General features: G+C 35.5%; 12 protein-coding genes, 3 long non-coding RNA genes and 1 pseudogene across 17 annotated transcripts; 9 read left to right on the plus strand and 7 right to left on the minus strand.

The window, feature by feature from the left end:
• Nucleotides 1-4,540: 4,540 nt before the first annotated feature.
• LOC125205832 (putative galacturonosyltransferase-like 3) lies at nucleotides 4,541-6,070 on the minus strand. The gene has a single exon (XM_048104983.2). It carries the CDS (start codon nucleotides 5,866-5,868, stop codon nucleotides 4,870-4,872), a length of 999 nt encoding a protein of 332 aa, XP_047960940.1. The 5' UTR covers nucleotides 5,869-6,070; the 3' UTR covers nucleotides 4,541-4,869.
• An 11,432-nt stretch (nucleotides 6,071-17,502) lies between these two features.
• LOC125205829 (receptor-like protein 4) lies at nucleotides 17,503-22,166 on the plus strand. The gene is made up of 9 exons (XM_048104979.2): nucleotides 17,503-17,729; nucleotides 17,824-18,903; nucleotides 19,174-19,321; nucleotides 19,865-19,936; nucleotides 20,121-20,189; nucleotides 20,478-20,546; nucleotides 20,829-20,906; nucleotides 21,442-21,650; nucleotides 21,736-22,166. The coding sequence occupies exons 1-9, from the start codon at nucleotides 17,666-17,668 to the stop codon at nucleotides 21,840-21,842; spliced, it is 1,896 nt and encodes a 631-aa protein (XP_047960936.1). The 5' UTR covers nucleotides 17,503-17,665; the 3' UTR covers nucleotides 21,843-22,166.
• A 9,896-nt stretch (nucleotides 22,167-32,062) lies between these two features.
• LOC125205837 (AP2/ERF and B3 domain-containing transcription repressor RAV2 pseudogene) lies at nucleotides 32,063-33,332 on the plus strand (annotated as a pseudogene).
• A 5,957-nt stretch (nucleotides 33,333-39,289) lies between these two features.
• On the minus strand, nucleotides 39,290-40,732 carry DOT5 (C2H2-like zinc finger protein). Its single transcript, XM_048104985.2, has 2 exons — nucleotides 40,029-40,732; nucleotides 39,290-39,950 (listed from the first exon to the last, which is right to left on the minus strand). The coding sequence occupies exons 1-2, from the start codon at nucleotides 40,404-40,406 to the stop codon at nucleotides 39,513-39,515; spliced, it is 816 nt and encodes a 271-aa protein (XP_047960942.1). The 5' UTR covers nucleotides 40,407-40,732; the 3' UTR covers nucleotides 39,290-39,512.
• Nucleotides 40,733-46,556: 5,824 nt separating this feature from the next.
• LOC125205833 (transcription factor HHO3-like) lies at nucleotides 46,557-49,247 on the plus strand. Its single transcript, XM_048104984.2, has 5 exons — nucleotides 46,557-47,012; nucleotides 47,081-47,334; nucleotides 47,422-47,635; nucleotides 47,939-48,015; nucleotides 48,718-49,247. Exons 1-5 carry the CDS (start codon nucleotides 46,868-46,870, stop codon nucleotides 49,018-49,020), a joined length of 993 nt encoding a protein of 330 aa, XP_047960941.1. The 5' UTR covers nucleotides 46,557-46,867; the 3' UTR covers nucleotides 49,021-49,247.
• A 3,055-nt stretch (nucleotides 49,248-52,302) lies between these two features.
• On the minus strand, nucleotides 52,303-54,468 carry LOC125205831 (Metallo-hydrolase/oxidoreductase superfamily protein). The gene is made up of 8 exons (XM_048104982.2): nucleotides 54,204-54,468; nucleotides 54,035-54,128; nucleotides 53,834-53,959; nucleotides 53,594-53,752; nucleotides 53,249-53,367; nucleotides 52,992-53,183; nucleotides 52,827-52,917; nucleotides 52,303-52,526 (listed from the first exon to the last, which is right to left on the minus strand). The coding sequence occupies exons 1-8, from the start codon at nucleotides 54,350-54,352 to the stop codon at nucleotides 52,455-52,457; spliced, it is 1,002 nt and encodes a 333-aa protein (XP_047960939.1). The 5' UTR covers nucleotides 54,353-54,468; the 3' UTR covers nucleotides 52,303-52,454.
• Nucleotides 54,469-57,924: 3,456 nt separating this feature from the next.
• Nucleotides 57,925-64,122, plus strand: PFT1 (phytochrome and flowering time regulatory protein (PFT1)). The gene is made up of 15 exons (XM_048104978.2): nucleotides 57,925-58,212; nucleotides 58,666-58,696; nucleotides 58,860-58,923; nucleotides 59,078-59,208; nucleotides 59,777-59,977; nucleotides 60,060-60,125; nucleotides 60,392-60,611; nucleotides 60,924-60,994; nucleotides 61,097-61,915; nucleotides 62,165-62,218; nucleotides 62,407-62,435; nucleotides 62,598-62,666; nucleotides 62,767-62,851; nucleotides 63,006-63,092; nucleotides 63,184-64,122. Exons 1-15 carry the CDS (start codon nucleotides 58,115-58,117, stop codon nucleotides 63,919-63,921), a joined length of 2,763 nt encoding a protein of 920 aa, XP_047960935.2. The 5' UTR covers nucleotides 57,925-58,114; the 3' UTR covers nucleotides 63,922-64,122.
• Nucleotides 64,123-64,256: 134 nt separating this feature from the next.
• Nucleotides 64,257-66,896, minus strand: LOC125205836 (GDT1-like protein 4). Of its 3 annotated transcripts, none has more exons than XM_048104987.1 (13): nucleotides 66,758-66,896; nucleotides 66,604-66,672; nucleotides 66,133-66,192; nucleotides 66,007-66,054; nucleotides 65,739-65,824; nucleotides 65,579-65,615; nucleotides 65,451-65,498; nucleotides 65,209-65,283; nucleotides 65,085-65,129; nucleotides 64,927-64,988; nucleotides 64,717-64,789; nucleotides 64,545-64,629; nucleotides 64,257-64,461 (listed from the first exon to the last, which is right to left on the minus strand). In XM_048104987.1, exons 1-12 carry the CDS (start codon nucleotides 66,776-66,778, stop codon nucleotides 64,558-64,560), a joined length of 696 nt encoding a protein of 231 aa, XP_047960944.1. In that variant the 5' UTR covers nucleotides 66,779-66,896; the 3' UTR covers nucleotides 64,257-64,461; nucleotides 64,545-64,557. The 3 variants fall into 3 exon arrangements, with proteins under 3 accessions (XP_047960944.1, XP_047960943.1, XP_088917486.1); XM_048104986.1 differs by having other exon boundaries at nucleotides 64,540-64,629; XM_089061360.1 differs by lacking the exons at nucleotides 66,604-66,672; nucleotides 66,758-66,896 and adding an exon at nucleotides 66,376-66,522 and having other exon boundaries at nucleotides 64,540-64,629.
• Nucleotides 66,897-69,367: 2,471 nt separating this feature from the next.
• On the plus strand, nucleotides 69,368-71,386 carry LOC125205830 (Eukaryotic aspartyl protease family protein). Its single transcript, XM_048104981.2, has one exon. It carries the CDS (start codon nucleotides 69,610-69,612, stop codon nucleotides 71,056-71,058), a length of 1,449 nt encoding a protein of 482 aa, XP_047960938.1. The 5' UTR covers nucleotides 69,368-69,609; the 3' UTR covers nucleotides 71,059-71,386.
• A 7,095-nt stretch (nucleotides 71,387-78,481) lies between these two features.
• LOC125205411 (transcription factor HBP-1b(c38)-like) lies at nucleotides 78,482-81,651 on the plus strand. Its single transcript, XM_048104318.2, has 11 exons — nucleotides 78,482-78,736; nucleotides 78,866-78,972; nucleotides 79,060-79,136; nucleotides 79,238-79,450; nucleotides 79,864-79,941; nucleotides 80,032-80,091; nucleotides 80,361-80,438; nucleotides 80,542-80,593; nucleotides 80,679-80,950; nucleotides 81,029-81,274; nucleotides 81,352-81,651. Exons 1-11 carry the CDS (start codon nucleotides 78,648-78,650, stop codon nucleotides 81,496-81,498), a joined length of 1,419 nt encoding a protein of 472 aa, XP_047960275.1. The 5' UTR covers nucleotides 78,482-78,647; the 3' UTR covers nucleotides 81,499-81,651.
• A 56-nt stretch (nucleotides 81,652-81,707) lies between these two features.
• On the minus strand, nucleotides 81,708-82,331 carry LOC125205413 (uncharacterized). The gene is made up of 2 exons (XM_048104321.2): nucleotides 81,975-82,331; nucleotides 81,708-81,879 (listed from the first exon to the last, which is right to left on the minus strand). Exons 1-2 carry the CDS (start codon nucleotides 82,270-82,272, stop codon nucleotides 81,827-81,829), a joined length of 351 nt encoding a protein of 116 aa, XP_047960278.2. The 5' UTR covers nucleotides 82,273-82,331; the 3' UTR covers nucleotides 81,708-81,826.
• A 5,321-nt stretch (nucleotides 82,332-87,652) lies between these two features.
• Nucleotides 87,653-88,645, plus strand: LOC125206440 (protein PLANT CADMIUM RESISTANCE 11-like). Its single transcript, XM_048105694.2, has 4 exons — nucleotides 87,653-87,797; nucleotides 88,015-88,086; nucleotides 88,163-88,375; nucleotides 88,461-88,645. The coding sequence occupies exons 1-4, from the start codon at nucleotides 87,653-87,655 to the stop codon at nucleotides 88,541-88,543; spliced, it is 513 nt and encodes a 170-aa protein (XP_047961651.1). The 3' UTR covers nucleotides 88,544-88,645.
• Nucleotides 88,646-91,167: 2,522 nt separating this feature from the next.
• LOC125205412 (putative carboxylesterase 17) lies at nucleotides 91,168-92,515 on the plus strand. Its single transcript, XM_048104319.2, has one exon. The coding sequence runs from the start codon at nucleotides 91,275-91,277 to the stop codon at nucleotides 92,274-92,276; it is 1,002 nt and encodes a 333-aa protein (XP_047960276.1). The 5' UTR covers nucleotides 91,168-91,274; the 3' UTR covers nucleotides 92,277-92,515.
• A 4,701-nt stretch (nucleotides 92,516-97,216) lies between these two features.
• On the minus strand, nucleotides 97,217-98,229 carry LOC125204449 (uncharacterized). The gene is made up of 3 exons (XR_007173573.2): nucleotides 98,096-98,229; nucleotides 97,922-98,018; nucleotides 97,217-97,402 (listed from the first exon to the last, which is right to left on the minus strand). It is a non-coding gene; the product is annotated as an uncharacterized LOC125204449 (long non-coding RNA).
• Nucleotides 98,230-107,700: 9,471 nt separating this feature from the next.
• LOC125207845 (uncharacterized) lies at nucleotides 107,701-109,296 on the plus strand. The gene is made up of 2 exons (XR_007174028.2): nucleotides 107,701-107,897; nucleotides 108,574-109,296. It is a non-coding gene; the product is annotated as an uncharacterized LOC125207845 (long non-coding RNA).
• A 6,058-nt stretch (nucleotides 109,297-115,354) lies between these two features.
• Nucleotides 115,355-116,436, minus strand: LOC148923423 (uncharacterized). Its single transcript, XR_016132362.1, has 2 exons — nucleotides 115,986-116,436; nucleotides 115,355-115,891 (listed from the first exon to the last, which is right to left on the minus strand). It is a non-coding gene; the product is annotated as an uncharacterized LOC148923423 (long non-coding RNA).
• Nucleotides 116,437-128,386: the final 11,950 nt, after the last annotated feature.

Here is a 128,386-nt window from a genome sequence, read left to right on the forward strand (position 1 = left end):
TTTTGAAGTAATATATGTGTACGGGATCAAAATAACAGTCAAAGCCCCCACGTGAATTACAAATAGTCGAGCCATCTATATATATTCTCTTCCAAAACTAGTAGTATTTTACTATTTTTAACAGCCCCAAGAAGCCTGTGACCACTTTTACTATTCCCATCTTGATTTTAATTTCAATATTTGTTTTTAAGTAAAGATAGCACAAAACCCAATTCACCGATCGATTAATTCAAATAAATAATGCTTTTTCCCGTTTCTCTAAGGTCATCCCATTCTACAAGCCCTAATTTTAAATTACCCTAGGGTCAATCTTGGTAATTGTGATCAAGGGTTTTCTTTGTCTCCCACACGTACGCATTCACCTTGTTTTCTTTGCGAATATATGAAAAATGCTTAAATCGAAAAGTCGACTAGTAACGTTCGTGTGTCAAGCTCGCAGAGCACAACATATCCAAATAATAGAAATCGATTCAGTTTTTTGTATTGGACTAGTAATTATATATGCACCAAATGTTTTGATTAGTGTGGGAAACCAGCTGAGCAAATAATGCATGGACAAGCTCATAATGGGCATTCATATTATCATATACATGTATGTATATATAATTGAGTACAGAGGGGTTAAGCCCCAAAGTGTTGGAAACTCAATAGACTGATCATGGAAAAGCGGTGGGGATGAAATTATTAATTGATCACAAAATTTTCACTTTATTAATTGCACTTTTTAATAATACATTAAAAAAATAATTTATACTGGACAAGAAAATAAGGCAGCACGTGATGTACTCGTGGTTCATACCAGCCATTCTTCAACATGATCATATTTGAAATGGAGTTTGACGAATATGCAAATTGCCTTAGGCAGTTTGGATAGTTTTTGATGCCTCTCATTCATCTATAATAGTCTGTAAGTAGAAAATTACAAACAGATTTTATTATATGAGGAGTTTAATGCATGCGGAAGGCGCGGTTTGACAAGAACTAGATACGGTCTCGTTCATTAAAATGTATCTGAATCGATCCCTATCAAACCCTAATAAAATTCCATTCTAGAATCGATGGGTGATATTAAAGGTGATTCACAATGTGTTGAATTGATCTTTTATAAATCTATATTCTCAATATGAGACAATTCATATGTTAATACTCAGTTAAAATATTTATTCTAATTCTTGTGCAAAAGTTGGTCTGCCACCAGCCGAGATAATCTGATCGTGTATTTGGCACTGGACTCACAAAATTAAAGCTCAACTATTGTAGATTCAGTTTATGTCGTCTATACATTAATCTATGTTTTAATTGAAATGCCCAAACATATATTTAGATAGTTACCTTTTTTTTAAATCGCCTTTTAACTTTGTAGCAGAGTAAGTTTTAACGAATTAATGTCCCGACATGAATTAATCGATCATCACTTTTTCCACATGGATTGTTGGGGTGCAATGTGTACTTTCACAGTGAAATTGAGAAAAATATTGATATAATTTTGTGATTGATCGAAATGTCACTAGTTTTACCACAATTAAACCATGGGCTAACTTAAGTTTTGAGCAGTTTGATGTTGAACTAAGTAATCAACTTCACATGCTACGCGGCAATTAGCTTATAGCTTTTGCTTCGAAAACTTCTCTACCCCTTCATAAGGGAAACGTAATTAAGAGGTAATTTAAGTAGCTAATTAAGTGAATACATATTTAATGAGTGTGTCAGTGATTGTGTACTTAATAATTGGGGTTTATACAGTTGTAATCTTACTTGCATATCGAATTTCGATACACTTTGCTTGGGAGAGAGGAAGCTCATGTGAAATTAGGCTCCTTGTTTATGGCTTCATGACAGACTGCATGCTAACTGTATCACTATTAATTAATTACTAAATGTTCATATTTAATATTGCATGTCACTGCATTACAGTCTTCGATTTTTCTCGTAGAAATACAGCAAATCATCGTTAGTTTGGTTTAAAATTAGTGATATGATCTCAGCAGGAACCGACCAAATATTTTGAATTTTTGATGGAATATTATCCATCACATGATGGAAAAGTGCAATTTATTTGCTCTGAACGATGTTTAGTGATTTTAATTTAATTCAACCGAGTTGATTTGAAGTTGGTTCTTCTTTATAATATTATTTCATTTGAAATTACAATACATTAAATTTACTACATGATTTTAAATGGGCCATGTCAGCCCACAACATAAATGGATTAAGGCTGCCGGATATCTGTAATTAATCTCAAGTCGATAACTATTTTGTTTGATCCAATTATAATTTCAAATCATAAGTCAATTGCATGAATTAGTAAAACAAATTATCAATATACACGAAAATATGCGCAAATAAAAACTAATTAAGGCATCTGTGAACCCTTTCTTTTCTTTCACATAAATTACTAATTCTGATATACTATTTGCATTTTGAAGATAAATGATTTATGATGTTATATGTCAATGTGGACGATCTCATGATTGAACAAGTATCAGGAATCAGGATTACTAATTTCATTAATGGTTTTAGTTACACTGATAAAATACTAACAAGAACAGCAGAATAAATTTCACATTGTGATTTTTCATTTGGGCTACTTCTAGCTTCATATTAGTGGGCTCTTCCATTCTTTCAGCCCATTAAGAAACTATTTCTTCAGGCCCAACTACTTACGGGCCTTTCTCCATCACTTCAATCTTAGGCCCAATTAAAAAACATTACTGGAAAATAACAGGTTATTAGATTCAACAAGTATATTTCTATTTGGTTGCAGAACTCTATCAGGCAAAATAATGTGATTTCTATTTTTTTAAAATTCTGTATCTTTGAAAATTTATAAAAATTTAATCTAATTTCTAAGAATTATTTTTATAGAAATTATAATCTCTAACAGCATTACTTTCTAACAATCAAAAGACCATAACTAATAGGGAATACTAAAGAATCCTTAACTTTCGAATTCGCAAAACTGATATTCACGTCTCAACATCATCCTTCCTAGATCTAAGAGTAAGTGGTGAAGGTGAATCGTTGAATGTAGTATTTTGTAAATAAGTTAGGAGTATGTTTTATGTCGAATGGATACGTGAGAAATTGAGGTCCAAGTTGTTGAGAGCATAAATGGAACCCCACACAGCAAAACTAATTAATGTGTGTCAACTGTCAAAGCAGCTTTGATGCGAGAAAATGGTGGACGGGAACCGGATACCAACATACAATACCTCACGATTTGTAAAGTGGAATGTGGACACCTTCTCTAACACCCAAAATTAAATTCTTCACTACATTTCATTGCGATTCTCAACTCCTCGCACTCAGGCATTCTCTCTCTCACACACATTTCAATCGTTTTCCAACTTTTAAACCTTAACTACTGATCGTCGACTGCAATATTAGTTTGGTATTGTCTGTTTTGAGTCAAGCTCGCACGGATTTATTTTCAGTCACTTCCAAAAGACTTCAAACTAATTGGGGTTGGACAGGATTATATACACCTTCCAACTTTTTTCGCTCATTCGATGTGGGATGGATATGTACCCAACAACTACGTGGATTAATTATCCCAAGGTAGAACTTTTTGATGGTACTTAATATAATCTGAGCTCTCTCGATTTGGAAATTAGCAATTCAACATGGTTTTACTTAAATTCCAATTGTTATACTCCCTCCGTCCCAAGGAAGATAACCCATTTCTTGGGTGGCACGAGATTTTATGCAGTTATATTTTGTGTGTTAAGAGGAGAGAGTAAAGTAGAGATAAAGGTGTTTCCATTTTAAGTAATGAGTCATCTTAGTTGGGACAAACCAAAAAGGAAAGTGGGTCATCTTCAATGGGACGGAGGGAGTACTAATTTTCGAATTTAAAATTTAAGCAACCTCATCATAATCATCCACTAATAAATACTACTACTACTATTTCTGTCCCACAAGATTATGAACTTTTTGTTGGGCACAAATTTTAATGCACAAATAATAAAGTAAGATAGAAAAGAAAGAAAAAGTAATTAAAATATTTTACTGTAAGCAGAGATCGGGTCCCTCCTCATCAAGAGAAAAAAGTTTCAAAATTTTAGAAAATGTCTTGTGGACAACTAAGAAAAATAAAGAACAATTTTATGTGACAAGGCAGTATTATCAATATCATTTTCTTAAGTCAGATCAAATAACAGATTAAGTTTGTGGAGTAGTAGTTAATTAGACGAAGCAATGTCCAATTACGAAAACGACCCCGACCGACACCCCAAATCCAATAAATAGGGTAGGCAATAAACAAACTAAAGATATTAGTAATAGAAGATAGTAACAAAAGTCACGAGATGGAATAAATTATAGAGAATAGCAGATAGGAGTATTTAATACAGATAATATTAGTAGTCCACCACCTAAACACCAATAAAATAAGTACTCCCTCCTCCTACACAAAAACTTTCATAATAAAACAAATTTTAAAACAAAATTAAAAAAATAAGAAAATAAATAAAAAGAAAGATGTGTTAGTTGAAAATTGATGTCAACAAAAAAGTTTCTATCTTTAGAGATGGATGGAATATTAAAATAATCACAATTATTCATAAAATTTGATAAAGATTGAACTCAAGGAACACAAAAGGTAGAAACACTTGTCCTAGAGCCGTATATACAGAATGTGTAGAAATGGTTGAGTGTTGAGTGTTGAGTGTCCTAATCCAAGCCATACCACATCATTCACGCAATGCCACAACCACAACCACGGCGCAGATTCTAGCTTGACCAATAGTCCAAGAACAAAAGCCCAGAAGAAAATAAAAACAAATGTGGAGGCAGGAGGCAGAATTCCATTTCACGCATTCCGAAACTACCCCTCTCTGGGCTCCCAATTTCACAGTCTCCAACTCAGGCTCAGCTATCGGAGATCAGCATCTGGTGTTTAAAGAGATCATATGGGGCCCACAGATAATCCAAGGTACAAGCCCTCTTGGCGTCGAGCCTGAGCCACGGCTTCCCCTTGCCGCTCCAGTGCAGCAGGCTGACCGGGCCGGGGTGGAGGTCCCGGCATAGCCCCCGCAGATTGTCGCCGCCGAGGCCGTGCTGGTTCCAGCGGTGGTCGACGGGGGCGACGTCTCCGGCGAAGACGAGGAGGAAGGGCGGGAGGGAGCCGAGGTCGTAGATTCGGTAGCGCTTCTGGATCCTCATCCAGTGCTCGAGCTTCTGAGTGAAGGCGTGGCGGCGCCACTTGAGGAGGTCGATGACCATGACGCCGGTGTTGAAGTAGCAGGGCGTGCGGCGGCGGAAGGTGGCGCCGAGGGAGGGGGTGGACCAGAATGTGGGGGTGAAGTAGTGGGTGAAGTTGGCGTGGCAGTACTGGGGGGCGCCGAGGACGTGCGAGTGGAGGTTGGTGTTCCAGAGATGGGCGATGTCGTCGACGAGGATGAGGTCGGAGTCGAGGTAGATGACGCGGGCGAGGGAGCGGGGGAGGAGGGAGGGGAGGTAGATGCGGGCGTAGTTGAGGGGCTGGTCCAGGGCGTGGCGGACGGAGGAGGAGATGAGGGGGAGGACGGCGGAGGGGTGGAAGGGGTAGAGGTGGAAGCGGAGGAAGGGGAAGGTGGCGGCCACGGTGGAGCGGAGCAGGGGGTGGTGGAGGGGGACGGACAGGAAGTGGAACACGGTGTTCTCCGGGCAGGAGGAGTGCTGGAGGACGGACAGGACGGCGGCGATGGAGCCGCGCAGGTAAGGGGTCGAGTAGTCCAGGGTCATGGCGATGTGGACCACCTCCGTGGGACTGGGGGAGCACGACTTGCCGTTGCGGAATGCGGGGGCCTCGTTGAATTGGGGGTGCGAAGCGGCGGAGTGTGCGAGGAGGACAAGGAGAGTGGCGATCAGGATTCGCGGCATCGTCATCAGTGTGATGACTGATGAGAGATCAGAATCAGATAAGGAGGAGGTGGATTATGGGAACCAGACTGTCTCGCCAATTCCCATTTATACCCTTCCTACTATTTTATTCCTAAAATATTATTTTCCTACTCAACCTACATTCTTTACTCCATCCACATTCCAGATTAATAAATCCTACTCCATTTTTTAATTCATTCTCCTTGCATTATACTCAAATGGAGTATTAAAATTCGTATGTGAATGATTGTAAATCTATACTAAAACTATGAAATTTGATCAGATTTTATCTTTATAAAATACTACTACTAATTATTTATATATCTTTGACATTTTTATCCATGCTTGGTAATTCGCCTAAAAAAACTATAACTACAAATCAAGAGTGTGAAATTTTCCTTTAGAACTGCACCAAGTCGAATGTGCTTTTGTAATTGAATCTAATATTTCGAGATATGCCTTTGATATAGGGTCTAAAATACAAAATGTCACTCCCTCCGTTCTATAGTAATAGAGTCATTTTGCCATTTTGGTACGTTCCATAGTAATAGAGTCATTTCCCTTTTTAGTAAAAGTCAACACATTTTTCCACACCTACTTTACTCTCTCTTACTTTTTTCTCTCTTCATCTCTCTATCTTTTTCATTTTTCACTTTATTCTTTCTTTACTTACTCACCTAACACAAGTTTTCTTAATCTCCGTGCCGAAAACAAACGCCTCCATTACTATGGAACGGAATGATACCCTTGAGGTCCCATATGCACTCCTCGCGACCGTCGTCTACCCACGGATGACTCCTATTCGACTCTACATAAAAGCTTGCACTAGTCACGTAGCTCGAAACGGGGTCCACTAAGTTACTGGTGAAGAATCCGTCATTGGATGTATGATTTGTTTTCTTCAGCAACATGTTCTGGATTAATCATACTGTAAAGATCTCAAATTATTGAATTATTCAATGTAGGTTGTACTACTTCTCATTTTTCTCTCAAAATATCTTTTGTTTTTGTCAATTTACGACCATAAGAACATTGGTGAATGCACAAAAATATCGGATAAGAGCATGTTTCTCCACTTTTTTGTAGGAGTCAGAAATTTGAAGTTTTCAATATCGCGGGGCAAAGGATGATGAGGAATTTTGTGGAAATCTTGAGAAGATGGTGATTGTGCCAATTCAGTGAACATTTTGTAGAATGATGGATTGTTTGGATAAAATGAAAGTGCATGTTTGGGAGATGTCATGTGCTCTCAGCCAAATTTCAAATTGTTTTCAATAAGGGTTCGACTTTGTTTGGTATCATAGGCCTAGATAAGACCGCCTATCTAGGTTCTTCCTCCACTTTGATTGGTATGATATGTACCTCAAGATATCGGTAAAGTAAGCACGACCCGGTACGGAATAAGATACCTTAACAACATAGTGGCATTTGAGGTATAAACAACTAGATGAAATCTAAAATAGTGACATAACTTGGAACCACCTGCTACAAAATGAGCTTTGCTGCATCCAATATACTACTGCTAGTACTTGTTTAGTTAACTGGGAAAATAGTTTTCTCAATTCAAAATTTCATATCATAGACAGAATCAAACACATTAAATAACACACCTGCTACAAAATGATAGACAGTATAATTAACATGCATGGGACAGTCTCGCACTTGTCTCATCTACATACATACATAAATAATTGGCACTTATTATAAAAGTAAAAAATTTAAAAACATAAGGAAATTATTTTATCAAAATTTTGCAATGACGGTTCCGAAGAGAATAGTCGTGAGGGCTAGCTACTGCAATGTGTTACAGACTGAGTATGCTGGAGGCTGAGGAGTGAGAAATCGGCATGACAGTACGAGCCTTGCACCATGCGCGGATGCTGCACAGCCATCCCAGACAACTGTGTGACGTGCACTGGCGGACCTACACTTAATGGGGGAGGGCTTTAGCCCCCTAATGAATTCATTTTTTTAATTATTTTCTACTATAAAGTTCTAAAATTTATTCATATTCTATACACATTATTATATAAAAGCCCCTACTAAAAATCTAAGTTACCTATAAATTTATTTTTAAGGTAAAATTTGAGAATTTAGCCCCTACTCCCGTGAATTTCTGCGTCCGCCACTGGCGACGTGTGCAAACGTCCACACTAGCGAAATGTGTGATATCTCATTTATTTTTAATTAGAAAATCAATTTTTATTATTTTATATTTTTTTATTTTTTCCACTTGAAAACAGTAATATTTTATTTTATTTTTATCAAACCCCCTCCTTTAAATGGAGTAGTACTCCCTCCGTTTCTTCATAGTTGAGGCGGAACTTTTCGGCACGGAGTTTTAGAAATGAATGTTGGGGGTGTTAAATAAATGAGTGAACTACATAAATGGTACCTGATCTTTCATTTTCGCACATAAATGATACCTGATCTTTATTTTATATCGTTTTTGATACCCAGTGACAAAAATAACCCTAGGTACCAAATATGTGATTATTTTTCATGGAGGATATTTTTGGATATTTTCATTAAATAGTACCAAATATGTGATTATTTTTTCTTCCTTTCTTATTTCTCTTTTTCTTCTTTAGTTTCTTCTTCTTTCTTTTTTCTTCATTTTCTTCTTTCTTTTTAATATTTTATCTTCCTTTCTTTTATCTTTTTTCTCTTTAGTTTATGTTTCTTCTTCCTTCTTTTTTCTTCTTTCTTTTTAGTGGTTTATACATACATCTAATTGCATTCATAATATAAATAAAAAATAAAATACTTAATTAAATTAATTATTTAAAGTAATTAAATAAATTGAATATTTTTTATTAAATTATTTTATACTCATTTTAAGGTTGAAACACCTAACTAAAAATATTCAACTTTTTATATCATTATGAATACAATTCACAATGTTAAATTTTTATTAAGGTTATATTGAGTAGTTACTAATTTAATGTAAAATAATAATTATTATTATTACATAATATTATGTGATTCATAATTTATATAATTATACTACAATTATTTATTAATTACTATCAGTTTTTAGTATTATAACAATAATAATCTATATTGATTAGTTACTAATTTAATGTAAAATAATAATAATAATAATTACATAATATCATGTGATTCATAATTTATATAATTATACTATAACTATTTATTAATTACTATTAATTTTTAGTATTATAACAATAATAATTGGATATAATTATAACTATAATTATATTTAAGTATAATATTAACAATGAATATTAATATTAATATTGATTAATAATAATAATAGTATAAAGAATTAGGAGAATGAGAGAAGATATTATAATATCACTTTTGGTACTAATTTTATGTTTGCCCAAAATACCCTTTATGATATAAATGGAAACATATATTTGTTTAAAGGACAATTTGGGAAGAAAATTGCATCAGGTACAAAAAATGTGATTTATAGGTACCAAAAACGATATAAAATAAAGATCAGGTACCATTTACGTGCGAAAGTGAAAGATCAGGTACCATTTATGTAATTCACTCTAAATAAATAGATAAAAAAGTAAGAGAGGGAAAAAGGTGGAGAAAATAAAGTATAAAGTAAATAAAGTAGAGAGAATAAAGTAAGAGAGGGTAAAGTAAGAAAGATGAAAAAATTACTATAAAAGGAGAAACGACTCAACTATGAAGAAGCTTCCCGAAATAGTAAAATGACTCAATTATGAAGAAACAGAGGGAATAGTAAACTTCTCTCCCACTTTATATACACTTCAAAATCAACTTCTTCTTCTTCTCCTTCTCCTTCAAGTCAGTATGTTTTATTTTGTCTATGATTTAAAATTGAGAAAACATATTTTCCTAGTTAGCAAAAAAAATATAGATAGTGCAAAGCTCATCTTAACTAATAAGAAATCTTTCATTCAACCAATAAATTTAGGATTTGAGTAATCTCATAAATGTACTGATGTACATGTATGTTATTATGTACTACTCTATATAGATTAAATATGTTTTAAGTTTTCTCAAACAAATATAATGCTAATGGATTGATGTAGCATTTGAATTTACTAGTGGTTTTTCACTACATTATTATGGAAAAGAATTTGAGATCTAGATCAAAATTAGGGTGGATAATGGGAGATAAATAGGATGCACATTCTATTGTTTCATTTATTGCTTTAAAGTGTATTTAACAAAATTTTAAGTACATAGTATTCTTGTTTTATAAACTCCCAATAAATGTTAGATTGAACTATATCATAAATAAACAGTGCATGTGCATTTTAAGATACATGTGCGCTAAGTGTAATTGTGCAATGTAACATATAATAATGAAATAATAATGGGGGATGCCTAAATTAATTTATTAACTCTTGCATGAAGAAGATGAGTCCAACGTAGTGAAGATATTGACACAATCGAGGAGTATTAATATTTGACTAAGTTACCATTCTCTATACTGCAGTACATATAGATTTGGAGATGCTTAATGTAATGACAATTTAACGTATTTGACTATATTTGAAAAAGTATCAAGCGAAAACTAAATAAAAGTTTTAATAAATATTTTAGTAAGTAGAGAGATAAAAAGAATTGAAATAGAACATTATGTAGAGAAAAATAGGTAGGTAGTTAATAATGAAAAGAAATGATAAACCATACTCCATCTGTTCCACAAGAATATCAGGATATGCACTTTTTTCTTTTTAGTTCGTCCCATAAGAATATGTAATGTAATACTACTTTTTAATTTTAGAAATTATTTTCTCTTCAATGAGGTGAGACTCATTATTTACTAACAATACTTTAGTTATTTTTTCTCACTACCTCTCTCTTATTTTACCAATTATGTATTAAAACTCCTCCAACTAATAATACATATATTTGTGGGACGAATGAAATATTGTACTTCTTGTCATTTTAATACTCTCTTCGTCCAACTGAAGATGACCCACTTTTCTTTTTAGTTTGTCCCAATCTTTTTCATTACAAAAAATAGAAACATCTACTTTATTCCATCTCTCTTACTTTACTTTCTCCACTTTATACACAAGATAAAGTTGCATAAATTTCCGTGACCTCCAAGAAAGGGGACATCTTACTTGGGACGGAGGGAGTAATTAATTAATTTAAGGAAATCCTAAGGTAATCTTACCTTAGTTGTTAGACAAAATTATGCATATTGATTAGTACTCCATAATTTAAATAACATATATAATAATTAGTTAAATTCACATCAATAAGTTTTTGATATGCAATTGATTTTCCAAGAAAACAAGAAATTTTTATAATAAAATCCACTACTGTTAAATTCCATAATTAGAAAATAGAGTTGGGTTATATAGGTCCATTCGTAGTAAGAGAAGCATTGTATTTAGTGTAAGTAGGCCCACCATTGTATGAAATCCAGCCTGGAAAGCGAGCGACTTTAATCTGTGATTTAGTTAATACATTAATGAGCGAGCAATAATCCTGTGTTGGTAGTTGCAGGAACAGCTTTTATGCAGCCGTACAATGTTGACCGTCAGTATTAAGAGATAATGAGGTCCAGATTTACCTCACCACTTAAATAAATCAATTGCTTCTCTAAGTTATTGCTGATCAATAAGTCTACGCAACCAAATTTTGTACAACCAAAAATTGATTTATTTGAGTAAAAAAATAATTTATTTATGCATTTAATTAAAAGGTATAAACATATATATAGTATAGGGAATGTGCACAATATTATGGTATTTGTGTATAATTTTTTAAAATTTTTTTGAACCATAAAATGTAATTAATGCATACTTTAATACAAATTTAAAAAATAATAGAGAAATAATTCAAATATAAAAATAAAAAATTTAAAATGAGGCTAAAGACTAATAAATTGGTTTTAATTTGTTAACTAACTATATATATTATTTTAATATTTAATTAACACATCAAAATTACTAATATAATCTTATTTTGGTTGTACAAAATTTGGTTGTTTGGACAGCAGCTTAAGCGACTAAAGTCGGATTTTAAAAAAAGAGATTAAAAAGTCACAAAGTGAAAGTGACGGATCACATGATTCACATCTTGCCTAAATCCCAATGCGCCGGATCTTATACGTTAATTAACGCTCCTAATTATTTATGTAATATTGTTTATTAATTAATGGTTTTAGACTTTAGTCTTTTTCTGTTTTTTTTTTCTTTTGGCGACTATTTTCCTTTACTGTTAAGCAACTTAAATTTGTTCACTACTGTTGCGTTATTGTGTTTGGTTTCATAGATAAAATAGTAGTAGCAAAATAGTATAATATAGGTTAATTTGTGAGATTATTTAGTAGGAGAGGTTGGTTATGACTAAATATCACATGACTATCCATCTATGATTAAGTTATGAGATTCAATCTCATTAACCAAATATAATAATATAAATTTAATCATGAGATATAATTTTACAAACCGAACACCACATATATATATATACTTCATGCATTGATATTGTCCAGAGCCTTTGTCCTAGTGGAAATGAACTTAGACATCATTGTATGAGGTGCCGAGTTCAAGTCCTTTTCACATTAGTTGTAATTTTCTTTTTTCTTAGGAGTTTATTTGTAGTTATAATTTTCTTTTTTTCTTAGGAGTTTATTTGTAATTTTCCTCCTTTATATAGGAGTATTTTTTTTAAAAAAAAACAAAAAAAAAACTTCATGCATTGATATTATCTTATTTGCACATTAGTTTTTATACTAGTACTAGTGTTTCCTTTGTTTGTATATTATCCATGTTGATTTTCTGAAAGAGTAAATTCCTAATTGAGTACTAATTTACACTAATTTAAGAATATAACAGTATCAACTACAATAAAAGTTTGTTTAATCAGATTTCAGTTACAGTGTCGATTTATTAGTTTTATATAATCGAAACACGTGCATAAGATAAAACAATGCGAATTAGTTATATTTACTTTAGGGTGCACATATTGTGTCATGTGTTGTGTTCCTTTTAATAGTATACTTGTACAATTTATTTATATAGGATGCACATATTGTGTAATGTGTTCTGTTAGAGCTCGGATTTGCGACCCATTTAAAAGCGGAAATTATATAAAGCTATTTATCAATGAATAAGAGTGAGAGATACTTATGTAGTTATGTACTACTATTAGTTAGTTAATTCATTATATGTTGTTGATCAATTTAAGATATTAATGACTGATGGGCATGTAAAACAATATAATAGCAAAAAAGAGGCTTTTAAAAGAAAATACTGTTTTAGAAATTAACTGCAGTGGTTACAATCATATTCATAATTTAATTATTTAAAGTCTTCTAAATAGTTACTCCATTGGCCAGACATTAAAGGGTGAATAATATATGTCGTGCACTAATAAAACCGCCTTGACATTTTACTCTACTTTTAACATTGCTCGTTTGGAAGTTGAAACTTATGATAGTAGTAGGAGTACTATATTTGTTAGCTACACTAGCTAGCCATGTTGCCTTGATTTGGTTGTTAGGGAAAACGAATGACAATTAATTTACTCCCTCTGTCTCAACTAAATTGGTACAGGAGGAATATTATACAAAAAATTCTTTATTTCATTTACATTGTTATTAGTAATAATTTCTTTTTCAATTCTAATTTCTATATCACACTTATAGTTAATGATAATATTATCCCGGCCTCGTTAAAATGAAAGGAATGACAAGAAATGGCGAAATTTGCTGTACGTATGGTAATTAAAGAGATTTGGATGATTTAAGAGTTCAAAATTTCTTACTGGAGTATTTCTTAGTAGTTCGTAGCTTTGCCACAAGAAAATAAAATTTCGAAAAAGAATTAACTATTTTCAAATTCTGCATTTCCAGTATACTCCATATTGTCTCAGGCCCAAAGTAAATTTATGTTGCATTACTAATATAGTTTTGTCTCAGGCCCAATATTCATACTTCTCAACTGGATCCATCATCTAGATGCCATTTATTCCACCTATTTTCGAGATCTTTATATGAATGTTTTAGTTTCAATTCTCGTTTAATTAGTGCCAAGTTTGTTGAATTATAAAGGAAATAAGAAGATAAAGTAATAAAGAGTAAAGTCAAAAGCAAGAATGAAGCAGGAGGTGCTGAGGTGCCACACTGATCTTGTGGTGGTCCAATCTCAGCACATGCTCGTGCATGTGTGAAAGGGGCACGGTCCATTCTAGCAAAGACGACGCAGACCATGTAACATTGCAACCTCAACACCCCTCCCCCGTGCATAACCTCGGTTCAGAATTCCAACACTCGATGTGCATACTGTTCAGTGATTTATTTTTGGTGAACAACTTGTGCATATATTGTCGCCAATGTTTTAACAAGTTTTGCACGACTCGTGCGTTAAAAAGTAATGAGAGCACAAACTATGCATGAATTGAGATTTCATATGGAATTTTCTGGCATTCGTAGAGCAATTTTCACCAGGCTTAAACTCATTCTAGCTAGTTATATTAACGTTTTTAGAGTTTATTGGATTATCATTCAATTTCAATACATGAAGCTGTTAACTAACTTTTATGTATAACAATACTGAGATATTTGGGTTGTCATTTATTTTAATTCAGATTATTGTAGAAATTAGTTCTCATGTGCTCATTTGTTAAAATATTGTCTCTTCTATGTTTTCCTCTTAATGAGTACTAATTAAGTTTGGCGCCCACATCTTATAAAATTAGTGGTTGGAAACATTGATGTAGTTTTGAAACTGAAAGTAACTGAAATCAAATCGCAAAAGAAATTATTAATTCTCGGTTCATGGTAAATCTTGCAATTCATAGTTGTATTTCATATAATTTGAAGTCTATTATGGTAAGAGGTAAAGCATCTAAAGTAACATTATGACATAATAATTCTCAGTGACAGCTAAAATTAAGTTTGGGATTTTACAAAATACACTTATTAAATATCTTAATTATACTCCAAATTTTGTTTGAGCAAACCATGGTCCATGTATTTAAGAAAAAAAGTGCATCCTCATCAGTCATCACTCTCACATACCCCACTCATAAAATTGCACTTATATATTGAGATGTCAATGTAGCCCGCAGTCCGTGGGCTGGCCCGAATAGCCCGCATCCGATTAACCTGCGACCCGTTAGGGCCAGACCCGATCGATGGGCTGGCCCGAAAACCCGATAAAATTTCTATTATTCTATTTTTTACTCCTAGTTTGATACTTCATTAATTAATTTTATAATATAGATAACTAAAAATATAACTTTTAATTTTATATTAAATATACAAATGATATATTAAATTTTTATTAATATAATAATTGATAAATAAAATAAAACTTCAAATTCACTTAAAAAAATATTTAAATTTCTAAAACATACATTAAAATTTGACGAAATATCTCAGATATTAGTATTTCACCATGTTTATGATTGAGTTTGAGCATATATCTCAAATTTATCATAATTAAATATTTTACATTTTATGAATATAACTAATTTTCATCATTATTTATTGGATTACTCGCATGTTAATCTTATCGGTAACAACCCGATGGGCTAGCCCGAAACCCGAACTTTTAGGTTAGGGTTGAGCTTTTATAACCCGAAAGAATTCACAACCCGATTAGCCCGCACCCGATTGACCCGCAACCCAAATAGGGCCGGGCCGAAACCCGATGGACTGGCCCGATTGACATCCCTACTTATATATATATATCACTTCACGTCAATATTTTCATTGACATCGAGTGACTATTTTAATGCCTAAAATTAATTTCATTAAAATATGGAGTACATGATTCAACAATTGTAAACATTCATTAAGATTCGCAACGTTGCACATGCACAACATAAATCTTTTCTTCTGCTTATAGGTAACATATTTTGTGGTCCACGAACTTTGCCAAAATATCATTTTAGATCCGTGAATTTTGAAAATATCATTTGAGGTATGCCAGCTATGAGTTAATATCAAACGAAATACTTTTTTTACTATTTTCAAATTTTTTTGGACGAAAATACCTCAATATTTTAAGGGTATATATTTTTAATAAACTTATCATATACTCATATTTTTTTATAAATATCTTTACTATATATTTTTGATGAATTTTCTAAATATAATTTGACCTTTAATATTATCACTTAATTTTGTGACATGCAAGAAAAGATCCTTATTCAATTTTTTATTATTAAAGAAAAGTTCTTTATTCAATTTTAAAATTCTTTAATATAAAAAATTGAAGAAGCAATTTGACTTGCATGTCACAAAATTAAGTGATAATATTGAAGGTCAAATTATATTTAAAAAATTCGTCAAAAATATATTGTAAAGATATTTATAAAAAATACGAGTATATGATTAAGTTTATTAAAAATATATACCCTTTAAGGTATTGAGGGTATTTTTGTCCAGAAAAATTTGGAAATAGTAAAAATGTACTTCAAATGATATTAATCCATAGTTGATAGACCTCAAATGATATTTTCAAAGTTCGCGGACATAAAATGATGCATTGGCAAAATTCGTGGACCAAAAAAGATGTTACCTCTTCTACTTAAACCATTAAACGTTGAAGATTAATTGTCTAATTAATTACATCTGAAATATTATTGTATGAACACAATCAAATCTTTTCAAACGTCATATTGCATAGGCTATATTTACTGTATATAAATTGGAGTATAATTTATAGAAGTTGACCCTTTCACTAATATCACTATTTTAAATTCACAATACTCAATCATGGTAGCTTCAAACTTGGCATGGTCAGCACGTTGTTCTAATTAATAGTCGTTGAACTTTGTAACGAAAAATTCGAAATTTAAGAATTCATTATGTATTTAAACTTTGTAATGCAACACGCACAACTATACCATTATATGGAGTATTTTATATGCAACTTAGAATAAATATACAGACTGTCTGATTATTTAATTACAGTACAAGATTTTATATCGAGACGGACCCCTACCCCTGCACACTGAAATTTCCAATCACTCAATCGCGCATTGCGCGATATAATAATTGGGCAACGTAATTCAAACAATGAATATACTAAGCAGTACACTACTTCTTTCCTACTCCTTACAAAAGCTCCCAAATAGTAGTAACATATTGGAAGTTATAAAGTTAATATAACAAAAATAATGAAAATTCATTTTTCAACCACTAATTACTGATTCAGCACTATATGGTCGTAACATGCGACTCCATAAATATAAACAATTAAGATATCAATGGCCCAACTCTCCATTATATTCAATTAAAGCCATTAATCTCTGCACACATCCCACAATCAGTCCCCATTTGACCCAACCCTCTGTTTCTCTCTCTTCCTTTTGTAAAATTATAACATCCCTCAACAATTTCCCCAAGAGTCGAGACTTATATATTTGGTCACATTAATCTATACGGAATTACGGATTATAAAGTAACTCAAATTCATTATATTATTCATCTTGTCAGTTTTAAATTATGTACTTACCAAGTATAACTGAGTACTATAATAATATTTTTTCCTATATATAAACGGAGAATAGATATGGGGTAATAAGTAATTTAAAAGTGATATAAAGATTTAAAGTATTTGTATAGTAGATTGAAGTTAGTGCATTAACCTTATTTAAACACATTCACTAACAATTTATAAATTCTCAATGGAAACAGAAAATTTGTTGATCAAACCAAAATACTCCAGTTTCCTTTTCCTTTTCCTTTTCCTTTTCCTTTTCCTTTCAAGTTTCAACAGCTCCTCCGCTAATTGCGCCACTTCTCTCAAAACAAACACACACAGTTCTCTCCATATGTCCATACGACAAACATTATCAGACAACATAGTCACTTGCCATGTCCGCCCTCTCTCTCTTCATCCTCCTTTCTCTCATTCCCTCCCTCTCCTCCTTCCCCTTCAGTAAGTCCAATACTACATTTCACTTCTTCTTTCTATTTCTATTTCTATTTCTCTAAACTTTAACTAACTAAACTAACTCAATTTCCTCTCTCAGACTACAGCGTCCACATTGACTGCGGCGGACTCCTTAATTCCAGCGACGCCTTCCACACCGCCTGGCTCTCCGACCGCTTCTACTCCGGCGGCGCCACCTCCGTCGTCTCCGAGCCCCTCCTCTTCCTCCACCAGCAGGAGAAGACTCTCCGCTACTTCCCCATCTCCTCCGGCAAGAAGAATTGCTACTCCATCCCCACCCCCGCCCCCGACGCCCGCTACTTCTTCCGCACATTCAACGTCTACGACAACTTCGACGGCAGAGCCCACTCCCCCTCCTTCGACGTCTCCGTCGAGGCCACTCTCGTCTTTTCCTGGAGATCCCCATGGCCCGAATCCATCTCCCGCTCCGGCGCCTACTCCGATCTCTTCTTCTACCACAACGACTCCGCCATCGACGTCTGCTTCTACAGCATCGCCACCGATCCGCCGGTTGTCGCCTCGCTCGAGCTCACCCAAATCGACCCGCAAGCTTACCCCTTTGAGTATGCCAAGAATTCCAGCAATTACATTCTCGTCAATTACGGTAGGTTTTCGTCCGCCTCGGATCAATGGGGCCCCGGATTCAGCAACGACACCGATTTCTTCAGCCGTTCGTGGCAGTCCGATAAGGAGTTCCGGCAATCAGCCCTCTCCACTCCTAACGGGGCGGAAATTAAACCGATTTCCGCGACTAAGCGTATCGCGAATGTCGAATTGAGCCCTAATTACTTCCCTGAGAAGCTTTACCAGACTGCGGTAGTTGCGCAGGGAGATGGGGGTGGGATTTTGGAATACGAAATGCCGGTCGATGCGAAGCTTGATTACTTGCTTTGGTTCCATTTCGCTGAGATTGATGCCAGCGTGACCAAGGCGGGGCAGAGGGTGTTTGATGTGATTGTGAATGAGGAGAATGTTAGCAGGGTTGATGTGTTCGACAAAGTCGGTGCTTTTGCTGCTTATGATTTCAGCCATGTTGTCAAGAATTTGAGTAACACTGTTTTGACTGTGAGGTTGGAATCGGTTATGGGCGCGCCCATCATTTGTGGCCTTGAGAATTATGCAATCGTACCCGTTGATCTCAAGACTGTTCCTGATCAGGGTAAGTTGGCAGTAGCATGTTTTGATTTTTTGAGCTTATTGTTATCTTGGATTCTATAATTTTTGCATCTTGCTTAGTTGTGAAGGAAATGCCAGATAAGATGAAGGGTTCTTTTCATTTGACCATTGTTATAAGGATTACTGCCTTTTGTGTTCTGTTCCTTTCAGTTAGTGTGAGAAAGCTGCTGTTGGTAATTGGGGCAAACAATAGGTTGAGTTAATATATAGCAGAAAGTGATGGTTTTGATAATCTGAGCCTACATTTGTGCAGTTACTGCTATGAAGGCATTGAAGGAATCACTGCGTGTGCCCGATAGAATGGGTTGGAATGGTGATCCATGTGCCCCCACTACATGGGATGCTTGGGAGGGCGTTACATGCCATTCCTTGAAAGACGAAGCCCTTGTGGTCTCACAAATGTAAGTGACTTTGACCATTTTCTTTTATACCAGACGTATGTCAACTAAGGTGTCGTTCGGTTGGCATGAATAATAATCCATCTAGGATTAAGTTGTGAGATTATTTTAGTTGGAGGGGAGTGGCTATGACTAATTATCACATGATTGTCCATCTAGGATTAAAATATGAAATTCAATCTAATGAACCAAACACAATACATATTTAATCATTAGATATAATCTTGCAAAACGAACAATCCCTATGTGGATGATTGTTCAACCTAGTAACAGTCTCTAAGCTAATCTTTTAAATTTTGCATCTCTGTATTAACACTCGACATGTCGACTACTGAGTTTATGGTGCTATCATTTCCTAGGCAACTTTATAGTAGTTTATTTCTAAGTTTGTGTTCCACAACCTAGCCAGATAGAAGTTCTTAATAGCATGCTTAAGCTTCCACTTCTGTGTATTGTATATCTTGATTAGAAAATTTCTAGAGGTTTTTCTACCTTTAGCACACATGTCACAACTTGATGGACTGTTTTCGTGGATCTTTTGTACAGAGATCTTGGAAGCCAAGGCTTGAAAGGCTATATAAGTGACAAAATTGGTCTATTGACGAATTTGGTAAGCCTGTAAGTATCTAATAGTTTTTCTATTCATCTTTTTATGCTTTTCTTTTTTTAAATGATAGGATAAGCAGGCTAATGACGTCGCTCAGATGCCTAATAACTTAGATTATCGTTCAACTAATTTTCATTCTCTTGTATTTTATTCTTGATTGAATCTATAATGTTTCGGAATACTATTTATGTGCAGGAACTTGAGTTCGAATTCCTTGGTAGGGGAGATACCCTCAGGGTTAGGTCAAAAGTCTCTTGTGAAGCTGTAAGATACACAATTTTCGTACTGTTTTTGTTCTGTTTGATATGATATGGTGTGGAATCATTAAGTCTCGACTCTCAAATGTCACTTAAGCGTAAAAAGTAAAATCAGACTGTTCTACTGATTACATCTTAAGATTTTTATCATTTTGGATTTCACAGAGTTATTTTAACTAAAAATGGAGTTTATCTCCTATACTAATGGATCTTGAAACTGGATAGACTGATGCTGCATATTGTTTCATGTTGTCAGGCACACTTTTTTCTTATAATATTGCTGCTTTTGATGCAGTGATTTGTCGGATAACAAATTTACTGGATACATACCAGATAGCCTAACTTCTGCCAGCCTGCAGCTCGTGTAAGTTTTGAGCATATCATCGTTGTTTGAGATTGATTCTAGAATCTTCCAATCCATTATAAAGTATAAACAGAGGGAAATAGATAAATCACGAGCTACCTGTCTTAGCTTTTCAAACACCGATTGCCCTCAGTTCCCCAGGGCAATTCCCCTTAATACCCTCTTCTGTTCAAGAACAGAAAATTGAGAATCTGGATTCCCCAATTTGAAGAACATTCAAGTTCATGCACTATATGGCGAACTTTTCTTTTAATCTTAGTAAATCGTGTTGCTGTCGCTCAGGTTACTGAACGATAACTTATTGGAAGGGCGGGTTCCTGAAGAACTTTATTCGATTGGGGTTCGTGGTGGCGCTATAGAGTATGTCGTCATCTCTAATCTTATGCATACGTTTCAGCTATTGCATACTGTGGCTATTTTCTTGTGATGCTCTTGGATATTCTATTACGAAAGTCACTATAAAAAGAAGTGTGATTTTCGTATAGAATGGCTTGTTAGAGTTGATTTGTTTTTCATCAGCATCATCATACTCTGTGATCTCTTGACTTTATGTTGCACCATGTAAACAATAACAATAACATTACAATCAATTCTTGTATACATACTTCATGCTCATCCTGTATAATGCAGGGTATGCTGTGTATAGCATAATAGCACTAAGTTTGCTTGTAACCAAATAGTCATCCCTAATTTGTAATTTTGAAATCTACTTACTTCATAATCTGAAAGGTTCACTCAAGATACGAGAAGCATGCCTCTATAGTGAAGCTTTGTGCAGTTCTAGAAATCTGGTAGTTGCACATAGGAATAATTATGCAGTTAAATTCGTGTGGCCGAATCACTTGTACATGTATGGATAATGTGCATAGCTAACGAAGTTTATTTCGTATTGCAGTCTCTCTTCTAACAAAGGATTGTGCGGTGTGCCCTCACTTCCCGAATGTTCTCTGCTCTGGGGTAAACACGGCCTCTCCACCGGGGGGAAAGTTGCAATAGGCATATCGTGTCTGGTAGTAGTTTCTGCTCTAGCATTCGGGATATACTACTGTGTTGTCTGGAGGCGACGCTATGACTATGACTTTGGTTTACCTCACGAGCTAACATGTAAGTTCATTTCCTAGCATGTATACACTCATACTTGTGTTTTAACAACATAAGCTGTTGATGCAACTGCAATTGTCTGCTGCAGCTCTTGCGGCAAAGAGAAACCGATACCACCGACAAAAATCGTTGATGGCTCTGGAAATGGAGAGTCAGCATGCTAAAGGATTCATACCAACATACAATGTGAGTTGATGGGGGATGGAGAGGTGTTGTATACAGAGAGAAAGAGATACAGATATTTATAGGCGGAATTCTAGCTCGGTGGTGGTCGGAAAAATGGAGCCGCTGATTACTGGATGAGGACAGATTTGATGCAGGAAGGCAGATTGTGTTAGAGATTTGATCAGAATTTTGTCTATATTTGTGGAGAATTATTTGGATGAAGATAGCTGAGGTATATGCCAGTTTTTGCCCTTTAGTCAGTCAGCATTTTAAGCTGTAATAGTAAAACTATATTTATTCAATGCGAATTTAAACAACAATCTATAGCAACCATGTGTTTCTTATTGGTGTCAATGTTTGTCTTTTGTATCCATATACATATAATTTACTTATGTGTAGTTTGACGATATTGATTATAGTCAATTTTTTTGTTTTGGCACAGATGCTACTGGACAAATAATTACTCCTACATAACAAAAAAAAATAAAAATCGTTATAATATGAACCCCAAACAATAAATTGAATAAGAAAATATCAATAATTATCATGTTTCGTATATTAACTCAATCCAAGTTTATAAAGTGATTTTCATTGTTAAAATTTTTATCTTAACATGAATTGTGAACTAATACAAACTCAACAATATCAAACAATAATTACAACAATTTATCTCTTTGTCAATCTCTGTATTCTACTTTGTGTAAAGAATGAGATGCATTTTAGGCTAAAATAAAAATTAGAAGTACATTTAGTAATATTATATAAATTAAATAATAATATCATGAAAAAAAATATTTAAGCTATAACAATAGCCTTTTTCCCTAGTTGACGACCAACTCTGATTACTATGCAACAAGTTCGTGAGATTTTATTCCAATCCACTTTCTATTAGCATTTCTTAAAATATTTGTCGGGTCAAATGATGACAAATTTTTGGAAACGGTGGAAGTAGTATAGAAATAGACTCATATGGTGATTTTACTTTTTTTTTTCTTCACATTGATGTTAGATATTTTGAATATATTATTACCATTCTAAATGGAATCCGGTCATCAATATTTCTTGGGTGAGAACATTTTCAAATTCATAACAAAAATAGCAAAACACAAAAGTATAAAGAAAAAAATGCAGTTCCATCACATGAAGAATGAAGTTCAGAAGTCGTTGATAATGAGATCCAAGTTGATGAGTATATGAAGAAATTTCAAATATCTTAATTTCATTAAAGGACAAGTAGAGTTAACATAAGCGCGTGGTCCCATTCCCATATATCTTTATTAATTATTGCATGGTCCATTTTTCTGCTTCAATAATGTTTATCTCAATTTCATGAACCATATCTGCATTGATGCAGCGTGTTGCGAATAAACGAATCCGGGCCCCACAATCACGACAAACACTACATATTTCACATATAATTCCAATTTACCCAATTACTTACTACCTTATTTCCATTTACTAATTACTCATTCTATTGACGTATATATTCCTCAAATGTGTTACTTTCTAGAAGAAATTGTGTGTTTAATTATGTTATCCATCGCTTTGCTTTCTTGATCACTAATTATGTCACCAAAATTACTAATTAGTTTTTGCTCTTTTTGGGTAATTTCTCGTCGTTGTCAATTGTTATCCCATTTGATGAAGATCTAAAACAACTGCGCCGCTGTGATTTACTGATTATTAAGTTTTATATGACAGAAAAAAAATCTAAGTCAGAACCTAATTTAGGTAAAACTCGGATAGAGTTGGAAATAAACAAATAAGGAAAAGAAAAGACAAATATCATGTACTCCACGGAAGAGATATTTAATTTTAAATATGGTATTTCATCTAAGAATTTGTAGTAAAAATAAAATACATTTCAATACTAACTAATGAACAATTTATTAAAGATATAATAATATATCTAGAGTAATATTAGATCTAACTAATAACCAATATTAAGATAAAATAATCCTCACATGGCCCATTGATAATCAACAAAATGGCTTCTGATTTTTGACTCCAAAAATTAGGCAGTACATGACATGTAAAGAAAAAACAAACAACTTCTGATGACTTTTAGATATATTTTTGAAGGATACAAAGACTTTTTAGGTCATATTTTAAAACACTAATCTCTTGTCTTATTGATTTATATTTATACTAATTCCAGGCTGCTATCATTTATCAATAAACTTACGCTTTATTTTGACTGGACTAATCAGAATTCAAATCAAATTTTAAAATGTGAAGCAATCTTAGCATGTGAGGTTTATTTTTTAAGTACTAATTTGGTGGTCTACATGTAGTATTCTGTTGGTTAAGCAAGCATATACTTATATTTAATTAGTTGCTTGATTATGACAAATTATGTGAGTTTAAATGAGCCACGTCGGCGTTCACACTCCCCTGTATAAAATATTAATGTTTCGATCTAATCGTCCAATCACATGGCCACTTAAGATATCAAAAGCAAACCTAATGATGCAATTAGCCTAACAAAGTCACCCTCAATAATATAATAGTATATCTTTTCCTTTTCTGGTAATTATCTCTGATATATATAGCATTGTAAAACGTCTACTAGTAGACTAATAACCAACTTAAATTGATAGATATATTTATTTAAATCTTAATTTTTTTAGATTAATAACTTTCGAGAACTAATGAAGAGATATAAGAATAGTACGTTACGTTATAGTCCACTCCTTCAAAGTCTAAATCCAATTAAATTCATCTATTTGACTAGGTCTCCCTCCTCAATATTTAGACTTTTTTCAATTACTTTAGTCAAAATGTTCATTAGGTCCTTGTACAATTTTTTCGTTTCAATAAGTCCTTATACTTTTCACAATATTTTTATCAAGTCCTCGTACAATTTTTCGTTTTAGTAGGTCCTTATACTTTTATCATTACTTTCATTAGGTCCTTGTACAATCTTTTATTTTAGGGACTTTTTTACATTTATCTTGGATAATAATCTAAATTTAATTAAACTTAATGAACTTTTTAATATTCCATTATTTAACTTAGCATAGTCTATAAAGATAAAAGTAAAAGATATTTTAAAATAAAAAATTATATAAGGACCTAATAAAAGTTATAATCAAAGTATAAGGACTTACTAAAACGAAAAAATTGTACGAGGATGTGATGAAATTTATGAGAAAGGTATAAGGACCTATTAAAACCAAAAAATTGTACGAGGACCTAATGAACATTTTGATTAAAGTATAAGGACCTAAGAATGTGTTTTGCCTTAGAATAAATTCATCTTATACATCTATATATAAATATCAAAGAAATCTTAAGAAAGTTGGTTAATTAATTAATTTCAAAATTGCTAATTTAGTTATGTACTATTTAAAGTATTATTTTTACATGCTAATACTATTTACTATTTAAATTGTTTGCCGTATAAACAATCATTTTCCGAAGTATGGGAACACGATTTTTTTGAGGTATCAATTTTGATGATATTAAGCTGTGCTAGAATAATAATTACTAACATATAACAACTTGCTTAAACTGATGTTGACTTTTATAACTTTAAAATTATAGGGTGGCATGTCGGCTACAATTGCCAGCTCTCATTTATTTGTTTTTATACACCACCACCACTATTATTATTGTTGTTGTTATAATGGAAAAAAATCCTGATTTATTTTGCTGCATTCTACCAAAAATATTTTGGTTATGAAATAAATATTTAGAATTTTAACACACTGCATTTTAAACAATAATTTAAATGGGAGTGTATATAATTTCAATACTGTAGAAAAGTGCAAGAATTAAGAGAAATATATACAAATTAAAACATGACAATATAAAAACATTATTTGTAATTATCTTTTTTAAAATAAATTAAAGTGTAACATCATATATATCCACCTACAAATTTATAGTATAATACTTTATGTTGCAAGGAAGCTAGAAACAATGTACATAAAAAAGGGTTACATTATTCTTGAGAATACGAATATGCCCACATAAAGGAAATTAAATTAGAAAATGAGATAGTCTAGAAGGACATATATTAGTACAAGAAATGGCCAACTTTTGAAAATTCAAACTATAATAAACTTTTGATGGGGCAGACAGTGGTTGGTTAGGCTATTATTTCAATTCACCGATCATCAGAAATTATAATTACGATGAGAGAGGAAGAAATCATATCTGACACAAGTTCTCAGCCAATGAGAAGAGTTATGTGGCACGCAGGGTTTTATATTAATTCAATTATACTATTATATAGTATAGTATGTCAATAGTGGTCCCATTTATTTAAAAAATATTTGGAAAAATTGGAAATAATATCATCCCCGTCAACAAAAGCGACTTGGCCGTGTTGCATACTTTTCCACTTGCTCACCCTACTTGCTCACTCCATTCAATTAGATTCCATCATTTTGTTTTCTTTAACAACTTTTTCTATTTAAATTATATCATTTGCGTACATATAATCCAAAATTTGTATCAATGTAGAGACACAGAGAGAGAGAGAGGTAATTTTTTGTTTTTATTTTTTTTGCATTGGCGTAATAAAAGGGGAAACAAAAGAAGTAGTTGTGGAAATTAAATCGTTGCAGATTTCTTGCATGGTGGACTTGGATAATTAAATTAGCAATGAAATTTCCAAGTCTTCTATCTGTGACAAGGAACCCATGTCTCAAATTCTTCGAGATAATGACATTGACAGGCGACAGCTATGCTCATTTGACAAATTCTCACAAACAAAATTTCTGTGGAAAATTCAATTTTATTTTTAATGGAGTTATTATTTCTCTCAAATTTGAATGTTTATGGGCTGAATCACAGGGTTTCCTTAATTAGTCATAGAAAGACGATTTCAAAAATCAAAATGTACAACCTGATAGTACTCGTTTAATGTGATTTATTATTATGTGGACTTTGCCAAAAACAACCTAAAACTATTAATGTCTTAGACACGTTTTTTTTCGGACTTTCACCTTCAAATGATAAAAAATTTTTTATAAAAAATACTAATAATTAAATATTTTATTAAGGGAATCATAAATAACAAAAATGCCGCGGTTTTGACCTGAAAAGGTGTCTGTCTTCGTCCTCGCCAGCTTAAGAAAATCAAGCACCATGTTAGTTAACTACTATTACTAGTATGTAATTAAATATACAATATAGTGTTCCGTACTTTATTCCTCTATTTTAATAATATCATCACATGTCACAATAGTATACTATCAACCCTGATATGGAGTATGTAATAATAAGAGGAATAATTGGTATGCAAATATATTCTATAACTATTTTATATTATTATTAGGTACAAAATTGCTCTAATTACACCCACTATTATAAATATTTATCAATATCTGATCAATTTGTAGAGTATTAATAAAAACACAGAAAAAAACAAAAGAAATGCATGGCTTTAATTTTTGTGTGATGCGATGGCGATGCAGAAACTAGTGGCAAGAAAAGGTTAAATAAATTGCAATTTGCACTTAAGAAAGCGTGGTACGCTGAAAACATTTAATTTGTTTTGTTCTATTCTCCTCAACAATTGTTTTTCGAAATAACCAAAATCCCGATCATAACATTGAGAAACACTATCAAACAATTGCACTAGAGAAATAATACGATGGAAACTTCATGTCAATATACATATAGGTATCTGAAAAGTGGGAAATTTAGTTGGGAGACATTATAATAATTAATTTAATTATGATGACGAGATCATAAAAAGCTACAGATATTATCCAAATTTGCGTATGACGTCATCTAGTTAGTCATGCACCAAAAACCATTAACCAAATTCATGACTTTTTCATTTCATTTTTCTTTAATTTTTGCGGGCGCAGTTGTTTAAATTGTCACATTATCATGAGATAATATTTAATATAATATGTGTATCAATCAAGTCTTAAGAAACAAGGGAATGGAACTATTTTATGCAAGCCAAAAGAAAAGGAAATTAGGAAAGTTCAAAGATTCCCATCATAAACGTGCCAACATTGAGATATTTAATTGGAGATGAGTTTATAAAGTCGCGTTTGTCGGTCAGATTGAGGTGGCATTCCCATCTATGGTCACATGACTCACATATTAAGTCATCTCCAACTGAAATAATAACTAATTAATAATCTTGCATTAGCCAAAATAAGAGAGAATATTTTTTAGTTATGGAAATGTTAGTTTGAATTGTTAGTTTGTAACAAAAATTAAGCTTGTAAATATTACAAAAAAAATTTAAAAACATAAATTAAAAATTTATTAATTAAGATACTAAAGTGAGCATTGAGATTATATGTTTATAATTATATAGGAGTACTATATCATATGGGATATATATACAACATATATGGATAAATGTAGGCCTTTTGTGACTAAATGTAAAAGGTGACATATATACAATCAAACTAGTGACATCCCATGTTTGTTTTATTAATATTAACATTGTAGAAGTTAACGTTTTTGTTTACTAATTTGAATGTTTTTGTATGGTCAGTTTTTAGTCTTTTTGATGTTACTATAATTAGGAATGTGAAACGATAAGATTGCCCTTCTACAATAGAGAACATTTGCATTCCTATTGATAATAATCGTTATAAATAAGCCTAAAACCAAAATATACCCCTTAAACTAGACTGGAAATTTATGGAATTATCCTAATTTTTAATTCCTAACTACTATTTGTACCAACCATATTGGCAGAACCTTAAGTTTGAGATGAGAAAGTGATGATGATACCAAGAAGGCAATCCTCTACAAAATGTTAAAATTAATAGTATAGGATAAATATTTATTACGATTAGTAGAGAGAGAGAGAGAGAGAGAGAGAGAGAGAGAGAGAGAGAGAGAGAGAGAGAGAGAGAGAGAGAGAGAGAGATTAGTTAAGTTGAATATTCTCTTGGGTAATAAAAAAGTCTCTAACTATTAAAGTGGTGATCGAAAGTCCATAAGGAATCAACTCCATAACAAAGGATTTATACAGAATAAAAATAGCAGCTAGCATCAGAATTCATAAATGCAAATCTAACAAAGAAAAGAAAGAATATATTTTTAATGGAATAGGAGTTGTGTAATACTTCACACGAAAAAAAAAATCCAAGCAAACAAACATCTTACCCTCTGATTCAATTTTTGAGGAAATATCTCAAACCGACCAAACAAAGAAAGACTATCTTTTGTCTATTTTATTAATTGAAATAAGATGTAATATAGTAGTAATTTACTCGGTATATCATTCATTGAATTGCAAAAATATTAGTTACGATATAGTTTTATACTACCAGTTTCACTTAGAACTGAATTCATTCAAGAGTTTTCAAGATAAATTAATCCTGAAATGATGTTAGATGATGTATACAAAAGTGAGGGGCATAATATTATTTAATCCAATCAATTTCTTCAAGGTACGAACGAACGAAGATTGATCAAAATTTCAAAGTGACCAAAAACAATGCATCCACACATGTTCGATTTAAATTTGAAACGCTTAGCATTATTGTGCTAAAACCATATAATTAAAAAACTAATTAAACGAAAAAGACGAATATGGTCATGCGATCTCCCTGTTGCAACTTCAACATGAGGGGCAATTCAGGAAATACGTAAAATTTAGTGTATCTGTGTACGTATATATGGTCCCGTGTGAGTGACAGCCCACATGTTCACGTGTTCCCACCTGCGAGGAGAGCCATTAACATCGACATGCTATCCGTATGACTAATGCACAATTACCGTACGATTTTTTTTCCTATTTTTCTCTAATTCCTTTTCTTTGTGGACCATTTTTCACATTTTAGTTGAATTTTCTTTTTCTAATTTGTACTCTACTAGCTCACGTGGCATCATATGAACCTTGTATAATCAACATAAAATTATAAGTATATTGTTACTAAATTTTCTACTTTGATAATATTAGGGAAGGTTCTAAATTATTCTACCATCCATGTCTAACACCCAACCTAATTTATGCGAGACCATTGATCAAACGTCATTATCAATCCACCAAAAATATTTCCCCATTATCTTTTATTGGCTTTGTTTATGGTTTGAGATTGGAGCACATTATCTAATTTCAACTTGTATCAATTTAATTAATTATTGTTCAAGTAATTATTCATAAAAGATTAAGTTAAATATTAATATTCTCATATATAATTTATTTTTAAAAGAAATAATACTATGTCCTGTCGCGATTCCAAATTTTGATAGTAAAAATCGATTCAAGTTGAAAAGATTTGATAGAATTAGTAAATTGAAAAATTAAGTATAGTACTACAAATATAAAACTCACTCTATACTCGTTTCCTAATGGGATATTCGTTCTCGTCTATCCTCACAACAAATAGTCATTTTTTTTTAATCTTAAAGTTTTGAAAATTTCAGTTTTGGTAAGTTTATCTCTTTAACTAGTCACACATTTTTCATTAATAATCATCTAATTATTTATATATTTTTAATGAATTTAGTTTTATATTAAAATTTGTATAGCCTATTATTAAAATTAGTAGTAATAGTGGACACAGTGAATATATCAAAAAAGCATTATATATAATTTTACAACAATATTTCAATGTACAAGGTGGTCGCATTGTGCAATATCTAAAGTGCATTTATAGAGATCCCAAATTAATATCATTATCCTAAATTAGTTGAATTTTTGAGTATATATTATTGTGGAGGTTGCTCCATGATGGGGGCCAAGAAAAACTCAAATTATTGAATGCTAATAAATCTTTAAATTGGCTTATTACAGCTGGCAAACAAAGTGGGCCCCATTACAGAAGATCGGACTACTATCCGTACATAAATCAAATAGTCATAATATTGTTAATCTTTCAATTCAACCACAGTATAGCTAATAGTACCTCCAGAAGAAAAGTTTAGTTAGAATTTTTCATTAAATCAATCACTCACCAAAAGAATGAAACATAAATTTATGGATTTTAATTAAATTTTAAAGACAAAAGTTGAAAGTAATTTGATGTCAGATAGTAATATTGACGTGGATAGGAGAGTTTTGGTGATCCATGCCTAAATACAGTGGCCCATGCACTCCCCCATCCTATAGTGGGAGATTGTTATTTCAATTTCTCACTTTTTTTACATGAATAATTTTCAATCTTATCTGATGCTGATACTTCATCTAAATCTGCTCATTTATTTGTTGTCTGCTTTTATTGCACCCAATGCTGCTCCAGATAAACATGCCCCCACATCCACACTCTCTCTCTTGCAACTCTTTTCCCAATTCTTCATGTGAAAAATATTATATACCCTTTTTCTAATCAATTTCGTATATGGGTCGTGAATTATAGTGTGAAAGTCATTATAAAATTCATAAATAGTGATTGCTAAGGTGCTCCACCTATGTAAATGCCATTAGGAATCTATGTATGCCACAAAAGTGATTCCATTTTACATTTATAATAATACATCAAATGATCTAGTAATAAACTAGTAGTTTGTACTGCAATAATATATAGCTATATAAACATATTGACACATACAATGATAAAAATGGCGATGATAATGGGAGGATAAGATTTTGCGCAATAAAAAATGTCAATTTGTTATGTATATAGGCATAGAATGGGATGACCATGCTGATAGTCAGCTGGCTCAGGGGGGATGAACTTACTCATACACGGTCCACACTCATGTGAATCCCATCAACCTCTCTGCCCCACAACACACACATACTTTACTACTCCTACTATACATTTTTATATTATTCTCATTAATATAAACTTTTATTTTTCTTTTATAGTCTGTACTTGATTGCATTACATTACAAATACATATACAAGTTACAATTTCGTTTTTCTTGATTAAAATATCAGTTGTAAACATTAATTAAATAGGGTACCCACCTACCCATCATGAATCTTCCTATTCCTTACTATCTTAAGGGTTGACCCACATTACCCACATCTAGCATTTCCTCACCCTTTTTTCTATTTTTAAAAATATTATAATCCACTTTTATCATATGTTACTATTTAATCCAAATTTACAAATACTAGTACAAAATAATTGTATTTGCATCAACCAGTAAACAAAGCTGATTTGACAACACTGCATTGTTTTTGATACATACACAAACTTTATGATCATCACATTTGATGTGTTAATACCAAATCAACATAATTTAATATACTAAAAATGACGATGTAGTGGTATTATTTGAAACATATGCAAGTATACAAAAGATATTGATTTCCACAAACGTAAAACCTTGGGCTACTCCTATATATATACTAGCTACCTATTCCCTCATCTCAATAACTCATTTCATTTCCTTTCCTTTCATAAACCATATTTCACCCTCTCTCTCTCTAGAATTGTTCGAAAAAATGGACGTAAGCAGCATAGATGAAAGCACAACTAGTGAATCCATTTCGATCAGCCCGCCGGCGGCGGAGAAGCTCTGCCGCGTGGGCAGCGGGGCGAGCGTGATCATCGACGCGGCGGAGAGCGGCGTGGAGGCGGAGTCGCGGAAGCTGCCGTCGTCGCGGTTCAAGGGCGTGGTGCCGCAGCCGAACGGGCGGTGGGGCGCCCAAATCTACGAGAAGCACCAGCGCGTGTGGCTCGGCACCTTCAACGAGGAGGAGGAGGCCGCCCGCGCCTACGACACCGCCGCCCAGCGCTTCCGCGGCCGCGACGCCGTCACCAACTTCAAGCCCCTCTCCGAGCGCCACCACGACGAGGCCGCCTTCCTCAGCTCCCACTCCAAAGCCGAGATCGTCGACATGCTCCGCAAGCACACCTACGGCGACGAGCTCGAGCAGAGCCGCCGCCACCTGGGCGACCGGAGGGGCCGCGGCCCCTCCTGCTCGCGCCCGGACAAAGCCCCCGAGCAGCTCTTCGAGAAGGCCGTGACGCCCAGCGACGTCGGGAAGCTGAACCGCCTCGTCATCCCGAAGCAGCACGCGGAGAAGCATTTCCCATTGCAGAGCGGGAACAGCTCCAAAGGAGTTTTGCTCAACTTCGAAGACTCCGGCGGTAGCGTTTGGAGATTTCGGTATTCCTATTGGAATAGCAGCCAGAGCTACGTGCTGACCAAAGGGTGGAGCCGTTTCGTCAAGGAGAAGAATTTGCGGGCCGGCGACATTGTCACTTTCGGGCGATCCACCGCCCCGGATAGGCAGCTTTACATAGATTTTAAGGCCAGGAATAATAGCGGGCCGCCCCCCGCGATAGTGAGGCTGTTTGGTGTGAACATATCGGAGGTCCCGTGCGGTGGGAAGAGGATGATGGAGATGGACATGTTCGGATTGAAAAATGCTAACAAGAAACAAAGGATTATTGATGCTTTGTGACCAAGATTTACTATTTTTTTTACTAGTTAATTTCTAGGTGTATTTTGTTGTGTAATCACTATTGTAGATTGTTAATTATGTTGGTGCAAGTTGCAGGGAAAAAATGTTTGTAAATGTACAGTAGTCAGACACGAGAAAAAAGGACTGGTAGATGAAGAGAACTTAGGTGGATATGAAATTTGAAAACTTAGTAATATTACTATGAAAGAGATATGTTCTTTTCACATTTTTGAATTGTTGTTTTTATTTAGTTTTATTTTTCTTAAAATTCTGATATCTTTTTAGCTGCCATGCTTTAATTTCGGAATATCTTTTTTGCCTTTGTTGGAATATCAATTGGGAGTGGCGTGCTGTACTAATCCTTCTTATCACATTTGTTGCCCATATGCATGCATGATAATGAAATGGTAGCACAATTTCAAATTTTAAATGGACTTTTTCATGATGGGGAACTCAGAGATTATATTATATGATACTAGTATTTTTTAAAATATGAGTTTAGTTTTTAAAGTTGCATTATAACCGCAAATCAATGGGAAATTTAATCATCTACGTGTAATAGTATGTACATATAGATTATAAATGATCTGGTTGTAGATATTATGCGGAAAAAAATTTAAAAAATATAGATGCACACCTGTTTATTTATATATGCATATGCTAATAGTACATTCAATTGATCAAGTCGTACAAATGGATTCAATCATTCATGCCCAAAATACAGACAATAAATACAATTAAAAAAACATGCTTGTTCATTAAAAGTACTCCACTAGTACTAGTATAATTAATTTAGTAGTACCAATTTTTTAATTGTAGATACATTGTGGCAAGTCACGTGTTTCTGGTTGAGGGTTGGGCTTTCCTGAATTTGAAACCCAAAAGTATTTGCTAAATCCAGTAAATTTGGGCCTAATCTATCATCTTATTTAATGTTCAACCAATATCTCTCCTACATTGTCTCTTTGTTTCTTTGCAAAAGGAAACATAAATCTGTATTTTGTAATCAGTTAGTCTTAACATGATCATTTCCAAAGAAAATCAATGTTAGCAATAAACCCATTGGCTTTGGAGGAATCTTCGAAGTTCGAACAACATGTTCTTTTCTTTTCCTACTTGTTCAAGTAGTAGTAATATTTTTTTTTCAGCTGCGGGCTTAAGCATGTGTTCTCTCTCGTTAAAAAATGTTTTAAGCTTATTACTTTATTACAATGAAACTCAACATGTTATAAATACGCTTCAATTAAGCAAAGTAGCTAAATTCAAAGTCAAACCACATAATTATTTGTTTAATATTTTAGCGTTTTTTTACCACATGACTCTATCAAAATTTGCAGCATTAATATTCATGTACTACTAAAATTTCATTTCAAATAACAAAAATAATGGAGTATAAAAGTTGAATTGTACGCGTTCAAACTTATATTCTTTTGAGGCATAAATTAGTGGTTTATTTCTTTTAGTTGTACCCAATGTTAACATCAAAATGGAGCACAAAGTCATTCATCAGAATCAGAAACTCTATTTTAAATCCAATTTAATCAGTACCTATTACACAGAAATAAATCAAGCTATGAGAGATTGATTTCAGACGGCCAACATCTAGACTGATCCAAAATCATGTACACCTGTAGAATTGTATATATTGTTCGATATAAAAAGGAAATAATAGAAGTTAGTAGATTTTTTTCAGCCATAAAATCTCATATAAAAATGGGATGGCTCAGAAAATTCTGAGAGTTGTCTGGTTGTTCATTCAAGAACCCTCTGAAGACTGACAAACTATAAACTTTGTAACTATAAATTATTCACCCATATAAATTCTATGTATTTATACATATCTTATCCTGCAATATTATATTTCTTGTCTTCATCTTTTATCTCTAATTTTGCAGATTCCCATCACATCTGATGGGACTTTGATTTTTTAATTTGACTTAAAATTTTTAATTTGTTTGGTTTTGTTTTGTCCAAATTTAGGTGGGAGAGAATGAATTCACAGGGAGTCTAAAATCTAGACCTTTTTTCTTGATGAATTATTGAATTGTAATTTAACATGGATGTGTCGTATGTGGGGGTATAGAACTCAAAGAAAATCCTAAAATCTAGGTCTAATCTACTTACAATTAGTATAATCTTGAATTGGAATATTCTTGATCGAAAAGTGTCTTGAATTTCCCATCTCACTAGTTTTCTTTTGAGTATAAACTCCAAAATGAAGACTTTAAAAAAATGGGTGGAAGAACTGTGGTATTTTTGAACTATCAATCCATAGATGTGCATATACATACTATTATAAACTTACAATTTTATCCTTTAATAAAGTAAAACTCATTCTCCATAATCATTCGTCCACTTCGAACTGCATTTAATTATTTCCGACCAATAAACCCACACTAGAAAAATATGTTATGTATCCATCACATTCAGTACATTCAATAGTAATCGACTTCACTTATATTAATCCATCAACAGAAATGTGTGCATTAATATGCGAATAATTATCACAGCATCTGTAAAATCTGTGTTGCAATTAAATTATTCTCATCAATATACGGTTGCATGTACTTCCATTTTGCAAAGAGTTTGAAAAATGGCGACAAATTCTTGACCAAATTCACCATAACTTGCCTCGATTTCTTGTTCATCATCTTTAGTTTCTGTGCAGAGTTTTGTTTCTCTATGTTTTCTTTCATAAAACATTATTTCCATTTTAACTATCATGAAAAATGATGTCTTGTACACATAAATTAGGTACTAAGGATAATAAAATTGTACTCCCTCCGTCCCAAGGAAGATGATAGGCTTTAATTGCCTATCTTGAAGAAAAGGGGTGATTAGCGTAAATTTGAGAGAGATTGAGGGAGATATCGGTTTTCTCCTAGAGGGAGAAACCGTGTTTGAGAGAATGATAAATATTAATTTAATTCATTCTGCTTGATAATAATGAAAGACTCCACGCATATTTATAATATGTGTGGTACAAAAAAATCTTCTATAAACTAGAAAAGCAAATCAAATCCTAACGACTATGGAAAGTAAATAAAATCATAATAACTAAATAATACTAAAACATAAATAAACTAAATAAATATACGGAGAGAATATGAGCTCCCTTCCGGAATAAAATAGAATATCAGGTCCCTATCAACTCCCCCACCGTTGAAAACCACCTTGCCCTCAAGGTGGAAGTCGGAAAAATAATCTTTCATCTTGTTGTCTTTGTTTAGATCTGCAAATAAAATTGTATCGCTTGTGACCTCAACGAATGATGGAGAAACGATCTTCAGACATGAGATCTCTTCAGCGATTTCAATGACATAACCAATGATGACAACATTGATTTTTGGGCTATGAGATTGTGGAGGACATTTGGTTTCCACCAAAGCCATTGCCTCATCCAACGCTTGAGGCGATTCGTTGTCATCTTTTTCCGTCTCGTCGATGACGGGATCAGACTTGACATTTGTTGTTGACACATAGTCATTTTTTGCAATAGTCTCGACGACAGAATCAGATGTGGCCTCCTTTTTAGCCATGGCCTCCTTTTTTGCTAAATATGCAACTGCCTACGAAATTTTGTTGAGAAGTTTATTATTCTCGGCGAAGTAAATGGCATCCTCATCAAAGTTATGATAAACAGCATCCAGAAATCCTTTCCATGAGCAATTAGGATTCGAGCGTTGATACTCGTGGAGCCATACAGATGCTGGATGGTCAAAAAATAACCTCACAAAAAACAAACGATCAGTATCAGAAAACAAATGATAGTCAAAATACTCCTGAACATCCAAAATCCATCTCATGGGGTTAACACCAGAAAACCGAGGAGGAGAGTCTGGAGGAGAGTTTGACAGCAAGACGGACATGGTGGTAGAAATCAATAGGAGGATGAGAACCTAATGAAAGCACCAATTTCATAGGCTTTAATTGCCTATCTTGAAGAAAAGGGGTGATTAGCGTAAATTTGAGAGAGATTGAGGGAGATATCGGTTTTCTCCAAGAGGGAGAAACCGTGTTTGAGAGAATGATAAATATTAATTTAATTCATTCTGCTTGATAATAATGAAAGACTCCACACATATTTATAATATGTGTGGTACAAAAAGATCTTCTATAAACTAGGAAAGCAAATCAAATCCTAACCACTATGGAAAGTAAATAAAATCATAATAACTAAATAATACTAAAATATAAATAAACTAAATAAATATACGGAGAGAATATCAGCTCCCTTCCGGAATAAAATAGAATATGAGGTCCCTATCAGAAGATGACCCTTTCCTTGGGCGGCATGAGATTTTATGCAATTTTATTTTGTGTGTTAAGTGGTGAGAGTAAAGTAAGAGAGGAAGAATAAAGTAGAGATAAAGGGATTTCCATTTTAAGTAATCAGTCATCTTGATTTGGACAAACCAAAAAGGGAAGTGGGTCATCTTCAATGGGACGGAGGGAGTAAAATTTTAGAATGTGAGAAACATTATGTTATAAAATAAAGTAGAGTATAAAACTTAGATGTAAATACGTGAAAATTTGATGGCCGGTAGGGGAATCTAGGTAGGTATAGAGCGTTTAGATAAATGTAGAGGTGCAGTGAAACTATGAGGTCGTTGATTCGTCGGGAGCAATTGACGCTATGCATACGTCATTCATCCGATTAATTACTTAACAAACAGCAATTTCTGATTTGTCAGACTTTATTTTAGAGTAATTGACTGTCATTTTCCATATTTGTTTTTTTAGTAAATTCTAACTATGGTTTACCAACTGACTTAATAGAAAATAAAAAAAACGGCTCTTTTAATTTGAAGGAGGCAAGATAGGGATGGGTAGCCACAGCCTTGGCTTGGCTTGCTCGAGCAACTTTAAATCTCAACATATATCTCAATAAAAAAGGTAGATATCAAAAGATAATCAAAACTTTAACATTTTTGTGGAAGGGAAAATCTAATAAATTTTGTTTACTAAGATACGAGATGAGACAAGCATGGTCATTTGCTTGTTAAAATTTAGAGAGAACTTTATCTATTTCATTTGCTTGTTAGTACAATTTAGAGAGAACTTTGTCTATTCCCTTCGTTAAATAAAATAAAACTAATAGTAGTAGTAGTTTCATGCATTTATTTGTTTACAACTTATACATATTGTGGTCTACAACTTTAACAACTTTTTATGGACCACTTTTTTTATTCCTTCTCATTATTTAACAATTGAGCATTAAAATCTATCTCGTCCATTATCATGTCTATTTTTTGTACTCGGATAAAGTATAATTCTTTCAAAATAGTAGGAGTAGTAAATAATTAGAAAAACCTTCCACCCAAAAAAACGAAGCAAATTAAAATGAGTAATTTTCCTAAACATGAAAAGGTTCAAATTAAATATTGATTTGCATAATTCCAAGTTAAACCCTATGATACCAAATCCCACTAAATTCTTCTATTGCTTGTAAAAATAAGCCACCAACATAAGTTACCCAATTGAAGAAATCTGATAGTGCCACAGATTTGGAGATATCTCCCCACCCATATTGGTATCATAAATGAAGAAAGTATGGGAAGCAAGACCATGGGTTGATGTGAGCGATAAATCAAGGAAGAAGGAAATGAAAAAGAGAGTGTTCCAAAAAAAAGAGATGGATGCATGCATGCCCAAATCAATCAATTTGGTGCACAGATATTAGGCAATTTACAAAGAGACATGAGCAAGAAAAAAATGATGACAAAAAAGCAAGCCAAAAGAGGGGCTTGATAGGATGTTGACACTGTAGAATGTGTAAGCCATGCACAATATGTATGTATAATGTTATTGTTGTTATTAAGGTTAAAGATGGTAAGAACAGTGTTTCTGCAACATGTTATGTAGTATCTGTTTGTTGTTGGTCTGAAAAGGTAAAAGGTAATCCTTTGGGTGAAACCCCAAAAACAGAAACTTCCAGTGGTCCATTGTTACCCACTGACATTTAGCCCCATCAAAGTGTTAGTAGTTTCTCTCCTCTCTCCCTCCCTCCCTGTCTTCTAGTGTGTGTTTTCCAGTGAAAGAAATCTATGGAGCATGTGTTTCAAGGTGATCAACAGTAGATCCTCACAGACCTGTACTCTTTTTACTAGTATATTTCTTTGAACACAATTATGTTTATTAATAAGATATATTCAATTTCATGTAACTGCCACTACCAACATTAATAAGTGAAGAAGCATGGCTTTCACTCTACTATTTGTCTTTTCTTCCTCTCTCTCCATTCTTTCACACTAAATGCCAAAGAGTCACTAATCAGTAATCTGATCAGGATGAATAGGAAATGAAAAAGAAGAAATTGGCACTGGCAGCAGCAAAGATTCACATGTTCCATCGAGTACAATTCACATACTACAATCTAATTAAAAAAATTCAACTAAACCCTAGCTTAATTAAGCTCGTCCTCGTCCTCATCCTCGTCGTCGTCGGGGTGTTCGAAGGCGTAGAGGCTCTCGTTGTGAGGGGCGTGGCCGTGGCCGAAGGCGCGGACGTGGTCCTTGAGGGAGCGCTTGTGCTTGAAGTCGGAGCCGCAGATGCAGAACCAGAGCTTCCCGCAGTTCTTCTCGTGCGTGCGCCAGTCTCCGCGGACGGCGAAGGGCTTCCCGCACTTGCGGCAGCCGAAGGGCTTGCTGCCGTGCTTCCGCTTGTAGTGCGTCTGCAGCGTGCGGAAGTCCTTGAGCGGCTTCGACCGCGGGTGCGAGATGTTGTTCTTGCACCCCTCCGCGCAGCAGTAGCACGGCACCCGCAGGATCGATGACGCCGCCTTCGTCCCCCGCAGCGACTCCGGCCCCTTCCGGTACTCCGATCCGTGCCCCCACATATGCATCTGCCACAAATTCAATTACAATTCAGAAATTGAAGATCATTTGCTATATATGGAATTTTAATTAATAGAAATTGGTGCCTGCATGTTGTTGTATCGGTTGAAGGTTTTGCTGCAGACGGAGCAGGAGAATTGGGTGGGGCCGACGAGGATTTGGGCGGGTGTGGGGATCCAGTACTGCCCTTCAGCAGCTGCCATGTCACTAGGGTTTACTGAGGAGGAAGGAATTGGGGGTGGGCCGATGTGGAGGGCCACGGTGACGCCGCCGTTCTCTGCGGGATTGCTAGGGTTTTGGATGTGCTGGTGCTGCTTGTACGCTGCGAAGCTGGGGTGGTACTTTTGGGGGTTGGGCTGGCCGGGGGGGCCGAGGGAGAGGAGGGTGGAGCAGTCGTCGTCTTCCTCATCGCCGTCCAAATTGTTGTACAAGCAAGACATGTGTGGGAAGAAATGTGTTTGCATGGTTTGCACTAATTTATTTTGGGGATGGGAGAAAAGGTTAGGGTTTTGAAGGAGACAGGGGTACAAACATATGTTCTATGGAGTTTTAATTGGGGAGTTATGGAGTATATATATTGTAGAGTGTTGTGTTGTGTATGTATATTGGGATAGAGAGGGTTTAGAGACAGTGTGTGTGATGTGTGTTTTGGACTGATTTGAAGAGGGGGAGACAAGGGATAGGCAAAGGGGAGAAAAATGCATAGAATGGTGCACCAAACACTAATACTAGATGGCTTGCCTCATAAATCACAATGCTCATTTTCCCAAACTTGGCTTTTCACAGCCCTTGTCATTTCAATTTCTGATCTCTCTCTCTCTGTCTCCCTTCCTCTCCAACCCCATTTATACACTATACATATACATACTCTTTCTCTCTCTCTAGATAAGAAGAAAAAGGTGGATTTGATGAGAAATGTGAACACTGTAGAAGAGAATGCCTTAAAATCTCTAATTTTCCACTTTTGTTCATGAAAAAGCGGTACATGATGGTGATAGCCTGAGGTTAATTATTGCAAACCATGAAGTCATCTCCATCACATGAAAGTTGAAACCCGCTCATTATCTTTTTAATTAGAGCTGCACTATTACCACTAATGTACATTTTTCATGTCACATTTTACACTATATATGTGCACTTATAACAGTATAGTAATACAAATTACAAATCATGAATTCCCATATACGGAGTATGTGTGGATGTGCATAGATTTTAAACTCTATGATTCAAAACCGGTATACAAACTCAATCAACAAATGATAAATTTCATTTTATTCTTCACAATTTAATTACTCAAACTATATTAGACAATGCCTATGTTGGAGTAGTAATATTTATAGTTGGACTTACTTTGTGAGTAATTGTGGATAAATTGGCCCGTAGTTTATTTATATGTATGTGCATTACTTTTAGTCTTTTAATGCATATACATGAATAAGGATCATGATATATACACGAAGCAACACCTTTTCTATGGTGTTAAATATTTGAATACCCTTACATGCACACTTTAATTACACGAATTTAAAATCTAACAAAATAGGAGTATATATAATCGTATAACATTGTAATTACATTAGTACAAATATTGAAATTTTCGCAAAATTCGTGTAAATATAGTAAATGGAGTAAGATTCGTTTATTAATGAAGCAAAAGGACAATTTGGCTAATATTTCTATTTAATATAGTATTTTTCCTTTTTTCTATTTGAGATAAGCTAGTTTGACTCATTAACTATATACTATGTGATTGTACGTTTATTATATGAACTTTCGGCCAAGGGAATATATATTGTAATTTTCTATCAATTTCGAGTTGCAATGACAAAGAAAGTGACAAATAAGCTTATCCACAAGTCAATGTACAGATTACTGTGGATATATACATATGTCTAGCTCTACTAATTACTATTATAATATGTAAATATGTACTCCAGTACTAGTTATCTTCTTTTTCCTTTGGTAGATAACTAAGATAAGTCTTCCTTTTTTTTGCTTTACTGGTTACCTCCATCTCCATGTCCATAGCAGTTTTATTAATGTCAATCACTCATTACAATTTCCTTTTTTTTGACATTAAGTCATTTTGTTTAATTTTTTCTAGTGCAGTTAATTTCACTACAATAAAGTGATGACTTTATATATATGGTTATAATTAAACTAAAATTAAAAACATATAGCAAGCAAAATTCGACATAAATTATGGAGTAACCAGTAGCCACTGGTTTTAATTTTCTTTAGCTCGTGGGTGAACTAGAGTTATAGTACTACATACAAAGAGTAAAATCTACACAAATTACAAACACTAAAACGTAATTGCAGCAAAAGTTCGAGATAATTAAGGAATTCAAAGCTTCCATTTCAGCAAAAAGGGAATGGTCAGTGGTCACAATATCCCGCTGATTGTGACATAACATTCTTTGCTGATAATTAGTTCTCTGAATATTTGAATTTCTGTTTTTAGTATTTTAAATTATATTATGAATTACACTCCCAAGCAATTCATGCATGTCGATACTCAAATCAGAAAATAATGATGATATTTTGAGACGTAATTTTTATTGGATTAATTATGATATAGTCAAAAAATTGTACTAAAGTGGTTGGATTTTTAAAAAGTAAAAAGTACATATGTTATACATTCAAAATATACATATTTTATACAAACGGTATTGCATAAAGATACCAAAATCAGAAAATTAAAATAAAAGTGTACGGAAGAATGACTGTTTATCATAATTGACAGGGTTTATATTTTGTTGGCTTTGTTGCATATATATGCAGCATATCTTATAATTAAAGCTTAGCTGTTGGACCTTTGAGGCAATTTTCCCCAAATTTACAGTGTATCAAATTCGAATTAAGCTTAGCCTTGATATTCTAATATTCTATTATTGCCCAATATATACATCAAAATTACTATAAAATTACTGAACACGTATAATTTACTAAACTCTAAACTCTAAAAACAAAAAAAAAAAAATTGCTCCTTAATTCTTTTGGGTGCAAATAATATCAAAGAGGACTGCAAGAAAAGTTGGAAGGTAGTATTTCCCAGTTCCAATTTGTTTGAAGTATATTAAGATTATCTCAAATTTTTCGTATGAGCTAGGTCCAAAATTGATAATATTAAATTAAAGTGCAATTCACTATTTTATCAAATATTAGTATCAAAGCCTAGGTTTAGATTAGACCCGATATGACCTAGGTCAGGGTTAGACTCTCAGGTTCGAGTTGGGCCCAGAATGTCACAAGTTCGGGTGAGACCCAAAATGACCTGAAGTTGACCGAATTGCATGAAAAGTTCTTGATCTGCTCTCGGTTTGGGGGGAATTTCATTGGGCGCAAACTCATACCATACCACATCTGAGAACAATAGAAGTTGAAAATAATACTCCTAGCTAGTGTATAAGCGTTACGGAATCCCAGTTAGTTTGAAGCATTTGGAAAGTTACCCAAGAACAAATTTATCTTAATTTAGCCTAAAACGGATGATATTAAACTAATACGTAATCCATAATCCTAACACCTTCAAAATTTGTTGAACCCAATTAATTCTTTAAGTTCGTTTGGGTTCAATAATTTTCTAGTACATCGGATGCCATGATATAAGAAAAATGGAGAGAACTCATAGAATCACTATAAAAAAGTGCTCATTTGATCGTTTTACTGTATATTTTTATATATAGTCGTACTAGTGAATTGTTGTATAGTACTTTATTTGTCTCATTCAATATTATTCGGGATGTAATACTTAAATTTCTAAAAATAGAAAAATTATTATTTCTTCACTCACCACACTAAACTACATTCAGTACTAAAATATTTGATTGATGAATTATTAATTAATTTCTACTCCGTATCATATTCATATCTATACCTGGCCCATTTATCATTATTTCCAGTAAAAAACTTAGTTATCATAGTTTCATTAACGTCCACATGACATCCAATTTGAACTTACTTTATAAAAAAAATTTGTACAAAAAGCTCACTTTTGCAAAAAGTGGTTACATTCCAAAAATAACTTCCATTAAAGGTAGTTAAATCGCCTGAACAAGAGGTTACTCCATAGAGGAAGGTTTGAATACAAGTTCCTTTTATGTATAGAAATACTATAAAATAATGAATAATTGTCAAGTATTAATGGAGTGTTTGGCTAAGCTTATTTTAGGAACCTTGTAAAATGTTTCAAAGGTTAATAAAGTGTTGTGTATATTTGCATAATGACTTTAGAAGGTATGGAGACTAGAGAGTGAATTACTATAAATTATAGAAAAAAATCCTATTTACAGAGAGAAAATAGGGGAGATTTGTGACTGAAAGTGCCTATATTGAAAATAAAATGTCATACAGAGTTATTTTTGTGTAAAGTTTGTTGCTCATAAGATTATAAAAAATTAATTAACTTGTTTTCTAGAAAGCTCATAAGCTGTTATAAAAACATTTTAGGAGTTTATTTTGTCATGCACTCTTCATAAGTTTCCAAACAACTTAAAAGTTTCATATTCGGACTTTGTGTACAATTAATTTTTAAATATCATTCCTAAAAATAAGAAGATTGAGAAATATTGGTTGGAAATTACAATTGTTGGGAATGTGGACTATGTGCGTCCAATGAAATCTCGTACACCCCTAAATTATTGTCTGAACATCTCAGAAATAGAGACCACGATCTTTACTGATTGTGTTTCACTTCATAAATCGAGTTTTAAATATTATTATCAAATAAAAAATGACGTTTTAATTTGATTCAACGAGTACCAGAATCACCTACTCTGTATCGATTTTCAAGACTGGTTATTACATTGTGTACGTTCCTCATTGTAAGAATAGAAGGCCCATCAATTTCAGCCCAGTTCTAGATAAATAATGATTAGCTCGGAAACTAACTTACTTCCCAGTCCATAAATCGATAGAACTAACCAGATTAACTAAGGAGATTCATATTCGAGAAATTAATGAAATCGTTTAACTAAGCTATAAAAAAACAAATTTTCTCAAAACATGTAATTTTCGAATGAATGGTTATATTCAGCCCATTCTAGTTATTACAGCCGCTTATTTATTTTTTAAAGGTAATAAAAAACATTAATTAAATTACTATGTTATCCTAAATTTATAAAGAAAGATATTCTCAAATCAACAGAATAGCCCCCCTCATCCACAGTCAATACTGGTGACCACTTCTGGAGGCTATACTCTCTCTCACACACATACATTTTCAATTTCCTAATTGTATAATATTGGAAATGAGTCATTCACCCCTTAAAAGATTTCATAAGGGGGAGGGTTATCCACACTTATATAGAGAAGCTAGGATGTGGGACAAGGATTTAGAAAATTTAACATATAATATTTGAATTTTCTTTTATAAACAAATAAATAAATAAATAAATTTAAATAATACTATTTGAATTCTCTTTTATAAATAAATAAATAAATATACTAAAGGCCATGTCAGTGACTGAGTTGTCGAACCCAGAATATTTAGTCTCGAGCAATTTCACTTGACGCACTTGAATGATTTATTTTAATTAGGTAGCAAAATTTCCGTACACAAATGGGCTTGCCACTGGATAATAGGAGTAATATATCTAGGATGTAGGCCCAATGAATTGGTACATAATCTATAGAGAAATTATGGTGCAAATTGCAATCGACCGTAGCAGATCCGTTCTGCGAAGCAACTTCAAATACACCGCCACAAAAAGAATATTCTAGTCCTCGACGAATTGTAGATGTCATGTGTAATATCATCATTCGTCCGTGTGACACACGCCAAACCAAGAGCGTGGGGCGTGCCTGCCCTTTCAACACGTCGAAAGGTCAATTTAGCTTTTCGAAAATGTCCATTAATTGCCATATCCCACGCGACATACCACGCGCGTGTTCAACCTCAACCCAAGATTCTTCCAAAGCAATATATGTTTTATTTTTTCAGTTAATTCTTGAGTTACATTTTTAAAAGAATGTAATTGCAAAATAGTAATTAGTAAAATTAAAAGTTTCATTATACTGTAACTTAATTTACTAATTATAATAAAAGATAAATAGAATATGTAATGAAGGGCCAACCGAAACTTATATATGTAACGCATGAATTTCGAATATTTTCAAGTTAATCATCAAATTATAAAAATTACATGCAACATTTGACGATATATTCAGGATAAATTCATGTAAATCTAGCAACATCCTCATCTCAAACTTTTTTGTGTTTTACACACATACATGTATATTTATATGATCTTCCTTTTTACCAATGTAGATTATAGTATTTCACTCTAATCCGTCCAACATTTGGATAAGGTTGGGATCGGAAAGAATTGCTGTACGTCTTATCTGTACATGCTTTTCTACAAAGAGATGTTATTTTGTCAATTAATGTAGATCATATTTAATTTGTATAGAATATTCTAGTATAGTTTCTAATTTCCATGTATCTCGTATATGCATATCAGCATATGCCTTGGCTGGTTACAAAGTAAAGGAATGTTATTTTGTCAATTAATAAGAATATTCTAGCATTGTTTCTAATTTGTATAAATGTCGTATATACAGTTGGGTGGCGCTCTACCAAACCAGAAAAAATGAAGTCTTGTTCATGAAAAAGAGATGTTGATCTTATCTACAAAATCTGCAATGCCAATGCCCACACATAAATAAGCAGAATCAAGCTCGAATATTCAAACCTCCCCCACTTTCCCTCTCCACTTTCTCTCTCTAAGATTCGTCCATATGCGACGCCGCGACCTCGACTCTTCCCCTCCCCTCCCCACCCTTAATTATATTTGATGGAATCTCTTTCTTGCTTCTTACTCTAACCTTAATCCTTAAACAAATCTTATCACTTTCGCTTTGCTTATATATACGCCTAATCACTTATCCCTATCTATATCTTAGTATCTGCTAATGTAATAAAATGGTGATTAACGGCCACAATCACAGTGGTTTGTCGGAGAATATGCAGAGGTGCTGTGATTACATCAAGGCGTTGGAGGAAGAGCGCGCCAAGATTCAAGTTTTCCAACGCGAACTCCCTCTCTGTCTCGAGCTCGTCACACAAGGTATGGCATCATGTCTTCTCTCATGTTCAATTTTTGGTGTGATTTTGACAATGGCAAAAATTTTGCAGCGATTGAGACATGCAGACAGCAGCTGTCGGAAACGACGACCGATCACAATTTACATGGCCAATCGGATTGTTCGGAGCATACATCTAGTCATGTTTTTGAGGAGTTTATTCCGATGAAGAGGGCTTCTCCCGATAGCGACGGAGAAGAAGAAGAAGAAGAAGAGGATTCGAAGAATAATGAAAGCGTTAAGAAATCGGATTGGCTTAGATCCGTACAGCTGTGGAATCAAACTCCAGATCCATCTTCTAAAGAGGTCAGTTTTTTTCTTGGAATTAGTCCACTTTGTTACGTGGGATTTTGCGAATTTGGATAAAGATTTGATCTTTGATTGATTTTTTAGGATTCGGGTACTGTGAAACTTACTGGGTCGGAGGTGAAGAGAGATGGCGGCGGCGCATTCCATCCCTTTAAGAAAGTTGTCAGTGATGCATCTACCAGTTCCACGGCGGAGAACGGCGATAAGAAGGAGGCGCAGAGAAAGGCGAGGAGGTGTTGGTCGCCGGAATTGCATAGGAGATTCTTGCAAGCTCTTCAACAACTAGGAGGCTCACATGGTATGTTTAAATTTAAATGCTACGCTTTCGCTCTATTTTAATTGAGTCGTTTGTTTTGATAATAAATTTTTTTAAAATTGTGTTTTGTGATTTATTGTAGATAAATAAAGTCTTAAAAGATCAAAAGAATTAGAAAGTAGTCAAGAAAATAATGTAAGAAAAATTAAATGAGACTCAAAAGTAATTTGAGCAGTTCAATATTCAAGATGAAATATGAATCGAGTAGAATAGGATGAATAGAGATTTTTTTTTATTTAATTCGTGCTCGATGGTTAGTGTTGATTTTAATTTTGGATTTTGCAGTGGCCACACCGAAACAAATTAGGGAATTGATGAAGGTTGATGGACTCACAAATGATGAAGTTAAGAGTCATTTACAGGTTGGTGTTCATATTTTAATTATTGTTCTCTTTATAAGATGTATGTTTAGTCGAGGAGAAGTACAGTAGATACTCTATTGCAATCGGTTAATGGTACAGCAAATAGATACTGTATAAGCCATAGTAGTACTAGTAACATATTGTAATAAGTGCATAATATACCTATGGGCTATGATATTACAGTAGCTTTTAATTTTCTAAATTTCTTTCGCTTTTTTCATGTATAATTGGAATATAACATCTTATGCCTTTTTACAGATGCGCCAACCGAACTTTCCCTCTTGCCTTCCTATTTAAAACTTCAATTCACAACTATTTCAACATTTATTACAAAAAAGAATACTAGTATTAATTTGTCATAATTACATTGCCATCAGCATCAAACTTATATTCAATATTGAGAATATAAACTTTTCTTCGAAATTAAGATTTTTAAAGACCGCCCCACAACAATTACTACTTGATAGGAGGAATAAAGAATAAATCACTTCAAATTAATACTAGTATATTTCATAGGATTCATAATGATAACTGACCCAATTTTATCCTAATCTTTGTAGACCATATAACGCAAGATTTTCATGACCCTGTGACAATTGACAAGATATTAATATCTGCGATGATCATTCTCTAATTTTTGTAACTATTAAGTTTAGCTACTATGAATAGTATATATATGAATTAATTGATTATGTGCTACAGAAATATCGGTTGCACACGAGAAGGCCAAGCTCCTCAAGTCATAGCAACAATGCACAAACACCTCAATTCGTGGTGGTTGGAGGATTATGGATGCCGTCCGAATATACTTCCACCGCATCCGTGAAGGCGCCCAATGGCACCACCTTTGCTTCACCGCCACCACCCTTCCAAGAGCCACTACCGTCTCCTAAAAAAAGGCAACAAGTTAAGGCTTCATCACAGTCTACCGGTGGCGCTCAGTCTTGCTCTGCGGCCACCTCCTCCTCCGGTCACACGACCACCGCGGTCTCACCGGCTTGCTAGCTTTCTCTCGTGTAGAGATAGATACTCACAGTCGCTACTCGCGCATGTTACATTATAGAGTGATATTGAGTTCGGATATTTTGTACATTTTTTTTTGTGAAATTATAAATGTTTTGTAATGTTATGGGTAGAGCATTGCATTTTGACGGTGACAGTTATTTTGGACATTGAAGCCCATTTGTTGAAAATAATAGTGAAAAAAGAATCTTTTTTTCAAACATGAAAAAGTTGGGAAATTCACATATATTTGACTTACCAAACCATTAAAGTAATCAATTAAAAAAAATAATGAAATATGTTAGGTGAAATTCATGGTCAGTAGCCGTTAAGTGTTGATTCTATCGTGTGGAATAATCTATTCCTACGGAAGAAATTTCTTGGAAGCTACATAATATACGTTGTGGAGAAGGAAAAGGAAAATGGACAATTATATATTTCCAAGATAAGGAATTAATATACACATTTCCAACTAAATTTGCATTCTTCATCTATGATTAATAATTTTAAATTGCATGAGGCGGCTATGTTAAGTTCGGAATATCAGATGGAAAATAATTTTAAAAATAAAAAAGTATGTCGTGTGTTATGCAATATGTTGATTCTTGTATTTGAAAAGAAACAATTTAACAAAAAAGATGGAATTTGGTTTATTGCCAACAAAAACTAATGGCGCTTAGGAGTCGACTGTCAATGGCCCCAATGTAAGAATATTCTTGTGCACTATAAGCATATGCATTATTAATTGTACATTAATTGAGGATTAGTGGCATTATTAAGTTAATAACTATTCCTCATTGGAAATAATTAGCAATTACAAGTCGATGTGATTGGTCGGGTATATTCTTTATTTTATATTATCTTCTACACAGGAGATAGGCGCAGGATTTTCGGATCCCACGAGAATCTTGCCTCGTTTAAGATACGTACTAATGTTAACAACTAATTAGTACTACTAGTCCCTCCGTTCCATAGTAATAGAGGCGTTTTTTCATTTCCGTCCGTTCCATAGTAACAGAGTCATTTCCCTTTTTAGTAAAGTCAACACATTTTTCCACACTTACTTTACTCTCTCTTACTTTTTTCTCTCTTCATCTCTCTACCTTTTCATTTTTCACTTTATTCCCTCTTTACTTAACTCACCTAACACAATTTTTCTTAATCTCCGTACCGAAAATTTTTGCCTCCATTACTATGGAACGGAGGGAGTACAAAATAGTCAATTCAATACACATGTCGTTTGCCCCACTTGATGGGTGGTAAAAAATGATAGTCGATTTTGTCCCATTATAAAGTGCTCCACGAGGCATGTATTCACTTCTAAAAAGATAAATGATCAATTTTATCACATTACTTGTGTTTACTCGAAAATATCACATCACATGAATAATTACTAGTAGAATATAAGTATACAAAATATCATGCAATTACTGTCAAACAAAATTCATTTCCCCCTAACTTTAATGTATTATCAGATCCAAAGATTTCTAAGTCAGATTCACACACCTTATCCAATATAATCCCAATATATTAAATTATTACTTGTTTGATTAGAATAAGTATAATGTGGTGGGGTTTTTACCTTAAAACGACCCTTGGGTATAAATTTGGCCAACTGTCTCTTGCATTCCGTAAAGGTACATATAAAATTCCTAAAAGACATTAATAGCAATCAAGATCCAATTTAAGGATGTCTACACAAAGCCATTTTTGGACATTTCTTGTTGAAGTTTGGTTTGACCTAACTTCATGTATTAGTGGCTTATCTCTTCTAAGTCAACATTTTTTATACGCACTTTTCTTCATCATTGCGCTAACCATATCCCTGAGATTCTTCTTACACACACACACTTTTATTTAATTATGTATTCAACCACGCTAATTGGATCCAGCTTCATGGTTGTTGATTCGTAAAATTTTATTAGGATTAATGAATATGTCCTAAAGAATATCCTAGAATAATTATATGCTAAATGTGGGTGTTAATCTTGTTTTCTTCTTCGTTTAAGATAATGCACTTTATGCAATATGCATACACCTAAAGTTGGCTGTCAATGCATATGTCATGACTGAGTCAATTAATATAGTGCATATTATATAATGAAATCTTATGTTTTCTGCATCTTAATTACCCCAATCATTGAAGTAATCGTTATACTCATATTACTTAATAAATTATGCCAAGCATATCCATGGTGTGATTCTTATTCACGTTAATACACATTTAGTGTGCGTATGTGTGTTTTAATTTACCAAGTTTGGCCTTTTGTACCTCCTACAGCCAAATTGATGGTGAACTGTTCGCAAACTATGTGCCAACTCATTTTGGTATGTAACGCATATATATCCTCGTAAATGCTACTCCATATTTGTTATTGGAAGTCACAAGTTTTAATTTAAAATTGGAATAGTACTTATATGTGAAAGGTAGAGAATCAAATTAGTCGAAAGTATTATTCATAAAGAATAATATGACTCATTTAATTAGAAATGGAACAAAAAAGTAAAACGTGAATATTTTTTATGGAAGATTCAAAATTAAAAAATATGACTCTTTATTGTGAACATGATATTATTAATATTCCGTGTCTTTACATTTACAAGACTCCCTTAATATGAAAATTTTAAAACCAATACAAGGCCCAGTCATACATATATGAGATATAAAAGAAACAAATTACAATTGTTTAGTGGAAATAAGAAATAGTATTATTGTCGTTATTATTCAATATATTTTTTGAGTTTTTATATTCAATTTTGAGTACACTGTTGGACATATTGTACGGCAAAAATTAAAAATTTAGTCTCATGTACTAACATTATTTGAAATTTACCCCCAAAAAAACTTATCTTTTATAGACAAAAAAATTGAGATCCAATCACTTGTGTTGAAAAGTTTTAAAAAATAAAAAGAATTTAGAACGCAGAAAAAAGTGTCCCTAAATTAAAGACAAATTAACTTAATTTCTTATTTATTAGGACGTTTCCATTTGCGTCCTCTAATTTTAGTTGGGACCCCAGTAATAAGGACGTTTTTTGCAGGGTTGGTATATTTTAAAATACAAATTAACCTCTTTAATTGTATTAAAAGTGTCCTTAACAGTTTTCTTATTTATTTTAGTGTTATTTCCTTTTTCATTTTTCCTATCTTCTTTTTTGAATTACACCCACAGACACTTAGGAAGTGTTTTTCCCCCTTTTAGAGTTGAAGTTTAGGAATCATTTGCCTCTACTTCACGTAATTATTGTATTACTTATAGTTTGTTCAATTAGTATACAGTGATATGATCATAAAAATAAAAGTAAAGTATTCTGAGAAAAATTGTGCATCACTTACACTCTGTTTTGTAATGCTATCAAGAACAATTGGTAACAGTTTTCTAAGTATTTTAGGGGTGGTGCAATTTGAACTTAGAAGTGTTGTTGGTGGATGCTGATCAAATTTCCAGTGGTACTCCAGGTTTAGGCTCTAGTACCTTGGCATCTGGTAGCTCTTTCATAAGAAGTTCCTGCATTGATATACATGAAAGAGAATAAGATTGCCCCAAGAGAAGAATAAAGATTTTTTTGACAATATATTGACAACCTAGACAGTTCCATTAGTTAGTGTGAAGTGTGAACTACTACAACTTTTGATTCTGAACTAACATGATGCACTAGCAACAGTGTTTATAAAAAAAAAAAAAGGAGTATCTATTTTATCTTCTTCATATTGGAGTGCTCAATGACATTTATCTATGTGCATTCATAATTATAGCACTTGTTTCAAAAGAAAAGGATTTTTTGTTTAAAAGGAAGGAGAAGATAACCTTGAATGATTGAATAGTCCCTTCAGCCTTGATGATACTAGCAAGAGCCCCTTTGCTGTCAAGTTCGCCGTTCCTCATTGGGACGATATACCTACAATATAGAGAAAGAGATATCAATATCCACATTATGACATATGCTGTGTATATCAGCACAAAGGTGCATACTTTGCCTGCAGCAGCTTTGCAAGGCGAACTGCGTCTTCCTGGCCAGAAACCAGCAAGAAATATGGCAGAAGCTGCTTTATAACAGGTGTGATGACTATGTCAGCTCTCTCCTTCCCCACTGACTCCTCGTTGTAGACGCAGTGTGGTTCATAATACAATGTCACCTTGCCGCTGGGAGAGGTCACAAGGTAGCTGCACGACGTGTTGTTTGTAAATAAACGTGTGCAATAAAAGAGATTCTAGTGCTAAAAATATACCCATTCTCAGGCCGCTGCCAAGGAGGGCCTAAAACTGGGCCTGCAGTAGCACGGACTTTCACTGATGATCCGTCCTTCCCTTGGATCTCCGAGCCCTCACCGGGCTCTAGATACGTTACCTACCATTTTTACATCCCCAAAAAATCAGCATATGACAGTATATAGTGGACATAGTTGATACCATACACTTCACATAAATAAGACAACATTTCTCCAACAGTGCTGAATATCCTAGAATTGCACCTTCAAGAACACTAAATACACATAATCTCTTCCCTAAAACACCATTTTAATCCACATTCCAACTAAACTCAGACAATTGATATTGAACAAAACTGAACTCACATTAGAGAACAGAGGATCCAAGAGTTCTTTAGCATTAGGAGTTGAAACAACTCTGAGATTTGGCAGCTTCTGAGATAGGGGCTTGAGAGTTTTCATATGGCAGTGATCATCAAGGCTTTGTGTGATTAGTAAGCAATCGATTTCAGGAAGATCGTCGAGCTGCACTGATTAGCAACACCATCATTTATCAACTCACAAGCACAAGAAGCATTACCAAACATAAATCCCAAATGTTAATACCTTGAAGTTCTTGATGAATTTCTTAGCAGCATCATATAACCAAGGGATTCCAAAATCCAAGTTCCCCACCAAGATTGGATCAACCAATATTTTTACACCTCCCACCTCCCATATCCAACTATTCCCCTGATCCAAACCACAAACCTCCATCAGCCAACCAGAGAGATAGAGAGAGCCAATATCAAGAAACTCGAATCTCACCTCCAAATAAGTGAGTTTGAAAACATCAGTCTCTGAATTGTTAGATTCCATCGCTTTTTCTTCTGAAACTACAGCGCAAACCTTCTTATTTAACCTGTAATGTAACCAAATGAGCACAAATTCCACTCAATTTCGAACTTAGAATACACACACACACACACACACAAACCTTGGGTTTGAGATCTTGAGTGAATCAGAGTTGATTAGAAATGGAGTTTCTTGATGGGAGGCGAAGTGGGCTGTTGCAGATGGGTGCAAGGGTTTTCTAAAACATGGTTTGCAGGTGAAATAGTGCAGAGAATTGCACTGAGCAGCCATTTTCGCACTTGGATTCAAAATGGGATCTTTTCTTTCTGACCAATATTCAATTGAGTCTTCCTAGGTTTCTAATTAACAAAGTGAGAGTGAGTTCTTGATTTAAGGTTGTTAATCAAAGTAAGAATGTGAGAGTCCAACGCAGTTAACGGTTTAAAATGCAAATTGATTGGTGGCCCAGATGTTCCCAAGTGGCAGATAATTCAACCCCAAAATCAAACAAAAGTATGGGATTTTTTGTTTTCCAACCAGAGATTTCCAAATCTTTAGGAAAGACAAGACAAGATAGATTCTTGGAAACTCATAACTACCTTGAAAGTTAAAACTGTTTCTGTTACAAAACACTCTCCACATTTCCCCCAGAAATGAGATATGCACTGATTTTGGGACTTATTTACAATTTGAAAACTAGTGCTCTTTCCCATTTCTGGGATTGATAAGGTTTGAGACTTAAAATATTTACACCTATTGGAGAGGGAAATCATTTTTGTGCTCATACTTCCTCAGTGTAGCATCCAAAATCATCCACAGCCTGTCTAACAAGGCTTGACAAACAACTCTGATTGCACTGCCTATTTTATCCTTGTTCATAAGGAACTCCGCGGTGTATTGGCGGGATTTTCACTCGTGCAGCGCCTTTCAGCTCGTACTGTACTCCTTTATAGACAACAAAGATCATCACCTTAGTTAAATAGCCATTATCAACAAGGTCCAGAGAGAGATACTATCAATAGTTTCTCTTCAAGTGTGTGTAGTTTACAATGTGAAATTGAAGCCAGTTAGATGTGGTAATATACCATAAGGCGCGACAAAACATCCTTGGATTCTCTGGTTGTGGCTTGTAGCACTCCTTCAGCTTCAACCAGAAACTCTTTATAAACCCATGGTTCAGTTTAACCTTCCTAGCAGCTACAGCATTTTTTTTTTTTTCAAATACAAGTTGTATCTTAACAAATCATATCTAGCAAAGTAAGAGGCTGACCTTCGCCTCTGCCAAGCAAACGAGGCTCATGACACCAGACACGTGCGGTTGAGCTTCAGGCGGCCTATCTTCAGCCCAGCTCGAAGGAACAAGAACTTCTTGAGTTAAGTAGTCATAAGCCATAACACCTGCGCTTGCTCAAGAATCTGATGTCATGATCAGAAACAATCAGGACTAATATTCAAGTTTATCACTCATCAAGAATTTGAGGTCTGAAATCCAACTTTTGATGATTCTTGAATTTTATATTGCAATGGCCTGTGTGACATTGCTGCTATTCTTCGATTTCTCTACGCTTTGTGCTTGAGCCCTTTCAGCTGTTCAAGTGCACCAGAATGGCTGAATCGTGTGCCAAAAGCACAATCTAGCATTTTCAAGCATGAAGAAATCTGTCATCTGACTACTCTACATAGCATTAGCACAACAACTTAACAAGATTGGTTTTCCTTCTCAGCTTCTCTTCGCATTTTCTGAAAATCATAGTATATAGGTCGCAGATAGAACAGGTTTTGGAAATGATCACCAATATTTGAAGATGAAATTAATATCGTTACTTACACATAACATGTCAAAGCAACTTTGCAGAGCTACAACTCGAGAAAAGAATGAAAAACACAAAACAAAAGCGTGTAAGATACGGTTTGTCTTCAACTTCGTAAGATCAGAAAAGTTATCATCTTTGCCAAATCGCATTCTCAAGATTCCTCAAAAAAAAAAACCAAAAGATCCACTAAAGATATACTCAGATATATCTCACATAAGGAACAATGTTGCTTTTCTCTTTCTCCCTCCCTCCTCTCTCCTCTCTCTCAAGTTTCAATGGCTTTACCTTTACTAGGTGATGACAAAATTTTCTGACAATAAAACCTAAAGTTTCCCTAAATCTACCGTCTATATGATGTTCAAGATTCCAAGCGCTTTTGAAGTAGTCTCGTATCAGTGATATCTTGATTTTGTGTTAACATTGTCATGTCTCAAGTTGGCCTTTTTATTCTCCCGTTTCTAGTCTTTCTAATAAATGATAAATTTAAGGATACGAGTCTCGGTGATTTTTCATAATTTGAGATCAATTTTCAAACCAAGAGTTTCTTAATTTTTTCTCTCTTTCTTATTATTTTTCTAACAAAATATGATTAAATCGAACTACCCAACGTAAGATTTGAAACCCTAATTCTGAAATTTCCACCATCGCAGCCTCCACCCTCCTTTCCCCACCCCTCGTCGTAGAATTTTCAAAATAAGAGTTTTTTTTTTCTCTTTCTTATTATTTCAATTACGAAATATATGGATGGACCAAACTATCCCACATAAGATTTGAAACCCTAATTCTGAAACTTCCACCTTCGCCGCCTCCACCCTCCTTTCCCTATCTCTCGTCACATAATTTTTTCTTTTTGATTTTTTTTCTCTTTTTGTTCTCTCTTTCTTATTTTGAAACCAAACTATATGAATGGACCAAACTACCCCACATAAGATTTGAAACCCTAATTCTGAAACTTCAACCTTCGCCGCCTCCACCCTCCTTTTCCCACCTCTCGTCGCAGAATTTTCAGAATAAGAGTTTTTTTTTAAATTTTTTTCTTTCAGTTTCTTATTATTTCTCTTACAAAATATATGAATGGTCCAAAATACCCCATGTAAAATTTGAAACCCTGATTCTGAAACTTCCACTCGCTGCCTATACCCTCCTTTCTCCACCCCTCGTCGCCTCCTCCCGCCTCTTCCTCTTACTCCACGTCCGTTTCCGCTGGCTCTTCCTCATTGCTCTATTTGTATTATGATTATATCTTTTTGGGTAGGAAACCTCCAATTTGTCATGTTTTAATTAATGTAGATTCAACGTGAAAATTTAAATTTATACTATAACGAACAAAATGCGTGGATTTAATTTCAGAATCAAGAATTGGAGTTTCAAATTTTATGCGGGTTAGTTTGGTCCGTTCATATATTTTATGAGGGAAATAATGAGGGAAAGAGGAGGAAAAATAAGAGAGAAGGCAAAAAAAAAATAAAAATTCTTACTCTCTTTCATCCAAAAAAATCATCAAATTGAGACCCTTAGAAATTTCTCGTAATAAACCGGTTTATCTAACATAGTTTGTTCGATATATAAATCTAGAGAAGAGCATTTGAGTTTCAGTTCGATTTTTAATCCAAATCGAATCGAATCTGAAAAATCGAAAATGGACATCAAAAAATGTAAGTAAAGCAGGGGAAAGAAACTTTCCACTTTTAGAAATGGCCAAATGAGACTATTTTTCGTGGACAGATGAAATATTTTTAAAATTGAACCTAGCCGAACTGAAAAACTGATAATTTGATTTTCTGTAGGTTTAATCAAATCAAAACCAACACTCGGATTAAACAACATTGAATATCAATTTTTAATTAATTGAATTCGTTAAGGATAAACTAGTCATTCACGTATGTAATCACACAAAGTAAGTGAATCACTTCTACTAATTTCATGTAAAAATATTAATTAGTTGTTGCATGATTAAGAGGCAATGCATAATAAAATTAATTTCCTTTCATTAATTAATTCCTTAGGGATTTAGAAATATACACTTGGAAAGGGTTCTTAAAACGGAAAGGGTGTAAAAAGTGTATTTTTCGAATCGCAAAATTGTTACTACTTCAAATTAAACCCTTATTAAAAACTTGAGAAATCTATTGAAGAGCGCCCAAATCAATCAATTTGCTTCTCAGACGAGGGAAGAGGAAACCAAGTATTCAATCTGCTGGAAAAGGCCGGCGATTGATTGGGGAATTCCGTCGAACACATGGTGGTGAAGCAGTTGATCATAGCCGTCGAAGGCACGGCCGCCATTGGGCCCTTCTGGATGACTATCGTGTCCGATTACTTGGACAAGATAATTCGGTAAATTCACGAACTCGAACTGCACTACGTGTTTTCTGTCCCTGTGTGTGTGCGTGCGTCGATTGATTATGATTTTGTGTCTTCGAATTGCTGGCTTGCTTAGTGAAAAGATTAGATTTTTAATAGAGTTATGTGATCCACTACCAGTAGTCTATATGATGGGCGAAATTTGATGTTATGCTTGGGCAACTTGGACCAAAGCAAAAAAAAAATCATAACCTTTTCAATTTTAATTGGGGAGAGAATTATAACTTCAGTCCGGTGTGTGCGAGTGTTTTCCCTCGTTTCTGCGATGCTGATCTAAACATTTCTTGAATGGACTGTTGAGATTGTATTTGCACTGTTATTTTTGTGAAAAAAATGATCTTTTTGCCGTATGTATTAGACTGAGCTTTTGCAGTTTTCCCCTTAAATCCTTTATGTTCTATTGGCTCATCTTCTAAAACTTTGCAGATGTTTCTGTGCGAACGATTCGGTGGGCCAGGTATGCATACACTACACATTTCATATTTTACTGAAGTAAATAAAAATTTGTATTAGGACAGGATTCGGTGTTTGCAGGGTTTTTTTTTTCATGTATGTACTTATATATATGTAGAACTCTTTGAATTTCCATCAGCTTTATTGTTGAATCTTATTGTTTTCAGAAGCCATCAACCCCCCAAGTGGAGCTATCACTGGTTGTGTTCAATGCGCATGGCCCATACAGTGGTGTGTATTTTGTGTTCGAATACCTTCTCCATTTTTTGTTAGACATATTTGAAAAGAAATTCTACTCCAATTCGATGTCTTAGTAAGATTAGCTTCTGGTATATATAGCTTATAGGCACTTCATCTTCTCTTACCATCATTGTTTGTCGTTCAGCTTGCCTCGTACAGCGGAGTGGTTGGACTAGAGACATGGACTTGTTGTTTCACTGGCTCTCGGCCATACCGTTTGCAGGTGGTGGTTTCAATGATGCTGCAATTGCTGAAGGGCTAGCTGAAGCTTTAATGGTATCTGGATGTGTAATTTAGAAGCATATTTTCTTCCAATTTTTTTACTGGGTATCTGCTGATTTTGGTGTTGGTAACACAAAGTATGCAAGTTATGATTGGTCGTGTTGTTTTGGTACAAAAGACCATGTTTGGCCTCATTTTTACCCCGGAATTTCCTCTAAAGTCTAAACTGCAAATCGATCATAATATGTTCCATTACGCTTGTTGATAATTGAGGGTTATATGCCATTACCATTACATTTTACAATAAGCCAAAATCTGACTAGTATGTTGTTAGTGTTACTAAGTTTCTGCATAATGGTCCGAGAATAATGTTTCTAATGTTGCCAAGTGTACTATACGGGAATATCAAAGGATTGCAGTCAACCATGTAGTTTGTATCTCTTAGCATTTGTACAATAACTTCAAGAAAATGGTTACTAAAATAATTAAGGTTATTTGGCTTTTGGAAGAAAAATTGAAGAATGAGTTCCAGACTACTTGAAAATTTTCACTTTTTTCCGTACATGGTAACTACTTTTGCTTCATTGTGTGGTATATTACTATTTTTTGTTGCATTCACCAGATGTTCTCAGCCTCAACTGGAAACCAAAATCAAAATACAGAGTCACAAAGACATTGTATTCTAGTTGCTGCTAGCAACCCTTACCCATTGCCAACACCTGTATATCGGCCACAATCCCAGCATAAAGAGCAGAGTGACAATGAAACACCAGCAGATAATCGTCTATCTGATGCAGAAGCAATAGCAAAATCATTTGCTCAGGTACTACCAAGAATTTCTTCTACCTCAAGAATAAATAACATTCCTTATTGCTAGGCATCTCATCAGCATTTGTCTCCTGCAGTGCGCTATCTCTCTGTCTGTTATCTGTCCAAAGAAGTTACCCAAACTTGGAGATATCTACAACGCGGTACATTTTCCTGCGTCCCTAAAGCTCATATTTTTCATTGTACTGCGTTATTTACAAACTTGTCTGGGCTCAAGTATATCATGCTCTGTGGTCTTACTCTAAATTCATTAGAGTTGCTTTTGCTTTGCTTTTGTAATGATTTAATGGTTGTGCAGTTTACTTGTTCCACCCGACCTTGAGTTGAACTTTGAGGAATCTTTCAGCTTTCATTTGATCTTTCACATTGCTGTTGACTATGCTTATTTCATTATCAATGTGTTAATCAGGGGAAGAGCAATCCACGAGCCACAGATCCACATCCAGATAGTGTTAAAAATCCTCATTTCCTTGTCCTCATCTCAGATAATTTTATGGAGGCCCGTGCTGCTTTAAGTAGATCCGGAATGTTAAATATGCCATCAAATCAAAACCCTGTGAAGATGGATGTGACGCCTGCTGGTCCTGCTCCTCCGATTTCCGGACAACCTCTGGCATCTGCTCCATTAGGTGGCCTTGCATACTGAACTTAGTTCTTTTCCTATTAAATCCATGCTTTGATTTTTAAGATAACATGATGCAAAGCCTTTGAGAAGTAAATATCAGGTCAAAAAAATTCTCTCCCTTGCTAGGTGGATAGGTTAATAATCACACTCTATGATCTATCTATTTATTTGATCTTGATCAACATATTATCTAAGATGCCTAGAGTAAGGTTATTTACTATCCACTTTTTATTTATGTTAGTCGTTAGATGAGTTCTACTGTGATGCTTAGTAAATATAAAATCTTTTTTGCTTATGCTGTACACTTTTGCTTCAGCAAACGGATCTGTCATGAGTCGCCAACCAATATCTACTGGTAAAAATATGCCTCCTGCAACTGTAAAAGTGGTAAGATTTGGGTTATATTTTTTTTTCCTGGAGTTATTGTTGAGATGCCTTATTGCTCCACACCTACCATCTATTTCATAATCTCGCCTCCTAATTTGTTAGGAACCCACCACTGTGCCCTCTGCAACCGGGCCTGCATTTCCACAAATTTCATCTGTCGCTAGGCCTGCTTCTCAAGCTGTTGCAAGCTTACAAACTTCTTCACCAATATCAACGTCACAGGAAATGATTCCGAACAATGAAAATGCTCAAGATATGAAACCTGTTGTGAACAATATGGCGCCCACCTTGCGTCCAGTTGGTGGTGCAGCAGCAAATGTGAGAATTTTGAATGACGTGGCACAAGCACGTCAAGTACTAGCTAGTGGAGCCTCTATTGGACTTTCTTCTATGGGCGGTACACCTATGCTGTCAAATATGATGTCCAGTGGAATGACCACTTCAGTGCCTCCTGCTCAAACTGTAATGTCGTCAGGTTCATCAGTTGTTGCAACAGTTACTGGATCATTGCCAATACCAGCAACTGCCCAGGTTGCTCCAAACTCAGGTTCTGCGCCATTTACTTCAACAGCTGCCACCGTGCCTGGAAATTCTAGCCTTGGCATGTCTCAACCTTTGAGTAATATCCAAGCAAGCGTTAGTATGGGTCAAACACTCCCTAGCATGAGCAGAGGAAATCTCCCCACCACACAAATGGTACAGACAGGAACGGGTATGAATCAGAACATGATGAGTGGTGGCGTTACATCTGGTATGTCTTCTGCAAATGGCAGCATGATGCCTACTCCAGGAATGTCCCAGCCGATGCAACCAGGAATGCAGCCCGTTGGTGTGAACGGTGCTGCGGTAAATATGCCCATGAATCAGCAGACTTCAAGTGCACTGCCGTCAGCACAATCAAAATATATTAAAGTCTGGGAGGTAACTGATTCTGTTCTCACTTTTGTTGGTATGTAGGCTTCAGTAACTAAACACACAAATTTACCAGTTTTTTATCCACATGTTACTCTGACTCGTTACTGAAATTTTCTGGGTTTTTTGCTTGAAATCTATGTATGATTTAGCTTGCGGAAAATAAAGAACAAACGGCATGCAGAATATATAATTGAGCCCCCTATTACAATAGTGTGATCATATTCATCCTCTAAAATTTTTCTTCATGGTTTACAGGGAAACTTATCAGGACAGCGTCAAGGCCAGCCTGTTTTCATTACTAGACTAGAGGTAATCCCTTACAAGTCAAAATCTGTAGTACTTGATAATTATACTGAAATGTTGAGTCTATAAAACCTTCCATTCTACTATTTATATTATGTCTATTGCATATGGTTCTATTAATCTTTTATGTATTTTCTTCTCCATGCATATCATTTTACTTCTTCATGTTCTTATATTCAGTTTGTTGGTGTCAGGGATACAGGAATGCTTCAGCTTCTGAGACGTAAGACAAATTTCTTCAATGCTCTACTTGCATTTTTATGTTGCAGTTCTGATTGACTTATGAGAATGATTTCTCACTTAATCAGTGGCTATATGTGCTTGTCGTCAACTGATCCACATCTTATGGACTGTATTTATTTATTGGCATTTATTCTCCTTGCAGGCTTGCTTCAAATTGGCCTCCGACAATGCAGATAGTTCGCCTGATATCCCAGGACCATATGAATAACAAGTAATGTCCCCTTAGAAAGCACTCCTTTTGTTCACATGTCTGATGCATGCTATATTTGTAGTTGCTTACTTAAGTGTAAATTTATTGGTATTTATGCTAGGCAATACGTCGGAAAGGCCGATTTTCTTGTTTTTCGTGCAATGGATCAGCATGGATTTCTTGGTCAGCTTCAAGAAAAGAAACTTGTAAGTCATCAGTGTTACTAACCATGGACTTCGTTTAAACTACAGTTACTCATCATTGTCATTGGTCAAACTTTATTTGATCAAACTGCAAATTGCTGTTGTTTTGTTTTGTTTTGAATGCAATTCTCATTTCTCAGTTGCATGGAATTCTTAGTGTGCAGTAATACAGTTACCATCCCAGACACTGTTGCTTTCGGTTTCCGACAAAGCATACCGCCTGATTGGAATGCTTTTCCCTGGGGTAAGAAACATTGCTCTGTTTCCAGTTAATTAGCAGTTTATCCTCATATTTTCTCTCTCGACCTGACCATTATCCTGCCTCGTCTCTCCAGGATATGGTTGTCTTTAAACCTCAAATACCCAATCCTCAGCAACAACAGCAGCACCAGCATCTACAACAGCAGCAACCGCTCCAACAGATGCAGCAGCAGCAGCAGCAACAACCGCTCCAACAAATGCAACAGCAGCAGCAACCGCTCCAACAGATGCAACAGCAGCAGCAACCGCTCCAACAGATGCAGCAGCAGCAACCGCTCCAACAGATGCAGCAGCAGCCAGCACTTCAGCAGATGCAGCAGCAGCCAGTCCAGCAAATGCAGCAGCAGCCGGTCCAGCAAATGCAGCAGCAGCAACCACTCCAACAAATGCAGCAGCAACCGGTCCAGCAAATGCAGCAGCAGCAGCAGCAACCGGTCCAGCAAATGCAGCAGCAACAGCAACCGCAACCAGTTCAGCAAATGCAGCAGCAATCGCTCCAGCAGATGCAGCAGCAGCAACCACAATTGCAGCAACAGCAGCCCCTCGGGCAGATGCAGCAGCAACGACCCCTCATGGCGCATCAGCAACAACAACAGCCTCCTATGCAGCCGCTTCAGCAACAGCAGCAGCCAATGTCCCAGCTGCAACAGCAGCAGATCCCTCAAATGCAACAACAGCCACAGCAACAGATGGTTGGTACTGGTATGAATCAAACGTATATGCAAGGTCCCGGGCGATCCCAGTTACTATCCCAAGGACAGGTTTCGTCACAAGGAGCTCCGAACATGCCTGGAGGAAACTTCATGAGTTGACAACGTTTTCATACTTGCTATTAACTTATGTCAGACTCGTGTCTTGGTAGCTCTTCATTTAGCTTCATCTGTTTATACAGAAATTACATATTTTACTGACTTACTGCAGCTGATGCTTTCAACTGGTAGGCAATCTGGCGTAGATGTTTTGTTTTGCATTTGTCTTCTTGATCTTATAAAATGATATTGGTTTGTGGTCAAGTCAACATTAAAGAATTGCTTTTGTAGTCTGTGGTTGGATGATATCAAACTGACAGAAAGTTCAGGTTTCAAATTGTTTGTTAAAATTAAACCGAGCTGAAATGTGTTCGATATGGTTTGGTGTTTTCTAAAAATAACAATAAGAAAGGACAGGGTATATATTTATTTGTCACCATAAACAACACAGGAACTATCTACATGAAATTTGACCAGCTTACTACATTCTATATCAACATTGCTGTAGTTGATCATATAAATTGGAGGTACAACAAATACATCATACATGCATTAATTTCTCATCTATTTTCCTTAGGAATGTGAGATCTTCAGTTTCAACAGCTGCAAGAGAGTTTACCAGAGAAAGCCTAAGTTGGGAGTAGTGTTATTTTTTTGAGAAAAAGAAGAGTAGAAATGAACCTTACGATGGTTGCAGTGTCACGACTCAACCGTGGAAAGGAAGGATTGCATACCAAAAATTATGAAAACAATACCTCCGGAGAGTGCAACCTGTATAATAAATTAATACAAACTAGGTCTGTCTTTGTCCTCGAAGAAATGGCAAAGGCAAAGGAATACACAGATGGGGAAGCTTACTATTTTCTCCGATATCTGAGTTGCTAGACTCTTCCCTCCGAAGACAGCAGCCATGGTACACAAAGCTTGTCCACTGAGACAAGAGAAAGCAGAAACATGATTTGATATATTGCTAAGTTTTACTTGGTCATGTATGCAATAACTTGCATCTGTAACAAAGGATGTGGAAAGCAGATACATTCGCATCTACTTGAAAATAAATTATCTTACAGGATTCCACCAAGAACTACACCAAGAGGATTCTCTTCAGCAGCCAAGCCAATTGTAGCAAGCTGCAAAATTTTGCTACTTGTTGCTAAATGAAAAAGAAGAAGCACTATAATGCTGACTGACGCAAAAAAGACGTAAATGTATATATATGTGCTTGCCTGACTCTTATCCCCCCATTCCCCAAAGAAAGTAATGGAGAAGGCCTGCATGGAAGGAAATTAAATAATTTGGCGAACAAATACGCGCTAGTTAGTTGCTCGATGAGAGATAGGGATGGGGCACCTTCAGTAAAATAGGGGAGAAGAACTGAGTAAGGAAAGGCCGATGCTTCTTTTTCAGGCCATCATCATCATCAACCTGGACTAGCAAGAAAACGATGTTAGAAGTTAACTGCCGAATCCATAATTTGCAAGTCGAATTGTATGATGTGAAACTGCAGCAATGCACCATTTCATCAATCATAAAAGATTTCACTTGTTTTAACAGATTTATGGATCATGCAAAAGACTGATATTGAACATCACCTTGATACTCTCTTTGGCTTCTCTACTGTTACATGTTATATCAGCATTCTACACAAACACAAAAGGTGAAACAGCAATTTTTCAAAACAATTCAACACAAAGTCCCAAAACACTGAAAAAAGACAAACCAGTTCTTTTTCAACTGTAGCCAATTCTTCAGCCTCCCTATTTTGGAATGTGAGAGAGTATCAAACAGATTTACACTTACAAAAGAATTAGCCAAAAGAAGTGTTTTATGGCAAACATAAGAAATTAAAGGGATCATAAAAAGGACAACAGATTCACAACCCATCCTTAAAAGCATCCCGCAGCGACCACAGGCCAAAACTGAGAAATAGTATTGTTGTGATGTGATGAGTCCACTTGCGTGAAAGCTGCATATAATGAATGATCACACATGACTGTATGTAGAATGGTTGCGGAATACTCTAAACAAATGAAGAAATGGTTTATCCTTGCTACCGATTATATGCATTTGTGATTACTAATGGTCTGTTTATAACTTTATATACAGTCAGGCTCAGCATCCCTCGAGAGGAGGGTGATCGGAACTTACCAGATTAGGAGCAGCCCAGCCTACAACAGCTGACAGTATTGTCATGACCTGTAAATGACACATATTTGCTGAAGTCAGCTAAAGGGCATGGAAATCTGCAATCGAAGAAGAGACTAGAGATCTTACTATCAAAGCTCCAAGGCAACCTGACAGCACATGCCTTCTCGGATAACGCATTGCCAATATCTGAAATAGGTATATCCATAATGTAAGTGAATCCCCTTTTTTAATAGTACATCACGACTACAATTTAAATAATAACATCATTCAACAAGCAGCAGAAACGCGAAGGATTCAAGCTGGCTTTCATCCTCAGTAATCTTACTTGAAAATGGACTCGAATTATATTCAAAGTTCTCATAAACTTACTTCATATATGAACATGGGATAACATAGTTCCACTTCCATTAGCCATTAATCAACTAGGGAAAAAGAAAAAGTTACTGATACAATTTTTGTAACCAGAATTATTTCCATATCTTTAGTATGTCATCTTACTATACTTGGCTAGAATTTTCAAAGTTGGATAAAAGTTGATAGCTAGGGGATTACAAGAAAAAGAAGTTCAAATATTCAATATATATGTATATAACTCACAGCAGCTGCAAAAAAGGTCTTGTCACCAATTTCTGATAGCACTGTCATTGCCAACGACTTGGTAAAGCCCTGTTAGATGAAATAACACACACAAATCAGTCATAATCAAACTGAAAACACCATGAACAACAACTGATTCTGCGAGGAATATTACTTGAGAAACAGAAGGCCTCATTTCTTAGAGGGTGAAAGGAAACTCAGATATATATTCGGAGAGATCAATGAACTGTTTGTTTACTGCTGTTTTTGTTGCATAGTTATACTAGTATTAGATTACAGATTACACAGTGACAGTGAGAGATTGCATAGTGATTAGTGGATGAGGTATAATATGGTGATAATGCTCGAATATATGCCATTAGAGATGCTTTACTTCCCCACATCATCAATATTATTATTACCAAGGAATATATAACAGTGCTGTCAATTTTTTAAATTTTTTTATTCATGTACTGAAGTTATACATAGAAGTGCTAAGATTACATAGACATATATGTGTGTGTGTGCGTGCATGCAAAATTAAAATAATTCAAAAACACAAAAAATGGATAGTCCGAGATCATGCCCGGTTCATTTTACCGGGTCAAATCGGACTGCAAGGCTTATGGGCCTAAAAATACAAAATTTGATCAATGCTTGTTTTGGGCCTTAAGGAATTATCACCAACCCAATGAGTATTGTTTGCTTGCTAATTAATGTTGATTCATATTTGTTCCAATTTATATTCAATTTATGCGAGCACCATCCGTGTATCTTTCTCGTTTAGCCAGTGTCCGCATTAGTTTTTCATTTTATCTATTTAATTTCACAAATTACTTATAAGTTAAAAATCAAAACTAATTCGTTTGTACTAAACAAAAAACAGCACTCAAAGTTGGCGTTCACGTCAAAACATTTTTCTCATAGATATAACGTATCTAATGTATACATTTAACTCAAATCTCTAGAGAAACATGCGATCTTCTATAAAATCTCACTTTACACTTTTAATTCTTCATATGTGGTTGTACTAACCAAAAAATATTAATTGAATGGAGACAAATTAGTCTCGTGTATACAACAAAAATTTTACGATTGTATACGTCAGATAAGAGACAAAACTCTGTTGTAGATACATAAACGGTCATAAGATAAGATATCGACCTATTCATTTTTTTTCTCTATTCTTTTGTCTTTGATTTATTTATTTTTCATAACAAGCAATACGTGTGTGGGAATTAAATACGTTCCAAAAAAAAAAAAAAAGAATTAAATACGTTCCAACGACTATTGATTATATATTTATTGAACTTAATTGTATATTCCATTTACTTTCATTTGATCGAAATTTCAAAATTTCTTTTTTACGAATATTATAAAAATTTATCTAATCATAATAATTGTGAAAGTCAAATCGTATATAGGAACAGCACGCTTTTAAAGTCTCGTGAGCAAGGCATGTATCATAAATTTTGTCCCACCTAAACTTTTTAATGCTCCCATCAATTCCCTTGTATAATTTTAGAATATTAAATTTGGATAATCATGATTGTACATACCACGAAAATAAATGTAGCACCCCTTGATTTGAGAGTATAATATTGGTTGTGTACTTGTGCGGGTATTTTTTTTACACTAATTTTATACACACCTCAAAACATTGATATGCGAATTTCTCAATCATAAAATAATGTAAATCTTCAACAACGAGATCTACAAGTTTCCAAAGAAATGTGGTAGGTCAATTGTTTGACTAATCAACGATGATCAATTTCCTTGCAACAATGATAAGTGCAAACCCAAAAAGTTGATACAATTATGGGTAGTTCACCTATTTAAACTCATTTGGTCCACCATTTTGCCATCCCACGGCAAACCAAATCAAAGACATTGAAAAAGTGGTAGTGTGATTGAAAAAGTAAATTATGACCCCATATATGTACGGTGTGGACAAATTATTGTGTACTATAAGAAAAAATTAAAAAAATTATTCACTAGCTTTATATGGACTTATAGTCATTAGTCGATGCTTTTCAATTTTATTGAAGAGCAGTTCACGTTACAATGGATAAAACAAGTTTGTTTATGATTCGTAGATCCCAGTAAACGTAAATTAATGTCTATTAATACTAATGCATAAGTAAATATTACTCCGCCGCATCCTTGTAGCAAAAAGGTGATGCGGTCACCCTGGCCGCTCCCACACCCTGGCCCGACAGTTTGTGAGGGGGTTCAATCAGGGTACACAGCGGCCCGTTAGAGAGGAGACCTTCAACCCACTGTCCTGACAGGAGGACATCTCCCAGGGCCTCACACTTATTCCTGAGAGATGGAAGCTCCCACACGCCAGTAGTGGGATTCGAACCCAGCTCCTTGTAGCAATATCTGTTCCCCGGAATTAACTGCGCTAAGCCCCTGCGGACACTCCGCCGCATCCTAGTTTATGTGAGAGCGAAGTAGAGAAATTTTGCACATTTTGTATCGACATAAATTAGGTTAGTTGAATTATTTAAAGAAAAAAGGCTATTAAAAAAAGCAGAAAAGAAAAAGATAAAGCAGCCATCTCGTGATAATAAAAAAGAAAATTTATTTATAAAATCCCAATCTTTTGACCCACATGTAGGCCCCACCTCTCCCCCCTTCACCAATCCGCCTTAATGTGCTCATTAATCATAACACCGCTCCCACAATCACTGCTCAAATGCCTCTCTCTCACTCTCATCAAATTATTAAAACCGAATTATGATTTGGTTAATTACAATAATTCATAGTGAGTGTGAGTCTCTTTTCATGACATGACACTAATTAGAAATCAAAGCTCATGCAAAAGTAGTGAAATTTGTTTCTCCCAAAATCTAATTACACCTTATACTACCTAAACCTATTTTATATCCTCACATTCAAAGCTTCTCGCAGCTTTGTCTCCCCCAACAAATCCCGCGTGACTGTCTTTATCACTGTCTGTATAAATACAATTGATTCACATTCCTCCATTATCATCTTCTTCTTCCTCCACCTTCTCTAACAATGGAGAAACTCGCCGTCTTCTTCGCATTCTTCACCGTCCTCGCGGCCTCCAGAACACTCCCGCCCAACTCCGACCCCAATTTCCTCGATGTCTCCGCCTCGATTTCAAAGACCCAGGGCTTGTTCTCACGAAGCGTACTACCCTCAATGCACGAGGTACACCACCGGCGTACTAGGGTTTCTCCCCATTCCCCGCTTAGCTTCGACCTCCACCCGCGCCTGTCGGTCCGTGGAACGACGGAGGAGAGCTATAAGGCGCTCACGGTGGCGCGACTCGGTCGTGACTCGGCCCGAGTCAAGGCGATTCAGACTCGGCTAGATCTGGCGAGTTTGGGGATTTTGAAGGCAGATCTGACGCCTCTGGAGGCGGAGTTGGAGACGGAGAAGCTGGAGGGGCCGGTGATCTCCGGCACGAGCCAGGGGAGCGGCGAGTACTTCAGCCGAGTTGGAGTGGGGAAGCCGGCGACTCAGGCGTACATGGTGCTGGACACGGGGAGTGACGTCAACTGGGTGCAATGCGCACCCTGCGCAGACTGTTACCAGCAGGCCGACCCGATTTTCGACCCGCTTCTGTCCTCCTCCTTCACGCCGCTCACGTGCGATACTCAGCAATGCAGGTCGCTCGACGTCTCCGAGTGCCGCAACGACACCTGCCTCTACGAGGTCTCCTACGGCGACGGCTCCTACACCGTCGGCGATTTCGTCACGGAAACCGTCACATTCGGCGGATCTCAAGCCGTCGACAACATCGCAATCGGCTGCGGCCACAACAACGAAGGTCTATTCGTCGGCGCCGCCGGTTTAATCGGCCTCGGCGGCGGAAAGCTCTCGTTTCCCTCTCAAATCAACGCCACCTCCTTCTCCTACTGCCTCGTCGATCGCGATTCCGACTCCGCCTCCACTCTCGATTTCAATTCCCCGGCGCCCGCGGGAGCCGTGACGGCGCCGCTGGTCCGGAACCCTAAGCTGGACACGTTCTACTACGTGGATCTATCCGGAATCAGCGTGTCCGGCGAGATGCTGGCGATCTCGGCGTCGACGTTCAAGCTGAACGAGGAGAGCGGCAACGGCGGCGTGATAGTGGACTCCGGGACGGCGGTGACGAGGCTGCAGACGGAGGCGTACGAGGCGATGCGCGACGCGTTTAAGAAGGGGACGGGGCAGCTGCCGGCGGCGGAGGGAGTGGCGCTGTTCGACACGTGCTACGATCTGAGCTCGAAAAAGAGCGTGGAGGTGCCGACGGTGTCGTTTCACTTCTCGAACGGTAAAGAGCTGGCGTTGCCGGCGAAGAACTACATGATTCCGGTGGACTCGTCGGGGACGTTCTGCTTCGCCTTCGCGCCGACGTCGTCTGCGCTGGGGATTATAGGGAATGTTCAGCAGCAGGGGACACGTGTCAGTTACGACCTCGCTAATTCTCTGATTGGATTTTCTCCCAATAAATGCTAGGTTTTTATTTTTATTTTAATTATTACTATATCCCTGATCAGTTTTTTTTGCTCGCTTTTTTTCATCTGCTACTATGAATTAATCTAGATTTGTGAGTGTGGGCCTGGCCTTAATAACTGTAAGCCCATGGGCTGGGCCCACATGGTGGTTGTGTGTAATTAGTAGTGTGCGTTCTTGTATAGGAGTAACAGCTTCGGCGTGACGGTTATAAAAGAAAGCTGTGGAACGATTACTAGCACTAGTAGTTACCAATAGTTTTCAACTACATTGGTGTTTTCAAGATATTTTTTAATGAATTTTAAATGTACTAGTAGTTACTTTATGTGCATTTAAGTATATCATTATTTTATTTTAATTTTAATTCATCCAACATCATATACGTTAAAGGCTTTTGTTAACCAGTAAAAATTAAATACTTCAGAAATATGGCAGACCATCATATGTCAAGAGCATCCATAGTGGGACGTCCTAAGCGACGCCCTAAGTGACGTCTTATGCACCGCTACATCAACATTTTATTCTCCTCCTATTCCATCTGCAGTGGAGCGGACTATAGCCCGCCCTAAGCGACGCCCTAAGCATTTTATTATCTATTATTTGAATATTTAAATACTTCAAAAATTTTAAAAAAAAACTTCATTTCATTAAAATTAAAACATTATACTACGAATGTGAAAAAACTACAAATTCTCAACGGCGGTTGCGGTTCCAAACTTTTCAATCATGTCGGTCATGAGCTAAGTATAGTCTTGTTGGTTGTGCATTGAGGCCTGTCGCTGTAGAACCTCACCAAAGCCCATCGGTAATCCTCGAGTGACAGGCGAGGTCGCCGTGCTGGAGCTAGATCCGGCTTCATCATCCACTCAATCGGTGACATGTCCAACTTCTTGTTCGATTAACATGTTATGCATGATGATGCACGCATACATGACGATGCACGCATACATGACGTCGGCGATGACTTCCTTGTACCAGAAACGCGCCGGACCTTTCACGATTGCCCACCGCAACCATCCGATGTACTCAAATCGTAGTCGTCGGGATTTATTTTTGAGATGATTGAGAGAGAATGACTGAAAAGAAATTGAAGAGATGTAAAATTGGAGTGTGAAATGGTAGAGAATTGTAGTGTTTAAATAAGAAAAAATTTTGGAAAAAAATCAAAAACAAAAAACACAAAACGCGTGAGCATCGTCCGCGCTTCATTCGCGGACGATATATCGAGCGCTGGCGAATCGTCCGCGGGTGATGATTAACTCATCGTCCGCCCCATTGTAGATGCCCTAAAGACTTTTGTTAACGAGTAAAAATTATGCTGTATTATCTGGACATATTGCCATGTTAAAGACTTTTGGACCTCTAGATTTTTATTGTTTATTTATCGCTTGATGTGGAATTTTTTACACTTTCCATCCAAGAATGTGATTTGTTGTATCAATCCACTAAAAGTATAGTGTTTCGATAAAAAAACATATTCATTTATATTCTTGCGCTCATCCATATTCAGTATTAATAAAAGCATATAAATCTTATATAGTGGTATTCCTTGTTGCGTTTTTATTTTAATAAAAAACTGTTTAAATCTTTCGCTAGCACTCCTGCAGAAGCACTCCCGGCTAAGTTCGACTCGATGCTTAGTCAAGAGCGCGCCAAGTTTTATACCCGCTAACCTAATATGTTGTCCAAGTTGCCAAGAAACTTGGTTCAACTCTATTTGTGACCTTTTCTCGTATGTGGGACTCTAGTTTCTCTAAGAGGAGTAGGAGGAAGAATCAATAGTTAGTTGATACCACTCACAGGTCGTAGCCAAATCCTAATTTAAATTTCATTTCTTTTTATATTATATGAAAGAATATAATTCCAGCCATTTATGCGTTGGAGAGACCGCTTCTTATTTTGTGCCGAAGCAATTTATAAATCACAGGCTGAAACAGGTGAAATCAAAGGGCATTACTTGAATGCTACTGCGGGTACATGCGAAGAGATGATGAAAAGAGCTGTATTTGCTAGAGAATTGTCACATTAGAGGTGAACGATCAGAGGTGTCCTCTAATCACCACGATGAGACTGGTCCCTCTTTTCGTACTTGTTCCAGTCCAGGACAAGTGAGATCTTCCGGTCTGCGTGCGCGGGAGCAGCTCAGGTATTCCGTGTCTAGTTTGATAGAACCAGGAGTGGGAGATGGAGTCGATTCATCCAATTCCATTCCGATCAACAACTTGGAGGTATGGCTGAGTGGCTTAAGGCATTGGTTTGCTAAATCGACCGAAAATGTATCAGGGCTCAAGTGATTCACCTAAGCGACGAGACCTTGAAAGCTGCTTTTTCAAGTGAAAGAGCTAAACATCGAACGAACAATCTACTTCGGACCTCAACTCTTCAACTATATTCTGTCACCGGGACGCCTGCCCCTTTCCCTTTTTAATCAAAAATGAAATGTTGGTAAGCTTCACCCCCCCGACCCGTACTCAAAAAGGGAGGGCAGGGGGGAGCGGCTTGCATGGAAAAACTTCGTGTTTTTGTCTCCCGCTTTTCTTTTAGCCAGAGTTGACAAAGCAGTCATAGGTAGCAAGACAGAGAGTAGGATTACCAGGAAAATCGGTGTTTTACGACCAGTCACAAATTTCATGTTGGACGCAGTATTCATACTGGAAATTAAAAGCCGGAGGCTGGGTGAATAGATTGTTGCTGCCAAGGCCGACGACGGAAGCTCGGGACGGAGCCGGAGGCTGGCGAAGCTCAAAGGCTTCCTGGTAGGGATGCATTTTTAATGTGCTTGGAGAGCCTGTTGATAATTTAGGTCGAAGAAAGGTGGACTATATCATCAACTTATTCCATTTGTCTAGGAAAGCTAGCCATGCTTTATGGTGAATACTGTCAGGTTTAAATGCTTTGAGATTGTAAAGACTGTAATATTCCTCAATAAGGAAGAATCGTCATGATTTATGACTTCGGAAAGTATTTGATTTAAAGTAATCTAGCATCATGATAACATCTTTTCGACTTTGTATAGACCATTGATAGTAACCATTTTGACTACTATCAAAGTAGAGACTTCCTCCAAATAACCAACCTCACAGATCCAACTCAATCTTTTACAACTTCGGTGATTTTTCGGGCAAGCATGAGGCATTTGCCCATATGGTGGTATGCCATTTACAACCCCGACGTATTTCGGATGCTTGAAGGCCCCGCTGACCCGAAGTGATTTAGAAAGATTCTTCTTCCACTTGGTTTTGGAAGATATGGCACTAAAAGTTGTAAAGCAGGTCGTCTCCAACCTTTAAACCAATATGTTGCCCTGTTCAAGGGGCATATTGGCATAAACTAACGAGCAAAGAGGTTGTCTAGATTCTGATCCTTGTCTTACGGCATCAGTAACGGATGAAGGTAAGGCAGCAAGCCCCACGGCAGCGTATGATGTCGATGGCCCGAGGTAGAGCAAACTTCCCAACTAATCCTAAATACTAATATTATCAACTAATCAGAATGTTTGATTATTAGACCCAAAATATCGTCGAGGAATCCTTCTATTTCCAATGTCTGATTGAATGACTGGGTTACCGCTTTCAGTCTGGTGTTGAAGAAAGAAAGCTCGTTTGGCCGCGCGGATCTCCGAAGGAGAAGCGGGTTAGGTTAGGATTCTATCTCCGAATGTTCAGAACTCTAAAAGGAATGAGCAGCAGTCAAGAATAATAATCGAACAAGAGGAGCTTGCCATGATGGCTTGGTAAGCAAGCAATCCGTTATGTAGGCGCAAACTCCCAGTTCTTTCTCTTCTTTCTTTTCAAAGTCACGATCAGTTCCCAAAGGTCCCTTTGCTTTAACGGACTTTCAAAAAAGAAAATCTCGGTTGTAGTCTTCTTAACATATCAAGTCAAGAGAGCGAGGCCCTCCTTAAACCTCCGCATCCCAAAGTCCTGTTTCTTCGGTCCTCCAAGGCCTGTTAGAGCTCTCTTCAACCTGCTCATGGCTAGATCGATCGGTTTGGGGTCAAATAGGAAGAACTAGAAGAAAGAAGAAAAAAAGGAAGAATTTTGTTCTTTCATTTGAACGGCCTTATCTTGTATCGAAAGGTTTTTCGTGCTATACACCACGTTGAGAAAGACTTCCTTTTTCATTTAGGCGATATCGAACCCTGTTAAGGAGCTTTTTCGGTTGAAATCTCAGGTTTGAAGAGCACTCAACGGAAACGGTCGTGAACAACGCCGCTCTCAAAGTCGGGCCCCCGGAGGAAGGAGATGGCGAAGAAAGAAAAGACTTTGTTGCTTGTGAATCAATCACCCCTACTTTAACATGCGCAAAGACTCTACCTCTTCACTTCGGATTGGATTCAAGCTGGAAGACGTATCGGAATCGGATTTAGATGTTCGGCCTTGGTTAGTTGCATTCCTCATGGGCTCTAACTGATGGTAAAGAAACTATTGGATTTCAATATACGGGCCCAAAACAAAATTAGTAACTTTCCTTTTATTTGTTTTTATCACTCAAACTCCAGTGTATTAATTGATCTTAAAAGTACAATTAGTTTACCAACATATGCTTTTCCATTTACTCCATTTTTGGTGCAAGTGGTAAATTACTTGTTACAGCCTTTTCTATCTGCTAGAAAAAACAAGATCCCAAATGTGTAAGATTGTTCCTATTGCGGTATTGCTTATCAATCGTATCCCATCTATAGAATTATACTATTTAAATTTGTACATTTATCTAATAACATTATTTTTATCTTAATTTTTATACTGTTTCAATCTCAGTTTATATCTTAACAACGCCATTAAATATTATGCCGTAAAGTACAATGGGCCAGTACTATTAACCCATTAAGGCCCATAAAACTCAACATGTACTGCCCTAACATAAGCATGTTTGCCCTTTTCCATATCCATCACTGTGAATCATGTTTTTTCCTTTATTATTTTTTTGCTTTGTCCTCGTGGTTGATTGATACTATAGTACTGTCCACGAGGATGATCGTTCTCGTGTTCGTGACCGGGATTAGTAGGGAGTATGTTGTGAAGGGCTTGACATGAAAAATACTAACAGGATTATAATAAATATTCCCAATATGCTTAATTTTTTTATTTAACTCCATATAGGATCTCATTTGATCTATATATCGCCCAAACACAATTGGGCTGGTATAGCATATCTATGTAATTACATTTATGTATGTTGGTTTTACTTGTAGCTCAATAATGGAATAGGACAAATTGAAATTTTGAATGTTACTATAGCAGGACTTTATTGTCCCTTAGTTAATAAAATCTCAACTACTACTGATGGTGCTCCCTCTTTTCATATCTCTTGCAAGATAATCTGTCGGTGGGGGCGAGGCTGCACGTGATCAAAGTTATTTCATCTCAAAAATTGTTTAGTTTATCCAAAGATACTTATCTATTCATATTTCATGGTATACTACTCCCTCCGTCCCATGCTACTCGCATTTTTCATTTTAGGCCATAAATTTGAGATTGATTTTTTTTTATAATTAAATTAGAATTTTAAGTGTAATGAGACGTCACTTAATAAAGGACCTCTTAACTTAAACTAACATATTAATTAAATGCATTAATTCTAACTTAAACTATAAATAATGTAAGGAGTTTGTGATGTGCCGAAAAGTAAAAGTGCAAACAACATGAGACGGAGGGAGTATTATAGATAAACCGAGAATTTTTTTAATTGAGCATACCTTTAGGCTTTGATTTCACGAATGAATGATGAAATATTAATTTTTTATTCTTAGGGACAGTTGGGTGGCGACTTTTAATTGAACATTAGTATTAAATTTGATTTGATGCACATGACGCAAAAATGGATTTAAAATTCACTTGGAGTCGTAAGCTGTGATGACATGCTCATTAATAACAAATTCTATGATTAAATAATAGAGCAAAATCCAATTCGGTTGGCAAATTACTTTCTTTGAATAAATGTCACGACGGGACTATAGCTACTCTTTTTGTTCACATTATAATTTGCAATAGTAATATGTTGGAGGTTACTAATCCGATCTTCAATTCAGTAATCGTAAGCATTTACGTGAGTTTTATGGAGTACTACTATTTGTATTTATAACCTTTTTTTTTGTTTTTTTTCCTTTTTTTCTGTTGGTTTCCATTAGTTTACGACTTTTTTGTGTTTTTCGTTTTGCATGCTACTAATTCAGCGAGTCGGTATGACAAAGCTCGATTGTAGACACCACTATGTAAATTGACTACATTTTTTAAAAAATTAAAAACAAATTCCAATTGTTTTCCATAAACATACCACACTCCCTTAAATTTATATGGAGTACCATTTTTACATAAATAATTTACATTTCCTCTTAAGGAACATGACATCTGTTTTGGGGCATAAAATTTTATACTGTATATTTTTATTTTATATGTAAAGTGGGGAGAGAATACAATAAATATAAAATTATTTTTACTTTAGTCATGAACCATTTTGATTGAAACAAATCAGAAATAAAAATGAGTTGTTTTTATTGGGACAGAGAAGTAGTATTAGGTAAATTAGATAATATTTATAAGTAAGGCTAGTAGTATAATATCATATTAATACTTTCTTCTTCAAATGATAGTCTTCTTTTGTCATTTTGTTTTCACCAAAATTAATTTCTCCTATTTTGAAAAATATTTCCAATGCACATTATTACACTTAATAATGTGAATCTAACTATACAATAACACTAGTACTATTATTTCAATAGTAATTTTTTCTGCTTCTCTTTCTTTTACTAATCAATTTTACATTAAAATTCATTATATCTCCAAAAAAAATCCATTTTTACGAGAGGAATATAAAATTGATAAATTATAAGGAAAATATTTGCATATTTAAAAGTGAATAAATAAAAAATGAGAGAAAAGAGTGAATAAATGAAAAATGAGAGAAAAAGAGCAGGGGAGGGCTGCTCCGGCGGTGGCGCGGCCGTATGATAAACAGTGACATATAAGGGCTGCGGTGTCAGAGAGGAGGAGGCTGAGCTGGGTCCCTTCCAATTTATCAAACACATGCAAACGTCGCTGCATCTTGCAGGGTCTTACTTCCAAGCAAAACCTCCACAATTAATTCCATTTATTTCTTCTCCTAACAAAATTCAATTTTATTTCTACTTTTCCCAATGCTCTTATCTTTCATTTTTAACTCACTTCCCCATGTATTTACGGCAAATTCCATGTTTTTTTTTAAAAAATTCTTATAAATTTTAAAAATCGAAGAAGAAATGCATGTGGGCAAGGCGAACTATATTAAATGTGTACTACTCCATAACATAACTTTGTTAATGAAAGAGAGAGATTAAATATGAAATCGAATGCTTGAAATGGTAAATGATGGGTATACTATTTACAGTGAAGTTGGCATGGCTGGAGCTGAAAGAAGGGGAAGGGGCCAGGGTGTAATAAAGGGTAAAGATTGTATTTGTATCCATCTTTTCTCATTGACTCAAAAAAAACCAACCTTGTTCTGCCAAAGATATGCTCAAGATTTTCTTTCTTTAACTTTTTCCTCTTTGTTTCGGTAGCCGTTTCTGCTTCTTCTCTCCCACTCCCTCATTCTTGTGCAACTTCTTAGAAACAATGCATAGCTTCAAGTCTTCTGTATCACAGGCTATTGCTCTCACCAGCTCTGATGTCTATTGCCACTCTCAGTCACCCTTTTACCTCAGGTTCTCAAAGATGCTTGCTTTTTTTAGTGTTTGCATGTCTTCATTTAAAATGGCTTTGTGCACTCTTTTCCCTGTGCTTTGTTCAATATGGCTGCATGTGTGGTTTGGTGAAACTTTTTGTGTTTGTAGGGGTGAAGAAGGTGGTAGAAATGGGGGACGCTTTTCGGACCTTGGGGAGCTCGAGCAGTCGGCTGGAAATGGGTTTCATCATGATGATACTATTAACTTAAGCAGAAGTGAGCTGATGTTTGAGTTTGTGTGTGTATGTGTGTGTGACAACTTGTTTCTAACTAACATAAACATAAACCTTCTGTTTCAAATAGCCTCAATGTACAATGATTTGAAGGCAAGCAATGTTTCTGTTGTGTCTAGTAACTTGCAGTTTGGTGGCCTCAACAACGTATGTCTCTTCTTCCACATCTCCAACACTCAAAGCTCTATACACAAATTCTCTCTCTCTATCTGTGTAGAAGATGTGTTGAATGTGTTGTGTTTTTACAGAGCTTGGGTTCAGCAGAGATGGTTTCATCAGCAACAGGGGTTGATTCAAGCCAGTTCATCTCACACAAGGGAACAATCATGGGTGTCTGCGGCGGCGGTGGTGGTGGTGGTGCTATGGGAAATGGTCAGTTTGAAAACTGGGGTGATTCAGGGGTGGTGGCAGATCATAGCCAGCAGACTGACACTTCTACAGACACTGATGATAAAAACCAGGTCCCTTTTCCCTCTTCATCTCACTACCTGTTTCTTGCTTCCATAATATGTGGGAAAGTTGATTCTTTCCTTACTTAGTTTTAGAAATTTTCACATGTTTGGTCAATTATTTGAAGCCAAAGTAAAAAACTGCAGATGGGTGTCAAATTTGTCTTCTTTCAAAAATATGTCTGACTTGTAGTAGTCATGTAATTCACAACTTTCTACTGAAGCATTAGTATTATGTTGGAACTTGAAGTCATTCTTTTGCAGTAAAGATCTGGATTAACCATATACTACTATTTTCCAAATTTTTAATTTGATATTATGATTTTGAATGATATAGTTAGTTATGCTTTAATTTTGAGAAAATTTTTATTGGAAGTGACATTAATTCCAGCTGCCTGACTAGTTAATTTGGTTGTACAATTCAGTATCCTGGAGTGCACAATGAAAGATTGATGGGCATGGACTCATTGGACCAATCGAATGGAAAAATCGGAGACCAAAAGGTCGTTGTTTTGCTATTTCTGACTCGTTATATAGTCAGGTATAGTGTTTCTTTATGTGACAATAATTTGTTTACATTGCCTTTGGTCCAGGCACTGCGTAGGCTAGCTCAGAATCGTGAAGCAGCAAGGAAGAGCCGAATGAGAAAAAAAGTAAATTAAATCGTATGAACATTTTATGATTATTCTTTAACCGGGAATTTTTATATGCATAACCCTTCCATGGTGTCTAATTGTTATGGTATCTAGTTATCCTGTAAGATGTCTTACCACTAAAACTAGTATGGAAACTATGTTTCTTGTTTTACCTCAAGACTTCTCCAAACAAATAGCTGATATTTGGCCTTTTCTCTTTCTCTATCCACACCATCTGATGATCTTAATTACAATCTCCTAACATCTAGTATTGGATTTTGGTTAAGGCCTATGTTCAACAGCTTGAGAGTAGTCGGCTGAAGCTCACGCAACTAGAGCAGGAGCTGAAAAAAGTGCGGCAACAGGTAAGGCAATATAAGAGTTCGAACGATGTCTTTTGGGAACTAATTTGTGTTGATCTTTATCCCAAATAAGATGTGTTGCTTCACTAAATACTAAATAATGCAGGGTGTGTTTGCTGCATCCGGATATCGTGCAGATCATTCTCTTGGTGGAAATGGTAAGTTGAAAAGTTATTGCTCTTCATTTAGACATTGATTGGCCAAAATATGAAAACTGTATCTGATCAAATTGCATGAATGTAGGTGCTTTGGCATTCGACCTAGATTATGCTAGATGGCTTGATGAACACCATCGGCTGGTCAACGATCTCAGAGCTGCTGTAAATTCTCATGTTGCTGACTGTGAACTCCGGCTTCTTGTTGAGGATGTGATGTCTCATTATGATGAGATATTCCGTCTTAAGAGCGTTGGTGCAAAAGCAGACGTCTTCCACTTACTCTCCGGCATGTGGAAGACTCCGGCTGAGAGGTGCTTCATGTGGTTGGGAGGATTCCGCTGCTCTGAGATTCTCAAGGTGTGATCTAATGCTCTTATTAGCATATTTTTCAACGGAATCTCATTCGTTTCCCAACGTTTGTTTGTGAAATTATAGATACTCGGAAATCAAATCGAGCCTTTAACAGAGCCACAGTTGGTGGGGATTTGCAACTTGCAGCAATCCTCCCAACAGGCTGAGGATGCCTTGTCTCAAGGGATGGAAGCTCTGCAACAGTCGCTCGTCGAGACACTTTCCACAAATGCCCTCGCCCCCCGTAACTCTGTAAACGTGGCCGACTACATGGGGCAGATGGCCATTGCCATGACCAAGCTTGCCACACTCGAGAATTTCCTTCATCAGGTAAGTTCCCTTTCCAATTACAGAAACTTTCCGTGTTCTAAAAAAATTCTAAACGCGCAACGAATTTACACGAACAGGCCGATCTCCTGAGACAGCAGACACTGCAACAACTGCAACGAATACTAACAACCCGCCAAGCTGCCCGTGCCCTTCTAGCCATCAGCGATTACAGATCAAGGCTCCGAGCCCTGAGCTCGCTGTGGCTAGCACGCCCTAAGGAATGATCTCTCGTATTCTCATGTTCGTCATGGCTGCTTTGCCTACTCGCCATGTAAGAAAGCTTTTTCTAGTGAGGCTTGTTGATCAGTGGCTTAACTATAAAACCTTTTCTGTATCTAAGAATCATTTCTCCCACGCAATTTAATGATTTTTCTTCATGATCATTGTCATAATATGTCTAAATATATATACATTGATAAGTGTTACAAACGCATGATCTCAAACAATCATTTATTTAGAGAAGATTTTGGTATATATTTCCCAACACATGAGAGACTTTGATTCTATTTACATATCCTTAAATAAAAGAATCAAACAAATATTTTCCGATCATCAGTTTTGCTCCACGCGCTTGTATGTTCGTCCTCTTTCGTTCCTCTTCCTCCCTGCAGCCATACAAAACAACAAATTTGGTTATTACAGAACATGATGAATGTAATAAAGTACTACTGTAGAAAACATAAGTTTATATCATACATACTTGATCTGTTCTTTTTCTTTGACTGCACAATTTGTGGGATGAAAACACCAGTCCCGTTTCCGGTTCTCCACAAATTCATGATAAACGCAGGTGCAGCCATCTCGTGCCAGTCATAATAGCCACGGCTGTCGTTAAGGCCTTCTTTCTGGGCTGCCACCGTGTTCAAACTCTTGTTTCTGCAAACATGTTCTTCGATGTTGTCGTCTTCGTCTTCGGCTGTGAGTTGCATGACTTGTTTCCTTAGTTCACTATAGAAAACATCATCCTCGTATTCGAACTCGTCTAACTGAAAATCCATTGAGGAATCTTGGTAATGATTTTTGAGTGATTTGCTCTGTGTTTTGGTTTAACTTAGGCAAAAGTGTTGTCATATATATATATGAGTGTGAATGCGTGTAAAAGTTGGTTTGCTGAGTCAATATTGAATGGAGTCGTCTCCATCTAGTTGGATGCAATTTGCTAGGAAAATTCCAATATTTGTAATTTAGTAATTTATTTAATGTTTTTGATTTAAAGTGAATGTTAGTGCCGAATTTTCATTACCGGGTCTATTTTGGGTCTAAAACGCGTTGAACTATTAGTCACACTTGGAAAATTCCATATACAATAGTAGAAATAATAGTATCTTCGAAGTAATGATGATTTTTCCATATTACATCGTGTGATGTGGGTCATGAAAAAATTGAAAATTCCTTGCACTAAGAATGCTTGGTTAAAATCATAATCGTATCATCAGTTCTAAATTTGGAATCGTAATCGATTGTTACCAATTTTTGTCGAAGATAAGAAATAATCGAAAAAGCTAGAAAAACGTGAAAAACAGTGAATAACGCTAAAAAACTGATAAATGTCGATGAAAACTATCAAGTTTAGACCAAAACTCGAGCTGTCATTTGCTTTGTTGGATCTTTATGGTTTCAAGTTTTTGGAAACAAAACCGACGTACTTGAACCGGTGGCATACGTTGCATAGTATGAGGTTTTGTATAATTTCAAATATACAAATGAGATAAAATCTACTAAAAGTATTACTCCATTATTACACAGTAAGAGGTTTCAATTGGAATAAAGATATGATTTTTTAGACATACAACTCAATTATCATCGTTTACCCCGAATTTTACGGTTGTGTACTCGAACCATACCTACTTAGTACCGAGTATTTTATTAATTCAGTTACATTTTTAATCTTTTTTTGTAAAAAAAATACAAAAAACATCGATTTAACGCTTGGAATTGGTTTATTTACTTTAATTATATTTTTATAAATCTATAAAGATAATTAAGAAAAAAGTTTCAGCTCAACAATGTTGGAAACATAAAAATAAATGAAATGTTGGAAGATTGGATTATGTTTGAGTGTTAAATGGGCAATTTCAGTGTCAAATATCCTGAATTAGTAATTTTCATCTTTTGATTCATAAAACTCTGGACCTAATCGATCATTGCCACATTTTACGTGTTGTATGCATCTGTATCACTTTTTGCGTTACTTTGTTTCTTGTTTCTTATTAATGATCATTATTTATTGGACTATGCTTATATTACTTTGAAAGTGGCGTGTATAATTTAAACAAGGAACCGTGGATTCGCCATTAAGTAGAAATTAATTACCGATGATGACGCATCGCGAATTGAAGTGCTAGAGATATTTCACAGAAAAGACAGATTAGGAGTATTGATTAATTGAAACGAAATGATAATCATAATGATTTAACAAATCAATATGAAAATGAGTTAGAGAGAGTATTTTGACGAAATCAGATTCTCCTAGTGATAATTTAATCTCGTATTTTGCCACACCTAATTTATACTAGTACTCTAGTATGCAAAAATAGTGGCTTCAATAATAATGTATTCAATTTAGATTTGAAAACAATTAATTAGACTACATATTATTATTGCTATAATATTCACATATGAAACAATTGTACGTACCAAGTAAATGTAGTCTAGTCTTCAGTCAGTCAAAGTCAAGTCAACACTTCATAATTGACTATTCTACGAATGTACTACTGGTAATTATTATGGAATTATCTAATACCTTCTGATTTCGCAATCAATGGTCTTGTTCGACTCTTCTTCGTGGCATATTCACTGAATGCTCAACCAATATTATGAATTTTGAAACTGAAATGTGATATAATAATTAAAAATTTCTCACAGTAAGACTCAAACTATAAGAACGTCGTTCAATTTGGTTATCACATTATTTGATTTTATTAATATATTAATTTTGATTTTGACCATTGTATGTAGGACAATTATATAAAAATGAAAATTTATGATTTTATATTTTAATTTTAAAAATTATGGGACAGATGGTTCAACCTAAAGTTGTGATGTAAACTAGTAGTACTAATATAATTATCTTCTTGATGATTACTAATGAAGAGCTGAAATGTTTGTTGTTTTTAATGTGGAGGCTATAAGAATTCAATAATCAGACAAAAAAAGATTCAAAATTAGCAATATGAATTCGGCATGGTTAGAACTTAGAAGTTGGAACAATGTTCAGCCAAATAAGCATATTTCATTATTTTTATCCAGCAAAAGCCTAAAGACAGCATAATATCAACATCTTATTTCTATTTGGAGTATATTTTTTTTCCCTTTCTTTTTACAATTCCATTTGATACATATATAAGTGGTGGTCGGTTTCCTAAATAAAATCGAGTTGTGCTATTATTTTAGTTGGAGGGTTAGCTGTGACTAATTATTACATGATTATCCATTTTAGATTGAATCTCATGAACAAAACACACTACATATTTAATCACGAAATACAATATTGCAATCCAAACATCCCTGGTATAGTACAATTCATCTTAGAGCATCCGCAGCGGTGCTCTTAGCACCGTCCGTCCGTCCGTGCCGCTGAGCACCCGTCGTCCGTCCGCCGCTGCAGCTCGTCCGTCCGTGCCAGCGGCACGGACATGCTCTTAGCTAAGAGCACGTCCGTGCCGCTGAGCACCCATACGTGGCAACGTCTGATTGGCCAACGGCTAATTCGATTTTTTATTTTTATTTTTTTAAAATTCAAAATTTATTTAAAAAAATGTTTTTAAATAAAAAAAAAATATTTTTCCACTTTCCAAAAAATTATATTCGTTTTCTACCCACTTTTAATTTATTTTTCAATTTTTTCACCAAAATTCACATTTTCATCTATAAATACCTCCACTTCAACACAAAAAAAATCACATTCTCTCATCTTTTTTTTTATCATCTACATTCTCTCATCTTTTTTCTCATATTCTCATCTTTGTAGGATTTTAATTATGTATTTTTTTTATTTTCTAGGATTTTAATTATGTAATTTTTATTTTTGAATGTATTTTTATAATATAGAAATGTTTTTAATAATTAGAGTATTTAAATTGAATAATGGAATGGTGGGACCTTTGAGCTTGTCCTTAGCTAAGAGCACGGATGTGAGTGTTATGCTCTTAGTTAAGGACAAGGAGTAAAAGTGGGTCCGGGCCCACTTCCGTGCTCTTAGCTAAAAGCACGGATGGGGATGCTCATAAAGCTGTAAAATTCTTATTCCTTCTTTATCCATATTAATAACGAGCTTTTCTTTTTCTTGTAGAAAATTATACTACTCCATATTTTGAAAAATTGTGCACATATTTTGATATGATACAAGTTTTAACAAAAAGTTAGATAGTGTATTATGTGAGTAGAGTACACGCATCACTATTGTTTTTAAGTTAATGTTGATAATATGGTCAACGGTTGATTTTTTGTATATTTTGAAAAGTACACTGTGTTTTGGGACATAGATGTGTTAATTAGAGTAGTACACTCCACGCAAATGAAACAACTACAATATAACACAAGTTTCGTAATACTAGTATTTGTACCACGCACAAATAATATAAATTCCTTGATATGTTTAACGACCGTTATGGGGCGCCCTTATCTTTGCCACTTAAATGACAGATTAACAGTTATATCTTTCATGTCGAAAGCCCATAACAATGTCATCTCTTCCCGAACAAAATTTCTTTTTAAATCAAAATTAAAAAAAAAATAGTTCAACCTTTATAAATTTAACAAATTCTTAAAAATTCCTATTTTTATTATAATTTGATGAGTTATTATTAAAACAAAGGGTAATGGAGTAACAATTCAAAAATGAGCTACTCATAGTATTAAAACTTTAGCATGTAACAAATTACTAACTCTCAAATTTAATTAATTAAATAATACTCATATATATTATTACAAATTTATAAATTTAATCTACAATTACTAAAATACCCTTTGAAAGTATTAGGGCCCTACGAGCCCACGCCAACGAGCTTTACATTCACTGAATAATTCATAAATAAAATTCAAATTCAAATACTAGATGTTTGAAGTATCCAGCACTATACAGTTATGTTATGCTAATAAGTCAATATTAAAAAAATTCTATATAAACCTCAAGATCCTTCAATGCACTAAATGCAGCATGAACGTTGCAGAAACATCAAATAGTTCAACTCTTGTACTAATTTGAAGCCACAAAATTGATATCATCAAATTCAATGTATCTATATTCCAAAATTCATCACATCTGTTCCACCTCTTGTAAATAGGATTCAATTCAAACCATCCACATTCTTAATCAGCAGTTTTACTTCGTCTCTATTTAAACATTTTCCCACCATAATCAATCATGCCCCACAATCTCTCCCAACCTCAACAATTTCAATAATCAAAGGAAAATAAAAAAGAAATGGAAGCGAAAGCCGAGAGCAGCAGAGCAAAGTACGAGGGTTATGAAAACGACACATTTTATCTAGAACTGGAACGGGAGATTGTTCGGCTGATCGACGACGTCAACGCCGATGAACTCAAGCCGCGTAAATCCAAGGATTCCAGTCTGATAACTGATGAGACTAGATTGCTGCTGAGCCGCAGAAGCTACTACGATTGGTCGGTGTGCCGGAAAGCCGTCAAACCGCCGCCGCCGACTTATTTTCCGGCGCCAAATGTGGGGACCGGAGTTTTCATACCGCAACATCAAGGCGCCAAGTTTGAATACCGCGATTGCAGGAAATAGTTTTCTTTTTTTATATTATTGCTTAATTGATGATGATGATGATGATTGATTTATTATTATACTCCTACTTAATAAATATCTAAAACGTTTCATGCTTGTACTCCATTTTCCATATCCCTCAACCTTACTTGAAATTTTAATATGAATTTTTGTTTTGGGACTATAACTTATAATATGATATGAAATCTCAATAAATAGGGTCTAAAAAAATGATGTTACCTCAGAAAAGGTGCTAATAGTAACCAGGGATTTGATGTGTAAAATATGGGGCACATTTATTGGTCAAAATTTTGGATTGTTCACAATTTTAGAATTAAATTGGAAAACTCACAAAATTAAAATTTATTCACTATTATTAACGTTTCCAGCTACTATTATAAAAAAAAGAATTGAATAGTTGCAAAGAAATCTAAATTTTTAATGAAATTTTAGGCTAATTTTCCAAGTTGCTAATATGCCATAGTTTTTGATTGAATTTACTCTTAAATGAAAGTAATTATAGAAAGAAGCGGTTAATTAAAGAACCGCCAAGTGCCATAAATCACGAACGGTTTCCTCCCTATAATATATTCCGACGCTATCTACCTCATCATCATAATAATAATAATAATAATTAAAAAGTCAAGATGAGGCCGCCGTCAGCTCCTCCGGCACCACCGCCAGCCACCGGTGTTCCTTTAAATCAGCCTCGTGCCGCTTCGAGTTTGAACCTTCACGCTCCTGTTCCGTGGTCGACTGGCCTCTGTGATTGTTGCCACAACTTTAGCATTTGTAACGTCCAATATATATTTTCTGATATAAATTGCCTGAAAAATCCATATTTGCTCTTCTTACATGCATAAACGTCATGAAGTATTAGTAATTTAATTTGATTTTGTTTGAATTACATCTCTAACTTGTCAATTTAATAAAGAATTGTTTGTACTCAATGTATTTTCTCTTTAATTGTTGGAAATGCATTTGAAGTTCTGTCTCCGTCACTGCACAGGTTGCCTAACATGTTTTTGTCCGTGCGTGGCATTCGGCCGGATTGCAGAAATTGTGGACAGAGGGTCAACATGTGAGCCAAACAATTGATCATTCTAGTTTTCTTGATCAAATTGATAAAAATGTAACTAATATGCTAAAATTAACAGCGTGTGGAGTGAGTGGGGCATTATACTCGATGATATTTTGCATGAGTGGATGCTCCTGCTTATACTCGTGTTTCTATCGATCAAAATTGAGGGGCCAATATTTTCTGGAAGAGCAGCCTTGCACGGATTGTTGTGTGCATTTGTGTTGTGAAACATGTTCATTATGCCAAGAGTATCGCGAACTCGAAAATCGAGGACTTGATTTATCTATCGGTACGTATATTTTTCCTTTCATTTGAATGATTAATTTTACATTTAATGTGTGTTTGAATTGGGAAAAAATGAATTTAATTTGTAGGATGGCATGCAAATTTGGAGAGGCAAAAACGAAAGGCTGCTGCTGATATCGCTCCACCAATTCAACAAGGCATGAAGCTTTAGATTTTATCCTAACTTTAACAGTGTTGATGCTCTAAATTTTTAGTATGTCCAATTTATGGTGGTTTTGATTAAATTCTAAAATACAATATATCTGGTGGAATAGAATTGGGCAATTCTTTCCTGTTATAGCAGGCAAAGTTTTTACCTAAAAAATTTGTGCAGGAGTGACTTAGTGCATGCTAAATTAAACATATAAATTAATTAGATGACCTGATAATAAAGAATACTCCTATTAATTAATAGTATGTAGGAGTGATAAACATGGGGAACCCAATAAAATGAGAGTAAAGGTGGTCGGAAGATTCCTGTCTTTTCATAATGTAAGAGAGGAGAGGATGAATTCACATGTCCATTTGATGTAGTAGTATATCTTATCCTATCCATCTATGGAAACAATCATGGTCAAAATTCCTAAAGAATGAAGAATAAAGATATACTCGCCCATTTGTTTGTGTACTTGGAAGATTTTGTTCTCAATTTCATATTCCATATTTGTAATCGTATAACAGTGATAACTGTATTAATATGACATTTCAAAATATTATATTTTCATTGTCTCATGGAGTATTATTTAAAGTCATTTTTTTGCATAAGAATAAAATTGAAGTGAAACTAAATTAAGCGAGATTGAATATGTTATTTTATTTTTAGAGAATTTCCATAAGTAGCTAGTAAGTGGAGTACTATAGAATAAGTTCGAAATATAATAAAATTCAAATGTAACAAAATAATATATATAGGCAACATTTTCAGTATTCAGTAAAATATTTTACCATTCGTAAATATAAATTTATCAACTAGTATATCTTATTTTAACGATGGAAGATATTTATTCGAGAACAAAGTTTATTCCATAAAGTACTTCTTCTTTGGCAGATTCGAATAGAAGTCTCCCAAATTTAATGACCGAACTTAGAGATTAGAATCTTCTTGAAACTTCAATGGATCATGAGGTGGCTTTTGGGAAGTGGAAATGTATGTTATTGGCGATGGACCATGAAATACCAAGATGCAATTTTGACTTAAAAAATGGTGATATGAAATTTATTTTTGTGGGAGACAACCAGAAGTTAGGTCGGCTCTTTTTTGACTTGAGATGCATCTTTTTATTTTATATGCATTGCTTATTTCTCAAATAATGTTGGCCTATCTACATATGTCAAGCCACAACCAATAAATCATTTTGGCCCCCCACCTTATAGTAGTATTATATAATGTCTACTGCTACATACATCCAATTATATTCTTAATTGTCACGAATTTGATGATTGCACGTACACCATCATACATACCACATCTTACCCACTTCTCCTTGCCCACTTAAATAATTGGGTTCATTTTAAATTTAAAAATGTACTTATTATTTTGTTTGTCTCGTGAAAGGTTGATTATGGCTTGAATATCGTAGAATAAAATAATACATTTTCTATTTATTTCTGTACTTTTAATTGTATTCAATCATGTTAATATAGATAATTTAATTCAGCTGACTATGATAGAAATTTGTGATGCAAGCAATTTCTGGTGCTTTTTGGCTCTTAGCTATTTTTTTATTTCTTTATTATTAATTATACTGAATTGCAGTTTGGTACTGAAGTTGAAGTTGAAGTCGAAGTTGAAGTTGAAGTTTGAGTATAGTTGCATCAAAACATTAAACATAGGGGCAATTGTAAAACACGTTGCTAAAATTTAATTAATTAAAACCAACGCATTCTCACTAGATGAAAGAACGTGTGCTGGCCATTTCCACACTTAAATGCGTCACATTTTTCATATACTTCAAATGTACTCCATATTTTGTTCTAATGCCAAATCTCATTATATTAATACGCGTAGTACAATGGCGAATCCAGGATTTTTCGTTCGGGGGTACGAAACCGATCTTTTCATTTTCTTTAATATTTTTTCTCAGTCAAATTTATGATTTTATTATTATTAAAAACATCACAAAGATAAGAGAATTAAAAAGATAAAAACTAATTATATATTATACCGTAACAATATGAAATTAAAACACGTTAGAATATTTTCAAAAGGCTAAATTGATAAATGATATTAAAAAAATTGAAATAATAGAATAATAAATATATATGTGAATTGTGTAGCTACCGAATGCATTAGGATATTAAATAAACAGAAGAATGAAAATATAAAAATGCATAAGATATACTAATAAAACAAAAAAGAAAAAAGATGTGTGCATAGAAGGCCTATTTTGAAATCCATATTAGAATATTTATTAAAGATAAATATAGATTTTGAATAAGAAAAGAGCATAAAGAACGGCGGTGACAGGTCATGCGGGCTTCTGCTGTGTAAGAAGAGATGTTTACCACTGGACCAAGTATGATACTTAATGGGTATATCTAAATACATTATAATCACAAATTTTGGGGGTAAGTGGTACCCCTGTTCCCATGTGGCTCTGCCACTAGGATAGTATGTTAAATTTAGTTTGAAATACTATAAAATGAAATTTCATGCGATAATATAAGATTTACCGAAAGTAATACTACTACAATGAGATAACAAGACCAATAATTGTATCACGACTCACATATATGTCCCACTTCCATTCTTATCTCTTCTTCCATTGACTTGCCTCCCTATAAATACAACCTATTTCAACTCCGATTTTGCCCTAAACAAACAACACTTCAATTCCACATCTATCTCCATATATACTCCACAAAACACACACCCACAGATACACAACTGTACACATATTCCAATGGCTGCGATGACAATGGAGCCAAATCTGAGCAGCCACCAAATGAGAGGCAAAGCTTCCCAACACAAACTCCAAGTAGTTGAGGAAATTGAGGGCCTCATCAAGGTATACAACAACGGCCACGTGGAGCGCCCCGATATCGTGCCAAGTGTCGGGTGCTCATTGGCCCCTGACCTCGGGGTCACGTGCCGTGACGCAACCATCGACACGTACACCAATCTCTGGGCACGCATCTACGCCCCAACCGCCGCCAACAAACTGCCCTTGCTCCTCTACTTCCACGGCGGCGGATTCTGCGTCGGCGCCGCATCCTGGGCCTGCTACCACGACTTCCTCGCCAGCCTCGCCGCCAGAGCCTCCTGCGCCGTCGTCTCCGTCAACTACAGGCTGGCGCCGGAGCACCCCCTCCCCGCCGCCTACGACGACGGCGTCAAGGCGGCGATCTGGGCCAAGCAGCAGGAATTCTCCGGCGGGAGCGAGTGGTGGGCCGGGAAATGCGATTTCTCTCGAATCTTCCTCGCCGGCGACAGCGCCGGCGCGAACATCGCCTACAATGTGGGGCTGAGGGTGGCGAATTCGATCGGAGTCGGAGCGATCAAGGGCTTGGTGATGATACAGCCGTTTTTCGGGGGCGAGGCGAGGACGCGGTCGGAGGTGTGCGCGGCGCAGCCGCCGCGGTCGGCGCTGACGCTGGCGGCGTCGGACGCGTACTGGCGGATGGCGCTGCCGGCGGGGGCTGGCCGCGACCACCCGTGGTGCAATGCGGGATCGGCGGCGGAGCTGCGGCGGGCGGGGGCGGCGGTGATGGTGTGCGTGGCGGAGGCGGACATATTGAGGGATCGGAATCTGGAATTTTCCGGCGGGTTGGCGAGGGAAGGGGTGAGGGTGGAGCAAGTGGTGAGTAAAGGCGTTGGGCATGCGTTTCAGATTCTGGATAAGTCGCATTTGGCCAAAACGCGCCTTCACGAGTTGTTGTCTCATGTCCAACATTTTGTTGGTTGATGATGTTAAGTGGAATTTATCATCGGCCATGTCACTTTTTTTTTCTTTCTTTTTTTAAATGTTTTTTATTTTTGAGTTGTGTAATTACTAGTACTACTAATTAGTGTTCAACAAGATATGATGAAGTAGTTAGAATTTATTCCCGAGTTTAGTGTTGGCAAAGCTTTGTGTTTATGCACCCTCCATTTGGGGCATAGTGGAAGAAGCCTTTTAAGAAATGACAAATACTGTCACTCTACTCTCCTACACTATTAATCATATAATTCATGTGTCCCATCATGATTGTTCTTTATTCTTTCCTTCTAGGATTATATATGGATTTCGTATTAGTCTATGTTTATGATATTAACAAAATGTACTTTATAAAATACATATATAGACTGAGAATATGATAATGATAGCATATGTTTATGCATAATCTATTTTATAGATTCATGAAGAGAAATACGGGGGGTGCTGGCTCCATCTCTCATCAACAGCACAAAATATTTATCTCTCTTGCAATTTCAAGTCGCTGCCAAAATCTAGCTCCGACCACCGTTGTCCCATTTCTTCACTTGATAGATCATCCAATCTTCATGGAAGTAGAATATTAAGTAGAAGCTTGGAGATTATTCCGAGGTTGAGATCTTGCTCAATTAAGGTAAATCTTCGTTATAATCTGCATATTCTATCCGCTAGATTCGAAGTTGAAGGAATTTTCCCCTTCTTCATCACATTGATGAGTTTAGTTCTATTTTGCTTAACTCAAGATTAAAGTACATAATTTAAGGATGGAATTAGCATGGAGTACTTGTTTTGTATTTTGGAGATTCTTTAATTCTATGCACAAATTGGAAGTTCATGAAATTCCAAATCACCTTTTTATATAGGGGAAAATGTTAGTACTATTATTTTTGCTATAGAAATGTGTTTGAAACTGGAAACTATAAAAAGGAATTGATGAAAATAGAAAAGGCACCATGTTCTGTCAGCAGATTGCGATGCTCATTTGACTGACTAAGCGACCTCTGTTTTAGCATATTTTCTGATACAATATAGTTTTAGGTGTCTTCTGCCTCGTCACTAAAATTCATTTCAAACGAATTTATTAGTATGATTTTTCTATTACAATTGGTTCGTATATTTGATGGAGTATTATAAAGGTGTTAAAATCTAAGAAAATGGTGTATGATGTTATGACATCGAACTGATACGTGACATCACATGATGTGTATGTGGATATTGACTATGCATGTGGCTGGATTATGAACACTTATGTGAATGATTCATAGCATATATGTATAGCTGTTTGTTATGGGTGCTGAGTAGATGAATCGAGTTATTATGATAAATAGATGAAGAAACTTAGTATTTCTAATTTACATACTTTATGCTGCCAAAATTGTTCGGTTTGTCGTTGATCGGGCAAGGGATATTAAATCTGACAAAATACCTTTAAGGATATATCTACTTGAAAATTTTAACTTAGATTGATCACAGACAATTAAATAATTTTGATTATGAACTATACAAGTTTTAATATAAAATTAGTTAAATAAAAGATGTAGAGACTAATTAAGCTAGTTTTACTTTTGTCTTATTTTAAATGAAGTATTTCTTATTCGCCAGTGAGCTTTTATGTAATGCTATTATTTTGTGAATTAAATGAAAAGAAAATAAAACATAGAAAAATATTTTTTTTTTCATTTTAAAAAATATAATCAAATAGAATTAAATATTTAAGAATAAAAATGTGTCACCTGAATACTTACGGCAAATGGAGTCTGCTAAGTCATGATTTACTAAAAGGGAACTTTGGGTATCTCAAGATTTTGATAACCTCTATTGTTAATATTAATCTGCTTGATTCATATTTCACTGAAAGATTGTGATTCAGAAAATTATAATAATGAGTGTAAAATAAAAATATTCCAATAGCACAATTATTATTTTATTTTATTGATAAATATGATGTGTGCTTGAGCTTTGACTCGATGGCGAGCTAAGAGCCCAATAATACAAACGAAAAGTCAGCACAACTATTATTTCTTGACCAACCTTCACCACAAACATGATGAATATACCAAACACTTACCAAAAACCAACTATTGAGGTGTAGGAGAGATTTGGAGCAAATTAACGGCAGCATATGCGGACAACGCAAATACTTTCACATGTTGGTTACCTAGTATAATAGTTTTGTCTGTAATTACTTTTGAGGCCACAACTTCTTCGCAGTCACGAATATGGTCAGTCCCACCAAGAGCTAGATCATACGAGGCCGTTTCATACTCTTTTATTTCCACTTCGCCTAGGGCACTTTTGAATGACATTATGACCAAGTCATACGACGACTTACATTTTCCAAGTGCATTTTTCCCATTGGAATCTGTTTTGGTCTCCTTCAATAGAGTTTTGATATGGTCGAGCGTAGTGTTCGACTTTGTGATTCCTAATTTTATAATTTCGATGGAGAGTTCATATAAGTTTTTCGCGGATGCCACTCTTGGTTCGGCTTGAAGACCATTCTCGCACGCTGTGACGCTTATCAATTTTCCGCTAGCGCATACTTTCTTGATCAAGGGTGGTGGAGAGGCAGCTTGGGGTGTTGAGGAAAGGAGTAAAATAACGGATATGAAGATGATTGAAGCAATTGAAGAAGACATCGTTGTTGTTGATTTTTGTCTAAGGTGAGTTAGCTAGGTTATATAGTTTTGTTGGGAGTGATAATTTTGTAATAATGGGGTAAGTATTGATTGGTTCTTTCTCTTGTAAAAAGTTTGCATATGATTTATTTTAGGGAAATGAATTTTAGATATAATATCATATGCCTTAATACACTTATTTTTTTTCCCATATTCGAACCAATCATTAAATATAAAATTAATGGAAATCAAATTTTCTTTTTAAAATATCACTTAATGCAGAGTCATAATACTTAATTATTTTACATATTTAAAATAGCATTATATGGATTTGTAAGGTTGTAAATTCTGGGAATCTTAAATGATAGTAGTAGTACTTAAATGATTTTCATAATCAAAGAGTAATTATTTGATTTAGTTATCGAATAAATTAGATGGTAAAAAAATCTATACATATAATCTGATTATAATTTATTAATATACTACTAGTATATACTACTATAGTACCTATGTAGGATTAGGTAAGAAAAATCAAATAGCATACAAAATCACATTTCTAATTTATGTATCCATGATATAAATCTTGCACAATCACGTACGATATCGGTTTTACAATCCTTTATTCTTTTGTTATTTCAGGGTAATTTATAATTTTGTTTATGGCAAATTAGTTTCAATTGATATATACCAAAATTTCAATTTCTGATAAAAAAATTTACTGTGAGAAGTGAGAACCCTTGTTCATTGAAATGTACATCTGAATTTATATACCAGTGCCAACTATTGTTGCAATCATTTATAAATTTATTGAGTCACTAAAAGACCGACATGAATTCGTTCGTTAACCCTATTCCAAGCTTTTGATAATCTCTATTGTTAGCCTAAATTTTGTTTTAATTCATATCTCATTTGAAAGTCGTAATCTTGAGTATATACATTACGATTGGGAAAGTCATAATCTTGATTAATAAAATATAGTAGTAATTACTTCATAGGGGAGTGATCAATTGCTAACTCATCATTTAATTGCTAATTACAACTAATTTAAGGCCACATGATTTCAAAAAACGTGTGGTCTACAATTTGCCACGTGTAATTTTCGTTTTTATTAATTAAATCGAATTTTTTTTAAAAAAACGCCAAATTAGGGTTTTGGATGAAAATGTCAATATAGTGTTTCGAAAATATCAACACAATGCTTTGAGAATGTCAACACAAATTTAGGATTGACATTGTATATGCTTTATATTGACATATTATCTTAGCTGCATTGACATTAGCCTGTGTACAAAAAATACGAAAATTCTAGATTTTTTTTTTCAAATTTTGACGTCGGAACATATGCGTGTAGTATATCGTTGGAATCCTTATAAAATTATCTTTAATTTGATATATGTTATATGAATTTAAAGTTTTGGGATTTCTTTTAAAAGTTAGTTATAACTAACTTGACATTAATACCCTTATTGATTTTTATTGGAATTAATCCTATAGCCTTATTGACGTTTTTTGTTGATCGTATTGACATTTTGTGGTTAATGATCTAGGTATTTAATTTGAATATCTAATGGCTATTATTGAGTTATAGTTAGCAATTAAGCATTGAGTTAGCAATATAACACTCCCCTTACTTCATATATCTCTTAAAATCATAAAAGTAAAGAGTCTCTTAAAAATAGCTCAAAATCATAAATGCATTTCACCCATTCGTATTATTACATTGCAGTAATAATAATTACTCCTACTACTTCTTGCAACAAAATTGCTCAACTGGGCCTTTTGGGCTAGAATGATACTACAAATCAGTCCAAGGAAAGCCCGATTCAGTTAATGGGCTCTAAATTTTAATCAAGTGTTGGATTATCTTAATTACACGCAGATAAATCGTTTCCTAAATCGTCATTGCCTGGCCCACTACATAACTTTCCTAACGTCGATTGGGTTTGGGGCGTCACGTTATTAGGAGAATCAAATACTCCTACTTTTAGTTTTATGAGTATTAGTATTTGCTAGTACTAAAACTTTATAAATGCAAAGTAGGAATTGGTAAGTAAGAGGAATGATGTGCCATGTGAGCTTTTAATAAAACTAGTATCACGTTTGTGCTATGCATAGATTAATATATTTTTTAAATATTAATTTTTTATTTTAAATTAATTAAATAAAATTAGAATCAATATTAATAATGGACAATATGAGTAACAATTTTAGTTATATGAGAATAAAAAATCTATACAAATCAATATTGAAGCATAATAAATTTGAAACAAATCACAAAATATAATATTTAAACATTAAATCATGGAGTAGGAAGATAAAAATCTATCATAATAAAGAAACCATAATAGATAATTACTCATCATTTTAAAAACTTCTTTATGCACTACATTAACTTTAAAATTAAAATCAACCTCATTATTATAAACTAAAATCCTCAATTCTTCACAACTCGTAAAATAACTCAATTGTCATCTTTAAAGCCGACCGTCTCACCTAAAACTACAATAAAATAAGAAACAAAATCAATTTGCAATGCACAAAATCAATAATCAATATGTATAGATACTTTCGCCTAACAATTTGTATAGTTTTCAATAAAATCAAACACAAATTAAATTATACGTTAAATTTACCAACTGAATAATCCTTCCATATAACTCAAGCTACTTATATATATGTAAATAAAAAAAATTAGCCATTTTAATTTCAACATAATTTTTTTTAACATGGATCAACTACGTTTGCTTGTTAAAGATATGAGATGAGAAAATAAAGTGTTTTTAGAAAAGCATTTTTGAAATTTGTATTGCAATGCAATGCAAGGTGATAAAGAAATTCCACAACTTTTGGAGGGAAAATCAAGATAATCAATTTCATCGACACACGTTTCAAAAGAAAAACAACAATAATTAAGAACTACAGAGAAAAAAACAACTCAAAATTATCATCCATCACACAACAAAGATTTCACAACACACAAAAATCTCAAAGAAAAAGAAACCAAAGTTTGTTATGTACCATAATCTTGTTCTATCGTCATTGGGAATATGATTAAATGCATCCTCCATGGCAAATTTAAGCTCGGCCACTGTAGCGTTTCTCGCCACATGAAGACCTGCAAGATTAGAATTTTATGTTGTTTAACCCCACGAAAAAATAGAATCAAAAAAGGGTCAATTTTTTCATAATTACTGAATGAAGAGCCGTCCAAACAGAGAGATTGAGAAACTGCTGCACCGGAAGCCTTCGGTAGGTGGGAGACCAGTTGTAAAGGGGAAAAGGGATACAAATGCTTTTTAAAATATTTTCATTTGTAACTGTCCCACTATCTTCATTTGTAGCTGCCCCACTCATTCCACACAGGCTTTTATAAATCACACGATTTTAGCTACCCTTTAATTATATATTTTAAATTTAATACTCCCTCCGTTCCACAGTAATAGAGTCATTTCGTTTTCTGCACTCATTTTGGAAAAATAATAGTATTAAATAGTTAAAGCGGAGAGAAAGTAATGTAAGACAGAGAATAATGTAGGGAAGAGTCTTAGCAACAATATTCTCTCTCTTACTTTACTTTTTCCTAATTTTAAATATTTATAGTTATTTTTTCAAAATAAGTACGCAAAATGAAATGATTCTACTACTATGGAACGATGAGAGTATAATTTTTTAAATTAAATGACATTTTTGTAAATTTTTTCAAAACTCCCTTTATATATATTGTATAGATAACAAATTAAGTTTTGATTTTTATGAATTTTATGAAATTAAAATTTTCAATATTTTAATGTGTTAAAATCAAACTAAATAATAAATTGAAATGAATAATACTAAACATACGTTAAACAAAGTGGTGCTCACATTCGTCACGTAATATATCATACGTTAAACAAAGTGGTGCTCACATTCGTCACATAATATATCATTCGTCTAGTAAGATACTATATGCAATGTAGGAATAATTATGGCGCATGTGCAATGAGGGGAGAAATCGGGAAATGAGTCATGACAGATACTATATCATTGGAGTAAAATAGTTAATTTATTTATTTTTAGTTTACTATACAACCAATTGTCTACTCATATATAGTACTAGTATATAATTACGTTTCTAATTTATGTAACCATGATAGATAGCTCCTCACTCAGTCACGCAGAATTTACAAAATCCTTCCAACCATTTTTATGGCAAGTTAGTTTCAATCGATTTACCAATTTTAAATATTTGACAAAAAAAAGTTTTACTGCGAAGCCCTTGTTTAGAGTAAACTATTGTTGGTTGTTGCAATCAAATAAGAAGATGATATATTTGGATTATTTATTATCCGCCTCAATTATTCTTAAATCAAATACTCTATGAAATTAAATATTCCACTTCGAGTCTAGAGTAGTGGATTTTCAAAAACACAAAAAATAGATAAAATAGTTAACATTAAGATTATTTTTATATAGTAATATTAAGTTTTTAATGAAATATTAGTATAATGGGATAGTAGAATGTCATTGTCAAGTACTGTATATTTACCAAAATAGAATAAAAAACGAATTTTAATGATGAACACTACAAAATTCTAATTTAAGACCTATAATAGTGAGTAGAGAAAGTGTATCAGTGTATCCGTCAGAAAATCTTTTAGGATATAGAGGAGAGATCAGAGAAGGGTCCAATATCATATTGCACCCTTCACAAACTTAGATATATAGAAATGATATTGCACCCTTCACAAATACTATCTGATCTCTCCTCTCCAATTAATAGTCACTCTTTGACCGGACACGGGTTTTAAGAAATGTAAAAAAAAGTTGGTTGACAAAGTTAATGGAATGTGAGACCAGGGACGGAACCAGAAATACAAATTAGCCGGTGCTGAAATTTAATAAAATAATTATTAATATTTAATATTATATATATTATAGTTGTTTAATTTTATTTATTATTCTGATGGATTTGTAAATAATATGCAATCAAATTTAGAAGAAAATGATACCCCTATTTTGTTTGAAATATTAAAACAAGCAACCATAAATGTTGAGAAATGAAAAATTAATTTGAATGAGGTATTAGATCGAAATACATTTATAAAAAGAGGTATTAGAATAAAAACTAATTTATCTGTTGTAATTTTGTTATTTGGTTTTTAATTTGATGTTATGTATTTCAAATAGTAAGTTATTCGAATAACTGTTTTTAATTTTGATGTTAGTATAATTTAGGTGAATCCAATTAAATATAATAAGGCATTAATTAAATAAAGCCATTTAATTATTTTAGTAAAATAAAGTAATTAATGTTAAAACCAATTTGGTTCATTAACTTTTCAAATCATTTGATATTGGGGTCATTTGACTAAATTAATCAAAATTCAAAACCCATTTAAAAGCCCAATTGATCAAAACCTAAAAAAACGAGCGCCGCCGCATCTTCTTGTTCCTCCCTCTGGTAAGAGCTACTCCCATCTGCATATTTTTCTACTCCCATCTGCATATTTTTCTACTCCCATCTGCATATTTTTCTTTCTTCTACCCTGATGCAGTTGTGGAGGTCTTTCTCTAATCTCATATTACAAATAAAAAATTAAATCTTTCATAAACATAAATGGGTCCGGCTCCAGCCAAGGCCCCCCTGGAGCGGTGGCTTGGCCAACGCTGTCTTCGTCCTTGTGTGAGACCCACATTTTATATTGGTTTTAAAATAAAATATGAGTTAAGTGAGTTAGTAGAATGTGAGACTTACTTACTATTTATGGTAAAAATAAAGTGTGACAATTATTGAGGGATAGACCGAAATGGAAAAGAGTTACAATTAATTGGGGACGGAGGGAGTATTAGTTTTGATTATGGATGATACAAGTTTTAATACAAAATTTGTTAAATGGAAGAGACGTAGACTAATTAGGCTAGTATTACTTTCATCCCATTCTAAATGAAGTATTTCTTGTTCATTGATGAGTTTTTATGTAATATTTTTTTTTATTTAAGTGAAAAGAAAATTAAATATAAAAAAATATATTTTCACTTTAGAGCATAAATATAGCAATTAGAATGATATATTAAAAAGAAAAATATGTCACTCGTAATTGGGATAAATGGAGTATATGTTAATTCACCATTTACAAAAAGGGAAATTTGGGTATCTCGAGATTTTAATAAGCTCTATTGTTAATAAATTAATTATGTTTAATTCATATTTCAATAATTGTGATTGTAAAAAATTGTAAATACTCAAAATAATTATTATTTTACTTTTGTAATAAATATGAAGTGCGTTGAAGCCATTATTCGATGTCGGGCTAAGTGCCCAAACGTACAAACGAACCAGATTCATACAATTATTATTTCTTGACCAATCTTCACCACAAAGATGATGAATATACTAATACTAATACCAAAAACCAACTATTGAGGTGAAGGAGAAGCAGGATCTTAATCGTTAGTGAGCAAATCATGTTAGAATAATTAAGTGAACAATTACATAAAACTCTCTATGATGATTAACCGAGAACAACGGAGAAGAAGCATAAATGGTAGAGCGGAAGCGTACCTTGATCCATAACGAATTTAACGGCGGAATTGTTTTGAATCGGCTATGGATCTTCCAAACGATCATAGACATTCTTTGCAATAGTCAGGCGAGAAAATACAGAGATATCGAATGTTTTTCAGTCTGGGGACCATAACCGTAACTTATATTTATAGAAAATATAAGTTCCTTTATTTTCTAATTGGTCCCTCAACAAATAAAAAATCTCAAATTGGTATCTACACTTATTTCCATAACAAATAAATACACTTTAGTCCAAACTTTAATATTTCTTGGATCACTTTATATTGGACAACTGAAAGTTAGCAATACACATTAAATTAGTCATGTGGAAGCCCAAATTTCTAACAATCTCCCACTTGGGCAACACATGACACCGAATAAATGTGTACAAACCGAATGAGCATTCAAATATGCTATCACATAGTGTATTCCCAAACAATCTTATTATCAACCATATCAACATAGGACTAAAGAGGTAGTCACCATATTTTTTCATGATTAAACCCATCAGTAATCACATATGCAAATATAATCAACAACAGATCAATTATGGAGTGTAGCATGGAAATTTCATGCAATGTGATCATACATGCATATTTTCAACTAGTCCTCCCAAATCCTAAGTGAGATCAAACCAAAACCAAATTAAAAAAGTAATGGACAAAACACAATACTTTATTTCTGAGAGAATAACATGAGTTTATAACTCCATGTTCAAAACAAAATATAGAGTAATAACCAAAACTACTCCCACTGAACGGAAGTTCCCTTAAACAACATAACACACATTTGAGCTTCATGCCCATAAAAGACCTTGGGTGATAGTCCCTTAATGAACGGATTTGTCATCATCAAATCCGTTCCCTTATGCTCTATATGTATTTGTCCATTCCAAACCCTTTATTTAACAACCAGGAAGCTCCTGTTGTTTTAGAATATAATACTGCAGAGTTATTGTCACAACATAACTTAAGTGGTCTTTCAATACTTTAACAATACGCAGCCTCGTGGCAAAATTTTTGCAGTCATATTCAATTACTAGATGCCCCAAAATAAGTTACGAATTTTGTTGTCACAGTAGAAGTAGCTACAAGTGTTTGCTCAGCACTTCTCCACGAAATGGCTCTACAGCCAACAGACATACGTAACTTAAAAATGGATCTTTTACTATATTGGCATCTAACAAAATCAGAATCAGTGAATGCCTAATGATCTCTCCAAATGATCTTATTTTTCTTTACATGAGCATGTAATGTTTAGTTCTGTGTAAATATCTCATATAAGCCGTTTTGCTGCTTCCTAATGATCCATACCGGATTACTGAGATATCTGTCCAACATATTAACAATATAAACCAAATTGGGTCTAATACTTACTTGAGTACACATTAGGCTCCAAATCGCCGAAGCATATGGAACCTTGTGCATTTTCTATATCTCAAGATTTATCTTAGGGCATTGAATGAGATTAGGTTTATCTCCCTTAGCCATAGAGGTATTTCTTTACTTGCAATTATGCATCTCAAATACTTTAGACACTTTCTATATCTCTTTTGTGACAATCGAAAATTATTTCTTTCGATTCCAAATACAAAAGAGGCTTCCCCAAGATCTTTCATCTCAAATTTCTTCGAGAGAAAATTCTTGGTGTTGTGCACCATTTCCTTATTATTAATGACAATCAATATAAGATGCATTTGCTCCCACTGAACTTATGATACGCACAACCATTAATGACATTCTTTCTTAATCCAAATGAAAGAACTACTTCATAAAATCTGTGGTACCATTGACGAGAGTCTTGGTTGAGGTTGATTTGACGAGAGTCTTGGTTGAGGTTGTTGAGGTTGATTTCAGATGATCTCATCAACATGAGATTGAATGTTTACAACATTACCATATTGAGGTTCTTGATCTGCTTCTTCTTCAATGGTATGAATTGATCCATGAACATTGTCAGAAGCAGTATTAGGTGTCAAAGCAGACTCATTCTCAAAAGTAATGTCCCTTATTACATTCTTCCCACCAAACTCAACAATCTCAAGGGATACTATATTTCTCGTCCCCAAATTAGTTCCTTTTGTGGGATCATAAAATTTAAAGAACCCCTAAATTCATCTGGATGACCAAAGTGCGAATATATGCTACAGTCTTTAATGTCTCTCCCTAAAGCGAATGCGACAAGGAAGAATGATAAATCATACTCTTTCACATATCTTTAAAAGTTCTATTTCGTCTTTCAGCTACACCACTCATGCTAGAAGATCCCGGCATGGTGTACTAAAGGACGATCCTACACTTTTCCAAATAGAAGACAAAAGGTCTTTGGCATTGTTCACCTGAGCAGTCATTTCTGTCATAGTATTCGCCACCACGGCCAGATTTGACTTTCTTAATGCCTTTGTTGAGTTGGAGCTCAACATCAGCCCTAAATATTTTGAATTTGTCTAAAGCCCCAGACTTTTTATAGATTAAATGTAGGTGCCCAAAACAAGAATATCCGCCTATGAATGATATAAAATATTGTTGATCATTCCAAGAAACCAAAGGGAATGAACCAAAAAGTCCGTATATATCAATTCTAAAATGTATAACTTTATTGGCACCTAATTTCTTATGTTTGGCATGCTTTCGTTGAACATACAAATCAAGTTCTAAAAGATAAGTGTATTCAATATAACATCTGACACAAGTCTCACAATCCTTTATTTGGAAATATAACTAAAACACTTGTGTCATAAATTAACCAAAATTTTATTATTTAATTTGCTTAGTCTCTTTTAATTCAACATGTAAAGCTTCTGAATATGAAGTAATTGAGCATACAAAGATTGTTATATGCACTTAAGCAAAACAGTGCTCACAATATTAGAATTATTTGAAGGAATAACATTACTATTTCTGAATGAACAAAATAAACCAAATTTGTCCAAAGCAGAAATAGAAACCAAATTATGTCTAAAGACAGTACAATGAAGTATCCTTCAAAACCAGAATAATTCCAGTCTTTAATAACAATCTACAATGCCCAATAGTCTCTACTTCCACCGATTTGTCATATTACACTTAGATGTATCTTTCACCAGCAATTGACTTTCGGCAGCTCAGACAGCATTGCATTGATAACCTTATATGAGTAGTAACACCAGAATCTACCCACTAAATAACATTAGGTACTAAAGCCAAATTAACTTCAGAACATACCAAAACAAGAATTGTAACTTCCTTTGCACGTCATGCATGACATTTGTCAAAATTCTTTCTTTTATATCCATGTCTACCACAAAGAAACAACTATCATTATCCTTATGTTGTTTCTTTTGTGATGAACCCTTATTCATAGCAGCATTCTCAATACACTTATTCTTAATGCCCTTTAGATTATATCTTGAGATAATGACCAAATGTGCAACACCAAATGCACAAACAAGTCTTTAGAATTCAAGTTTAAGTGAAGCAACGTGAGACATTTGCATAATGTGCTCCCTTATGTTGCCTTTACCCTTATATACTTTATTGAGATCAAGCATGCTTGCCTCAACCTTATCGTTTTTCGCAGACGTTCCTTAATTTTGTCAAGGTATTCACTGGCCTTAGTGATATACTCAAATGCAGTGCCTCGAAAGGCTTCTGGGATGCTAAACCCGATGATCAGTAGACTTACACAATTCGAGTATTCATACTTCTCATAGTTTCTCCTTTGATAAGAAGTACTATTTTCCGTAGGAGAAGTAGGTTGCTCAATCCTTAGCGCGTAATCCAGATCCATGCAACCCAGAGCAATCAAAATATAATCTTTGCAATCCTTAAAATATAAAGAAGTCTAGACAAGAGAGGTTACTTTTTCAACGTCTTGCTACGACTAATCTACTTTGAACATTAGTATAACATAAAGGAACATGAGATGCACCATAATTATTGAATTTAAAACTTTAATTAAATCTCAAAAGAATTTTTAAATCCCAATTAATTAGTCAATTAATTGAGAGACTTTATGTGAATTAATTATTCAAAATCCTTCTTTAATGACGTTTAAAAAAACGTACATAAAACACAATAAATTGAATCATTAATTCAATTCAATTGTACTTAAAAAGCATTAAATTGAATCATTAATCACAATTAATCATCCAAATAAATACTGTATATACGCATATAATAATAAGAATTGAATTATCAATTCCTAAACCAAATAAATGAGAATTATAAACATGAATTTAAAATTAAATTCCTGAACCAGAAGCGTGAATTATGCGTACGTAAACATAAAGAAGAATGACAATTCGATCAATAACCAAAGTTAGAATCTAAAGGCGTACAAATTATATACGCACACTTAATTTTGCAGCAGCTAAAAAAATGAATTCATCCATAATCATATACCTCATGGATTCTTAATAATCAAAATCAAATTGAAAAACGTGTGACGCACTATTTTTTAATACTAAATAAACATGCAAGTATATAGAGTGTATATAGTATAGCTAAAGGTCAGGACCGGATATCGAACATGGGGAAGGCAAACACGGACTGTCTATCTTCTATTAAGACTCAATTACTATTTGGAAAAAACGGAAAGTTTTGAAAACTAAAAACAATTGAAAACAAATAACTACTAAATGCAATTAAGACACAGAGATAAATGATAGAGATAAGGGAATTCCAGGGATGTGCGTTCACAGTTATGATTATACAAATTCCAAACTACAATACCCTAGCACAGTTATTACTTTGATAGGACGAGTCACCTAGCTTATGCTCATGCGATGCAAACGTTGATTACAAGATTAGGGTTGTCAATCCTAACACGTAACTCCAAAAAGCTCCTAAGACCTTTGAAAAATCCTCACTCTCAATTAACAGTGTCGTTTTAAGGGAACCTAACTGTAGCGTCTACTAAGTGGACCTAACTCGCTAGAACTCTTTCACAGTTATGAAGCAAGCTATATTAAATCATACACGATTGTGTCACTCAATCATGAAACATCAAGATTAACTTAGGGAAGAAACAAAGTAAAAACAAAACGGATATTAAATAGAAAATTGAAAATGTATAACAAAAGTCGTTACTAACACATCCCTAGAATCCTATGAGTTTAGTTACACATAATATAATAAGCTAAACACATAGATTGAAGGTAAGCCAATTTGAACATAAAACTAAAGCAAATAGAACCCGTAGGTTGAAACTTTGTCGTTTTTGATGTTCTTGGAATCCTTCTTCAACTCCTTGCACAATGACGTACTCTAGCTTTTGATCTCTATGAATTATTTTGCAAGTAGAAGCTCTCTAGGATTAGGGTTGGAGCAGGAGTCTTGGAGACTCCCCTTTTGGGGGCTATGGAAGGGTTGAATTCTATGAATGAGGTTATGGGGTATATATAGGCTTGAGAAGGATTTAAATTTGGCAATAAGTTTCCTCCAAGCATTAGTAAAGATGTAATTTTCGTTCCCCATAGTAGAAGGAAAAGATTTGGCTTCACAAGGTAATATCTTATTTCCTTCTTCAAATTTCCGCTTAGACTGCAGCTGGCAGCTTTGCGCGACTTTGGTAGAATTGCCATAACTCTCTCCACAAAACTCCGATTTAGGTGATTCTTGTACCAACTTGAAGATATTTTCAAGACGAAGAGAATGGTGTGTAGAATTCCCTGAACCATCTTCAGGATCGCCGGAAAATTGAGTTTGAAGACAGCTGTCGCGCGCCACATTTTTGTCGCCGGCCGCCGCATCTTGGCCGGCGGTCGCCGTGCGTAGTCCAGAAGCTTCTGACTCTTTGTGGCAGTCGCCACGCACTTCCCGGCTGTGACATCCCTAACCCAGAATTCTATCATTTGCATAACTATTTATTTCACTTATCATTCGTATTATATATAGACATATTAATTGAATAATTTTAAATTTAATATGACTTCATTATCTTAACATAATTTAGATATGTATAATTAATTATCCAAGTTATTAGTTATAATATTAGAGATATATATAAGTGGTTAGTTAAAAGATTTGTGCACGAAAATATGTGTATACACGTGTATGCTGAATACACTTCTTTTGTAAATTTGATGACATTTGGTAGATGTTTACGAATGCATATTTATTAATTAGTGTGCAATACAAACTAATAATTTAATAGATAATCTTAAAGAAAAGAAATAAAACAAAATATATTAAACTATTCCTACTAAGTCGGTCTTATATTTTATAAAAGGGCAATCCCACTTTATAAGATATATATACTCTTAGTTTTCAATAGGAAAAAGGGGCAGAGGAAATAAAATCGAGAGTTAGAGGGAGAAAGAAAAGAAAGGAAAGAGAAGGAAGAGCGTAGAGAAAATAGTGGAGAAAGATGAAGAGGACTCTTGTACAATTATTTAGTGAGTCTTAGAGGATCAAGGCTATGAGTGAAACACCCGAACGAGTACTCAATCAAATTATCTATCTTAATCAGGTATGTATAAATCATACTTTTAATTTTACATATATTATGTGATGGATTGCTATGTGTTAAATTGGAATAAATATTTGAATTATATGATGTGAGCCTGAAATGGTTATGTGTGGAGTATTTGATATTGATGTTGTGAATGATGGATGTGTGATTTGTGCAATGAATATGTTTATCTATAGTATTGAAGTTATTGATGGATTATATGGATATGTAATTGGTGCAATGGATATGTTTGATGTATGTTATTGGAATTATTCGAGTCATGAGATTAAAGATGATATGTGACTGTCTTACTCTGTATCTGATATACAATGGAAAAAGACCTATGGGTCATATACAATGATAATGGACCTACGGGTTAAAGAAAATATGCGAAGAGGGGCCTTCGTGGAAAGGTCAAATCAAAAAGGGGCCTTCGTGGAAATGTCAAATAATTAAAAAGGAACCTGCAGGTCGTATACAATGGAAATCCCGGGCAGATACCAGGCTTGCTCAGTCACAGAATATTAAAAGGATCATAGAGGCATATGCATATGAATATTAAATTATTTATGATATTTATTACTTCCGGTGATATATATTGGTGAATAATTGTGTTTGATATTTGTATGTGGAATTAAAGGTAAGGTTTATATACACTGAGTTGTAGCTCATATAAACCACTAATATTTTTCAGGAATAAGATATCAGTGAAATTATTCGTTGACGTGGGTCGTAGAAACTCCACATGTTATTAGGGTCGGCGGCTGACGTATTTTGGCAACCTTCTCCTCCTCATTATTTTTTGCATGTAGATAATTGTGTAGTATATAGAGTGGTGAGAGGGTCCCACTGCAGTTTAGAATGGTTTGAAATATGTAATTGATAAGTGTTGGGTTTTGAAATTGTATAATATGTGCATTTTATGTACTTGAGTGTGGATTGATTATTTTAATTTTGAATTTACTTATAGTAAGTGTATAAGTCATAAGGGTTGAGGTGTGACAGTTTAGGTGGTATCAGAGCGGGGATAGAATCCTGTTGGGACATAGTATTCATGTATATCATATGATACATAAGCTTTATTTGCATTTGTATTATCATGAACATGCGTCACCGAGGAGAGAAGGGTCAGCCGCCATGCATCATCAATTAATTGAAACATTTCATATACATGTTGCATCATATTGGGATTTTTGGTACATGGACCAATGATGAGGTAAAGAGGTAGAAGTTTTGAAGTGCTCGTAAAAGTAGAAGTGTTGATTTTATGGGACTAATCAGAAAGGCTGGGATATAGTTAGAGTGATAGAACCGGTGTTCAATCAAATGAGTTATATGTAAGAAGAAGGTTTTGATTATAGGGTATCTCTTCTTTGAAGAAATACTTACTCTTGGTGGGATACAGTCCCACAAGCTATGATACAGCCTTTGGTATTCTGGTATTCAGTTCAGACGATTTTTCTAGAGAACTCAATGCTAAATATATGCAAAGAAGTGTATTGTGATAAGAAGCAGATAAGGTTTTGTCTTTAATCAAGGAACTACGTTTGTTGATTATGAGCTGACATTATTTCAATATACACGGTTTTCTAGAGAACGTGTTGCGAGTTAAGTCAATTGAGCTGCCAGCGGATATTGATTCTCTTGTTCATACACAAGTTTTGATATTATTATGGGTATAGATTGGTTTTCACTTCATCGAATCAATGTAGCTTGTCAAGTAAAAGAAATGGTAATATAATCATCGAGACAAGATCAAGTGATATTTTGCGGTAATCAATATATTGTTCCAGGTAATCAATTTGAAGGTATGCAACTGTTTTCGAGTACTGATTTTCGATCAAGATGTCATCAGTTGAAGATAGCTAAAGAGAATATTGCAGAGACACTATTTTGAACTCAGTACGACCATTATGAGTTTTGGTTATGCCTTTCGAATAAACTATTGCACCTACAATTATTTATGGCATTGATGAACAAATTCTCTCAACTATTCCTGGATCCGCTAGTGATTATTTCTATTGACTTACTATTATATTCATGAAGTACAGATGAACATGTTAATCACTTGCAGTCAGTACTACAAGTTCTGCGAGATAAACAAATTATTGCTAGGTTGAGTAAATGTGAGTTTTTGCTAGAACATGTGGTATTGTTGGGACACGTGGTGTCAGGTCATGGAATAGAATTGGATCTACAAAAGATTGAACTGGTTTTCAACTGGAAATGTTTCCCGATTATTATTCAATTGATAATAAAGTTAGTATGACAAAATTATTCTTTTATATGGAGTGAAGCATATCAAAAGAGTTTTAATGAGTGGAAGCATCGTTTGAATATGTCACCTATTTTGGTTATCTCCGCAGGTACAAGATATTATGTTATTTATAGTGATGCGCTGAAACATGGATTTGATTATCTTTTGACTTAATGGAAAGTTTATTGCTTATGCGTCGTAACAATCGCAAGTACAAGAAGTTTCTTATTCTGTTCAAAATCTTTTATTAGTGACATTATTTTGCTTTGAAGATTTGACATCATTATCTGCAGGAACGCGTATATGGTATTCTAGTATCTTATATATTGACAAAGATCCGCGATTTACTATCTCAGTCTTGATAAAGTTTTTTTGTGAGTTTCACCTCAGAAAGGAGTCATGCGATTCGAGCAAAAAGGTAAGTTGAGTCCTCATTATACTGAACTGTGAGATATTGTTGAAAGAGTTGGACCATTGGCGTATAGGTTAACATTACCTCCAGAGTTGGCACAGATTCATAATATTTTTTACGTCAGTAGGATTCAGCTTTATCGATCTGATCCTTCGCATGTTCTGAAAGATTCTGATATACAGATTTCTGAAAATTTGAGTTATATAGAAGAACATGTCATTATAGTGGACTGCCAGATAAAACAATTGCGAAGAAAAGATATTCCTATGGTAATAGTTATTTGACAAAATTACGGAGTCGAAGAGGCGATTTGGGAAACAGGGGAAAAGATGAGAAAGAACTATCCACATCTGTTTACGAGTTAGCAATTTCATTGAGTACGTCAAATTAGAATGATGAATTTTGCAGACAAAATTCTTAAAGAGGGGAAAAATTGTGACATCCCTAACCCAGAATTCTATCATTTGCATAATTATTTATTTCACTTATCATTCGTATTATATATAGACATATTAATTGAATAATTTTAAATTTAATATGACTTCATTATCTTAACATAATTTAGATATGTATAATTAATTATCCAAGTTATTAGTTATAATATTATAGATATATATAAGTGGTTAGTTAAAAGATTTGTGCATGAAAATATGTGTATACACGTGTATGCTGAATACACTTCTTTTGTAAATTTGATGACATTTGGTAGATGTTTACGTATTCATATTTATTAATTAGTGTGCAATACAAACTGATAATTTAATAGATAATCTTAAAGAAAAGAAATAAAACAAAATATATTAAACTATTCCTACTAAGTTGGTCTTATATATTATAAAAGGCCAATCCCACTTGAAAAGATATATATACTCTTAGTTTTCAATAGGAAAAAGGGGCAGAGGAAATAAAATCGAGAGTTAGAGGTAGAAAGAAAAGAAAAGAAAGAGAAGGAAGAGCGTAGAGAAAATAGTCGAGAAAGTTGAAGAGAGCTCTTGTACAATTATTTAGTGAGTCTTAGAGGATCAATGCTATGAGTGAGACACCCGAACGAGTACTCAATCAAATTATCTATCTTAATCATGTATGTATAAATCATACTTTTAATTTTACATATATTATGTGATGGATTGCTATGTGTTAAATTGAAATAAATATTTGAATTATATGATGTGAGCCTGAAATGGTTATGTGTGGAGTATTTGGTATTGATGTTGTGAATGATGGGTGTGTGATTTGTACAATGAATATGTTTATCTATAGTATTGAAGTTATTGATGGATTATATGGATATGTAATTGGTGCAATGGATATGTTTGATGTATGTTATTGGAATTATTCGAATAATGAGATTAAAGAGGATATGTGACTGTCTTGCTCTGGATCTGATATACAATGGCAAAAGACCTACGGGTCATATACAATGATAATGGACCTACGGGTCAAAGAAAATATGCAAAGAGGGGCCTTCGTGGAAAGGTCAAATAATTAAAAAGGAACCTGTAGGTCGTATACAATGGAAATCCCGGGCAGATACCAGGCTTGCTCAGTCACAAAATATTAAAATGATCATAGAGGCATATGCATATGAATATTAAATTATTTATGATATTTATTACTTCTGTTGATATATATTGGTGAATAATTGTGTTTGATATTTGTATATGAAATTAAAGGTAAGGTTTATATACACTGAGTTGTGGCTCATATAAACCACTAATATTTTTCAGGAATAAGATATCAATGAAATTATTCGTTGACGTGGGTCGTAGGAACACCACATGTTATCAGGGTCGGCGGCTGACGCATTTTGGCAACCTTCTCCTCCTCATCATTTTTTGCATGTAGATAAATGTGTAGTATATAGAGTGGTGAGAGGGTCCCACTGCAGTTTAGAATGGTTTGAAATATGTAATTGATAAGTGTTGGGTTTTGAAATTATATAATATGTGCATTTTATGTACTTGAGTATGGATTGATTATTTTAAAATTTGAATTTATTTATAGTAAGTGTATAAGTCATAAGGGTTGAGGTGTGACACCGGCGGTCGCCGGGCGTGTCTTTGTCTCCGCTAAGCGCCGACGGTCGCCGGACGCCACCTGAAGCTCTCCAGATTTCCTACTTCGCGTTTTAACTCCCTTTTTAGGCTTAAATATGCACATTTATGGCAAGACATGTCAAAATACCAAAATAGATAAAATATGAAAATAATGGGCATGTAATGCAACTTTGACATTAAAAACGGACGTCTTAAAACAGTGCAAAATCCGAGCGTATCAACTCCCCCAAACTTACAATTTTGTTTGTCCTAGAACTAAACAATAAAGACACAAGAATAGACGCACGAAATGCACAAGGACTAGACGTCGTCATTGCCTCAAAAGATGAAAGAATAGATTAAGCATGTATTAACGCAATCAAATCAAGCAAGGCTTATTAGTGCATTTTCATTACTAACTCGTGGAACACCTTGAATTTATGCACTCACATGTGGCAAACTTCCAAAGATGGGAAGTGTTCTCTCACTCTCAAAGTGTATAAAGGTAATGTGTATAAGCATTCAAATCATGCATCATGCAAAGTTTACCATAGGCTTGCTCAAAGTCTAATCCCTCCTCTACTAGATGTGATTAAGCATCAAAAGTCTGAAAGGTCTTTATCTTTGGTTGTAATGTAGGCTCTTTAGCAGGTGATGAATATTTGCTAAAAAGTGACTAAAAATAAGATATCCCAAGTAGAGTTAAAGTAACTCCACTTTACTAAAACCCAAGACACTTTCAACACTTTATTTTTCCTTCAACTTACTTTCTCAGAGAATCATCTGTAGAATGGCTCTGATACCACTTGTTAGAATAATTGAGTGAACAATTACATAAAGCTCTCTATGATGATTGACCGAGAACAACGGAGAAGGAGCATAAACTATAGAGCGGAAGCGTACCTTGATCCATAACGAATTTAACGACGGAATTGCTTTGTAGGGGCTATGGATCTTCCAAACGATCAGAGACATTCTTTGCAATAGTCTGCCGAGAGAATACAGAGATATTGAATGTTCTTCTGACGTCTGGGGACCATAACCATAACTTATATTTATAGTAGAAAATATAAGTTCCTTTATTTTCTAATTGGTCCCTCAACAAATAGAAAACCATAAATTGGTATCTACACTTATTTTCATAACAAATAAATACACTTTAGTCTAAACTTTAATCTTTATTGGATCACTTTATGTTGGACAACTGAAAGATAGCCATACACATTACATTAGTCATGTAGAACCCCACTTTCTAACAAATCAACGGCCGCATATGCGGACAACGCAAATACTTTCACAAGTTGGTTACCTAGTATAATAGTTTTGTCTGTGATTATTTTTGAGGCCACAACTTCGTCGCAGTCACGAATATAGTCCGTCCCACCAAGAGCTAGATCATACGACGCCGTTTGATACTCTTTTATTTCTACTTCGCGTAGGGCACTGTTGAACGACAATAGGACCAAGTCATACGACGCCTTACATTTTCCAAGTGTATTTTTCCCATTGGAATCCATTTTGTTCTCCTTCAGTAGGGTTTTGATGTGGTCGAGCGTAGTGTTCGACTTTGTGAATCCTGATTTTATGATTTCGATGGAGAGTTCGTATAAGTTTTTCGCGGATGCCACTCTTGGTTCGGCTTGAAGATCATTCTCGCACGTTGGGACGTCAGTTATCAATTTTCCTCCAGCGCATACTTTCTTGATCAAGGGTGGTGGAGAGGCGGCTTGGGGTGTTGAGGATAGGAGTAAAATGGCGGATATAAAGATGATTGAAGCAATTGAAGAAGACATTGTTGTTGATTTTTGTCAAAGGTGAGTTAGCTAGGTTATATAGTTTTGTTGGGAGTGATAGTTTTGTAATAAGGGGGCAAGTATTGATTGGTTCTTTCTCTTGTAAAAAGTTTTCATATGACTTATTATAGGGAAATGAAATTAGATATAATATCCATTTGCCTTAATACACTTATTTTTTTCCCCCTGATTATATTCGATCCAATCATTAAATATGGAATTAATGGAAATCAAATTTTCTTTTTAAAATATCACTTAATGCAGAGTCATAGTAATACTTAATTATTTTATATATTTAAAATTGCATTAAATGGATTTGTACAGTTTACAATTCTGGTAATCTTAAATGATACTCCCTCCGTCCACGAATAGGAGTCTCATTTCTATTCGGTACGGGTTTTAAGAAATGTTAAGAAAAGTGGATAAAAGAAAGTTAATGGAATAGGAGTCCCACTTGGATATATGAGTGGAATGAGTTAGTAGAATGTAGGGTCTCTTTATCATTTATGGTAATTATGAACCGGGACTCCTATTCGTGGACGAACCAAAATAGAAAAACGGGACTCCTATTCGTGGACGGAGAGAGTACTAGCTAGTAGTACTTAAATGATTTTCATAATCAAAGAGTAATTATTTGATTTAGTTATAGAATAATTTATGTTGGAAGAAAATCACGGAAATATTGGAAGATCACGGCAGAATAGGGAGATGATATGCGATTATTATCTTTACCAAGAATAGGAGATATGGAATTAATGTAAATAGGTATACCTTATATAGATATTACTAGTCCTATATAATAATGTACTAGCATGTACTCCCTCTGTCCCACTAGAAATGAAACGTTTTCCTTTTTGGGCTGTCCTATTAAAAATGAAACGTTTCTTAAAATAAAAATAACTTTATCTCTACTTTTCCCTCTCTCTTACTTTACTCTCTCTTCTTTAACTCACAAAACAACACTACATAAAATCCTGTGCCGAAAAGCAAACGTTTCATATTTATTGGAACGGAGGGAGTATATTTTTGAATGAGAAATACAATGAAACCTTTCCCCAACCTTTAAACATGGCATCAAGAGCAACAATGTTTTTTGGCTCAGAGAATACTTCATCATAGCCTGATACCGATTCTCGACCTTTTCTAAGCCAAGATCAAACCAGAAACCAGATCCTACACATCAGAAACCATGTCAGACGATAACCAAGATACCAAAACCAATCCAGAACCATCACCAAATCTGAAAAATAGGAAGAATATCACCATAGCATTCAAACTTAACGGGAAGAATTATCCGTTATGGTCCAGATTAATGAAAGTCAAGATAGGAGGCCGAGGGACCTACTCTTATATCCGAAACGACCACCGGTACATGGGAGTAAGGGATACGAAGATTGGGAGGAGAACGACCTGGTTGTCTTCTCGTGGATCGTCGATAATATCGAGAATGATATCATCGCCGACTTTAACCACCATCAAACATCGAAGGCTTTGTGGGAAAGCCTTTCCATAACCTATGAGAGCAAGGCAGACCCATACTTGAGATATGACCAGGAAGACAAAGTAATCAACATCAAACAAGGGGATCTCGATCTAGAGACGTATTACCGGAGGATCCACGGATTGTGGATCAATGTTGATTGCTGCCAGAAACAACCGGTCAATTGTTGTGACAAATGAGTCGATCAGTTCAGAACTTTTTCAAACAACAAGCGGCTAATCAAATTTCTAACCGGCCTGAATCAGGAGTATGATTCTATCCGGCGAGACATAATGAAGAACGATCCTTTCCCATCAGTAGAGGCGGCCTACGGATGGGTGAAGACGGAGGCGGCTCGACATCGCATCATGCCACGAACGTCCGCCTCACCCACCGTGGAAACCCTCGGTGGAAACGCCGAAGATTCATCATCTGGGGAGATTGGGGCTGGATTCGCAGCCCCAAGCCAACGACCGCCGCATCGGAATGGGCCACCACGCACCACCGCTACCAACCGGCCAGGAAACAGGATTGACAAATCCTCCCTTTGGTGTACCCACTGCCAGAGATCGAAACACACTTACGAGACCTGCTTCAAACGATTGGTATATCCCGATTAGTGGGAAGAGAGGCAGAAATCGAAAGGGACTCAATCCTAGGCAAAATTAGTGGTGGGTGTTACCGGAGATGGACAGCCACGGACCGGAAATAATGGAGGACAAGGAGGGCCGGTGGTAAATCAGGGGAACTCGTCCGGCGGCGGCAGCGGCGGCAGCGTTAAGGAGATCGGGAATTTCGTCGAGAGGATGGAGGCGGCACCGACAGGAGGAGGTAAAGGGTTTGGGTTTAAACCAAACCCTAGAATGTTTAATAAATTAGAAAAAAGACCCTATCCTATTAAGACTGAACCCCCAGATTGCCCAAAATTGCATATTAACCCCTAGCATGTTCGAAAATATGATTTGTGCCCCCAGAATATGCAATTATGTGATTATGTGTCGAAAAATTCATTTGCACCCCTAGAAAATTTATCCGCTGCATTCCATGTTCAAAAAGGGGTAGAAACAACGAATGGTTGGATTTTTGATTGTGGGGCAACTGATACTATGACTCCAGATAAGAATGATTTTAGTAGCCTGAATGAAGTTACTAAAACATACATTATTGCAAATGGGGAGTTGATTACTGTCGTTGGTTCTGGAACTATTGAAATTTCCCCCACTCTCCGGCTCAGAAATTGCTTATATGTGCCCACTCTATCTCAGAGATTGATGTCTATAAGTCATGTTACGAAGGAGTTAAATTGCACACTGCTAATGCACCCAAAATTTTGTATCTTACAGGATATTCAGACGAAGAGGATTCTTGGGCGTGGCACTAAGAAACAAGGGCTCTACTACGTGGACGAGATAGCTCAACATGGCAGTGCAATGCTGGCTCACGGATCCACGAAACAAGAAATTTGGCTGTGGCACCGAAGACTAGGACACCCTTCTCCTGGTTTTTTAAACTTCTTTTTCCGAATTTTTCAATTCGTTCAAATTTTTCATGTGAGACTTGTGTTTTGGCCAAAAGCCGCAGACAATCTTTTAAGATTTCCAATACTCGAATGAATTCCATTTTTTCCTTAGTGCATGCTGATGTTTGGGGCCCTGCACCAATTGTTGGTGGAGGTGGTGTTCGACATTTTGTGATATTTGTTGATGATTGCACTAGAATGACTTGGATTTATTTCTTGAAACATAAGTCGGAAGTCATTGATAAATTTATCTTATTTTTTCAAATGGTCCAAACACAATTTCACACTGCCATCAAAACCCTTAGGTCAGATAATGGGAGGGAATTCGTGAATATCCCTACGGCCCAATTCTGTAAAGAAAAAGGCATGATCCATCAAACGTATTGTGCCTACACTCCGGAACAAAATGGGGTAGTCAGGGGGAGAGTAATCCAGGTAGTTATGAATCTACAGACTATCTAAGTTGGGTCGTGCCATTGCCAAACTCTTCGATTAAGGAACCAACAGATCCAGTCGTCACTGCCGCCGAGCAGGTCTTGCCACAAGAGTCATCTCATCCACTACCTTCTGATCCACCTCAACCGATATCCGAGGTAACCTCTGAACCGAGTCTCGATGAGAATATAGTTCCCATTAATCATGATGATACAGAACCCCAAGAAGAAGACAATACTATTGATGGTGATACTAGAAGATATGCACATCCTTACCGAAGTACGAGAGGAGTCCCACCGAAGAGATACTCTCCTGAAAAGATTGGGAAGAAAAACCAATATGGGGTGGCAAATTTTGTGCAAGCAAATTTGACTAAGATGGCACGAGCCTTCAAAACTGCAATTTATGAAGAAGAAGAAATTCCATAGTCCGCAGAAGTGGCAATGAGACACAAGCACTGGAGAGAAGCTATGTTCACAGAAATGAAGGCACTAATGAAGAACAAGACTTGGGTAAAGGGAAAGCTGCCTGAAGGAGTAAAAACAGTCGGATGCAGATGGGTGTTCACGATAAAGCGAAGGCCTAATGGCTCGATCGAAAGTTATAAGGCTCGGCTTTTGGCGAAAGGGTACACCCAGACCTATGGTGTAGATTATGCTGATTGATACGCTTAGATTTTGCACTATTTTAAGGCCATTATTTGGTCCGTTTTTTATATCAAAGTCACTCTACACGTCCATTATTTATATATTTTGTCTATTTTGGTGTTTTGACGTGTTTTATGAGAAATGTGCATAATTGAGCCGAAAAAGGCAGCCAAAACGCAAAGTCTGGAAATCTGGAGTCAGACGACGACCGGCGACCGCCGCGGATGTGTGCGGCGACCGCCGGCCCCCGGCGGGCAGAACAATGCAACGGTCTGCCTCGGAAAAATACGCTTGGAAGAGAAGTCTCGTCCGGCGACCGCCGGAAGTCGTGCGGCGGTCCGCCGCCGAGGGAACAGACTCTCTGGACTCCAACGCGGCGACCGCCGGCCAAGGTGCGGGGCCCGTCGAAGAAAGGCGGCGAATCCGAGAAGCCCTAGATTTGCTCCAAGATTTACCATATTTTCGAGATTTTTTCCTTCTACAACAAGGATTGGCTTTCCCCTATAAATAAGACCTCAAGCTTTAACAAAAGAGAGAGCTTCTACTTGCAAAATAATTCATAGAGATCAAGAGCTAGAGTACTTCACTTGTGCAAGGAGTTGGAGAAGGATTTCAAGAACATCAAGAACGGCAAGGATTCAACCTACGGGTTTTATTTGCTTTAGTTTTATGTTCAAATTGTCTTCCCTTCAATCTATGTGTTAAGCTTATTTCACCATGTGTAACTGAACTCATAGGATTCAAGGGATGTGTTAGTAACGACTTTGGTTATACAATTCTTTTTTTTCTATTTAATATCCGTTTTGTTTTTACTTTGTTTCTTCCCTATGTACTCTTGATGCTTCATGATTGAGTGACATAATCGTGTATGATTTAATATAGCTTGCTTTATAACTGTGACAGAGTTCTAGCGAGTTAGATCTACTTAGTAGACGCTACAGTTAGCTTCCTTTAAAACGACATTGTTAATTGAGAGTGAGGACTTTTCAAGGGTCTTATGAGCTTTATGGAGTTACGTGTTAGGATTGACAACCCTAATCTTGTAATCAACGTTTGCATTGCATGAGAATAAGCTAGGTGACTCGTTCTATCAATGTAAAAACTGTGCTAAGGTATTGTAGTATGGAATTTGTATAACCATAACTGTGAACGCACATCCCTGGGATTCCCTTATCTCTATCGCTTATCTCCGTGTTTTATCTGCATTTAGTTGTTATATGTTTTTATTTGTTTTCAGTTTTCAAAAGTCTTCCAAAACCCTTTGTTTTTCCAGATAGTAATTGAGTCTTAGTAGAGGATAGACACTTTGTGTTTGCCTTCCCCGTGTTCGATATCCCGGTACTGACCTTTAGCTATACTAGATCTACTCTGTATACTTGCAGGTATTTATAGTGCTAATTAAAAGTGCATCAAGTTTTTGGCGCCGTTGCCGGGGAGGACAATTCACTTTGGAGTGATATCTTCAAACGGATAATTTTACTACTTTGGAATTTAATTGCTTCCAGTTTTTAATTTTAGTTTTTAATTCGTTTTTGTTTTTTATTCTTGCTGGTTTTGTATGCGAACGCGCTCTGGGAAAGACAGCCTTGAACCGCTTGATTCAGAACTTGAAAAAATTCGTAGGAAAATAAGAAGTGAAAAAGGATCAGGAACAATGGGTGACCGAACAGACATCGAGAAATTGCAAGAAATGGTGAAGCTACTGATGGACGAGAGAGATGCGGAGAGGGCAGCCCGCGAGGCTTTGGAAAAGAAGAATAAGGAAATACAGCCCGTGATGAATATGTTCAATCATGGGAATATGTTTACTTTTCCGGAAGGACCTCGTATTGATGCTAACAATTTCGAGTTACGCATGCCCCTTATTCAAAGGGTCGAGCAAACTCCTTTTGCAGGTAGGGCTACAGAAGACGCCAATCGCCATCTCTCGAAATATGTGGAGATCTCAAACACTCTCAAGTTAAACTGATTATGCTAAAGAGTGGTTTGAATGCATGCCTATAGAAAAGGTCTCCACATGGAAGGACATTGTAGCTGCCTTCCTCGACAAGTATTATCCACCAGGCACAATCTTGAAGCTTAAAAGTGAGATATTCCAGTTCATCCAAGGCCACGACGAGCCCCTATACGAGGCGTTTGCTCGTTTCAAAGCTCTTCTCCGAAAGTGCCCTAACCATGGTTTCACCGTGGATCATCAGGTAGGAATCCTCTTTAATGGATTTAACGAGAAGATTTGTGCTATGCTAGATTCAGGTGCAAACGGAGGATTCTTGAGGAAGTCAGGTGAAGAGGCCATGGCGGTAATAGAGGAATTCGCCACCAACAGTAGGGGGTGGTCGAAAGAAAGGCATAGCATGAAGATGATAGCTGCAGTTGAAGAGGCCGAGGAGAGCTCTTTTGCGAAGGAATTGGCCGAGCTCAGAGTTAGGGTGGACCAAATGGATACATCAAGGAAGGAGGATCCGATTCCACCGACCTCCATCATAGCGGTCTCCAAACTCGAAACTCCTGCCCCGTTAGTGAAGGAAATCAACTACATGCAAGGAGACGGTTCCAACAGAAATTACAACAACAATTATCACCCTAATCAGGGGGGCCGTAATTTCAATAATTATAATGGAAACCGACCTCATCCTAATCTCTCTTATTCTAACAATAATTACTTGCAACCCCCCGCAGGATTTAGCGTTGGCAAGGGAGGAGTAGTTGAAACAACTAAGAAGGAGGAAAAGTATGACCAAGGGATCACAAGGATCTTGGAAGTAATCACACAAGACAGGAAGGTTAATGACACCAAGATCGGAGTGGTCGAAGCTAGAATAAACAACCTCGAGCAGGGGATGAACACGATCTCGACTGCCATAGCCAACATCAACACTCAAATGGAAAAAATCCAGAAGAAGTTAGATGAAGACAGGGCAAAGGCAGCCGAACGAGTGGATGACATCAACAAAAAGTGGGAGGCAAAGCAGAAAACTGGGGACTGCCCAGTCGCCGGCGGACCGCCGCAAACACCGCAGCGGGTCACCGCTGAAGCCTCGAATGGCGTCTGCCCAGCCGCCAGCGGACCGCCACACACCACGCGACGGGCTGCCACAGAGAAGGCAGAAGCACCCGCTCTGCAGGGACTTGTGCGGCACAATAGGATTGTGCTACCTTTCCAGCCGAAGAGGAAGTTTAAGCTCGAAGAGCAGTTCAAACATTTTTTGAACATGTTTTGTAAAGTCCATACTAACATTCCTCTAGTTGAATCATTGCAGGAAATACCGAAGTATGCAAAGCTACTAAGGGAGGCAGTGATGAGGAAGAGAAGGTCAACAAAAGCCGACCTTAAGCTACTGCATCATTGCAGCGAGATCATCCAAAAAGAAAAGGAAGTGAAGCAGAGAGATCCGGGTCAATTCATTATCCGATGCCGGATTGGAGAGGGAAAGGTTGACAAGGCCCTATGCGATCTAGGATCTTCAATCAATCTCATGCCACTGAATTACTATGAAAAGCTCAACATCGGGCCACTCAAAACTTCAGATGTAACACTCAGATTGGCCGATAACTCGTCCATAAAAACTGTAGGTATGATTGAGGATGTCTTAGTAAAAGTTGATGATTTCATTTTCCCCGCCGATTTTATTGTGCTTGACATGAAAGTAGACAAGAACGTACCTCTAATCTTAGGGAGAGATTTTCTTGCTACTTGCAAAGCCCTGATTGATGTAGGTCATGGCGAGATCACAATTAGCGATAACTATGGCCATTCCACCTATAAGATCGAGAGCGAGATGCTCAAGTTTGAGGAAGCAAAGCGAGCGAAGATGGAACGACAGTGTAGGGCAGTCATGGTCACGGATTTGACTAAACCACAAGACCCCGTTGAAGTGGAGGATCCTACTACCTCTACTATATACATTGTCAATGAGGTACGACGTTCCCCTAAAAAGGACAATACTAATCCCTCTACCACTATCTCGCAGAAAAAGAAGCAAAAGAGAAAGAAAGCACCTAATGAGGCCCTCGAGATTTATGTTATCAAGACTAATAAGGGAAAGTACAAGTGGTGGAAGAAGCTAGGGACCAAGTTGCTCCCTATGCCCATTTTCAACACTCGGGTCGCTGATCCGCCCAATTAGTGGGCCACTTCAAGTCGAGCTAACGACTTAAAACAAAAGCGCTTGTTGGGAGGCAACCCAATCTCTTTAATTTTGTTCTTTCCTTTACTTTCGTTTTAAAAAAAAAAAAAAAAAAAAAAATAACATGTGGCGGTCGCTGCACTGAACACGGCGGTCGCCACATGCGTAATCACATGTGCAGGATAGGTCGGGCTTAGTGCAGGCTTAGGGCGGGCCGGAGAAACTGCTGAACGGGCTGTGGCGGCCCGCCAGGAATCGCTGTTTTAAACGCCCGTGCAGCAGCCCGCCGCGCGCAGTCCAGAGACGGGAAACCAGTTATAAAAGGTATGTTTTCCATTCCTTTTCCCATTCATTCTCAAATTCCTTCCTTGCACACTACCTCCACCTTTATAAATCACCAATTTCACACACCCACACTATCATTCTCTCAATTCTCTCCAAGTTTAGAGTTCTTCTCCAATTCTCAATCAACACAAGGTATGAATCCTAATTCAATTTCTGAGCATTGTTCTACTTCTTTCATGGTTTTGGGGGAATTTTGGATGAATTGTTTGGTGGAAACTCTTAGTTTACGATGGGGGATGATTGTGTATGCTTGTTTTTGGACTTCCGTGGTGATATTGTGTTTTGGTGATATTTTGAAGCTTTGTGAATAATGATTCCTTCTTATCTATACTTGTTCTTATGTTGCAATCATGTTCATAGCATTGTGAGGCTATTATTACTTCCATGGATTGCAATACTTGAGTAGTTCATAGAGATTGTTGATATGTATTGATTTATTGTTGATACGTCTCTGCATGGGGGATGAATTCACGTTGGGGGATGGATTTTTGTTTCCTAGTTTGGATGTTTTTGTTCTACATGTTTCCATGCCACCATCTAGGAAGTTTTGAACACCTAGCTTGCACCTATGTTAATTCTTTGATATTATTTGAAAGAGTGCAAGTTTGGGGGAGCTTTGATTTCCCATTGTGTGGTATACTTTTTAAGTATTGTACTTTTCTTTGTAGGAATATGGGATCAAAGGGAAAGCCCGAAAGTGCGAAGAACTATGGCGTTAGCCTTGCCTCGGACGAGCAAAAGGCCATGTGGAAGAATTTGTCGGCGCGAGAGACGGCGCCCTCGAGGTACCCCCATGATTTCCCTCTTCAAACTTTGGGGATAGCGCAGAACTTTTGGGCGTTGTGTGACATAGGTGACGGGAACGACCTTCGATACATGTTCGAGAGAAAGTGGCCATCCTTTAGGAAGTATACTCTTGAGTTCCTAAGCTCGTTGAAGGTCACCAAGGACCGCCGACAAAACATCCCGCTTAGCATGGATTTTCGCCTAGGCAACCGATGGCTCTCGCTCACCATGGAGGATCTTTGCGGAATCTTCCATTGCTTCGACCCAACCCCGAGACCGATAATGATTATGATTTTGACGAGGTTTGGGGTGCGATGACGAATGAGCACGAGCAACCCGGTTTTGCGGTACCTCCACCGAGCTATGACCCAACTTATGTTTGCTAGGGTCGATGGGGGAAGTGTCTCCCAAACGGAGTTGAATGTGATTTGGTGCCTCCGCAACAAGAAGGGATTCGATTATGGAACTCTTTTCACTATCTATGTGGACCGGATCACGAAGAAGGATGGAGGCATTATATGTTTGTGGGGGTTTGATCACGGCGATCACCGAGCATTTGGATGTGTCTTTCGTTTGTTTGACGGGAGATGGCGAGGAGCGCTTTATCACGTATGAGGTGCTCTTTTCGGTGGGGCTTTTGAAGACCGACTATTGGGTCAAGGATTTTTCTTACAAGTGGCGGGGGATCACTTCCTCGTTCCCATTCCGCAGTTGACTAAGGTCGGTGTTTGGGCAAACCAAGTCAATTGGAAGCTCAACACCCTGGCGCACCGTAGAGCCATCGAGGCTAACCCCATCAATGGGGTGTTTAGGAAGATGAATATGCCGGCTCGCATCCCCATCTTTGAGGCCGATGATGACTCCACCTTCGATACTATTGATCACTACACCGAAGAAGGGGAGCACTCGCACGCCCAAGAGACTCAAGTGTCGCCGCCACCGCCGCCCCAACATCGCCAAGAAGAAGGAGAGGAGGAAGAAGTAGAGGGACACCGTCGCCGGACTAGAGCAAACCGCCGCCGCGGTAGGCCGAACCCGGATGAGGAGTTTCAGGCGAACACCTCCGCCCAACTAGGAGATATCTACTCCTACATGCAAAACGTGTCCAACACTTGGGACACCCGTTGGGCGGAGCAACAAAGGGAGAACGCCTACAACCGTCAAGGATGGACGGCTCAAGGTGATTGGCGTACGACAGAGCAACAATTTTGGGAGCAACAAAGGCTTGAAGACGTGCATCGCCGTCGTGAGATTGAAGAGCTCCAAAGGATGGCCGCCGAGGCTCGACAAGAGCGCCAAACCATGAGTGGCGATATCTCCTATCTTATTGGCGCGTTCGACGACCTCAACACCCGTTTTCCTCCTCCTCCTCAAGATTGAAAAAGTCAAGCTCAATGACTTTAAATGAGCATTTGTACCATGTTTTTGGATGTTTTTAAGACAATTTGTTTTATGTTTTTGACAATTTTTGCTTTAAGTTTAAGTATTTTTGGTTTTAGTTTAATTTTTGTGCGTTGGAAATTTTTCGCAGGTTCTGACCTCTACGTGGCGACCGTCGCATGTGCTGCGGCGGTCGGCCACCTGCTCGCTGGAACAATCTGTTGTGGCGCGGCGACCGCCGGACATGCCGCGGCGGGTCACCGCCTGGGCGTAATTTCCAGTGCGATTTTTCAGAATTTCTCGATTTTCGCCCGGTCAAGCCTCGATGCGAGAGTTTTCAAGGTACTTTTTTTTTCAGTAGTTCACTCACGTCCCTACCGACTCTACAAACTTATTTTACACTTTGTTGTAAATAAGTTTGGGGGGATGAAGTGGTGGACCGTGAGTTTAAGTTTTTGTTTTAAAGTTTTTGTTTTTTGTTTTTCAAAACCCCGTAGGTGAATTTTGTTGTTTAAAATGTTTTCTTGAATCCATATCGTGGACTTAACATGAAGAACTTAGAAACACGCATGCTTAGGGACACACTTTAGATCGAGTTGCCAATGATATTACATTTCATATATGTTTAAGTGTGGCTTAACGTTTTGATTTGATGCTTTGGTAAAAAGGTGCATAATTAGTGAATTGCTTGTTCGCCTTGAATCATGCTTATACCTTGTGAGGATTTGAGCCTTAAATTCATTCTTGTGTGATTTATCTGCATGCATGTATATGTTTCTAGAACTTGCTCCTCGTCTTGCCTAAGTTTACATAGTGTTTAAGTTGACTTAGGAGGATGATTGGCCATCTTTTCTTAGCCTACTTATATCCAAATTTTTTACCCTCTCAAAATTTCAAAAATTTTCCCCTTGGAGCCAATTTTGAGCCTTTAAGCATTTTCTTTGGAAGCCAACATAATAGGGACAATTCCTTGGGTTAGTTAGTTTTTGCTATCTTATTTTGTAAAGGAATTGGAGAGACAAGGGGGAAATATAAAAGTAGTGTGCTTAATGTAAAGAAAGTACAAGTTGTGAAATCAAGAAAAGTTCCAAATATGTGCTTGATCTTAGAAAAGAAAAGAAAGGATGTGTAAGAAAGAAAGAAAAAAAAAGAAAAAAAAAAGAAGAAGAAAAGAAAAAGTATGAAAGGTTGTGAACAGAGAAAAAAAAATAATCAGAGGTTTGGAAAGTGAGTTGAAGGAGATAAATAAAGTGTTAAAAGTGTCGTGGGTTTAGAAAAGTGGAGTTATCTTTACTCTACTTGGGATATTTTTAGTTTAGTCACTTTTTAGCCAAATATTCCTCACCTACCAAAGAGCCTACATTACAACCAAAGATAAAGACCTTTTAGACTTTTGATGCTTAATCACATCTAGTAAATGAGGGAGTAGACTTTGAGCAAGCCTGACGTACTTGGATTTTGCTTGGTTTTAGAGAGTAATCTTGCAAGGTTTTGATCACATTTCGTCTATTATCGGATATGATTATGATTACTTCTCTATTATTTTGGTATTTGACCATTTTGTTAAGAATGTGTAGAAAAAGGTACAAAATATATGGATGTGCAGCAGCCTTGGTTTGAGACAATATTAACTGGAGATTTTGAAATCCTATCAGCCTCTAATGCATATCAATCTCTTCGTCTTCGAAAGAGCTTCGCGTTGGTATATCGCACGCCTCAATCGGAGTTCGGTAGAAGAAGTTATGGCCGTTATAAGAACACTGCGCATTCCAGAAAATTCCACGCGGCCGGGTGAATTAACCACCCGGCCGGGTACGGTGTTCTGCGCGGAATAAGTCAGAAATTGGTCCAAAATGACCACCCGGCCGGGTGAATTTTACTCTTAATAATTCCACCCGGCCGGGTACGCTATTTTGGCGTATTTTTATGCCAAAAACGCGATTTTTGATGGGGGATTAAAAGGAAGAACGCCTAGGTTTCATAATTCAACATTCCACCGCCTCCAACACACTCTACACTTCCCCAAGAACACTTTGAAGAGAGATTTGAAGATTGAAGACTACAAATCGAGAGATTGGAGTCTCTAATCCATACAATCGTTCCACAGGAGTATCTATTTGCTTTCTTTTATGTATTTGATTGAATCCATTGTTTTGGTTTTCATGAAGAACATGAGTAGCTAATTTTATTGTGGAGTTTTGGTGAAGACTACAATGGATGTTTGTGATTAATTCAAGGACTTCTTTTGATTGCTTAGCTCTTGTGATTCCTTTGTTCATTCTTGTGCCTTTTCAATTCAATTGCTTAGCTACCAATTGAGTTTATTTACCTTTATAGTTGTAATCGAGAGATACCTATCTAGGTTTGATAAAAGAGTGAGCATCACTTTGATAATCTACACTCGAGAGAGGGGAACCTTAGTGAGGGCTTGGGTCTTTTGTTCTATGGAGTTAATCTAAACATGTTAGAAGGAGACTTCAATATTAAGGGTTAATCAACGGGGTGAGTACACTCGCGAGGGGGCTCAACCTAGACTAGCGACTTTCCTAGTAATCCTAGAGACATAAAATGGGTAATCGAAGTTGTTGAATCAATCACAATACAATTCCATTGTAGTTGGATCCAAAACTCTACTTTCATCTTTGTGGTACCTTTTCACTTGTGTTTATTTCCTCTTGTTCTTTTAATTTCTTTTCATTGTTATATGCTTATAGTAGTGTTAGAATAAAACCTTTTCTCTTGGATTGTCTAGATAGTAATTGAAATTTGTTCGTGGTACTTGAGTTGATACAATCTTGTCTCTGTGGGATACGATACTCTTGCTTGCTAATTGCTACACTAGCCCCGTACACTTGCGGATATTATTTGTGTTAAAATAAGTTAAATCAAAGCATATGGTAAACTTTGCATGATGCATGATTTGAGTGATTATATACACATTACCCATATACACTTTGAGAGTGAGAGAACACTTCCCATCTTTGGAAGCTTGCCACATGTGAGTGTGTGAATTCAAGGTGTTCCGCGAGTTAGTAATGAAAGTGCGCTAATAAGCCTTGCTTGATTTGATTGCGTTAATACATGCTTAATCTGTTCTTTCATCTTTTGAGGCAATTATGACGTCTAGTCCTTGTGCATTCCGTGCGTCTATTTTTGTGTCTTTATTGTTTTGTTCAAGGACAAACAAAAATGTAAGTTTGGGGGAGTTGATACGCTCGGATTTTGCACTATTTTAAGGCCATTATTTGGTCCATTTTTTATATCAAAGTCACTCTACACGTCCATTATTT

This window comes from Salvia hispanica, chromosome 6 (assembly GCF_029641045.1).
Source record: "Salvia hispanica isolate PSC_SH4W2 chromosome 6, Shi_PSC_v1, whole genome shotgun sequence".
Taxonomy (NCBI): Eukaryota; Viridiplantae; Streptophyta; class Magnoliopsida; order Lamiales; family Lamiaceae; genus Salvia; species Salvia hispanica.

Excerpts from the sequence above, each read along its gene's own strand:
- LOC125205413 (XM_048104321.2), bottom strand. The coding sequence starts at position 82,272 with ATGGATTTTCAGTTAGACGAGTTCGAATACGAGGATGATGTTTTCTAT. Across the intron at positions 81,880-81,974 it reads AAAGAAAAAGAACAGATCAA|GGAGGAAGAGGAACGAAAGA; the intron begins GTATGTATGATA and ends GTATGGCTGCAG.
- DOT5 (XM_048104985.2), bottom strand. The coding sequence starts at position 40,406 with ATGCAAACACATTTCTTCCCACACATGTCTTGCTTGTACAACAATTTG. Across the intron at positions 39,951-40,028 it reads ACCGATACAACAACATGCAG|ATGCATATGTGGGGGCACGG; the intron begins GCACCAATTTCT and ends AATTTGTGGCAG.
- PFT1 (XM_048104978.2), top strand. The coding sequence starts at position 58,115 with ATGGTGGTGAAGCAGTTGATCATAGCCGTCGAAGGCACGGCCGCCATT. Across the intron at positions 58,924-59,077 it reads TGCGCATGGCCCATACAGTG|CTTGCCTCGTACAGCGGAGT; the intron begins GTGTGTATTTTG and ends TTTGTCGTTCAG. Across the intron at positions 62,667-62,766 it reads CAGGACCATATGAATAACAA|GCAATACGTCGGAAAGGCCG; the intron begins GTAATGTCCCCT and ends TATTTATGCTAG.
- LOC125205829 (XM_048104979.2), top strand. The coding sequence starts at position 17,666 with ATGTCCGCCCTCTCTCTCTTCATCCTCCTTTCTCTCATTCCCTCCCTC. Across the intron at positions 20,907-21,441 it reads GTTCGTGGTGGCGCTATAGA|TCTCTCTTCTAACAAAGGAT; the intron begins GTATGTCGTCAT and ends TTCGTATTGCAG. Across the intron at positions 21,651-21,735 it reads TTTACCTCACGAGCTAACAT|CTCTTGCGGCAAAGAGAAAC; the intron begins GTAAGTTCATTT and ends TGTCTGCTGCAG.
- LOC125205832 (XM_048104983.2), bottom strand. The coding sequence starts at position 5,868 with ATGACGATGCCGCGAATCCTGATCGCCACTCTCCTTGTCCTCCTCGCA.
- LOC125205831 (XM_048104982.2), bottom strand. The coding sequence starts at position 54,352 with ATGGCTGCTCAGTGCAATTCTCTGCACTATTTCACCTGCAAACCATGT. Across the intron at positions 54,129-54,203 it reads CTCAAGATCTCAAACCCAAG|GTTAAATAAGAAGGTTTGCG; the intron begins GTTTGTGTGTGT and ends GTTACATTACAG. Across the intron at positions 53,368-53,593 it reads TGGATCCTCTGTTCTCTAAT|GTAACGTATCTAGAGCCCGG; the intron begins GTGAGTTCAGTT and ends TAAAAATGGTAG.
- LOC125205412 (XM_048104319.2), top strand. The coding sequence starts at position 91,275 with ATGGCTGCGATGACAATGGAGCCAAATCTGAGCAGCCACCAAATGAGA.
- LOC125205830 (XM_048104981.2), top strand. The coding sequence starts at position 69,610 with ATGGAGAAACTCGCCGTCTTCTTCGCATTCTTCACCGTCCTCGCGGCC.
- LOC125205411 (XM_048104318.2), top strand. The coding sequence starts at position 78,648 with ATGCATAGCTTCAAGTCTTCTGTATCACAGGCTATTGCTCTCACCAGC. Across the intron at positions 79,451-79,863 it reads ACACTGATGATAAAAACCAG|TATCCTGGAGTGCACAATGA; the intron begins GTCCCTTTTCCC and ends TGTACAATTCAG. Across the intron at positions 81,275-81,351 it reads TCGAGAATTTCCTTCATCAG|GCCGATCTCCTGAGACAGCA; the intron begins GTAAGTTCCCTT and ends TTACACGAACAG.
- LOC125205833 (XM_048104984.2), top strand. The coding sequence starts at position 46,868 with ATGGTGATTAACGGCCACAATCACAGTGGTTTGTCGGAGAATATGCAG. Across the intron at positions 47,013-47,080 it reads TCTCGAGCTCGTCACACAAG|CGATTGAGACATGCAGACAG; the intron begins GTATGGCATCAT and ends AAAATTTTGCAG. Across the intron at positions 48,016-48,717 it reads AAGTTAAGAGTCATTTACAG|AAATATCGGTTGCACACGAG; the intron begins GTTGGTGTTCAT and ends TATGTGCTACAG.
- LOC125205836 (XM_048104987.1), bottom strand. The coding sequence starts at position 66,778 with ATGAGGCCTTCTGTTTCTCAA. Across the intron at positions 66,055-66,132 it reads GTTGCCTTGGAGCTTTGATA|GTCATGACAATACTGTCAGC; the intron begins GTAAGATCTCTA and ends TGTCATTTACAG. Across the intron at positions 65,499-65,578 it reads CTACAGTTGAAAAAGAACTG|AATGCTGATATAACATGTAA; the intron begins GTTTGTCTTTTT and ends GTGTTTGTGTAG.
- LOC125206440 (XM_048105694.2), top strand. The coding sequence starts at position 87,653 with ATGAGGCCGCCGTCAGCTCCTCCGGCACCACCGCCAGCCACCGGTGTT. Across the intron at positions 87,798-88,014 it reads TTGCCACAACTTTAGCATTT|GTTGCCTAACATGTTTTTGT; the intron begins GTAACGTCCAAT and ends GTCACTGCACAG. Across the intron at positions 88,376-88,460 it reads AGGACTTGATTTATCTATCG|GATGGCATGCAAATTTGGAG; the intron begins GTACGTATATTT and ends TTTAATTTGTAG.